The following is a 104,725-nucleotide window of genomic DNA, read 5'->3' on the forward strand; positions in this document are numbered from 1 at the left end:
CAAAAAAGAATGTTAAAACATAGTTACTGAATTTAAGAACAAAATCAATGAATGAACAAAGCAATGGAAAAAAATGTTCTGTTAGAATAATTCTATGCCAGTTCTAGGAAAATGAGTGAAAAGAAATTTTTTTTTCATATCTGACTCATTACAAAGCTTGTAAAATTGATACAATTCACATACACAATTCCTATGAATGAAGTCTGTGAATGACTCTTAGAGTTGCCCTTCTCTTCTTCATCTGAATTGACCTTTCAAGATATCCATCTGGAGTAATCTTTGATCAAGAGGGTAAAGACTAAGAATTTGGGAGTGCCAGCGTCAAAGAGTTTCAGACATAGAACTGGGATGGGTCAACCTGGGAAGTCAAATTCAATGTCCTCATTTTACAAAGGACCAGAAAAATGAAGTGACTTGTCTAGAATTACAGAGGAAGTAAGGAGCAGAGCCAAGACTGGGTTTCTTTGATACCAATTCAGAGCTTTCCTTGCTCTATTATGTTGCCTTGACTTCCAGTTTAATCAGCTCTCTTGGCCCTATACTATTAGTTTAATAATAACTAAAAATTAAAGGCAGCTAGGTGGCACAATGAATAGAGGGACAGATTTGGAGTCAGGAAGCATTCAAATCCAGCTAGTTATGTGACTCTCAGCACGTCACTCACCCTGCTTGTCTCAGTTTCCTCATCTGTAAAATGGGGGTTATAATAATACCTAATTCTCAAGACTGTTGTGGGGATCAGATGAGAGAATAATTGTAAAATGTTTAGCATAGTACCTGGCCCACAGTAAGTTCTATATAAATGTCAGTTGTTGTTATTATTATTATGGGGCTTGGCACAGAACTCAGCACATAGAAAATAATAATTTTGTTGTTCAGTTGTTTCAATCATGACTCCATTTGGAGTTTTCTTGGCAAAGATATTAGAGTAGTTTGCATTTGCCTTCTTCAATTCATTGTACAAATGAGGAAACTGAGGCAAACAGGGTAAAGTGACTTATTCAGGGTCACCCAACTGCTAAGTGTCTGAGGCTGGATTTGAATTTAGAGGATAAGATCTTGAGTCCAGATAGGGCACTCTATCCACTGTACCGCCTACCTGCATTAGTAACTCATAATAAGTAGCATTTATATAGTGGTTTAAGGTTTGCTTATTTGATCACTTTTGCTATCGAGTTTTTGATGACTGGCATATTATATTTCTGATAATAATATTAAACCCTTGAGAAATGTTTGTCAATCAATAAATCTGTTGCATTAAAGAGAATAAGATTGAAATAAAGGAAGGATAAAAGAGCTGGAAGACAGATTAAAAGAAGGTGTGTATAAATCTTCTCTTTAGTCCTTGAGGACTCTTGAAATCTAATGTGACAAACTTACTGGGCTCCTGGATGTTCCAGAAGGCCTACACCTAGACATGCCTGTTGTCAAGGCATTGGGTACAAATTGCTATGACAGCCAGCCACTGGGAAGAGTGTAAGCCTTGGAGTCAGGAAAACCTGAATTTAAATCCTACTTAAGATCCTTATTATCTGTGTGACCCTGCCAAAGTCACTCTCTGCTTTAGTTTGTGCACTATAGAGACTGGATTCAGTGGGTCTAATACAGTGGTTCTCAAACTTTTGTGTTCAGTATCTTTATCCTATTAAAAATTATTGAAGATCTCTGCAAAGAGTTTTTGTTTATCTGGATTATATAGACATTTACCACACTGGAAATAAAAACTATTTTTGAATTTGTAGACCCCCCTAAAAGGGTTTCAGAGACCCCCAGGATTCTCTAGACCATATTTTGAGAACCACTGGTATAATATATCTATACTCCTTTATGCTGAATGCTGTAGAATTACATACCTGTAGTTCTATTCTTCCATTTTATGAATGAGAGAAATGAGACACCCCCCCTTCAAAAAACCAGACCTCTTCACCCTTATTCCAATACTTTATCCTTTCAACTTGGCCATTTGGGGCTTCACCAGAATTCCAAGTTTGATTAACGTACCAAAATGTGGCTACAATTTAAAAAAAAAAAAAGTGGTTTTCAGTTCTCCCATTTGATGGGGGAAGCGGGTCAGAGAGCTTCTTTCAGTTTACTGACAAAATGATGGAGAGACACTCTGCTGAGTGAATCTTGGAGTAGAGTGAACTGAAAAAAGTAGAGGCAGATAGAAGAGAGCTATTAAAAAATAGGCTCTAGCTACCTACCTCAATACTACTATGATTTGGGGCTAGGAAGGGAGATTACTTAATAGGATCATAGATTTAGAACTAAAAGGAAACTCAGAGATTTAGTCCAGTCCTTTTGATCTCAAAGTTGAGAAAGCAACAGAAAAAAGTCTCAGAAGTAATAAGTGGCAGGGACACCAAACTGAAATCTAACTACAAATTCAATGCCCTTTCCACTGAACTATACTGTTACCTTAGTAGGAATTAATTTACAAGAATAGAGGGAATTAAAATCAGAATAGGAATGGGAGAGAAAGAAAAGGCATGTTAGCAGATAGCATGTCTTTGATAGACTTTAATCCATGTCAAAATTCACCAATGGCAAAGCTAATCTCAGTCTTGACATATGGGCTTCTTTGTAACATGTAAACCAAATTGTACCAAGAAGGTAACGTGACATTGTGGGAAGAATGATACAGTGCAGTTAGTGGATCTGAGTTTAAGTCTTGCCTTGCTACTTACTAGCTTACTAATGTCTCCTCTTCAGATTTGTTTCTTCATCTATAAAACAAGTGTTGGACTAAATGGCTGAGATTACTTCTTGACCTAAGGCTTAAGATCCTATTACTTAATTCCATTCCCACCAATAAAATGGGTGTAGTTTTCTCTTAAGAAGAAAAAGAATATGAGTGAGGCAATGGGATGGAGGGAGGGACTGGTGGAAGGAATCTAGCAAAATCCAAAATAGTATGGAGGCCATTCATTTTTTACAACCACTATTTCTAGAGCAGAAGTGGAAGCACTACCCTTGGACTCTCTGGGGTGGGAGAAGAAAGGGTAATCTTGGACATCCCTGCATTTTCCCTCAATTCTAATCTGCAACTGAAGTGGAATGAATTGCAAAGACATGTTAGTTCCCCGTGGGCTCATGAGTACCAAAACTCTTCTCTAGCAATGACCAGGTCATGGAACAATTGTTTCCCAGAATAAGAGTCCTCACTTTCACCCTGCAGATCAGACACCTAAGAGGTAATATGAGCGGGAGACAAGGAGGCATACCAAACAGGACTGCCTAGTACCTAAAAATTTTCTTAAAAGGGAGTTTTGTTTCTACCCTTTCTTTTCAGTGTGCCATTAGGACACATCAGCTTCACTGAGGCCTATTAAATTTACATGCTTTTCTCTATCCTCGAGAACAATCTAAAGTGTTTTCAGGGTTCAAAGGGGAAAAATATGCCAAAGAAAGAGAACCATGGACACACAACATTGATCCTTCCATGGAAGAGGAGGAAAGGAAAAAGCCATTCAATAAATACCACGTCCTTAATACATTTTGACTTTAAATTAAACTTTCTTTAATGAAATTAGAAAAAAAAACAGAATGTGTATTGCATATTATTTGTGATCACAGTATAAAACACAATATAATCAGTTCAAATGACACTGAGTATGGACAAAAATATGCAAACCATTTGTCTAAGCGAGTTTTTAGATTTGTGAGCTGGTGTTTCCGGTCCTTGTTTCTTGTGTAGGAAAAAAAAGTCTATATTTTCTCCCCAAGCGATGTGCATGCCGGGTGTGTCATTAGGAACCTGGAGGATCAGAGGAAGAAGAATGCACTTACCCGGGCCCTCGTTCCCTTCTTCCTCTGTTGTCAGTTGCAAAGCTAAAAAATAGTTCAGATTTTTCTGCGAGTAGCAAGTTGTATATTGCTTATTGTCCCTGCTGGGAAGGCTCAGTCTCTGGGTCACTGACTTCAGTGACAAAGTAATGGCTGCCAAGAGTCTGTAGAACAAAATGCAGAAGGGAAAGTAGACAGAAGGGTCTTGATACCAGGGGTCTTCCTGTGCTGGGACTTCAAGGGAATGCTGGGAGCGTGGGGAGAACGGAAAACACTAGCAGTTGAATGCAGGGAACTTAAGAAATATTTAAATGTGATAGATGAGTCTCTGCATTTTCACTGTTCCAAGAGACTTTCTTTATGGTGTCAGTTTGTGTTTTTGAAAAACAACAACAATAACAACAACAACTTCAGCATGTCTATAAGTTTTGGTTATTTAAGACTCACTCGTGAATAAGCCCTAGGCTTTTTCTAGGGAATATGTATATGACTATCAAGTTGTTCAAATAAACAAATATAAGTGGCGACTTGTCAGCATCAGGAGTTCCAAGACCCCTGGTCATTCCAACTGCTATTATGGCAGGAACCTCTCTGCAGGACCATTACATGGTATCCCAAGAAGGCCCTCACCAACACATTTTGTATTAAAGAAAGAAAGAGAGAGAGAGAGAGAAAAAGAGAGAGAAAGAGAGAAAAAGAGAGAAAGAGAAAGGATGGATAGAGAGACAGACAAATGATCAGCAAAGTTTATTTTCCAAGTTGATGCAATGTTTTTTGGCATGGTGTCCTGGGTCTACTTCCCTCGCAAAAGCTATGGAAGTAGACATTTTGGGGCAGCTCTTAAAATTGCGATATCAGCTCTGACCAGCAGCATCAGCTTGTAAAGGAAAAGGCACAGGGCACAATTCCCCATAAAGCCTTGTTAATGCTAGTGGTATTGGCCAACCAATCCATTACTTAGTGTTAACCCTACTAGGGTAGCAAAGTTCCCCTCCCTCTCCACCTCCCCCCACCCCCATCAATAGCTGGACGCCTTTCTCTACTAACAAGAAAGGCCTGAGTCATGAAAACCCTGAGTTTTCTCTCAGCAAAATGGTAGACCCCAAAGTGCTCAGAGTGTGCTGGCTATTAACTAGTAAAAGTCCCAATGTCAACTTTTTTGATTTTAGAACTGCTGCCTTTAGAAGAGCCTGATTTCTCCCTTCTTGGAAATAATACCAAAAAGAAATGGCATCTATTTTAGTGTTAGCATAGGGATAGGGATGGGACGGAGGGCGGGGAAATATAGGGGGGAGGAGAGGACAAAAACTTAATGCTATTAAAATCCTACAGTTTCTCCCTTTGGTCATCCCTACTCTTGTTCTGTAAAGGGCATAAATGTGGGGGCGCTTTCCATTTGGGGACAAGTATACCTGGAATGCCAGGGCCCTGCTACTGTCCTCGGGGAGTATTTTTGCCTTGGGCACTAAAGACTCACAGCCAGAGAGAGTACTCATTATTGCATGAGCAACCCTCTCTATTAGCAGAACAGAGGGAAATCAATGTGCAAGCCCACATGGTCATGGAGACTGTAATCAGAGAGAGCAGGTGAGGATAAGAAGCTGGGGGTGGGGGGAAAGGGAAGGGCTCATCCTGCCAATTATGAGAAAATGGGTGTATATGAATGCTCTTCTTTGGGACCCGACTTTATTGCTCAAAACAATTTCTTCTCTCCCCACCCCCCACCCCCACCCCTTTCCTTGGAAGACAGCACCGTGACTGCTCCTTCAGAGAGAATAAAAGCAGAGCAGACAGAAATCTAGGCCATGAGTCATCAATGGGCCTCAGAAAACCCTACTGGGATGCTTCAGAAAGGCCATGCCGCGTCTGAGACACTTTGGAAGGCAGGAGAGTGCTGGGGAAATCTTTTTTTAAAAGCAGGGGGGAAAAGGAGCCTCAGGACAAATAACATTTCTTTCTCTCTGCTTTGAGCCACTGTCCCTTGACTGACAGTCGAGCAAAAGAGACTGGTATTCATTCAGCAGGCTGTTTACGTGAGAATAAATAGATGGGTTTCATTCCTCTTCCTCGCCGTGCCCTCTCAGACCCTTAACACCCTGTTGAGCTTCCTAAAAAGACCTGATGGATGAAAAAAGCCATGGAAAAGAATGGCTTTTCCACTTTATTTCTGAGTCCTTTCAGGTAAGACAGTCTCGGGAAAACTATTCACTTTCCTGACGAGGGAGTCAAAGCAGCAAGACTGGAATGTTAGGTTTCTGCAGGTGCTCCCGCGGGGCCCACTGGAGCTGCTGCCAAAGCGGGTGTCTAGCAGGCAGGAGAGTGGAGGCGGCGGCGGCTTCCGTGCCAGCTTGGGCCCTCGTCACCTTATTGTGCCTCCCACCCTGGGCTTCGTCTCCCAGTCTGCCTGTCTGCCTCCCCGGCTCCCCCGATTGCTTGTTCAAGGGAAAGGAATACTCAGAGCTGCCTATGCTAAAAACTGGCATCCCCCATCCCCCTTCCTCATTTCTTCACATGCCTACCTATTGCCACTAGCGAGGGGCTGCTGTGTTTTTACTAGCTTACATTTTAAGGCTGAGGTGGCAAGGTAAGGTGTTCGGTGGAATGTCAGGTTCTAGGGGGGCCGATATTCTAACACTGAATGAACAGAGAGGAAACAAAGAAGCAAAAATGCCTTTTGATTCAATAGGAAACCAAGTTTCCATGTAAAGTGTAGCATAAGCCCCTGAAAATAGGGGGATGATGATAAAAGCCACAAACGGGCTTTTAGCAACAGTGCCATGCTGTCTCCAAGCAGTACTAGAACATCTCATTGAGGAGATCTTCGCAACAGCGCCTCGAAGTTGACAGCGACCTACTGGAGTGAGCAAGCAAATATTCATCCAAGACAAAGGTCTCTAAATCCTGCCACCCCCCTTCTCTCCGCAAACCCCCTCTCCATAGACCAAAAAATATAACACGGAGTTTTATAAGAGGGCCTCAAAACTGGTAAGAGGGAAAAAAAATCAGACAAAGTCCACCATTTAAAAAGCCCCACTTGGGAAAACATACACCCTACGAAATAACTGATAGATCCAGAACAGAGCGTCCCTTCAGAAAGTGCCACTGGAAGAGTCAGAACTGGTAAACATGGCCCGTGCTCTCGGTTCTTAACATGCAGAAAAGAGAGAGCTGGAAGTCCCACCTGAGATTAGAGAGGACTTTTCTTTTGTTAGTGTAAAACACTTCACTCTAAAATGTCACTGTCCTCTTCTCCCCCATCTCTCTCCCAGAAAGACAATCCATCTTTCTCAGGCCCGCGCCTAGTCCATTTCCATTGACATGAGTCGCCGGCGTTCTCGTCTCGTTTCCTGGACCTCCTTCTTACAGCACCAGTGAGAGCTGCAGTAGCCTATGAGGCAGGAGATGAGTCCGATGATGGTGGAGAGGCTGATGCCGATTAACAGGGGATACTTGAAGGCATTCAGTACTGTGTGGAAGAGGAAGGACAGAGTTAATAAAACAGGTTAGCCCGTTCTAATCTGGCTGGCAATAATTCATGAGGTAAAAATGGGTGAATGTTTTCTTAATGACTTGCTTTTAATTAACCTAGTGTCCCTCTCCCAAATTCAATTTGCTTCAATCCAAACATACATTGAGGACATACTATATACAATTTCAAAAAGTCCTATGGCTTAGGAAGGGCTTTCATTGTATGTGTAGATGAAGAAAAAAAGTGATTCTCCCCTATCACCCAACAGTAAAGAAAGGAGGCTAAGAGCTCGTAACAGAATCAGACCTGACTAAGGTTGCCATTCTATTCTCTTAAATGAGGATGGCCAAAACAAAACAAAGAACCCAAAACTCAACTCTTCTGGCCATCTTTGAGATTCATTGTTTCTGGGGGGGGGGGGGGGATATGGGGATTCCTCATCAGAGTCCATGAGTGTGACACAATGGATAGAGAGCCATTCTGGCTGTGTGACTCTGAGCAAGACATTTAACCACTCTGTCCCCATGACATAGATTGTAAATTATGGATTTATCAATTATAAGATTATAAATTATAACTATAATTTATATTATAAGTCATGGAAGATTATAAATCTCTAAGATTATAAATCATGGAAAAGATGGAACTCTACAAATGATTTCTTCACCATGAGGAAATCATATATACCTGGTCCAAATAAAGATTACTTTACTTTTATATCAGTATATGTGTACCTAAAATTTGTGAAGAAATCAAATGTTTGTAAGGCAAGTGTCATCAAACCTGGAAATTTAAAGTGGTGGATTCTTTTGCAAAGTAAATCATTATTTTCAACATTTTCTATAAAACTACATTTTTATACATGGAGTTACTTAAAGCACTTTACACTGAAACTCACATATGGAGACAAAACGTCAGTAATTAGTGATATAAACTCAACAAAGATTACACAAAAATGAAAGCCTACCTCTCCACCCACCCACACACTGACAGTCTTGCAGGCTGGCAGAAAGGAAATGAGTGGTCAGCTTCAGTCTAGCATTGATTCTAAGAAGTGACCCAAGTTAAAGGGATGCGCTGCTAAGTCAAAGGGGAGGGGGATGGATCTGAAGTGAGTCTTTCATGGCCTTATCTAGAAAATGGACATTTTTTCTTTAGTTATTTTCCTACTAAACTGAAAGATCCACCAGGACAGGGGACACTTGAACTTTGTGTTTCCCTCCTCCAAGGACAAACTCCATGATCCCCACACAGTAGGAACTTGATAAACATCCACTTAATTAAAAAGTTCCTTTCCCCTTCCTATTAAACATCTGGGAAAAAATCCAAGTTAGGAACAGGAGGAAACAAATAGGACATTTACACATTAGTTAAAATGGCATAAAGCTATCCAATATCTTTCTAACAGGTCTACACCAAGTAGGACCAATAGGCTTTTCGCTCTTACTTCTTCTCTAATTAGGCCTAAGTCAAAATCAGAGATTCTTAACCTGGAGTTCACAGACCCCATGAACAAATTTCAGGGTAATCTTGGATTTTTTCTTTTTAAAAAATACTTCAATAATCACATTTTGGCACGAGGGGCTTCCTTTGTAATCCTGGTATTTTATTTTATATATTAAAAAACAACAACCAAAAAACCAGTATCCTGAGAAGGCTTCCATAGACTCCACCAGACTGTTAAAGGGGTTTTTAGTCCAAAAAAAGCTGAATCATTCTTGTGCTAGATAAAAAATAGTATTCATTGGGACACATTTTTCAGATGAGGTAGGTAGTCCCTATGCTGGTTAGAATAAAGCAAATTGAGGGCACTTCACAAACAATGAGAAAAATGAGCATGTGAGGTCATACCATCCATCTTCACAGTTACAAAGACGGGCTTGGATTTGATCTCTGTCTCCCGCTGCCAGGACCCTGTGCTTGACCTGATCCATGGTATCACAGCACAGAAGTAGTTGCCAAAATCTTGGTCCTCCGAGCCATGAACTTGGAGGAGGAATTCCATCACACTGATCTTCTCCAGACTTAGGTCACTCTTCCAGGTTCTCCGAGCCTTGTTCACAACACCTTTCCGATCCAATGAAGATAAAAGGACAGCAGGTTTGTCCAAGGCAAAGGAATGGACAGCAAACCAGGATACATCGAAGGACATGTCATCTAAAATAGGCAATCAAATGACAAAGCATTGTCAGTGCAGTAGATGGATCAGGGTCCCTGTACTCAAATCTGGGAAATAACAGAGGAAGAAAATTACCATGTTACAGAAATGCTTCTCTGACAAGCGCAGAATATAAAACTGGTCTATGGGCAGATCATTCTCTAAACACCTCAATAAACTGAACAATAAAACCAGACAAAGACAGATGGTCTAGAGCACTGCGCTTAAAGTCAGAGAGAACTAAATTCAAATTCTTCCTTACTTAGTGGCTAAGTGACCCTGCAAAAGTCACTTAATCAAGCTCAGCTCAGTTTCCCTGTCCTTAAAATAGGTATAATAATAGCACTTATTGAGATGATACACATAAAGTGCATTACATATAAATTTTAACTATTAAGTGGCTTAAAAGCCCACTACTCACTCACACTTTCCTGTATTTCTTAACAGGAAGCTATGTGATGTCCTTTTCAAATGACAAGTACAGATATGAAAGAGAGAGAGAGAGAGAAAGAGAAAGAGAAAGAGAAAGAGAGGGAGGGAGGAAGAGGGAAGAAGAAGGAGGGGGAGGGAGAGAGAGGGAGAGGAAGAATATTCTGAATGTCAAACTTCTTCAAGTTTGGGGAACAGCATTGTTTTCAAAGTCAAAAACAAGGTACTTCTGAAACATCAGGCTAAAGAACACAGCTACATACACATTGATTCAGAAGAAAATCCTGATAAATGAGAACAGTTTAGCATTTAATAGCCATGCATTCCTTTTTCTTCTGGAAAAGTGCTTAAGTTTATAATATTTAATAATAATTTTTTTAAAGTCAGACAAAGGATATTGGGGATGGTCAAATAGCCCCAGAGAGTAATGTTGCTGAATTGTAAAGTACTTACAAAATTAAAGTTCTAATAAAGGCAAATAAATTAGCATGGGCCTAGGAGAAATAAAGTCTTCGGGACAAGCAGTAATTCCTAGACAATTTGGGAATACAGCCAACAAAGAGTGGTTAAGAGGCCTCAGCCTTTTCAGGTTAAAGGTGTTGCTGCGATCAGGGAGGCCTTAGCCAGCAGCTTCGGGAAGGATTTTGGCTGAGCCAATGAACTTTTAAAAAATGTATACTCTAAAAAACTGTTTAAATAGCAAATTTTTTAAACAATGAAAATGAACATATTTATTATTAATTGAGCAAAATACACTAAAGGTAACAGAAAAGGCAATGTAACAATGTTGATGTTTTTAAGATACCTATTAAACAAATACATGGGTAATACTAAAAACAACTGTTTCTAATAGCAGATTCTCTAGATGGTCCCTTTTGCAACTTACAATGAGATAGAGTAGTAGATTCAGATTTAAAGTCTGAATTCTATCTCAGACACTTATCTGTATATGACCCTGGCCAAATCCTTATACTTCTCTCAATTTCAGTTTTCTCATCTGTGAAATGGGGATAATAGTATCATCTACTTCAGACAGTTGTGAGGAGCAAGTGATAACATATGTAATGTTAGTTGTTATTATTACTAAAAACTAATACAAAAATATACCCTCCACCTATATAAGGAACATTAGCTTTGAGATCTGGAGAGACAGCACGTTTTCCCTTCATTTCCACTGCTGAGATGCTTTAACAATAGCTTCTTTATTTCACAGGGCCAACATAAAAAGGGTGGAAACTTAATCATAATTTGTTTTTAATTAGTCAGACTCTTCCACCCACATGCAAACCAAAAGGGCAAAGTTCCATAGACTGTGGCCTGCAAGATAACAGTCAGCCAAGACTGGTTGCAATTATACTGGAGAATAAAACTTTCTATACAAAGAGCAGAGTGTTTGTTTCTATCATAAGCCTCCAGAATCTCAGGGTTGGAAGGATTTTTATACTATCCCTCACCTGAGCATTCTTCTTCAGTATCTCCAAGAAGAGGTAGCCTATTATTGCTTTAAGATCTCAGAATTACACACAGGAAGAACACTGAAAATATTGAGCCTGGCACATTCCATACAGGGCCTTTGTGGGCAAAAATACTTCTTCCTGGTTGTTCTAAGAAATTTCTCTCCCTTTTTCTAGTGATGAGGACCCTAATGTGGAACCCAGCATGGAACGTTATTCTGCATCTCTAACATACATACCATTAAACCAAAGGTTAAGTGCTGATGGAGGATGGAAAAGGAAAAAAAATATCATGTTAGATAATAACAACTCAGATCTCTGTAGTAATGCTCTAATGTTTACAAAGCAGAATTCATACATTTTAAGAGTTCTGATTTGGGAAAAAATAATTTTCCATTGATTTATGGGTCTAATGATCCATATCATTTCACCACACATCTTTTCTACCCTTTAGAGTTGTATCTAGATATACAAACCTGAATCAAGTCAACAAGAATGTATTAAGCACCAAATGTTTCTAGGCACTATGCTAAGTAAGCACTAGACTGTGGTGACCTATTATAGGAGTTGGGGGGAAAAAGACCTGAGTGGCCCCATATGGTAATATGTGAAAAAAAAGTTAAGAATCCAGGTTATCTGGCCATATTTCTACCATACCTTTCTATTCTTAACATGACTATCACTTCATTTTTCCCCTTTAAGATGTCATAATTATTTAGTAATTGGAGGTTCTTCAATGATAGAATGAAGAAGGAAAAGATTATGAAAAGATGAGGGGAATTTGGACTTGTGTCGGAAGATCAAAGATTGTCATAAAGAAGAATGGGGAGAGAAGGGACCACTTAATCTCTAAAGCTCAGTGATATCCACTCATTGTCTCAGAGACCTTCTGTAGCACTGAAAGCTGGACTAGCTCAGAAGGAAGTAGTTTCTTGGCTTGAAGGATCGGTGAGATGGATTAATAGCTGCCATCAGGAAGATCAGTCTTGGCAGTTCTAGTGTCACAACAGCTCATTTGTCCCCTTCTTTCCACTATCCTACTACCTCCCTAGCTCATTTTCCCATTATCTTGATTATTACAAAGCAAGACCTTCCTAATTAAAATTCCGGATTCCAATTTCTCCTCTCCCTAATCTGTCTGCCACAAAGCTGACCAAAGAAGCTTCCTAAAGCACAAAGCTTGGGCAAAGCACTCCTTTATCAACAATTTCCCATTATCTTTAAGCGAAATTAGAAACCCCTCAGCTTGGCATTCAAAGCCCTTCACAACTGAGTTTCAACCGACCTTTCCAAGTCTGTGTCTCTCCTCCAAACGTTCTATATTCCAGCAAAAGTGGACTACTTGCCAACCCCAAGTTTGTATCTTCTACTTCTGTGTTTTTGCATATGCCATTCCCTCATTCTTGGAATATATTCCTTTTTCATTTCTACCGCTCAGAATGCCTTTGTTGCTGTTGTTCAGTCATTTCATCAGTGCCTGACTCGTCATTTAGGATTTTCTTGGAGTGCCTTGTCATTTACTTCTCCAGTTCATTTTACAGATAAAGAAAATGAGGCAAATAGTAGGGTTAAATGATTTGCCCAGGGTTTCAGTGTATTAAGTGTCTAAGGCCACATTTGAACTCAGGACCATGAAAACAACATACACACTGACTTCAACAATGTAAGTGGAAAGAACACCACAAAACAAACAATAATGAATGTTAAAACATTACAAAGAACAAGAATGGCGCCAAAGAATAGATAAGAGGACCCCCTTCCACTATCTCCGTTCTTTTATTTTCAGACTTTGGGAAAATATTTATCAGTTTCATTGATTTTTTTCCCATTATCATTTTTTTCTCCTTTTCTTTAAAAATATTATCATCATGTAGGATGGCTCTCAAGAAAGGAAAGGGGAAAGATACTGGGGAGCTTTTGGTGATATAAAAATTCAAAAGATCAATAAATATATCTTTTGAAAGAAGAAATTTAGAATTGATAGAAATTGTGAATTTTTGGGTTAATCAACTAAAATCTCAGAAGATTGGAGTAATGTTTTCATTACCAATGTCAACTGAATATGGGGACTTTACATACTTTGTTTTTACTTTTTTTTTGTAGTTTTTTCTTTTTTATCTGTTTATTCTTTCACAACTGTGACTAATATGGAAATATATTTTACATGCTAGTACATGTATAACCAATATCAAATTACCTACCATTTTAGGAAGACGAGAGTGGAGGGAGGGAGAAAAATTTGGAATTCAAAATCTTGTAAAAATAAATGCTAAAAATTGACTTGACATGTAACTGAAAAAAATACTATTAAAAAAAGAATATGAAGGCTTTAGATGAAAAATCAGATCTTAGACAAGAATAAGCAGTTTTAAAAAATGGTATCTGAGAACAGTACTTAGATGCCTGGACCACAGTTTAAAATACAGGAATGATGGGCTCTTGGTCAGCAATAGATTCACCTAAGAAATGATAGTTAAAAAAAATAAATTTCCTTGAAGTAGTCTTATGAATCTAATGCAAAAAACTTAAACCTGAAAAGAGATGGGTAGAGAGCACAAATCTTTCAAGACAGGTAACAGAGAGAACAGCAGGTAGAATAGAAGAAGATTAGCAAAAGGGAGGATCAATGATTTACAAGAGATAGTATCAAATTAGAGAGTTAAGTAAGAAGACCCATTAACTTGGATACTTATGTGCAATCAACAAGGTTAACTGGAAATTCTACTTCAAGAAAATAACATTGACTTTATACCAAGACTTGATGGGAAGGGATTCATAATTGTTGCTAGATAAAAGATATGGTAGAATAATATTGTATATTAAAAATATTGCATATTCAAAAGAAATCCAGGAACCTGATAGAAGGAAGCCCAGATGAGGGGCTCAAAAAAATTAGTCACAGGAGTTGAAGCAGGACTCTAAATGGTCCTTCAGGCTCTTCTGGTTTAATTTAACCCAATACTCATTAAGTGTCAACTAGGTATAAGGCACTGTGCCAGATGCAGAGGATACAAAACTCAAATTATCAATAGTCTCTACTTTAAAAAAAGACTAAATTTCTCTAGATTTCATTTAGTCCAACCCACTTTACATAAGGAAAGGCGTTAGGCCTGGCATGCTTAATAATGTTTCAGTTTCTTACAGTTAGATTTCTGCACCATATTATTACAACAATACAAAGTTCACCAATCACGTTTTTTTTTTTTCAGTCTTCTCCTTCCTTGATTTTTCTACAGCAATTAATCCTACAAGTCCAACCTGCCCTTTCTTACTGTATTCTTTCTTCATCCTATTATTCTGCCATACTCTCTCAATTCTCTTCCTTGGTTCAAAAACCTAGCATGGAAGCAAGAGAGTGTAATGATAGGAGACATTGTGGTTTGGAAAGAATAGACTACAAAGGGCTAAGAAAAAAGGTAGGTGGGATCTTTGGTTTAAAATTCTACAAGGAAATCTAGCCCAAGAATTATGGAAAGTTCTAAAAAAAGAAATTTTGAATTTACAAACAAAAAACATTTCCAAAGAGGAAAAAAATGAGAAGTTGTCTAAGAAGAGAAATGGTGACAGAGCTCATCAACTAGCTTAGATTTTTAAAAAGGCATACACAGAAGAAAGAAACCAGGGCAGGTAACCAAGGGTGAATACAAAAGCAAGCCCTGGAAGAAGAGTGTCAGGAGTATTAAAAAAAAATAGCAAAAAACCCAGAATGAGAAGGCTAGTGATGAATGCTAAAGACAGCAAAAATGATTTTTTAAAGCTATGCTGGGAAAAAGAAGAGGATCAAAGAAAGAACTACTGCTGTAGGGTAGATGATATGATGAAAATGAATGATGAAGAGTAGAGAGTTCACCTCTTATTTTGATTCTGTTTTCTCCGCCAAAGAAAATGCTCTTTAGACTGGCAAGAACAGAATGAAGCAGGGTAATAGTGATGTAAAAAGCAATGTAAGTAAGGATGTAGTAGGACACTGTCTAGATGCCCTTGACGTTCCAAAGTTCCAGGTCCAGACTACATCACAGGATCCTAAAAAAACTGGCACAGGTAATTGCTAAGCCCTTATTAGCATTTTTTGAAAGAATGATAAAGGAACTAAGAGATTACATAGACAGAAAGTGTCCTGGTCTTTAAGAAGAGCAGAAAATAGAGTCAGTAAGTCTGATTTCAATTCTTGATAAAATTCAAGAAAACATTATTAGAAGGATGGTATAGAATGATCCTGAAAAGAAAATACTAACCACCCACTTAGAACCAACATGATTTCAATAAGGACAAATCATATCAAACTCAGTTTGTTGACTTTTTTGACAAGGTCAAAAGGTTGACTATTAGTGGATATTACATAGTTTACCTAAATTTTAGCAAAGTGTTTGACAATATACTAGATTTTAAAATATTAGTTTAAAATTAGTTACTATTATTAGTTCTTAATGTGGCATTAAGAGATGAATAATGATCATTACATTGAAGGTGATAGGCTCACTGCTCTCTATCCTGGTCAGACCATATAGAAAGTGTTTTGTTTTGCTTTTTCTCAGTTCAATTTTAGGAAGAACATTGATAAGTTGGAATTACCCAAAAGTTAGTGACCAGGATAAAGAGAAGATTGGTGATCAGAGCATAAAAGTATATTTGAAAGAACTGGGGAAATTTAGCTTGGAAAAAGAGATTTGGGGAGGACATGGTGGAGACATGAGATAGGGTACATAGTCTCTAGTGTCCTTTCTAGCTCTATGATTTAATGTTTGGTTCAAAGTGAGGTAGGCAACTGAAAAAAAAAGTTTTCCTATTTACTTTTCCCTTTATTTCTACTTCTCCATTAACCATGAAAATCACCATTTTTCTTTGTGCTTTTTTACTGCTGGTCTTCAAAGACAGTAAAAGTAGCTCACTCAAGGAACAGGGCCATTGTTTATTTCTGTGAATAGTATCTACCAACTACTGAACCTAAAATAGATGTCATTTCAATTCTTATTTGTATATGAATTCTTCCCTTCCTTATCATCTTAAAATTCTCTAACTTACCCCACCATTCAACCTTCCATGACAACTTTTAGTAGTACAAAGAGTTCTGTATTTGTCCTAAGAAGGCCTGAGCTTGAAGCTTGGCTCATCCCCCCACTGCCAATATGTCTTCTATGATCCTCAATTTCTTCATCTGATAATGAAATGTTAGACTAGATGACCTCTAAGGTTCCCTTAAATTCTAAACAGCATGATCATGTGAGCTGGTTTTAATAGCAGCAAACTGGTATTTAACTCAATCCCTCCCCCACACATCTTTACTCAGATTCTCAATAAGTTTTCCTCTATGAGAAAGCCACAAACACTTATGTTTATCAGAGTTCAATCTCATCTAAACTTATTTTCACACAGAGATATAAGTGTCTCATCAGACTTCATTTGGAGTATTACGTTCCGTTCTGGAGAGACAGTGATAAGCTGGATAGTGTCCAAACAAGAGCAACCGATGATGGCTAACAGGCCAATAATGAGAGAAGGGTGAGGTTTGTTTTGTTTGATCCCAGAGATATAATCAGGAGTGATGCGTAAAAATTGCAAAGTGAACAATTTAGGCCTGATATCAGGAAAAAGCCTCTTAACAATTGGTACTGTCCATGGTTGATTTCGGAAAAGGCTGGAAAGACTTACATGAAATGAATGATACTAAATGAAATGAACAGAACCAGGAAATCATTGAACACAACAACAACAAGATTATATGATGATCAACTGTGATGACATGGCTATTTTCAATAATGAAGTAATTCAAGGCAATTCCAACAGACTTGTGATGGAAAGAGCCATCCACATCCAGACAGAGAATTATGGAGACCGAATGTAGATCAAAGCATAGTATTTTCACCTTTTTTGGTGGTGGTGTTTGTTTTCTTGGTTTTTTTCTTTCCCATGTTTTTTCCCTTTTTGATCTTATTTTTCTTGTGCAGCATGACAAATATGGAAATACATTTAGAAGAATTGTATATATTTAACCTATAGTAGATTGTTTGCTCTCTAGGGGAAAGGAGGAAGAAAAACTTGGAACACAAGGTTTTGCAAAGGCGAATGTTAAAAACTATCTTTATATTATTTAGAAAAAGAAAGAGCTATTATAAAAATTAAAATAAGATTAAAAAAACAATTGATGCCATCCAAAAGTGGAATGAAATAATAGAGAGATAATGAATTCCCCAATTTTAGGGATCTTCGAGTTGAAGTTGGATGACCAATTGTCAGTGTTATAAGGAAGACTCATTTTGTATCTGGGATAGAATGGTGGTAAGATATTTTCCAACCTCAAATTCTGTGATTAACTGAATTTAAGATTTCTTCCAAGTCTAAGAATCTATCTACAAAGGGAAGATTGATAGCAAGAAAACTCTGAAGTAGCAAAGGGGCAGATTGCCCCTAAGTCTAGTCTTACCATTTGTAATATTTATAAAACATCTTTGTAACACAAAGATCGATAACCTAGATCTAGCCAACTTTATTCTAAAAGCTAGCCAAATATCCCTTTTTTACTATCCTTATGCATGACATTCCCTCTACTATTTTTGTGCCTCTTCTTAGTCTATTTCTCAGAGCTAGAATATTTTCCTACTTGTCACTGTCTCTTAAATTTCTAATTTCTTTCAAAGCTCAGACAAAGTATCTTTTACATGAAACCCTTTCCTGATTTTCCTACTAACTGCTAAAGGTGCCTCCAATTACCCTCTATTTATTTAGCATACAATTATATATGTACATGCTGAACTCCACTCCCTCACTTCCCCCTCTCTTGCCCCATTCCTAATAACAACTAAGGTCCTTGGGAGCAAGGACTGTTTCTTTTCTTGTTGCATTCCCAGCACCTAACAGATAAAAGAAACTTAATAAATACTTGTTGATGATAGACTGAAAGAAGGAAAGAAGCCATTCAGCAAATTTAACTCAAGTTACAATTAGCCTGTTTGTGGCTGAATTTCAAGTCTGTCTGAAGAATTCCTGTTTTAAAAGAACATGGTAACTCTATGAAAGGCATAGTTTAACTCAGTGGTTCTCAAAGGATGGTCTAGAGAATCCTGGGGGTCTCTGAAACCCTTTTAGAGAGCCTACAAATTCAAAAATAGTTTTTATTTACAATATGGTAAATGTCTATAAATATAATCCAGATAAACAAAAAAGCTTTGGAGAGATCCTCAATAATTTTTAATAGGATAAAGATACTGAAAACAAAAGTTTGAGAACCACTGGTTTAACTGGTTAATAGGTGGAAAGGGGGATTTATCACTATTAGTATAGCATATGAACAGATACTGGGGAAAGGGCAGATCACTGCCTCTGCCTCTGTTTGCCTCCCTGTGCGGTTTCTTGGGTTCTCTGCAACAGTGGACCTTAATTTGAGTATGTATAGGTTAGATACATTACAGCTAAAAATAACAGCATCGTGGCTTATAAGAAGGAGAAAGGGGACTTAGGATATACAAGGATGAAGATCAGGACATTTTAAACAGACATTTAAAACAAAATAAGACATAGAGACCCTTTCTATGACCTGTTTGGTCATGAAGTGAAAGGGAAAGAAGTTGCACTTTAGACATGTTCCCAAAGCACTTAACAGATGAGTGATTTCTTTTAGAACTATTTGTCTGTTCATTCATTCTTTTAAATACTTATCAAATGCCTATTATAGTTGGGCAATATTAGTATGCATAAGACACAGTGCCTCCCCTTCAAGAATTTATAATCTAGCAGAGGACACAATTTATATTTATTTTGGTACTTCCCAGACATTTCCAAGCCCTCCGGCTTCCACTGCTTTCACCTCTTCCCATCAAAAGCTGAATTCCAGCCCCTAAGAAAGTAGGCCCTAATTGGTGAGTTTTTACCTCATTCTGTCCAATCCTAAATCCACCACCCCCCTTCCTGGTGGTCTCCAAGCCATGCTGCCTCACATGCAGCCTCCATCTACTTTCTCTTCTTTCCAACATGGACTTTCTCACATTTGCTGTTTCCCTCTACTTTATAATTCCTTGTGGGATGGGTCTATATTGCTTACTTGTATTTGTATTTTTAGCACTTAGCACCTAGCAATCACTTAATAAATGCTTTCTCATCCATTCATTTAGGTATTGTGCATTTATTCATTGGTGTTTTGGTTTACCAAGGCAAGGACTATCTTGCTTTCTTGTATTTGTATCTCCAATACAAGTTTCTGACATATAGTAAGCAAGGTATATGTGTTTGTGTGTGTACGTATACATATATACGCATATAAATACATTCATTCATAGATATGCATTTTTATATAAATGTGTGTATACATATGCACATATATGTATTTGTATTTATGGTTATATTTTTTCTTTCATTTTGTGCATACTAATATTTCTTAGTTTACTAGTTTCCATGTGTCTTTGCCTCCACTGCATCTAACCTAGTATCTGACACATAATAACTGCTTAATAAAAATTAACTGAACAAAATATGTACAAGAAAGGAAATGGTGTTCCTATTCCCTTCTGCCTTCCCTCCCCCCCAATAAAATGAAGAAAGGGATAAATACCTGGATCAAGGGCTGCTCCTTCCAGGGAGATGATGCAGAACAGTTTAATCAGATCACCTCGATATACTGTTGGAGTGTCAGAATGCACTGAGACATTAAATATGGGCCCTGGAAGAAAATAATTGTGGTCCCATTATTCCCACTGTCTTCAAAATTTCTCAGACTCTTAAATAAATTTTTACATGAGTTGAAAAACATACAGTTTCTTCTCAGTTAAAACTAGACTGAGAATATCAACTAAACAATGTTTTTCTTCTTTCAGATACCAAAAGCTTGCCAAATGAATTGCACCTGAATATCAAGAGTAATTTTTTTTTCTTTCCCTTTTCCTTTCTGTAATACCAAATGAAGCATGTGCATTTGCTCAGTACTGTTATGGGAAGGTTTGCTTCTGGGCAATGAACTTGGCTGTACTAGCAGCCTTTAGAGAGACTGGAGTTGTTCCGCCAGTCTCTTTGAGACTCTCCATCCCCTCTCCAAGAATACAGAGAGTAATGAATGAAGTAGTTCTTTGAAAAGGGGACTGAGAATGCTACATCTCACTGTACCCTTATGAAATAAATCACACAACTAGTGATGTAGTTACAAATACAAGTTAATTCCAAATGGACAATAATCTTCTCTACATTTTTTTAATTGTAAGGTAATAACAATATTACAAAACAACCCATACAAAGCCTATTTTAGCACAGTAATTAAATAATATTTTAATGACAAAATTAATTTTACCTAATTACCAACAAGCCTAAGTATCATTTTTGTAATTAGGTACACATGGCAAACCTTTCACAAATATGAAAATGAATGATAGGATGGCAGAATTATAATGAAAAAGGACCATGGAAGTCATTTAGACCAAGGCTTAGAAAACATTTTTTATTTCCGACCTCCTCTTTGCCTGAGATATTTTTACATGACCTTGGGTATATAAGATAGATATAGAAATCAAATATTTGCCAATAATAAATCATAATTTTTGACCTCACATTTAGTTATGATACCCCACGTGGGGTTGTCAAGCACGATTTAAAAAGCTAAGATTTAGATCAATGCTTTCATTTTCTACGTGAAGAAATTTAGGCTTAAACGTGTCAACTGGTTCACCCACATTCACACAGGAAATAAGCCAAGGACCAAACCTGAGTCATTTCACTCCAGCTTCATACCCCTTCCATTGTCAGTTGTTCAGTTATGTCTGATTCTTCATGATCATGTACAGAGTAAGGCAAAGATATTGGGGTGATCTGCTATTTCTTTCTTCAGTGGATTAAGGCATATAGAGATTAAATGCCTGAGGCTTGATTTGAACTCCAGCACAAGAATTCTATTCACTGAACCACCTACCTGCTCCACTCTTTCCATTGCATTCATTGAAGTTAAGCTTTTATAAAGTCAGGCAGAAGAAAGGTGTTTTTTGGATTTAGAAATCCAAATTTGGAAATCTAAATCTTGGACAAGATTATTGTCTAACATCTTGGACTAGATATTGTGGCCTCTAACTTCAACCTCCATCAGATCAATCTGATGTATTCCCTCTGATTCTAATTTGAGGAAAGAGAGAAGTCTAGAACTAACCCCATTTCCCCCCAGTTCAGGATCTCAATGTCTACCCTGTTCGGGCTCCCATTACCTGGGGGTAGGTATACCTATCAGCCAGGGTTTCCAGCATATAAAGAGGTCCTGTCTGGACGTCTAAAAAATAAAGAAAATAGACCATAGCTATGGACTGTGAATTCCTGGGTTTATCAAGTGATTCCAGTGAAAAGTAACTCTCTCCTCTCTGATAAGACAAAGAGAAATAAAGCTGGCTCATATTCAGAAGCTGGCAGCTAAAGCAGAGATAAAGAGAAGGTTATCCTTCTTTGCCTCCTCCCTGCTCCCAAAACCAGCTGAATACAAAAAAAAAAAAAAAAAAAAATCTATATGGGGAAGCACTTTGTAATGATACCATTTAATCCAATTTCAATCACAATGCTTTCTTAACCATGAGTATTAAAGTATTAAAAGAATGGGAATTTTGATGAGGAGAGTAATTCAGAAATGGAGAACATCAAAGAACAGGCAGGCAATTCTGGATAGAGCTTCTGGGCTTAGACAGTATCAATGCCCTGAGATACAAGAGGAATGGCGGGGCGGTGGCCCAGCAGTAAGACAGTCACAGAAAACGAAGGGCCAAAGACAAATTTCACCTCCAGATTTAGCTCAGGCCAGCCCTACTCTCTCCCTCCCAAAGCAGTTATTTGACTCTTTTTTTACTCTTGATCTTCCTCTTCTCTACCCCATAATAGTAAGGTGAGAACTAGTCTGATCCCATACTGCTCAGCTAAGGATACACTATGTTTCAAAACTGTGTAGGGAGGTATCTTGTTCAGAAGTTAGCAGAAACAGGGGAGAAAATGATAATTTTTTGTTCGGCCATTTCAGTCTTCATGTCCAACTCTTCATGCCCCCATTTGGGTTTCTTTGGCAGAGACACTAGAGAGCTTTGCCATTTTCTTCTCCAGCTCACTTGATAAATGAGGAAACTGAGGCAAACGGGGTTAAGTGACTTGCCCAGGTAACATAGCTAGTAATCATTTGAGGCCAGATTTTCCAGATTTCCTCGGTGCCTTTATTTCTCATTCTCCCTGTTAGCCATGAGGCAGGATAAAGTTTCCTCTTCACCACCGAAGCTAGGAACAAGATCGGGCAATGTACACAGCTATGAATTATGCATAGTAACAATTTACTTGTAATGCAGACAATACTTTTATCACGGGTCTTTGGTTTAAGCTTTGGAATACTTTCATTATATTGAATTTTTGTAGTGATGGTATTTCTTGAATGGAAATCATTAACTTAGAGGATCATGAAGGAAAAGTCTGAAGAGCTATTAGTGCTCACTGAGTTTTATAGCTAAGAACTAACTGAGGTATAGCGAGTTGAAATGCCTAGAGATCCAAACCGAGTTCTCTGACTCTGGGGTCTGTGCCCATTCCTCTATGTTACTCTAATTTCCAAATGAGAAAGAAGGACCTGGACTGAAATGAGGAGACCAAGTCTTTGGGCCTCAACTTCCTAATCTAAAAATTTAGGAGGTAGAATAGACAATCTCAGAGTCTTTCCAGCTCTGACATTATGCTCCTAAAAGAATGTTTCTTTCTTATCTCTGAATCCTTAGGACCAACCACAGTACCTTTGTATACAATGCCTACAAATGTCTGAACTGAACAATTCATGTGACACGAGTTAAATTACTAGAAGTCTCTCAACTCCCAAGCTACTGGAGAATACGTGTGACTATACTGCTTTTGAAAATACTATCCAAATTCAGACCCTCATCATCTCTGACATGAACTGCTAGTAATAGTCATCAACAGAACCTCTCGATGCATCCATTTCTAGGCTGTCCCCTCTCCAATCCATCCCCCAAACAGCTACCAAATAAATCTTCCCGAAGGACCTCTACTCTAACAGCTTGCCCATCTCACTCCTTCTCAGAAATCTTCAGTGACTTCCTCCTCCACTAGAATAAAATATCAGCTCCTCAGCCTGGAATGTAGGGTTTCTTGCAGGCTGTTTTCCATCTACCTTTCCAGACTCATTTCATAGAATCTCTCTTCACATACTGTTCCAGACAAGCCTGCCTACTCACTGTTCCCCAAACCTGACACTCTATCTATTTTCTCCTAGTCTCTGCACAAACATAGGCTGTCTCCTCTGTAATACAAACTCTTTTCATCTCCTTCCATTAGCATCTCCAGTTTCTTTTCAAGGTTTAACTCAGGTACTCTGGTCTTTTCTGATTCTCCTCCACCCCCCCATTAGTGATCTCGTTTTCAAATTGTCTTTTTTTTTATCGTTGTGTGCTTGGTTTATGAGCCACTGGAATGTCCCCTCTTTGACAAGGGGAGTGGGGCGGCGTGAGGAGTAGAGAGTGTTTCTTTCTTGTCTCCGAATCCTTAGGACCAAGCACAGTCAGTGCCTTTGGATACAATGCCTACAAATGTCTGGACTGAACAAGCAGCAGAGATATGAAAGAAGATCTTCTGATCACATTGATATGGATTCTATTCCCCACCAATACCCTGAGTCATTAAAAATAAAGCAAAGTAGTAACCAGTGGAAAAGCACCAGAGGGAATACCCAAGGAAAAATGAGATGGGGCCAGAGGAAGAGAGGAAAATTAGTCACCAGGGAGAGCTGTGTTATAAAATGTGGCTTAAGGTTTGCTGCACGCTTAAGTGATAGCTCTTTTGTTATCAGGAGATACTGAGTGTTGTCTGGAGCCACTGCTTTCTATGGAGCACTTGGTTAACTTATTTCAAGTGAAGTAAGGAAATATCCTTAAAACTTGAAGAAACAATTCCAAAGGTTTGGCAAAAAGGGGAAAGAACTCAGGGAGTTAATTTCAACCCAGAAGCTAGAAACCACATAGATAAATATCACATGACTTTAAAGTTGGGAAATTTAAGGATATTTCCTATATGTAATCAATTTTTGGATAGTTTGTTTGGAAAATATAATGGAATAAATGAAGAGTCATCATGGAAATAACTTCTAATTAGGGGATCAAGATGGCAGTCACAAGAAACGTTAGGAGAAGTAGCTCATACCTCATAAAGAATGTCATTTTCCTCCTGTTCCCAGAGAAACTGGGGGAAATGGATTAGGACTTTTCAGTCCCAATCTTAGTCCCCCCATAACAGTAAGTTGGCAATTTGAAACTTGTGATAAACTGGACTTATTTTTCCTGTGCATAAACTATCAAAGCTAAATACTGCACTAAGACTTTTGAGACCCACAACTTTTTAAAAATATCTATTACTCATTGCTCTTCTTAGCAAAGACAGACAGACACACTCCATTTCTACACAGCTGCCCTGGGTACTCTGCCAAGCACACAGGCAAGGAGGGAGTCGTTTGCCAAGCCAGACGCAATGTCAATGGAATGAAGATGAAACTGTCTTGCCCTGTATGGAAATACTGCTTTGATTTTGGAGGTAGGGGACAGAGAGGGCTGGAGGAAGTCTGCACCTCTCATTCATCCGTGATCCACAGATTCATCATTCTACTGATTCCAATCAGCCATTCACCTGTAAGCTACAGCTTACAAAATTGTGACTCAGGTGAACTACTTTGCCCATGGTCATAGAGCTATATTATGTATCAAGGGCAGGACTGGAACCCAGGACTTCTTCGTTCCAAAGCCAGATCTTTTATTTGCCATGCAATGCTGCCTTGATAAGTCAAGTTAATAAAAGTTAAGGCACATTCTGAACTAGACCCCCTACCCCGAGCTTATCCACTCTGTCACCTTCCCCTCTCTCAGCCCCAGTTTTCTGTAAAATAAGAGGAATGGCTTAGATCACCTCAAAGGAGACATGAGCTCAACAATTCTCTCTTCTATGATTCTACCTCAATTCTGTACCAACCTGTGGTTTGGAAGTCTATCTGAATTGGATTAGATAAACTGGTCCCTGCTTCTTTCCACAAGTTGCCTCCCGCAGGGGACCAGGCTGTTACCACACAGCGGTACAGCCCAGCATCAGACACCTGAGTCTGGTACATTCGATAACGGAATTCATCTTCTTGGACCTTTTCCAGCACTACTCCATCAGCCCGGGCTTCGTCGGTCCAATTCTCCAACTTCACCACTGAATCCTGGTCTAGGGAGATGATGTGCTTGGTCTCGTTGGGGCTGAAGGGGTCTGCCGCAGGCTTCTCGGCGGTGACGAGGACGGAATACCGAGGAGTTTTTATGTGCTCGGAGGAAACCTTGCAAGTCATCTCAAAAGTGTTTCCTGCAGCAAAGAAAGGCTTTGCCTTCCTCGCCTTCACGAGGAGCACAGAATCTGAAATGAAGCATCAAAAGAAATTAATTACAGAAGAGACTTAGGAAAGTCAGACTTTTTTGCTCCCAGATATCTATCAAAGAAGTGTTCATTCATTTGAACACTGTCCTAGACATGCACTTGCTCCCCAAAGCTGGAGAGTCAAGGAGGGAGAAAAAAATAGGGATTGAAGGACAAGCTGAAAATCACTAATGAGGAAGATGGAAGGATGGGCTCCAAGCAGGGGCGGGGGGGAGAGTGACAGGATGGGGAAAATTTGGTTCTGGGTCACTGGAAAATGGAGTAAAGGGTAAACTGGGTCAAGTCTAAGAAAGCCATTACTGTCCTTGTACAGTTCTCTCTCCTTTCTACCCCTATTTCTACCTTCTTGCACCCTTCTACCCTAACTTCCTCCTTCCACTGATCAATCCATTTCTGCAAGTGCAGATGGGACCTAGACTACTTTGTTCAGAGCAGGACTTTATGTCTTACTCCCATTAATTCAGCCTTTGGAATCTGTCCTCATCGATGGACGAGCAAATGAAAACTCATCTGATCCTATTCCTCTAGCCCACATACGTCCATGATTCATAACCCACCCAGTAGGACATCAAGGTGGATCCAGCATGGACACTCTACCATCTGCCCGGATTCTATGTATTTTTCCCCATTCCAATATCCCCAGTTTCCAACTCTTTCTCTGAGGAAAAAAATAAAAAGGATTCATCCAACTACCATTACTGGAAAGGACGTGCCAGCTGCTGCTCCACAGCTCCTCTCACAATCCCTGCTATTTCCTCATCCCAAATTTTGCCTGGTCAGCAATCCCCTCTATGCGCTATATCTTCTATTAGAATTTAAGCTTCTGGAATGAAGACATTCACTTCTGCCTGTGTATAGTACTCAACAATTCCTGGAATATGGTAAATGGTCTGTAAAGATTGCTGGGTTTCTAAATCAATCTGATTTCTCAGACTCCCTAACAAGTCACTTAATTCTTGAGCCTTAAGAGTCCTCATTTGCACAATGGAAACTGTGATGCTTGTGCTACATACCTATCTCACCTGAAAGTAAGGTGAGAAAAATGCTACATAAATCTGAAATACTACAGAAAAATCATCACTCCCATTTCATCCTGGGGAACAAAAAGGTCATGATTACTTGTCATATCATGCCTTGCACATAGTTAAGTACTTAATAAATATTTATTGAAATGACTTAAAATGTTCCAGATTCTGATTCTATATGTTGATGGGCACAAAGTAAGTGCTGCTCGCAGAACCAGAATGATTTGTGGGGTAAGGGATGTGGTACAAGGAGGATAGAGAAAGAGGGCAAAGATAGGATAATAAGAAGGGGTTGCCTTTAGGTGCTTCTGAAAACTCATTCAGTAAATACTTCCTGAAAGCCTTTTGTGTACAAGGCACTGTGGAGAGTACAAAGATTAAAACCGTCTCTGTCCTGGGGAGCTTACCCCAGTAGGAAAAAAAATTATATACAGCATCCAAAAAGTCTCAGAGCAGTTTAAAGCTTTACTAGATTAAAACTTAAGACTTTTGGGACATGCTGTACAAATCTTTCATGCAATAATTAATTAATAGATAATTGATGCAATATTTAATACTGTTTTCCAAAGCTTATGGATTAAGTACACTTAGTGCTGCTCTAACATGAGATTCGTGTTCCTAAAAATCATGTTGTTATGCAAAATTGTCTAATAAAAAACAGACTTATGGGGAAAATGGGACTAGAACACAATACTTCCAGCCATATATGTTTCTTTTATTTTTGAAGCATTGTTTCTAATGATCCACAATATGGACTGCTTTGTGTCTGTTGGTTGGAAGAGATTACGAGGTCTTCAGTTTCTTTCAAAAAGGTTTTATTAATTCACATTTTAATCAGAATGTTTAGATATCTTTGGGATATTGAATGTGTGTGTGTGTGTGTGTGTGTGTGTATACACGTATGCATATGTATATGTATATAGATTGTGCATTGTATATTAAATAGATGTGCATATACATATATACATACATAAAATTCACAAATACTAAAAAATTACAAAACACAAGCTTACAGGATAACATACATGAGGTAAAATGAGGTGGCTGGTAAATGTAGTAAGATGTGTGGGACTGGGTATTTTGTGTATCCCTATATAGCTCAGTTCTACATTCAACTTGTGTTTCTTGTAGATAAAATTACATATGGTCAACACAAAATTTATATTACGCTTAAATTGTTCCTTAATGTATCAATGGAATTGGAACAAAAACAAGTATTATAAAAGAAATGATAATAGCACAACAGGGCCATGGTCTACTCTGTGCTCAGGTGTTGATACCCAGCTGATAAATAGCTATAATGAGAGTCTATATGGCAGACTGGATAGACTGCCTGAGAGATGTCGGTTCAGATTCACTCAGACACTCATCAACTAAGTGACTGAGAAACTCTCACAACCTCTCAGTTTCTTCATTTATGAAAAAGTATTTATCTCACATCACAAGACCACCATGAAGTTCAAAAGAAATGATGCACTTTGTAAACCTTGAAGTGCTATATAACTACTAGTTGTTATTATTAGTTATTATTAAACTATCTACTTCTCAGAGGGACATCCTTGAGAAGAAGAAAGTAATTTGTCAATCTTAAGACACCTTTTCTTCCAACAGACTTAAAGGCCTGGAGTCAGAAAGATCTGAGTTTAAAAATGGCTTCAGACACAATCTGTGTGACCTTAGGCAATATTATTTAACCTGTTTGCCTTAGTTTCCTCTAAAATGGAAAGCGTCTACTTTTTAGGGTTATTAGGAGCATCAGAGGAAATAATATTTGCAAAGTACTTATTGCAGTGTCTGGCACTGGAAAGGCTATATCAGACTACATCAATTGTTACTACTACTGTTTCTGCTGCTGCTACTACAACAATTAGACTTAGTTATACTCCAGTCAAGTCATATCCCTAGTATACATAGTAGAGTACAATTCCTTATAAACAGGAAAATCCTGTAATGTAGATGCTCCTTAACTAACCCTGTCGCTTTCATGGAGGTCCTACTGGACATTCAAATATTAATTACTCCAAGTTCTTTAAATATCATTAATCCAGGTAAGGAGGTATTGCTATCCATGATGCTGCTGGACACCTTGAAGGCTGCTAATCCTCTCTGAAAAAGAAGAATTAGTAAGTATCGTGCTCCTACCTTCTGCAACCCAAAAAATGTTGACAGGCTTGGATACGACCTCCTTGCTTTTCATCCAGCTTTTGTTACGTTGTCTGGTCCATGCAGACACAACACAGTAGTAATTTCCTCTGTCTCCCTCTGAAGTTCTCTGAATACGCAAACTGAATCTGGCCCCATCCTCCTTAGAGAAAATAATCTCCCCATTCTGTGCCCTCTGCCTGCTTTTTTCCCCAAATCTCAGGGTCCAGTCCCCATCCATGGCAGCAAGTAACTCATCAGACACAACTTCATCACTGCGAGAGTCCATCCTATAGTACCACGAAACAGTGAAGCGGACATTGGGGTCTGTGTTCCTCACATCCGTTATCTGGCACTCCAGCTCCGTGGGATCATCTAGATACTCAGGGACCTTAGAAGCATTCAGCAGCACCTCAAACAGTGGCTCTGTGAAAGAAAAAGGGGAAAGGGGGGATCAGGAAGAGCAACCTGCCAGAGAGATAGATAGCATGGCAGCCAAGAATGAACTATTTGGGTTTTGTAAGTCACAGATTGTTTTTAACAATTTAATTCTAAGGTTAGACATCAAATAAAATGGGCATTTCCATAGACAGAATACAAAAGAAAATGAAGTTTGTACATGAAACTACAAACCTGTTATGAAATTCAGCTTGCTTTTCTTTTAAAAACTGTAATAAATTCTACCTGCAGTGTTCAAATTGTGTGTGACTTTCTGGTCTTTTTTCTGATCTCTTCTGGACATATCTTAAAATTAGGAAGCCAAATGCCTTCTTCCCCTCCTTCCTCATCCTATCTCTATTTCCCATTCTCCCTACCATCCTCCAGCCACTAAGAAATAAAAAAAGAAGACAAATCATTGTAACAAATATGTAGAATCAAGCAAAATAAATTTCCCACTTGTGCTGTTTGAAAACCACGTTTCCACAATCTGAATTTTGACTGTATTACCTGTGTCAGGAAGTGGGCAGCCCCTTTTATCATCAATTCTTTGACATCTCAATTGGTCATTGAACTAATCAGAATTCTCAAGTCTTTCAAAACTAATTCCTTTTACAATATTATTGCTATGTAAAATATTCTCTTGGTTCTGTTCACTTTACTTTGTATTAATTGATATGTTAGTGTTAGAAGGCGCCTACCTCCAGGGAATATCTAATTGCCCCGCTTTGTTTTACAGATGAAGAACCTGGGAGCCAAAAAGAAAATTATCTAACCAAGGTCACATAGGAAGGAAGGAAGGAAAGGAAGGAAATGAAGGGAGAGAGGGAGGGAGGGAAGGAAGGGGAGTAAGGAAGGAAGGGAGGGAAGAAAGAAAGGAACCACAAACTTCCAAAGTTGATCCCCCCAGCCTTGACTCCCAATTCAAAATCATTTATACATGTGGCATTTCACATTAACAGATTTCAGTAACGGTCTATTAACCATCTATCCTACTATATACAAATGATAAAATGCTAGAGATGGAAGAGAACGTGAGATTATCCAATTCAAACTACTCTTTAAGACGTGCAGGAGCTGGGGTTCAGAAGGGTGTTTCACAAAAGTCAGAGCTCACTAGGGGCAAATTCAGGACCTGAATCCATCAGCTCTTCAGCCTCCTGGTACTTTCCACTGTTTCTCAAGGCTGTATAAGTTCAATTAAGGCTCCCCCGATCATACCAGAAGGATCCAGGGGAAAAATTGTTTCTGAATCTAGACAACACTGATAAACATGGCAAGAAATGACGCTCATGTAAAGATGCTTCTCTGAAGTTATAAAATATTCACAGAGATCCTTGGTTTAGAGCTAGAAAAGCTTCAGAAGCCCATCTATTTCCCTCTAGTCTAAAGCCCTCTCAGTGTCAAATGAAATCACTGAAGCTCAGGAAAATGTAAAAAGTAGAATTTGAACCCAGATCACCAGGGCTTTTTATCAAAAAACACTAGGCTAGGTGCAAACCTTAAAACATCATACAAATGATACAAAGGATACAAAGATAAAATAAAACAGTCCCCATATTCAAGGAGCTTCGTCAATATTATAATAATTTCTATAGACATGGAAACGTTCCCCTTTATTCATGAGGTTCTACTAGGTGGCACCATAGAGCACATTAAGAGTTTTCTTTCTAAGTTCAAATCTATCCTCAGATTCTTAGTAGCTGGAAAAGTCTTAATTCTGTTTACCTCAGTTTCCTCATCTGTAAAATGAGCTGGAGAAGGAAATGGCCAACCACTGCAGTATCTCTGCCTAAGAAAATTCCAAATGGGGTCACGAGGAGGGGATGTAACTGGTACAACTAACCACCAACAATTAATGAGGACAGAAGGACTTAGAGGCAGAAAATCTCAATTTGAGACCTGGATCTGCCACTTACTAGCCATCTGACCCTGACAAATCATTTTTACCTCTCTGAGCCTCCATTTCCCTCATCTCAGATAATCTCTAAGGTCCTCTCTAGAAGTGGTCTTCCATGATTCTATAAATACACATCTCATGCTCAATCTCCCACAATCCCCTGCCCAAATCACCTTGACTAAACTGCTTAGTTTTACATATGACTCATCTAGATTATAAACTGTTGAGGTCATGGTGTTCATCTCTGATGATTTACACGTCTAATGCAATTTACAGCTTTGTGACTAAGCCAAGTGACTTAATCATTTGGGGACCAAAAAGTAGAAGAGAATTTTGAATCTTTCCTCTATGTACAAAGATGAGAACCACCAGAAGTCCTCATTAGGAATTGAATTGTATCAGTAAAAGCTTTCACCAATGTCTCTGCCATTTTTGCTTTCAACAAATCAAGCTGATTTTTTACTGGAAACATCTTCCCCTGAAGAAAAGCCACCTTAGTGTCTAATTCTCTTAGATGTTTCTAGGGGTGCAAAATGTTTATGATTCTTTTGTGAAATTGCAAGATTGTCATTTGTAGGTCTAGACCTACAAATTTAGACCTAAATTATTGTTATAAAATATTGGCAGCTATATGGTGACATAGGGCATAGCGTGCTGGCCCCGGAATCAGGGAGATTCCTCTTCCTGAGTTTACAGCTGTATGATACACCCTGTGGCAAAATCCGCCAATCTTCCTCCTTTCCTTCCTTCCTTCTTCCCTCCCTCCTTCCCTTTTCCTCCTTCCTTCCTTCCCTCTCTTCCTCCCTTTTCCTTACTTCTGTCTTTCCTCCCTTTCTCTCTTCCTCCCTCCCTCCTTCCCTTGTCCTCTTTCCTTCCTTCCCTTTCTCCCTTTTCCTCCTTCTTTTCTTACCTCTCTCCCTCCCTTTTCCTCCTTCCTTTCTTACCTCTCTCCCTCCCTTTTCCTCCTTCCTTTCTTACCTCCCTCCCTTTTCCTCCTTCCTTCCTTGCCTCTTTCCCTCCTTCTCTTTTTTTCCTTCCTTCCTTCCTTTCCCTCAGTGCCCTATGCCTGAACCAAAGAAAATATATAGTCAGTTCCCATTCCTTCATTTTCCTAAGGATTTCCTATTTGTAGCCAGTATTAAATTCATCTTAATACAAAGCAAAATAAAATAACAGGGTCACTTGCCTTCCAGAAAGAGACGACTAATATTAAATACTATCTAGTACACTTTATACCTGCAGCAGGAAGCGCTCATAAGTCACCTGGCCTCTGTTAAAGACCTCCAGTAATAGGGGAGTCATTATCTTCCCATGTAGCCTATAAGACTATAACAGTTCTGATGATTAAGAGGCTTCTCCTTATTTGGAAGCAAAATCTGCCACTCTGTAGAGACACTATATTAACTACTCAGGAAAGCAAATTCTGATATAAACTGATTTTTAAATATCACAGAATCTCATTCTTAAGAGATGATCTGGGACCATCGAGTAGTGCAGTAGATAGAGAAGCAGCTCTGAAGTCAGGAGGACCTGAGTTCAAATCTAGTCTCAGATGTTTACTAATTGTGTGACCCTGGACAAGTCACTAACTGAACTCAGAGTGAGAGACAGTCAGAGATTTAGTTTCAATTCTGCTGCTAGTTATCTCTGAGATATCTTGGGCAAGTCAAGAATTCTCTGGCTTTAGTACACCCTAAACTTTCCAGCCCTCTGCCTTTGCTCACACTATTCTTTCTGCCTGAGCCACTTTCCCTTCCCCTATTGCCATCTGTCAAAATCTTCACTATCTCTAAGGATTTTTTCCATAAAACTTTCCTGAACCTCCCTCCTCTGTATGTGGATTGCACTTTGCTTCTCCCTTCCTGGGGCAGGTAACTCATTCTAGTTTACCCTATGTATTGTTCCACTCATGGCCCACTCTGTGCCCCACCGCAAAGGGGTCTCCCGGCTTCCTAGAAACAATGTCAGCGAAACACAAGTTCTGTGAAGGTCCCACCAAGCTAAAAAGGCTTCGAGTGCAAGACTGGAAGTGACCTGTGTAATCATAGATTGGACAGAAGTGTGCTAGAGCCCCCTCCCCCCAAAAATAATTCATTGTTAAGTTTTCAGAATGAGCATTTACATCCTGGAAATTGGCAAATGCTACAAATCATGACTTGATTTATTGTTTTCCTGATTGTCTAGATTTTAGAAATAATGAAGAAAAAAATAATAATGCAGATGAAACTCATGTATGTTATTCTGTAACTGCAGATGTATCTGAATCTTCACAACCCCATTTGAAGTTTTCCTAGTAAAGACACCAAAGTGATTTGTCATTTCTTTTTCCAGTTCATTTGACAGATGAGGAAACTGAGGCAGACAGGGTTAAGTGACTTCTCCAGGGTCACAAAGCTAGCAAATGTGTAAGGCTGGACTGAACTGAAGTGTTCCTGATTCTAGGGGCACCACCTAGCTGATCCATGAATTATGTGTACCTTTTCCACCACTTCCTCCAGCAGAATGCTGACTAAAAAATACTTAGCAGTATATCGTGGTCAAAGGACTAGTCAAATGGGTTTGGATTCTCCTCACTAGAAGGACAGAAAAGGAAAGGGGTGTGTGTGTGTGTGTGTGTGTGTGTGTGTGTGTGTGTGTGTGTGTGTGTGTGTGTGTGTGTGTGTGTGTGTGTTAGTAGTTGGGGTCATAAAAATTATTTTTTTCAAATACTGTAATCACAAGCAAGTCACTGAATGTCTCTGGGTCTTGATTTCCCCATTTGTAAAATACAAATGATAAAAAAATTCGCAATTTACAAAGAGGTTTTAACATTTCTGTTAAAAGATACAAATATCCCCATTTTATGGATGAGGGAACAGCTTCAAAGAAGTAAAGTGGTTTGTGTAGGAAGAATCAGAGGCAGAATTCAAATTCAGATCTCTGGGACTCTTTCTACAACAACATGATCTGGTGGTATTTAAACAAATGGAGATGGCAATAAGACCAATGAAATTCACCAGGTTTTGAAGGTATACATTTATCTTAAGTCCTTTATTAGCTTAGGAAGGGAAGAAGGAAGGAAGAGAGGAAGGGAAAAAGGAAGAAAGGGAGGAAGGGAGGAAGGGGGGGGGAAGGAAGTTAGGAAGGGAAGAAAGGGGGAAGGAAGGAAGGGAGGAAGGGAGAGAGGGAGGGAGGGAGGAAGGAAGGCAGGGAGAGACGAAGGGAGGGAGGAAAGAAGAAAAAGGGAGAACAAAGGGCATGCAAATGTATACTGTGTGCCTACAGATAAAAAAGTAAGCTAGGTCTTGATCTTAGGACCTCCCATTTGCATCAGTAAAACAACACATGCAGGACAATCCTGGACAGAAAAAGCTGTTATGGTTTGGGAATTCAGAGAAATGGTGAATCTCACTCTTTCAGAATCAATGAGAACAATGATCTTTATTAGATTCCCAGAGCAGGGGGTGGGAATATGGGGAAGGAGACCCTTCTTTGCTCCCGGGGGGAGGGGGGAAAGACTTTGTTCTATTCATATTTTTATCCTCCAAAGGGAGAAGCAGCCAAGCTAGGCAGAAAGAAGGCTAACAGGCACTGCAGAGGTGCCTCTGGGGAAGTCATTTAACCCCAGAGCATTCCTGGCAGCAAAGTCTGTAAACTATAGAACAGTCTGCGCTGGCTGAGGGAGTCTCTGTATCACGGCTATATCAATGAAATCACAGGTCCTGACCCAAATGGAAGTCTGAGGGTGGCAAACATAGCATCCTGAAAAGAATTAGCTCTTCAAGAAATGTTTACTGAATGAATGAAGCCCGAGACAGTGAAAAGAGAGCTAACTTTGGAAGCTGCAGCTCTGCCTCTTTACCCCTTCCTACAGGACCTCCACTAAGTCACTTCCCCTCTCTCAAGAGTCCTCATTTACAATGAGCCCGTGATGAGGCAGGTGCCGAGTGCCAATCATGCCCAGTGGCATTTGAGACATATGAGAAAATATAGTACTACCTGTATGGTACTACTATAGTCCTTGCCCTGAAGGAGGTTACAATCTAGTTAATGTGGACAGGGTTATTACATATATGAAACCATTGTTTTAAAATAATAGTATATAACAAGGTAAGTCCAGAGGAGGAAAAGATGAGTTCTGGAGTCAGAAGTCCACAGTATAAATCCTGCTACGTGTGTGCCCTTGGACAGTCAGTTTCCTCACCTATAAAATGAAAGGGTAGGACTAAATCCTCTCTAGCTCCAGATCTATCATTCTTTTGATAACAGTTAAATGACAGATTATTCCATACAAAGACTGTGACAGTGTTCAGGGAAGGGGAAAAAATCAGCGTAGGTTGGAAAAATCAGAGATGAGGCTGGAGCAGTTAAGATCTCAGCTGGAGGAAGGATAGATAGTGCAATGGATCGTGAGAACTGGCCTGAGTCAAGAAGAACCTGCCTCAAAGGCTTCCTCTGAAACACTCTAGCTGGGGAAGCCCAGGGAAGAGATGCTTTACCTTTCCAAGCTCCAAGCTGTTCTCTTGGATTACAAATGGGTGATCTGCACTGGCAAAGAAATTTCTCACCATGAATTCCCAATGTTAGGGTCAGTAGAGCACTAGTCCTGGAGTCAGGAAGATCTGAATTCAAATCTAATCTCAAACACTTAGTAGTTGTGTGATTCTGAGCAAATTACGACTGCTTCAAAAAAAGGAAAGGAAGGCAAGCAGGAAGGGAGGAAGAGAGGAAGGGAGGAAAGGAGGAAGGAAATGAGGGAGAAAGGGAGTGAGGGAGAAAGGGAGAGAGAGAGAGGGAAGGAGAGAGGGAGGGAGTAAGGGAGGCAGGCTGGAAGGGGGAAGGGAGGGAGGAAAGAAGAGAGGAAGGAAGGGAGAGAGAGAGAAAAGGAGGGAGGGAGGGAGGGAGAGAAAAAAGGAGGCAAGGAGGGGAAGAAGAAGAGAGGAAAAAAGGAAGAGAGGGAAGGAGAAAGAGGAGGAGGGAAGGAGGAAGAGAGGGAGGAAGGGAGAAATTCCCAAAGTTGTTGAAATCACAGATCTAGTAGAAAAAAAAATTTTTTTAAACCCAGAAAACTTACATCAGAAACTGTCTAAATAAAGGGAGAAAGTTGTTCCAAATATGGGTGTGGCCTGAAAACTAGTTGCAGGCAGAAATGGGATTCTTGGAGGAAAGGAATTCAAGAAGAAAGAAATAGATGGGAGAGATGAGTTAGGAAATACAGAGATAGGGATGGTGCTGTAGCTTTCACTGCCCACAGGCAAGGATATCTAAACTATTTTCAAACAGGTAGTTTGCAAACAAATTTAGGCTTTACATGGCTCAAAGGTAAAATTGTTGAATATTTTCATATTTTCTGTTTGTGTGATCATTGCTGAATCCAGTTCCTCTCTCTTCTATCTCCAAAATACATTGTTCAAATTCTGTAAAGGTGTATTTGATGCCAAATGTGATGGAGAACTGTGCCAGAAATAGCTCTGTCACGAGTATTGCCATTCAAAGAAGCAATGCTTATTCCAACGTGTTTTAAACACAAAAGGAAAGAGGGAAATTTCATTATAATGCTCACATCTATCATCCCCAGCCTGACTCTCCTAATGGTTCCCCATTAGCTGTTGTTCTAATTTCAGGATCTCCTTTCCCCTCCCTCTCCTCGTGGATCAAGATTACACTGTCTTACACTTTAGAAAGCAGGAAAAATGAGCATAAATTCCACCATTTTTCTTTCATATGCCAGAAAATGTTGGCTGTGCAAATCTTTCCTGAATGGAAGACAATATGGCTCTGAGCACTGAACCTCGAGTCAGAAACATGGAGGTTTCGATCTATTCTTGGATGTTATTTCCTTAGTGACCATGAGAAAACGCTTCAATTATAAATGAGGGAAAAGAACTAGAAGGCCCTTGAGCTCCCGCCTGGTTTTATATCTGTAATAAACATTAACCTCTCATAGCCTCAGTTTCATCATCTACAAAATAGGTTTGAGAAGAGACCTCATTTCACAGGGCTTCATTTGCTCAGTCAATGGTTCAGTCTAACTCTCCATGACCCTATCTGGGGTTTTCTTGGCAGAGACATTGGAGCAGTTTGCCATTTTCTTCTCCAGCTCATTTTACAGATGAGGAAACTGAGGCAAACAGAGTTAAGTGACTTGTCCAGAGTCACACAGCCAGGAAGTATCTGAGACCATATTTGAAAATGAAATTTCCTGACTCCAGACCAAGCTTGAGCCAAGGTAGCACCACCTAGCTGCACCTAGTTCACAGGAAAAATAAACTATTATTTACATAATGTGTTACATAAATGTGGGCTATTATAATGACAATGATCTCTCAGAGTTTTAGTTTCTCCATCTGTAAAATGGGAATAGTGATAACTCAACTATTCATTTCACTGCTTTGTTGTTGTGAGGCTAAGGAAAGATTGTGGAGGTGCTTTGTGAACTTTAAAGGAATAAGTAACCATCAATTTTTATTAATATTATAGAATTAGTTTTTGGATGGCTGAGAGATGGTCTTTTATTTTTAAATTCTGTGATCAAAATCTTTCTCCTAAATTGTATCAGACCTTTCTTTGCCCTCCTTAACAACAGAATGAACATAATTTACCCTTTGATGATTCGGAGTGAGCACTGATACACTCAAGATACAGCAAGAGATGCTATATGGGATGTGACATGGGAAAAAGAGAAGGAGGCATCCTGACCAGTACTGACCCTGGATCTAGCTTTCTGCAAAAAGTCCCTGAGGTCATTTCACATCTTTGCCTTTTTCAAAATATAACATGAATAGTTATTATTTTCAGACTTGTCAGGAAAGTGCTATAATCTGCCTTCTTTGCTGAAAAATCAATCACTGAATCCAAAGCCTTCTCCCAAGAGGTTTTTTCACCCTTCAGAATACTCACTGTTATGATGGCAGAGGGCTGAAGGATTGAGGGCTTGGCAAGAACCGCTTCCAGGGGCATCAAGTCTAATAAACTGCCTCCCCAGTCAATCCACAAACATTTATTAAATGCCTACTGTTTGCCAGACACTGTGCAAAAAGGAGCAAAAGACATTCTCTGTCCTCAAAGAGCCTACAGTCTAATGGGGGAGACAACATGCTAACAAGTTACGTACAAATCAAAGTTATATACAGGAAAAATAGGAAATAATTAGCAGAAGGAAGACATTGGAATTAGAGTTTGAGTTAAGGGAAGTACTGAGAGATATTATGCTATTTCCTTCCTAACCCTTGATTGATAAAAAATGTGGCTACCTCCTAAGAACTGATGACCAGATAGATACTGGATTAGGCTAGAAAATGGAAAGCAGCAATCATGTAGAAGAATTATGGTTCCTGCCAAGGATAAAGCGGAGCAGAACCCAGACATGGACCAAAGGGGAGGCTAATTCTGGGACTGGGATACTACAGTATAATGAACCAAGAACCAAGGCTGAACCTCTAGGAGAGATGAGGCAGTGTCATCTGGGGAAGAATAAAGAAGGATCAGGAGAAAAGAGTAGAAGAAAGCTTCATGAATAGGGTCCTTCCTAAACCCAGAGACTACAGGCACAGCAAAGCCCTTGTAGCTGGTCTGTACATGTTTATTCTCTCATCAGTGAAAAAGCAGGTCAGGGTTGTGGGGGAGTGCTAGCGGGGCACTCAGGAAACCCCAAAAACCCTTTTCTACCATCCTCAACGTCCTCAGGATCACTCAGAATACTACCTGCGATCTATTTATCACAGTGACTACAAGTATATTTCCTTGTTTGTTAGAAACCTGTGTTTTATCTTATCTAAAATCTAGCTGATGCAGTGGGAAGGGAGAAGACTCACCCCTCGCATCTCAAGAATTCATGCCTGAGTAATTTGGGTAGGATTTAATCTATAGTTTACTGAAGCAACAGACCTGGGACCTGGGACCTGAAGTCCCAGAGCTGCTACAACTTTATTTGTGTGACTTCAAGCAAATCACCAAACCTGAGTCTCAAAATTTCTTCATCTATAAAGACAGGGAGAATAACTATATCCCCAACCTCATGAGGTTCCTGGAAGGGGAGCACTTTCTAAATTGCTCTATAAATACAAGCCCTCATGATCATCCTCTCATGGCATTTAGCTGCCAACAAGAAAGCCAGCTACAAATTATCCTCGATTCAGAAATCTGTTCCAGATCCTGAAATTGTCACATCGTGGATTCACTTTTTCATAAAATCTCTTTGGTTAAAATATTATTTAATCGGAACACTACCCCGGTCTATATGCTGAATGAGGGGGCACAATTTTTTATGTACTTCTGAGTCACCGTTCAGTTATCCCAAGAGGTAAAGAGTCTGTTAGACCATTACATCATACAAGCACCCCAAATATCCCAATATCAGCAGACTAGGCCCAGAGGTTTCTGGGTAGGGGAACAGACTGGCAAAGCCCTGAAGCTTCTGGCCTTCCTACCTCAAGCCAGCTGTATAAGCAGCTGCAGGGTGGAGTGGACATGGGGGTGGGGAAGAAGATGCCTTTGGAAGGGAAAGGAGGCGGCAACGGCTTTTCCAGCAGCCTTTTCCATCCCTTGGGCTTCCCTATGGGTTTGCTCATTGTGAATATCTGTAAATATTCTATGAGACAAAAATCACTGCTGCTCTCGCTGTCTCAGTCATTCTGTGCACATTTATTTTTTTCTAACATTTTACTCCTAACAAAACCATCACTGGGTATTAGACTGGACCTTAGGAGTCTTTTAGTCTAACTCCCACACTTAGGTCCAAGTGACAAAAAGGATTTGAAAGCAGGTCCTCTTCACCCCAAATCCACTTCAACCTGGCATTTGCATATAAAAAGCATATTACAGTGGTGTGTTAGAGCACATACACGTCCACATATGGTGGGCATTCATATAATAAGCAGCATTTATGCACAGCTTTAAGATTTGCAAGGTGTTTTACATACAGTAACTCATTAAATTAACAGCATAGTCAGAAATGTCAGGCCCGGAGTCAGGAAGATTTTAATTAAAATTTTAAAATTAAAAGTCACAACACTAGTTGCCTCAGTTTCCTTATCTGTAAAATGAGTTGGAGAAGGATACTAAATGGGATCACAGAGTTGCTCACAACTGAAATGATAGTATGTGTGTGTGTATAAATGAGAATAAATTATGTTTATTATCCATTAGTATTTATAGATATGTATATGTGTGTTATGTGTGTGTATATATATATATATATATATATATATATATATATATATGTATGTATGTATGTACACATGAATATCTAGATCAGTGGTTCTCAAAGTCTGGTCCAGAGCATCCTCGGAATCTCTGAAATCCTTTCAGAGAGTCTACAAATTCATAATTGGTTTTTATTTTTAAGTGATCAATATCTATAACTATAACCCATATAAATAAAAACTCTTTGGACAGATCCTCAATCATTTTTAATAGGATAAAGATATTGAGTACACAAGTTTGAGGGCCACTGATCTAGATTATGAGGGTGCATATTTTATATGTTTACATATAAATGCATATTTATATTATATATATATATAAACAAATGTACAAATGGTCTAATCAATCACCAATTTCATGTTTTTTAATATCCGCCACTTGCCCCTTCCCAGACCACACATACACATGATACAGACACACACAACAAAAGCCTGAGGAACATAAGGGAGCCCTGCTGCACTGCCAGCTCCTTCTCTGCCTTTTTCTGCCTTTTCACTCTCTGGAAAGCACAAACCCTAATCACACTCCCTTCCACGAAAGAGAATCTCAGCACTCCCCACAAGAGCTCTTCCTGTAATTTGACAGCCCCGCAGCCCCCACGCGCCAAGATCAATGCATCGGCCTTCAAAGGCTCCCAAACTGGGGAGCGGGCGGCCCACTTAGGAAAGATGCTCAGGCAGTGATTCAGAACCCAGGAGGGGGGGTTTGACGGCATCACACAACATGCCCAGGGATCAGAGCTGTGGAACAAATTCAGCTCAAGAGACGAAAAACCCTCCTTTGGTGCTGACAACATCTGTTTTATTTTGAAGAGTTGCTAAGGAGAGTTCTGGTCGGGCCAACATTGTTCCAGTTCAGTTGCTCCCTATGTGTTGTGCACGTGGTTTGCATGGCAGGGAGAAAGGCTCCCGGATAAACCTTGTTTCCTAAGCTCTTCAGACACAGAAGGACTCCCCTGATAAAGAGGGGGACCAGGTGGCAAAATGGAGAGAGAGCAGAAAACTCATTTTTTTTTTTTTTAGTTCAAAACTGGCCTTAGACACTTACTCAGACACCTGGGAAAATCATGTCCTCCTATCTGCCTCAGTTTCCTCATCTGTAAAATGAGCTGGAGAAGGAAATGGCCACTACTTTTGTATCTCTGCTGAGAAAATCCCGAATGGGGAATCATACATGACTGAACCACTTAGGGGATTTAAAGAGCCATTCAGACCACAATCCTCTTCTCTCATCTGATTCCTTGTAGTTTATGTGAAAACACTGAGAAAGCATGACCTAATGGATGGGAACTGCACTCATTCAAAGACCCAGATTCAAATCCCTCCGTAGATATTTTCTTGCCATGGACCAATTCTTCACCAAACCCGTTTCCTTAATTATAAAATGAGGGTGTTGGATGAATGGTTCCTGAGCTTGCTTTCAACTCTAAACCTATGACCTCGTGAACATTCATCAGCTTGCAAAATAAAGTGGATCCTCCCCACACACCCCATCCAGGGAAGGTGGGTCTGTGAGACAAGGTACAAAAAATAGGCAAAAGGGTCTGAACCCATGTGGAACTGACAACAGTTGATACTTGTGATTGCAAAACAATTCTGCAGCTGAATCACACAGCTGAGGAAAAGTTAAGTATGTTTAATTAGCAATAATGATAACTGGCATTGACCCAGCATATCAAAATCTGCCATGTGCTTTGCATTTAATTTTTCTTCATGATACCACTGAGGTCAGCAATACAAGGATTTTTACTTAAGTTTTACAGATGAAGAAACTGAGTCTCTGACAGGTTACATAGTTTACCCAAGGTCATATAAGTGGATAAATAATAAAGGACAAAACCAACTTCAGAGAAGCCAAAGGATCTCAGGAGGCTTTATCCTTGATTACCTGAATTCCCTTTGATGGTGTCCATATGGGCCATCAGCCTGCCCTGGGGGACGTTTACCCCCCTCACCCAGGGCTATGAAGTTTCTTTATTTAAAAGCCCACAAAACAAAGTTTTTGTTTTTACTATAGTCCGGCCCTCCAACAGTCTGAGGGACAGTGAACTGGCCCCCTATTTAAAAAGTTTGAGGACCCCTGAAGCTGGTAGGGTATAAACTCTAAGCAATGATGATACCAGGGTTTTAAAGTAATGGAATGGGAGTTTTTTTAAGGCTTATAAAGCCCTTCCTTACAAGCATCTTGAAAAGCAGGTTGCAAAGATACTGTTATCATAATTTTAAAAAAATCTTTAAGAAGAATATTGAATACTCAAACATAAAGGACAGTATTGTAACTCATCAAAAACCTAAAATAAGTTAACTTGACTTTTTAAAAGTTTAAAAATTTTAAAAAGTAAACATAAAGAACTTTGAAAATAAAACTCAAACTATGATATGGGGGGGGGGCAGAAATTAGGGTAAGCCTAAATCATACTTAGTGAAAACTTATTTTTTGCAAGAAAATTTTCCATTTTATTCTCATCATGGTACTTGTATTTTCATCAATTCTTTTTACAAATAAGAAGACAAGGGTCAAAAAAAAAAAAAAAAAATGAAGCATCTTAGCTATAGTCACTGAGTAAATGGTACAGCCCAGTTTTTGAACCCAATTCTTTCCTCACACGACACTACTCTAGGCTGGTATGATGGTGCAAAAAAGGCATGTGAACTTTTTTAAAGACCAACGTGATATGACTGAGCAGCAATCCTGAATCTGAAGCATGGAGAATATTGTCCTTATTGTGTCCTCTTCATTGGAACAATCCCCCCTTCAGTTTAAGAGGAGGAGAAAAAGAAAAAGGGCAAGCTGACCTCATTCAATGCAGACTTCATTCAGCCTGGCTAATTTCATTTGGAATAACAATGAAAAGAGAATGTAGGAGGGGAGAGTTCAAGAGTTTGGTTATTTCAGCCTAAAGACCTAATTTGGGGGTGGAGGCCTAGGAAGAGAAGGGCGAAGAGGAGAGCAGAAGGCTTAATCCTCTCCAGTTACATGAAAAGTTACAAGGTAGGAGATTATGGGTGTGAAATATCTCATATACAGTTGGATTTGGTTTATTTAGATCAAAGTGGTTCCCACCCTTCCCTCGTCCCTTAACCTCTTTTTTATCTTTAGTTAAGAGAGATGACTCTTTGGGTGGGGTAGGGTTATAGTGGGATAAAAGATACCAATAATCTCTCTCTCTCTTTTTTTTTTTTAAAGTTGCAGCATGGAAGTTGGCAATTCACATTGCTAAAGCACTTTAAAGTTTGCAAAACAGTTCCCTCAGAATCCCCCTGAATCTAAGTAATACAAGCATTATTATCTACATTTTACAGATGAGGAAATGGAAGTGGGAGACTGGCTGAAATTACACAGGCTAAGATGTGAGTTTCAATCTGTCCATTCTGGCCCCTGTATTCTTCCTTCTCCATTACATAGAGAAGTAATGCTTCTGGAAGCTATCTTGACCATCCAATAGAGCTCATCATTTAGTTTTATCTGGGGCCAGTTAAGGATGCTAAAATACTCTGACAAAGTACACAGGCTCCTGACACTGAGGAATAAAATATCTCTGGATTCTGGGAGGACTCAAAAGGAAAATCCAGTCTCCCTTAAGTGAGGAAATCCTCTCCTTCTTTCCTTTCTGCTTTGGGCTTTTGGAAAAGCACCAAGATAAACTCAGAGCCCCTGCCACAGTTCCTAGGAGTTTCAGGATAAGGGAAGAAAGAATGATACTCCATCCTTTCTCTGATGAGGATTCGTTTCAAAGAGCTATTCAGGAACACCCTGATGCTATAAATCTGAGCAACAAAAGGAGATTAAATTCCCTCCAATGAAGGCATTGAGACCGAAGCCACATTATCCAAACACTTCCCGTGCCTTCTAGATTCAGGGTCACTTTGGTTTCATTCCTGGCTTGAGGATGTACCTGGTCAAAAGTTCATTTCTGCTGATATGTGGGAAGTCAAAATAAAGCAGATAATTTGTTCAGGCCCAGAGCTATGTGGGAATGATTACGCCTGGGAGAAGAAAAGCCCTTTTCATGAATTCTATTGATAACCAAGTCACTTACCCAGCAAGGTGACCTCCACTCCAGCTGGTTCAGACATCTTCTCAGCCACCTTCTGCCAGGTCCTGTTATGCCTAAGTGCCCAGAGGGCCACATGGCAGAAATAGTAGCCAGAGTTCTCTTTGTTAGCATCTCGCACTAGCAGGCGGTACGAGTGCATATCCACACGATTTAAGGTAACTGTCAATGGGCTGCGTACCACAGAATTATGGTCCATGCTTGCCAAAATGTGTGCATCTGGCAAAGAACTGTCAGGTGCCTTGCTAAAGTACCATGTGATTTCAGCCTGGATATCATCCTTCTGATCAGTGGCGATGCTGCAGGTAAGATCCAGATCATTTCCTTCAGTCACGGATACATTATTCTTGGTAACAGTGGCTCTTAAGGCTTAAAAATTAAAAACAATATTGAGAAATCCTGATAAATCAGATAATTCAAACCTCAGATTAATTTATTTTTAGATGCCTTTAAAAATACTTTTTATTTCATTATTTCCGAATAATATGCAAAAAACAATTTAACACTCATTTTTTAAAAATTTGAGTCCCAAATTCTTTTCCTCCTTCCTCTCCCCACTCCTTGCAAAGGAAAGCAAGAGAATTTTAAAATTCTTCTTAACGTAATTGAGGGACTTCAGAAGTATTTCAAAATATCTGTTGAATAAAATGAATAAAATAAAACCTTTTACTCCTTTATGAGACTTAGCTTTAAAAAAAAAAAAATCTTTAAAGACAAAGATCAAATTACCTCCTCCAACTCAGGGAAAATATAGACCATAACTTTGGCAATTTTAGAGATGTAGAACAACCTAGGATCAGCTGGGATTATACATTATTCTGAGAAGTGATGCTCTTTCCAGCGCAAAGAACAGAATTCAGAGGAAAGGGGCCAAAATGGTGAGAAGCCAGATGACTTTCCTCCTAAGTCTTCAATGGTGTGACTTTATAACAAGGTTACTTCCAAAAACATTAGACTTACCCACATACAAATCAAATATAAAAACAGATTATAAAATTCTATACAAATAATTTTTATAACTTAAGTCAGATCCATTTCATTAGTGAGGCTGATCAAGAGCTGACTGTATTTGGATATAATATTTCAGGTATCTTGTTTTATCCAACAGCAGACCCACCGATGGAGTTTCCACTATTTGCTTCCCAAGCTTTCCACTTAGTGATACTTTAATTTATTTTTTAAAAAAGAAGCTGAACATCTGTAATCTAAGTACAACAACACTCAGCTTACTGATGATGATCTGGAAACAATTATACAGATGAAAAATAACTGTTCCCAAGAGGTTAATGGCTCAGCAAATCCCTAAGGTTCTCTGGCAAGAGTTATTCAGTGGTAACAGCTGTACCCAATAAGGAGGACAAAATGAGGTTGGTGCCCAGTTTGGGGGAGGGAAAGAATGCTAACCCCAAAAGCTCAAGCCCTCCCTAGTGAATGACTTTCATTTGAATCTAAATAAAACCTCAAATACATTTCAAACAAGCTTTTCAGGGCCATTTTAAAGTCCATTTAGGACGAGAAGCAAGTCTTAGTGTTAGAGAAAGGAAATGTTATAGCTTGTTTCCAGTTTCTGGATAGAAATACATAATATATGTGTGTGTGTATATATATTATATATATATGTGTGTGTGTGTATGTATATGTATGTGTGAATATATAAATCTACACATATGTGTATATGTGTATGTGTATATATATATATATATATATATATATATATATATGTACCTTCTCTCTGACACACTATTTAAAGGGTTTAAATGAAGTTTAAGGAAGTCTTACAATTTGGAACAGATGAAAACCTCCAATTTTCCCCACCCCATTTTATGGTTATACTCCCCCCCATACATTATGCAAGGGAACGGGCACATATAATATATAAGTGTATATAATACTTACTAAATACCAGGTACTCTATTATATGTTTTCATAAACATTACCTCATAACAACTCAGGGAGGTAGGTGTTTGCTATTATTATCCCCATTTTGCAGATGAGGAATGGAGGCAAATAGATTTAAGTAAATTGCCCAGAATCACACAGCTAGTAAGTGTTTACAATTGGATTTGAACTCAGGACTTCCTGACTTCAGACCACATTGGAGGCCCTTGATAAATATTTCTTAACTAATATTATCTCTACCCCAGCTTTAATCTTTAGTTACTCCCAGTCTACTGGTTCTCTCACTGCTATGTACAAACACTCAAGTCTTACATGTTTTTTCTAAAAGAGGGCAGGTTCTCTCCACCATGGGGGAGAATTCTCTCCCCCATCAAAGATCCTCTGGGTCTATCCACTGAGTCACCAGCTGCCTCTAATCATTTAAGAATCTCTTGCCACCAAAGATAGTCTATGACAGAGAGCAACATAGGGCAGAGCCTTGTGAAATGCAGCAGGGACAGTCTTGGTTCAGACAAGCATGTGCAAATTTCTTGCCAGACCCTCCTTTAACCCTATCACATTCTACTGTGTTTCAGATTTATTTGTGTACATGTAGGTCTCCTCATGTTGAGATCGACCGAGCCCACACAATCCTTCCACCCCAGCACCTAGCCCTTGCTCATCACACTTAGTAACTGCTGAAGGCAAAAGTCTTAATATTATTGCGACACTTTTATTAATTCAATAGAAAACTTCTGCCATAGCTCATATAGATAGGAATAAGAAAATTTATGGTGCTACAGCTTTAAAATCACAACTATAATTTCTTTTAACTATAAGACATAAACCCATATTTATGTTGTTTTTCAACCACACAGTGACTTCTATTTCCCCTTGAATTTTCTCTTCTGTAAACTGGCTACAGAGCAGAATCACTACTGCCAAAGGATGGGGAGCACACGCTTATTTCTTGCTTTGTCACAGAATCTTTCATGGGGGAGAAAATTCATAGAAGATGAATACTTAGGAAGAACCTACCCTCTTTTAGAAAAATCGTGGAAATATATTGTACTTAAGATATACTTTAACATGTTTAACATGTATGAGACTGCCTACCATCTAGGGAAGGGGATGCAGGGAGGGAAAGAAAAAGTTGGAACAGAAGTGATTGCAAGGGATATGTTGAAAAATTACCCATGCATATGTTCTGTCAATAAAAAGCTATAATGAAAAAGAAAGAAAAGAAAGAAAAGACAGAAAGACAAAGACAGAAAGAAAGACAGAAAGAAAGAAAGACAGACAGACAGACAGAAAGAAAGAAAGAAAGAAAGAAAGAAAAAAGAAAGAAAGAAAGAAAGAAAGAAAGAAAGAAGGAAAGAAAGAAAGAAAATATGGAAGACTTGACTGTTTGTACATAACAGGGAAAAAACCAGTAGACTGGGAGTAACTAAAGATTAAAGTTGGAGTAGAGATATTTATCAGTCAACAAATATTTATCAAGGGCCAATTTGCCAAGCACTCTGCTAAACAGTGAGGGATAAAAAGAAAACAAAACTACGGTCCCTTTCTCATCATTATACCAAGAACCAAGAGGCAACAGGGAAACACTAGAATTTCTTGAACAGGGGATGATATAGTCATATCTGCACTTTAGGAAAATGACTTTTGACATAAGTGGAAGACAGATTGGAGGGAGGAGAGACTTGAAGGCAGAGAAATTGGGAGTAATCTGCTAGAGAGTATGGGAGAGGACTGATCTATGTGAAAAAGAAGATGGCATAGGTTTCTAGAGAAAGTCAATCCACAGATGGTAAGGTCATAACTATTAAGGAAATCAGCATCATGTCTTTATTTTAATTTTTTTTCCCTTTAAATCTCAGCTTCTAAAACTGTGGGTTGTCTAAATGTGGAAGTTGCGAAATTATGATTTATTATGAACAAATGTTTGATTTGTAAATCTTTTTAATATAATTATATGCCAGAATCATGTAAAAATTTCTCAGGTGAAAAGGGGTTGCAAGGAAAAAATTTAAGATGCCTTGCTTTAAATAAAATAAAATAAAGGAAGACTCGGCAGTAGAATGTCACCAACAGTTTAAGGACATTTCTCCTGCTTTTCATTAGTCTATCATATTGATTCAACTATGGAGCACATTAACTATATCCACTACCCCAACTCTTATAGAATCTAAATGTTATATTTTTCTTTTTTCTTTTTTGCTGAGGCAATTGGGGTTAAGTGACTTGCCCAGGGTCACACAGCTAGGAAGAGTTAAGTGTCTGAGGCCAGATTTGAACTCCGGTCCTCCTGACTTCACTGTGCCATTCAGCTGCCCCTATAACTTACATTTTTCAATGTACTTGTATAATAGAATTTCAGTTGCAAAAGATATCAAGGATATTTGGACAAGAATCTTCTCTTCCAAAATGCTAGACAAACAGTCAACCAGCTTTTGCACAAATACCTCTAAGTATGGAGAACTCTCTACCTCCTAAAGAAACCCATTCCATTTTTTTTTTTAAAGAGAGATCTGTTAGGAAAAATTTCCTGTGTTTCCAGCCAAGTCTGTGTCTGTGCTGATCCTATCACTCACTACCATTTGTGTTCTGCTAAACAGAAGATGACTAATCCCTCTGCCATTTGACAGCCTTGCAAATAAAGACAATTGTTACGTGCTCCCTAAGTCTTCCCTTATCTAGGTTAAGCGTCCCTCGTTCTTTCAGTTAGCCTACCACAGAGGAATGATATCCTTATCACCCTATTTGTTCTCATGAGAAAAAGTCCAGCTTTTCCAGGTTTTTCCTAAAATGTGCCCAGAACTGAACTCAGTAATTCATCTGTGTTTTGCCTGAGGAGGAGGACATTTTGAATTCTCACCAGTAGGCCTCCATGAAAGTAAAGTGAGATCACATCAGCACCTTTGGCTGTAAATGTCAACCACCATCTTTTTCCCCTCCAAAAAGATTTCATCTTAGAATCAGGTGGAGGTCTCATATCTGGACATCACCAACTTCTGCTACTTCCAAATCCAATGGCTACAGTGTGAAAAGACACTGCAGAGAGAATGCTGGATCTGGAATTGGATTGTATGGGTTCAAATTAGCCATTGTCACTTCTTGCATGGGTGACCAATCTCTCTGAGCTTCAGCTTCGTTTTTTATAAAATGAAAGGGTTGAACAGAAAGGTCCCTGAGACGTCTTCCTATTCTAAATCTCTGATCTATGAACACTTTAAAATTTAATCTTTATTAATATTTTCTCTACTTTAAGTCTACATAAACATCAAAACCATAAATCACACCCTGACTTGTAGCATTTGCTGATTTCCAAGGTGTAAATGTTCACACTGAAAAGTTCACAGTTGGAATGTATGAGCCAGAATAAGTTGGCTGCAGCAAACACACCCTTGCCCTGTCTTAGTACAATTGTTCCTCTAAAGGAAATGTCTTAGAATAACAGAATTCAATATTTGGAAAGGCCTTAAAAACTTATCTAGTCCAATCCCCTGCCATTCTCACTAATTTTCCATTGGAACGTAGGCTCCTTGAGAGTTGGGATAATTGCATTCTTAGTATTTGTATCCCCAGTACCAAAGACAGGGCCTGGTAAGGAGGAGACACTTCCATAATTAATGACTGACTCATACTGTCTTCAATCCTCTGCTCTCTAAATCTGAACAATATGGCCCTCATGCTTAAGAAAAGAAAAATAAGTGATTTCATTTATATTTTTTATTTTTATTTATTTATTTTGCTGAGGTAATTGGAATTAAGTGACTTGTCCAGGATCACCCGGCCAGGAAGTGTTACGTGTCTGAGACCAGATTTGAACTCAGGTCTCCTGACTTCAGGACTGATGCTCTATCCACTGCATCAACTAACTGCCCCATTCTTACCTCATTTAAAAAAATGTTCCAAGGTGCCATTAGTGGCAAACCATACTACTTAAATCTCTATAGCACCAAGGTAGCTATATGCCACAGGGAGCATCCACCATCTTGAAATAAGAGACCATTATGTGTAGAGGCTCATGCTGAACATCAGTAGAGGCCATATAGGAAAATAAAGAAATAATTTTTGGCCGGAGGAACTCCCAGTCGGAAGAGGAAAGCTTATTTGTAAGAACCTAAGACAAGCCTGGGCAAATCTATGTAATGTGAGAGGTTAGTGGGACAGTCATTCATGAGAATCCAAAAAGATCTGAAATCTAAGGAAGTTAGGATACAAACATAGAAAGGAATGAATTCCACAAACTCAAGATGATCATTATTATTTAAAAAACCTTTAGTAAATCCAAGCTCTCCTGATGGCAAGGCACTGTGCTGAGAATCAGACCAAGAGACAAACTATCCTACAAACTAATCTGAGTAGAAATTCAAATGACATAGCAAAGAGGGAACATGAGCTTTGAAAGAGTATGAAAACAAACAAAATATGTTAAAGAGAGAGAACTCCCAGTGTGGAAAATTCTTTCACTAAAACCAATCACTACCCATCTACCTATAAATTAGTACATAAGCCTAAGTTGCCTAAGACAAATGTTAAGTGACTTCCCCAGAATTATAAGCCTAGTAAGAGTCAGAATCAGGATCTGAAACTACATCTTCATAATTTTAAGCCCAATATGCTGTCCATGACATCATGCTGCCTTTACTTAAGTAGTATTACAATAAATAAAACAAGGTTACATCTCTACCACTGGAGAGCAGAGTAAAGATCCTACTAGAACCTTTATTTAAGGTAGATTCCTAAGCCAGCCACCATTTCATTTGCCATCTGGACATACTCCTTTGGATTTTTATATCATGTCCCCTTGCCTGGTACCTTCCCTCTCCCCCTTTTCAGTTTCCTTCTTCTTGTCTTCCTCCATTAGACTGTAAGCTCCTTAAGGACAGGAAATGTTTATTTTTTTTTCATATTTGTATGGCCACCACTTAGCATTAGGTATTTCTGTATCATTTAAATACAATAGAAGTGGATATAGTTATGGAAAAGCCAGCCAGGAGTCAGGAATTTCCTGTTAAAATGAAAAAGGCCTCATCAATTTGGAAGCACCTAAACAAATCATGGCTCATGAATGTAACAGAGCATCGTTACTCTTTAAGAAATGATGAATAGAGGGAATACAGAGAAGTATGGGAAGACTTATAGAAACTATCATAGAGTGAATTAAACAGATCAGGAAAAATATGACAGTAGTAAAGTAAATGGGAACAGCAAAAAAAACAAAAAAACAAAAAAACAAGTAACAAAACCAGTGTGATGATTATAAAGAACAAGATTGGTGTTAAAGAAATGAAAATATATACCTCCCTCTCTTATTTGCAGAGGTGAGAAGCTATGGGTATGGAAGCTCCCAGATACTGTCAGACTCAGTTAATGTGATTGTTATTTCTGTGATGGATTTGGCTCTTCTCAACAATGAGGTGATTCAAGGCAGTTCCAATAGGCTTGGGATGGAAAATGCCATCTGCATCCAGAGAGAGAACTATGGTGACTGAATATGGATCAAAGCAGAGTATTTTCACCTTTTTTGTTGTTATTTGTTTCTTCCTCATGATTTTTTCCCTTCTGTTCTAATTTTTCTTGCACAACATGACAAATATGGAAATATGTTTAAAAGAATTGCACTTATTTAACCTATATCAGATTACTTGCTCTCTCAGAAATTTAGAACACAAAGTTTGAATATTAAAAACTATCTTTACGTGTATTTGGAAAAATAAAATGCTACTGAAAACAAAAAAAAAAAATGTGATTGGTGTTTGTTTTTGAACTGTTTTTTCCCATTTCACTTTTTCTTATTCTTTGTTACAGGCAGAAGAGGGAAGAAGAATACATGTGGAAATGAAGGTGATGTAAAAACAAAAGACATGATTAAAAATTAAAAGAAAAAAGAAATGGACTGTGAAGAAGAGTTCAGGAAGAAAAGAGATAATCAAGAGGAGAAAACTACCTTAAGAAATGGAGTTTTCCCTCATTGAAATCTTTGAGCAGAAGTTGGGTAGCTATATATGGGGTTTTACTTTTAGGTATGTTTGTGGAATATATGGTAATCAGTGAGGTCCTGTCCACCTTTGGGATTCTGTTATTTTGAAAATCATCAGAGAAAACTTCGTGGAGGTACAAGTGAGATTCAACCACATGTAATAAGATAACATTCCACTTTAAAAATACATAAAAATCTCTTAAAAGAGTCCATATATTGAGAAGTTTATTGTTCTTTGGGGTATATTTCATATGATGATGAACCTCATTTGTCCCAGATTCCACATTCAAGGAAACAGAAGACTTGGTGGACAGAAACATATAAAAATTTGGGTCCTTAAGGCCATTCCTTACAAGTTACATCTGTTAGTGCTATGGGTATTCACATCTTGTTCCTGTAAATATATACTTTCTTCTATATGGTCCTGATCCAAATAGATGGCACTAAAGAAGAAGGAAGGATCAGAGATTTCCCAGAGAGGCATGTTTTTACCATTCACAAAATAAATGGTACTATTTAGAAACTCTTGATGTCAACTTCCCTGATGTCACATTCAGGCACTGTATTGTATTTACCAATGCCTTGTTTACTAATAAATTAATCCACAAGCAACTTAATAAAGTTATACTATGTTCAGCAACATTTGGATAGGGAACTTTTATATATCTGTTAACATTTTCCCCACTGAATTGGAGAGATCTAATCCGGGACTCTAAGATAGGGAGCCCTAATGAGCCAATCAAGAAAATTAACCTTTATAACCGGCTACTATAATATCCATCACTCTGGAAGCCTCATGGTAGAGTGGAAAGAGCATTAGTTCAGAAGTCTAGAGTATTTAGTTCTCACCTCTACTGTTAACTTAGTTATTGGACCTTGGAAATCATGACCCTTCTCTAAAAATGAAGGGGTTGGACTAAAGGGACTGCCAGATCCCTTTTAACTCCAGGCTTGATTCTATCATACTGTATTTGGCTCTAGATGCCTCACCACGGATTTAAAAAGGCAAAGGAAGAAAGGGGATGTAGTGATGGTAGCTTCCATCATACTCCTTTTCTCTCCCCAAGTCTGGTCAGTTTAAGGGATCACAGGATCGCAGACCCAGAGCTGGAAGGGGTCTCACCTATTTCAATCCCCTCATTCCACACACGAGCTAAAAGAAGCCCAGAAGGGTAGAGCAGGGAGCCTCAAACTTTTAAATAGGGGGCCAGGTCACTGTCCCTCAGACTGTTGAAAGGCCAGACTATAGTAAAAACAAAAACTTTGTTTTGTGGACCTTTAAATAAAGAAACTTTATAGCCCTGGGTGAGGGGGATAAATGTCCTCAGCTGCTGCATCTGGCCCGTGGGCCATAGTTTGAGGACCCCTGAGTTAGAGGGCTTGTCAGAGGTCACATTTTAAGTCTGAACAGCTTCTCATCATGGTCTGGTCTAGGATATGACAAAATACACACAAATACAGACACAGGAAACCCACCTGTTGGCTGGATCGTCACAGTGGCAACATCCACGCTTTTCTCTTGAATTTCTTGCCATTTTCCCTTCTCTCCAATCCACTCACTGACCACACATTTGTAGGTACCCTGGTCAACTGGCAGTACCCGAGACACGGACAGTCGGTAAACATCTTCCCCAATGGTGTCCAGACGCAAATCTCCACTCTTATAGCGGCTTTCATACTGTGGACCAGGATAGAACCTATTCTCATGGGTCCAGGAGAGTATTTTCTGCCTGGCAGGGCCACGGTGAAGCTCCCACATCACAGACAGGTGTGTGTGCTCCAAGGAGACAGAAGAGGCTGAGCAATGGAGTTCAAATGAATCCCCGTCCCTCAGGCGCAAGGAGGAAGCAGGCTGGGATTTTGCGCTCACTTGCAGAGCATCAGTAAGCACTGTTCCGACAAAACAAAGCGGTTAGGAACACCCAGAATCCTATGTAAAAGTACAAGGCCAATTCTGTAAGCACCAGGTACTCTGCTGGGAGTTCCTGGCCAGGAGCTACAGCTGCAGAGGCTCCATCACGGCTCCAACACCAGCTAAGCTGCAGCTAGCTTGCTCCTCTCCCTATTCTCCTTCCCCAAATCAAATACTCCAAACCCTATGCCCCAATTCCCACTACCTCCCTGACTACCCATAGAAGACACCCCATTTATGATGTGGGATCTTATTAGCACATTAAAAAAATAATTCTATTGTGGTTCAGATGAAGTTGAAGGAGTGGATCACAACAATTCTAACCATTTTCAATTCTAATAAATCTTAATTTCTGCTCTTAAAAAGCTTTTTTAAAGAGAATACAGAATGAAATCACAAGCCAGAAGTTTAGGAAAAACTCTGATTCTGAGTTTAGCATTATATTTCCTCTCAATCCAGCCTCCAAACCCAAGAGAGTGGGCAAAAAGGACTTGCTCTAAAGTCAGTGAGAATTCTGCTCCCCTTCACAATTTAACATTGTCTTTGTAGAATGTAAGCTTCTTAAGGACAAAAAATCTCTGGCTTTTGTTTTCATATCCCTGTCACTAAGTAGAGTGCCAGGCACACAATAGGCGATTAATAAATTTTAGCTTGTGATCTAAGTGATCATTGATTGGGATGCATTTATGTATAGCAAATACTACAATTTTCTCTATTCTAATCACTCTCTTTGTCCCTGCTTTCCATATACATATATAAATATATCTTTTTAGTTTTTCTTCTGGACTGGAGGGATAGAAAGAAGGAACTCTAAATTGCTTCCCTTCCAACATCATGAGTCTAACAGAACAAGCTCTTCTGGTTGGTCAACTGGACACCTAGTGATGATTTTTTTCAGAAATGTAAATTTTGTATTTGTATTAAATATTTGTAATTTTTTAAAATTTGTAAATATTTGTAAGGTTTCTTCATGGGATTGTGCATGTAGATGGAAAGAGAGTACCCAAGGAACAGAAAAGGTGGAAATGTTCACCTTGAGCCTTTCATGTTATCCTATCCATTTATTTGCATCCAATTTGAAATCTGGCTATCAGTGGACATTGGTGTTTTCTTTCTGGAAGTCCACCTCTTCCAATTAACTAAAATGAACATTTTCCAAGTCTTCCTTGCCACTCAAGGAGCTCTTCCCATTCCAACTTCAATTCTAGTGCCTTCAATTCATCATCTCCAATTTACCCTATATCTAGCTTATTTGTACAGTGTTATTTCCCCTTCATTAAAGTGTGAGGCAGGTTCTGCTTTTTCTTTTTTTAATATCTCTAGCATTTAGTACAGCATCTAGCGCATGGTGAGCAATTAATCCATACACTATCCCTTTATTTTTTCCTTATTATAATAATTTAGCAGACAACTATGGGTATAAAGGGTCTGGGGTCAAAAGATCTGAGTTCAGATAATTTGACCCAATTCATCACACAATGAATTATTCTTCTTATTCCCATTTTAAAGATGAGGGAACTCGGGCTCTTAAATGTTAAGCCCTCAGCTCTCGCAGCTGGAATTCCCTCGACAGAACGTACCTCTCACTTGCACTGTATCATCATAGTTGCCCTGGACGGTGGCGTCTGTGCTGGGGGTGGAACATTTGTACTGCCCTTGGTCAGCAGCCTGGAGGTTCTTAATGCGCAGCTCGACGGCGTCGTTGCTGATCCGTCTCAGCTGGATCTCCCCTCTCTGCAGCCGCTCCCGATACGGCTGGGCTGTGAACGCCGCCTCCCACGTGCTCACTATCTCCACAAAACGTGGCCCCGAAGAGGAGAAGCTCCAGTCAAAGTTCTGCTCGCTGGGGCCGTCGTAGTCACTGACGTTGCAGGGAATGACCAGCTCCGTACCCTCCACTCGGATGAGGTCCCCAGTGGGGATCTTTACAACGCGCCCCTGGCAAACCGCTGCAATGAGGGAAGCAAAGGCGGACTTTTAGTCCCCGAGGCATCCCAGGGATCAGGGAGACAAGCTTCTGGAGGGTCTTGTCCCTGAATCGAAGAGCCTTTGGAATAGCAAAGGGCCTAAAACCATCCCACTGTGGAGATGTGGACTGCGAGGGCTACAACTACTGAAGACCCAGAAAAGGAAATTCTTGCCATCGGTGACTCTACATCAAAAATCAGTATGATCTTACTAGTGCACATGAATTGGAGAAAAGACCTGCCCATCTGCTTTGCCTCTGCACCCTAAAGACCATGAGACCCTTCCATCTGGTTTGGTGTGACTTGCTTTTCTATTACAATGGGAGCTCCATGGGAGCAGAGACTATCTTACTTACAATATTTTTTTTTTACATTTCAGAAATGTTCAGTTTTGACTCTTTGTGACCCCATTTGGGGTTTTCTTGGAAAAAAACACTGGAGTGGTTTGATATTTCCTTCTCCAGTTCACTTTACAGATAAGGAACCGAGGCAAATCGAGGTTACATGACTTGTCACACATCTAGCAAATGTCTGAGGTCTCATTTGAATTCAGGTCTTCCTGACTCCGGACCCAGCATTCTATCCAGTAAAGCACTTAATAAATAAATTCTTTTCATTCATTCATTCATTCATGGGATAAAAACGACCACAGCCTGTACCATGAAGAAGAAATGTTGTCAAGAATCACTCTGTCAAGGTTTAAGAACTGTACCAAGTAATGTCCATTCCAATTAGTGAATTCCACATGCTCAGTTTGCTAAGATTGACAAAAAAAGGATTTAAGTATATCCTTTGGGAAGCTTGTTTCTTCTTCCAGTTTCTCAGTTATTCTTTAATACGCTGTCATTCCTTTAGACTTTACCCAAAAGGGAGGGAACAGCACATCAATTATTTATCCCTCTACACCCTACCACTTTCTACCTCTCCTCTATTACAGCACTTTCCTGGGGGCTAATCAGGATGTGATTTTCTTTGACTCATGACAGTTTTTAACTTGAGAGCTATATCTAATAATAAAATGATTAAGCAATGGTTCCCTGGAATGTTTTATAGTTAATGTCAAAAATATGATGATCCTACTGTGTTTTAATTGTCCCTTCTGACTTCCTTATCTAGAATGATAAAAGGCAAGTAACTCGTAAGGATGCCCATATTCCCAATTCTAACCATTCATTACTACTGGGAAATCTTTTGAAGTCCTTGATAATAATGGATTTAAGTAGGGTGCTGGGCAGGGGGGCAAGAGAAAGTGAGGCAAAATTGTTTTGTTAATATTACCACTTCTGCTGTATATGTTCCTCTGCACACAACTTGAAGCAAGCAGACTCTAGAAGGAAAAAATCTGAAATTTCCTTGGTATCAGTAACCTTCAGGAACACCGAGTGCCGGCAATATTGCAAACTTCGGCTTATGGGGTTTCTAGATACCTTCACATAAATGAGAGGCTGTACCTAGCCCAGTAGCAGAAATAGTTACAGGATCAGGAGTTGTCTGGTCTTGTGTTCTTTTATCTCCTGAACTGCCATGAATTCCCCTGTAAAGTAAAATACTGTGTGTCCCCTTCAACCAATTAGCAGCAGTTTGGGAAATACTCATGTCAGAGAGGTAGTGATGTGGCAATAGTGAGTGCAGTAATAGGTTTGCTATGAATTCTGATCCTGCTCCAAATACTCACTAGCTGCCTAACTCTGGGCAAGTCACATAATTTCTTTCTGCTTCCATTTACTCATCTGTGAAATGAAGAACTTGGACTCAATGGTCTCTAAGAACAGTTTTAAGTCTATGATCTCTTAATTATTGATACTGAGAATTCAGAAAGGTCAGTGGCTGCCTGGCTTTCCTTTTCATAATAAGGTAATTAACCATTCCCAATCTTGTCCTTGGGCAACTAGATGGCAGAGGAGATAGAATTCCAGGCCCTGGAAAACTCATCTTCCTGAGTGCAAATCTGTCCTCAGACATTTCCTAGCTGTGTGACTCTAAGAAGTCACTTAACCCTGTTTGTCTCAGTTTCCTTATCTGCAAAAATGACCTGGAGAAGGAAATCTTTTCCAAGAAAACCCCAGTTGAGGTTACAAAGATTGGGACACAACTTAAGCAACTGAACTTTGTCTTTGAGGGAGAAAAGCATTGGGCATCTTGTTCCAAGGCAAAGAACCACTGATGCAATAGTCATCTCAATATTCAGCCTCAGCAAACAAGAGAAATCATCACAAATCAAGGAATACTAAATCATTTATCTGCTTTCCTTAACTCTCTCCTTAAGAAATATATTTTTATTTCTGCCATTATCGATGTTAGTCTTATTCAATATATAAGGTATATAGTGCTTGCAAAAGTTGTTTGCTATCATTTTAAATCATTATTCTAGTTTTACTATCCCATTAAGCTCCTTCATACAAACAGAAAGCTGGTTTTCCTCTTCTAAATCATTTGAGATATGTACCAGCAGCAATGATACAGCCCATCAAGGAAAAAAAAAGTCCAGCTTAGACTTCACTTAGAATTATGACTAAATTTCTTATCAAAAGATTGACTTTATTTCTATTGTGCAAGAGGAACCACAGGAGAACAGGAAAATGAATAAAAGAAAACCTGAGACCTCAAGAGGCTTTGCAAATATCCATGGCAGACAAGATAAGATGTGTGAAAAGAATGAGATACAGTATATGGTGTCAATTTTCTAATGCTAAAGAATTCAGGAGAGGAAGTACTCACAGAGAGACTGAGACTTGTGACTCATAGCTAGCTAGCAGCAGATGCAGAATTAGTTATCTTAACTCTAATTTAGAGCTTTTTCTCTTATTTTGGAGAATTAGTAGAAAGCACTATGGAGGAAGTTAGAGATCCTGGCTCGGCTAACTTAGCTGTGTGACCTAGGCAAATTATTCTATTTCTCTAAGCCTTAATTTTCTCATTTGTTAAATAAAGATGTAGAACTGAATTATCTCTAAGATTCTATGATACTTTTTTAAAATTCTATGCTATATAAAGGTACCATAAACCTCTGAGAAAAATAGGTCTTCCTTTTTCATTCCCGTCCAGTTCTCTCCAGAAGCTATACCTAGGTGTGCCTGCAATGCCTGAAATCCCTGCTACTACTACTAAGAGTCTGAGACTCATGAACTGCTTGCGTTTCGAGCTGCAGAAAGAGGGCTTAGCCTGTCCATGTTGGAAATGGAGCAGACCAAAGCTTCTATGCTAATCATACCAGGACGAGATCTGTGAATGGTCTGATGCACTATTCTAACCTAAATGACACAGGAAGATCCAGGCTCCTCACCTCCACCTCCCAGTCCTGGGGTGGAATTTTATGTTATATCAGTATTAATATCAATCTACTAATATTGCTAATCTGCAAAGAGGTAGATTTTGTCTCAATGTTTAGTAAAACCTTCCTTAACAATTAGAGTGGTCCAAAAGTTGTAGGGCAGCAGCCACCACTGAACACAGAGTACCAAGCCTGGAGTCAGGAGTTCAAATCCAACCTCAGGTCCTTCCTAGCTGTGTGATCCTGGGCAAATCACTTAATCCAGTTTCCCTCAGTTTCCTCACCTGTAAAATGAAGGGCTAAAATTCCGAAGTTCCTTCAGCATCTCCCTCCTAAAAAGATATTTGAATGTGCTATCACAGCTCCTCTTCTCCAGGCTGAACATCCTGATTGCCCTCTTCTAGACAGACATTTCAGCTTATTTATGTCCTTTTTAGATTATAATAGCCAGAACTGAATCAAATATGAAATCAAGATTCCCAGATTGGGTAACTAGGAAGATAGTGATAGCAAAAATAAAACTAGAGAACTGGGTAAAAACTGGGGTTTTTCTTGGTAATTTGTTTTGAGAAAGAATGGCAGGACAGAAGCCCAGAGGGAAATTAAATTCATTATAGAGATAGAGTTGAAGATGTTGGTGGGACATACAGGTAGAGGTACACAATAGAATAGGCAGGTAGAAATTTAAGTCCTGAACTCAAAAAAAATTGGCCTAAAGATAGAGTTGGAAGGCATCTATATAAAAGCTTACTGAGGGCAAAGAAAGGTTTTTTTCCCCCCTCTAAATGCTTTAGCAATCTGAACAGTGACTAGCGCACAGTAGTTATTTATTTATGTTTAGTGGTTGATTAATAAATGAAATTGTTAGAGGATAGAATATAGGGAGAGAAGAGGGCCCAGAACAAAATCTTAGGAAACATTTATATTTAGGAGGCTGAAGAACATTCGGAACAGGAGACCAGAAAGGCAGAAGAAAAATGAGAATACTATTGTCCAGTGGAAGAGTTTCAAGGAGACAGAAATGGTCGGCATTATCTAATGAATCAGACCAATAAAAAATTGATGAGGATTAACTAAAGGATTAACAATGGATCAATAATTCAATGGGGCAGTAAAATCAGGAAAGGGTTTTTTCTTTATAGGGGAGACTTGAGTAGGCAACTGGGAAGAAGGAAGTGGACAGTGAAAGACTGAAGATGCAAGAAGCAGACTTACTGTTTTAAAGGAATAAAGTTTAAAAGATGTGGGAAAAGATGGGGATCAAGAGTACAGGAGAAACATGAACTTTGGAGAGGACAAAGGGCACTTTTTCCTAAGGCAGTAGGAAAGAAAGAAGATACAAAGAAATATTAAGAGAAGTTGAGTATTCTACTTCAATCATGGAGGATCGAGGTCAAATGATTGTGAGATGCTGGTCCGTACCTATTTCTGTCATAGCATTTTCCAGTATTCACAGCAGTAGTTTGTCAAATAATGAGTTTTTGTTCCAAAAGCTTGGATTTTTGAGTTTATCATATACTAAAATACCACGGTCATGAACAATGGTAAGGATCTTGCTGAAGTTGTCAAACATCCATTGATGGTAGTCGCCAAGAGCACAGATTAGGGTTTTGTTTTGATTTATGCTTCACATCAGTATTTAGTAGCCCAGGAATACAACAAAGACTGAGAGTAAATCAGAGAAAAATGATGCAGCCAAGAGATACTAAAGGAGCAGAGGTGATATATAAAAATATATCATATGAAAAAGGGTATGGTTGTGTACTGAAATCTCTTAAGAAAATAGAAAGCAGAAGACGGACAAATAGTGAAGGCAAGCAGAAGGTACAAGAAGAATGAGTAAGTGGGAAAGAGAAGAAAGCTGGGGTCAGGGAAGGGAATTTTAGACCTTGAGATCTTTTGCGAAAGATTTCTGAGTGATGACAAGTTCCAAGGTGTGGTCCTGAGATAATGACAAAGTTTATTATTCTCCCAGGAGGTCAAGTTACATGAGGCACTCCCTCTCTTGGGCTTGGGAATGAAATAAGGAGGAAGGGTGACTGATAGGAACACAGAGAAGCTTAACACCTAAATAGCAACTTCCATCTGTAGTATTATGTCCCGTCACTATATCTGGTCACTTGTAGCTAAGTTTGATCATTAATAAAAACATCAAAATGGCCAACACATCCCTTTTTTATATATGAGTGGATAATAAAATATTTGGTGAAGTCAGGAAATTAATGGAAGAAATTAAGTTGTAGAAGACCATATTATTAATCTCTTCTGTGGCCAATGGGATTATGGTTCATAAGTTGAGATTCTATTTCACCCGCCAAGTCCTGGCAATATCTCCATTTCTCACACTGAGAAGTCAGGGAGTAAATGTGGGAGAAGATGGGATTTCCAAAGAGAGTGATCATCTCCCATCTTCTGCTAAAGTCATTCCATCTCAAGGGCTTGCCAAATATTAGAAACTGGCCTTTTTCATACTGAACCCACAGGACTAGACTCCTTATCCAATCCAAACACACATCACTTTATTCAACAGCTCCAAAAGATGGTTAAACTGGTCAAAGACTAACACCTCTGAACAACTGATTTAATAATGCAGTCTCGGTCTTGTTCGTACCTCTGATTACAATCAGTGTGTAGCATCTCTGGCTACTTTATGTGGGGTGGGGTAATTTGATGGACTCAGCTTATCTATATCTAGGTAGGGGTCCCAGAAGTTGTCCAGATCACTTTGTCACCAAGTCCATTTGTACAATAGATCCCCAGTTTAGTCTTGTCCCACACAAACTCGATAAAAACTACTCTAAATCATTAGAGGTGTTTTTGTGGACATTAGGCAACCTGAGGCAAGCTGGTTCTAAACTGTTAGTAGCAACTTACCACTCTCCATTACTCATGCCTAGCTTTTTCCCCTTCTCTATTTTCCTACTTGGCAATATGCCTTTTCTTCTCTCCGGAAGCCTACAATTATGAGTCAGGATGACAGGTTCAAGTCTTGTCTTGTTACTCATTAGCTAAGTGACCATAGGAAAGTCATTTTACTGGCCTTTTCCCCTTCAGTCTCAGTGTACTCATCTGTAAAACGGGGATAATAACAGAGCCTGATAGTTAGATACTTTGCAAACCTTAAGGTGTTATATAAATGTCAGCTATTTACCTGATCTGTTATATTAACTTAAACATGGCATCACATGGCTTAGCCCCGAAGGTGACATCCAGGGGTAAGGATGTTGCTTTCTGCTGTGGGGTCACCTGAGCAGCACAGCTCACAAACAAAAAAGTCTGGATTTATTTACCAATTAAGAGCCCCAACCTGAATGGGACTGACCCCTGCATTCCTTTCATTCTATACACCTTCATTCAGCAAAGAGTCACCGTATGCACAGCACAGTGCCAGGTAACATTAACGAGACAGGGAATCCTTCAATGAAAAGCACCTAGCACCAACTCAATGAAGAAATCAGATGATTCCTGGGAAGGTGAACAATAGCAGGACAGGTAGCTCCATCCCAGAGCTCACCATCGAAACCAGCTGAGAATGATTCCATTTTGTTTACCTCAGGAAAACGCCTCTCTGCCCCCAATCCCCAATGAAATGTTCAAAAAAAGCTCCTTGCCAAGAATATTATCCAAAATGAACTCTGGATAGTTAACTCAGCTGAGACCCACGGCATCCTTCTGGTAGGATGGTTCTCAACACTTCTGTGAAGTGACACAATCTCATTATCCCACAACCCCAGAATAGCAACATCAAGTTCATTAACGTTTCTTCTTTAAAAGCTACATAAAGCCAACTCCTTGCAAGCTTTGGCTCTCGCTGAATGGTTTCTATTCTAGACACGCCACTGTTACCTTTTAAACTACTTAGGCAGATATAATCAGGTGAAGAAAGAAGAGGAGAGATGAGGAGATGGGAACCCTCTGACATCCTTCACTTGAACCTCCAACCCACAGGGATTTCACTCCCTTCCTCTGTATCTTGGGAGCAACTATTGTTTCTCTCCCTCATTGAATATTTCAGGATACATCCATTAAAAATAAAAACAAGGAGATAGCATGTATCTCTTCGCAAGCTGGACTTTAAACTCCTTGAAAGCAGGAAGTCAGTGAATTCCCAGAGCCTAGCCTGCCACCTGGCACACAGAATTTATCCAATAGATGCTTTTTTGTTGGGAGAATTAGTGAGACTGGTGCTGCACAAAGGGCCCTCTGACTGCCTGGCATTGGCACTGATTGTCCATACAAATGCCCGGGGCAAGGGCAGAGACCTCTCCAAGAACAGTGAGTAACAAGTGGATACTCTACCTGTCCCCCCAGAAGACAAGCGCTGGGATTAGGAAGCTTGGTGGACCAGCAAGAAGAATCAAAAAGAATTTAAAAGGCATTGAAGAGAGGAGATGGAATAAGAGAGGAAAGTAATAAGAAGATGCCTTGGGGCCTCTGTGACTCCTGGGCAAGAAAGGAAGGTGGAAAGATAAGTTACATTCTTCTCCCATATGGGATTCCAAGAGACAGAATTAGAAAATCCATAAAAGTGATAAGGCAAATCTTCTTAGTCCTTTTTTTTTCCTATGCTCTAACCCTATCCTTTTTTTAGAATCAAAAATGGAGGACTGGGAGAGATTGTTTGGTCCAATCACCTCATTTTATAGATAAGAAAAAGAGTCCAGAGAGGATAAGGGATTTACTTGGAGTTACATAGAAGAAAAATAGGTGAGAATTCAAACCCAGATGCTCCTAAATCTTTCTCTTGGCTCCCAAACACCTCCTTATAAAATGAACTAACAAATTATCATAGATAATTGATAATTATTGATAATAATTCTTTATTATATGCTGGACATAAAAAGAAAAAATACTGTTTCTCATCTTGGAAAGCTTATGTATGATCTGCTTTTGGAGGCATGATATACATAAAATGTTAAAACTGGAGAGAATTATTGATTAAATCCAGTCCAAATCTCACATTTTCCAGATAAGTAAACTGAGACCCAGAGAGGGAAAATGACTTGCAAAATTGAGATATGAACCCAGACAGACAGCATGAAGTGATGGAAGAATGACCCAGAAAGAGGTGAGATACCATAATGGGTAGAAGACTGTAGTCAGTGTCAAGAAGATCCAAATTCAAATCCTGCCACAGGGATTTCATCACCTTGGACGAGTTCTGTAAACTCTTTAACCTAACCTCTGAAATGTATAAAATGAAGAGGGAGTTGAACTCAATGGTCTCTCACATCTCGTCCAATCCTAAATCTGATCCTATGAGTAAGTTACAAACTATGGATCACCATGCTGGGCAAGTCATTCAATTCACCTGGGATTTTTTTTTTTTTTAAATAATAAAGTCAGACTAGAAGGCCTTTAACATCCACTCTGGCTCTGCATCTTATTATCCTAACTCCAAATCCACTGTTCCTCATATTATATCCTGCTGCCTCTCATAAATAAAATAAAAACATCTCAAGAATGCAGTCGACACAATCTCTGGGCAAATACAAACATTATAGGGTATTAACTTTATCTCTAAGTACTAAGGGGATGGAGTAAGAATTGGGGAAGATTACATGGGGAGAAATTTTGAGCTGTGCCTAGAAAGATTTATATGGAAGGAGAGAGGGTTAGCGGCTAAGCAGAGGGAAGGGTAAGAACATGGAGGTGAGAAGGAATACCCAGGACATCCAATTGATTTGAGAGGGAATCAGAACCATGGTCTTCAAAGTCATCCATTCAGAAAGTCAAGAGCATTTATTAACCATTTACTACAAGCCAGGCTCTGCTAAGCACTGCAGATGGGAATCAAAATACAAACAATTTCTGCTTTCAAGATTCTTACATTCTATTGGGAAAGACAATTAGAAAGTAACTAGATATATCCAAGACATATACAGAGCACATCTTAAGAGGGTAAGACTCTCACAGAATTTCTTATCAAAACAAATATTTGAAAGGCATGATACAGAACACAAAGGAAATCAATTCTATTGAAACGTGTTTCTCATTTTTTAAAAAAGAATTTCCCAGATGCTGGGTTAAGAATCTTTCAAGTTCAGCAGATGGGATGAAGGCAATAAGAAGATATTCTCTGTCTGTGGGTCCAATTATCTATCACAATCCTATTTTAAGTGATGAACTTACTCAAATAATTTTTTAATCAATCCCTCAGTTTGCTAATTTTTTAGGTTCTAACTCCAAAAACAACATACAGTTCTCACATCTGCTTTTAGTTTTGTTGGCTAAATATAACTCAATGTTAGCCAATGAGCTACTGTGGGACACAAAGGGGCTGTAGCCATCCACAGGCAGTCAGTATGGTAAACTGCACAGTACTACAGGGCTCCACGTTACAAAATGTATTGAGGGAAATAGTGGCAGAAATAATCGGGAATCCTGGTTCCTTTAGTCACAATCAGAGCATTACTAAGTCATAAAGGATGCTACTAAGCTTTGGACCCAAACTTCTTTTTTGGTTGAAATTAGCTTGTGGGACAAAGAGTTATTAAGGTGGGACTCAGAGATGAACAGGCAATACAATTATATAAACCTTGTTTCCATTGGAAACCAACCAAAAATCCCCATCCTTCCTTTAAAACCTATCCATCTGGACTATCAGGTGCTAACCCTTTGAAGAAATGTTCCTCTAAACTACCTGATGGGGGAACATCAGCAATTGTTTCCTGAGCGATTCTCCAATAAAAGACAAATAAAAATGGGATTAGCAGCTGCCTCGTTACATTAATATCCCAGTATAACATCCTGTACCTCCCCAACGGGCCTTTGCAGGACATCTACATGGGCTCAGATTGCTCAGCAAAGTACCAACATCCTTTTGAATGGATTCCAACATCTCTCTCACAATTTCTTCCTCTTGATCCAATCACCCATCCTCAGATATTAATTAATATTCATGCCCCACGAGACCTGAGCCTTATAATTAATTTTCCTTTCTCTTGGACTTCTCTGGCTTTCCCAGCTTACATCAGCTAATCACCAGAAAGCACACAGACCAGACACAGTTCAACTACTCCTACTTTTGCGGGCCTGGGCTAACCATGACTGTCCACTGAGAGAGCTCCTTCTTCTCCATGACAATTTTTTAAAAAAATTTTGGTCCCTTAAAACATTGCTCCAAACCCACTCAAAAGCTTTCTAGAATAATTCCAGCTGGCTGTCATTGTTCTAGCTACAGGAGCCCCACCCTGTAGCACTCATGGCTATATGTGCTATGTTTCTAGAAGGGAGTCTTTCTCCCATTTATAATTTCCCAGAGGGCCTAAAGTGGTGTCCTCTACCTTCAGAATTTTCCCTAAGGACTGATAATAATGAAAAAACAGGTGGCTGAAGAGGAAGAGAAAAGATTAAGAGTATGTTTTTTGCCTTGAGCACAGTAATAAGAATAAAAAGATTCACTCCCATCTGAGTATGTGTGAATGCTTAACTCAGCAAATGCTACTGTGGGCCTACTATGTGCAAGGCGCAATATTAGACACTGTTTTTTACTTTAAAGTCTCTTTATAGATTCCTCAGTTCAAAATGATGGACTACATCATCTGCTAATAAATAAGTAAATCTTTAAACCATGCCAGCACTCAGAAAATGGAAAATGTACACCTGTGCCAAAAGAGATTTTTTTTTTCTCCTTGTGCAGCATAAGCTAAGCCAGCCTACTGGACAGGTACCAAATCAACCAATATTCTCTCCTAGCACATTCAGGATGCAGTAACTGCACAGATCACCACCCATCCTCCCTGCTCTGTGCAGAATCTGCTCCTGCAAGACATCAGGATAACACAGGGCAAGGGAGGTAAGGTGAGGCACTGGTGTTGCTCCAGAATGGCAGCAGTACCAACAGCTGAAGGATGCACCAGGCTGCTGTGAGACTCACCTTATTAAAGGTTCCTCCCAACAGCTTTGGGGAACAGAGGGGAGATAGGGGGTGTCCCCCCTTTCCCCCATACACACACTAATACCCTCCCTTCATGGATACAGAATGACCTCTTGATTTCCTCCTCCAAACACCCATCTCATTAACAAAGGGCTCAGGCCGGACTCTCCCATCTCTGAGAGCACAGTGCTAGTGCTCTGACACAACAAAGGAAGCTGAGCCTTTTCTTTTTTTAAACTTTGGTTTCCTTTGTCCCTAATATCTTCCAGAATAAAGGCAGTGGAGTCAGCCACTTCCCAGGTTGAATATAAAATCAATGAGCAAGCATTATTAAGTATTTATTATTGTGTGTGCCAAGTACTGGCCATAAACAAACAAAAGTCCTTGCCCTTGATGAGTTTCCATTTATTTTACAGGGCATGGAAGGCAAAGGGATGTGGGCTTTGGGGAGGAGCATTTTTAAAAGGGAGGGGCAGATTTTACTGATCTCTAATCCTCCCAGTTGCTAACAGCCTTCCCCCAGAGACCTCACATTTTGTTTTGTACCTCTTAAATATCTTATTATGTGCTGCTGTGTATTACAGTTACTCTTGTTACTCTAACCAAACTATACACTCAGCTTAGACAAAACCAGGTCTCTTTTTAGAAGAGAAGTAGGTGGCTCAATAGGTGATAAATTGGAGTTAAGAAGACCTGAGTTCAAATAGTATCTCAAACACTTACTAACCATAAGTTAATGTTAGACTGGGCAAGTCGTTTAACCTGTCTGCCTCAGTTTCCTCATCTATAAAATGGAGTAATAATAGCACCTTCCTCCCAGGAGCACTGTGAGAATGAAATATTTTAAAGTGCTTTACCAATCTTAAAAATTCTGTGCAATTAATAGCTATTCTCACCTAGGATTTGTATCTGTTCCAGTGTATGGCATGTAGCTGACATTTAACAAATGTTAGTTGTTCTTGTGGTCTTTAAGCTCAGGGCTTGCTCAAGGTCTGAATCATTTGTTTAAAAAAAAAAAAGGATATAGAATTTTAAGGTCAAAAGGATGACAAATAGAGGTCAACCAGACCAACCCATCCCTGTCTTATAGGAATTCCTCTCCAGGGGTCCTCAGACTACGGCCCGTGGCCAGAAGCAGCTGAGGAAGTTTATCCCCCTCACCCACAGCTATGAAGTTTCTTTATTTAAAGGCCCACAAAACAAAGTTTTTGTTTTTACTATAGTCCGGCCCTCCAACAGTCTGAGGGAGAGTGAACTGGCCCCTATTTAAAAAATTTGAGGACCCCTGGACACTGTCCCCCAATATGTAGTCATCCTGTCCACCTGGAGACCTTTCCAGCTCCACAAATATCATTCTACAATCCTTTAGCGTGGGGCAATTCACTATCTTCCTGAAACAACTCATTCCACTTTGGGATGATTGTAATTAAGAAGCTTTCCCCAACGCTGAGTCTGAGTCTCCCTTTCAATGAATGCATTCCCTGCTCCGGGAGCCACACAAAAGCAGGCAAAGGAGGAAGATTCTTCATGATTGTTTTGACTCTTTCTTACACAGCCTTGATTTTATCTCCCCTTCTGTAGGGCTACCTTAGTAAGGATGAGAAAGCTTCAAAGATCCTAGGAGAAATTCTACAATTTCCCAATAGAGGAAATGGATAGAATGAGCAAACACTAACAGAATAACTTTGATCACAAAATCTAAAAAAACATACAAGGTAGGAAGGCCCTTGATGGCACCAACTAAGCTGCAGTGGAGAGCTGCCAGGCAGGTGAAACAGAGCAGAGGCACCCACTACAGATAGCACGCCTCGGAAGCTGGGACAACTGCCAGGGAGGGCCCAAATACAAGAAGTTGTCCGTGTTGTAAACAGCAGGTGTAAGCAAAACCATAAAAAGTTCCAGCTCCGGGGGTCATTTCACTCCATTTCTTCATTTTTAAGAAGAGACAACTTCAGCTCAGGAAGAGATTCAAAGCCTAATTCAGGGTTACCGAGTTATTGCTGGTCAGTCCTTTCAGTAAAGTCTGACTCTTCCTGACCCCATTTGAGGTTTTCCTGATAAAAATGTTGGAATGCTTTGCCTTTTCCTTCTCCAGGTCGTTTTACAGATGAAGAAATTAGGCAAACAAGTGACTTGCCCAGAATCACACTGCTAGTGTCTGAGTCTGAATTTGAACTCAGCTCTTTCCAATGCACTCTTAGCTGCCCTGGTCTTAGTTGTCTTGGGCATTAAAAGGCTACATGACTTATGTATAGTCACATAGCTAATAGGTATTGAAGGCAGAATATGAACTTAGGTCAGTCAGTTAATTAGTCTTTTATTTACAATTCCCAGGCCAGATGCCTCTTCAGCAACTATGTCAAGGGAAAAGGTATATATAAATATATAGTGATAAAAATACATGTATATATAATGTTTAAATATAATATAGAGAGGATAACCCTAGAACTAGAGTTGATTAATTTTACCTTGATACTATCCAGGGGTCCTCAAACTACGGCCCGCAGCCAGATGCAGCAGCTGAGGACATTTATCCCCCTCACCCAGGGCTATGAAGTTTCTTTATTTAAAGGCCCACAAAACAAAGTTTTTGTTTTTACTATAGTCCGGCCCTCCAACAGTCTGAGGGACAATAAACTAGCCTCCTAGTTAAAAAGTTTGAGGACCTCTGCTATAAACATTTAACTGAATAATTAGAAAATTATCCTTTTTTCTGATAATCCTGGGAAGGACAAACAAATAGGAGCAGAAACGCCAAAGAAAGGAGCAAAGAAATTGGATATTCCATAATCCAGCTCCAAAAAATGGAACGCTGGCATTTGCTCGACCAATTTCCTTTCAACAAATCTTCCTGGACTAGGAATCAATAAAAGGGATATCAGCAGTGGATCAGAGTGACCACTCAAAAGAGGCCTTGGTAATGGAAGCATCAGCAGTACTCTTCAGCGAGAGTCTAATTTGCTGGTTCAGGAGATATGATGATTATGAGGTCTTTGCTTGGAAGCAGAGATGCCTCCTAACACACCAGACAGTTTAGTTAACCTCTGTGACTCCTAATACAAGTTAAGATTCTTTCTAGCTTAAAAAATGGTGGTCCTACAAAGATGAGGAGGAAAAGTCTCCCCTAATAATGCTAGCATAAGTCACTCTATACATATATATGTAGACAAACATATCACACACACACCAAAGCTTCCTAAAAAAAGCCCTCCAATCCACTAGGACAATGTTCCTAGCCCTGTGCTTTGGTCATTGGTCAAATAACTTAGTAGGCAGGAATCACCATAAATCAGATGATATGGTACCAAGGGAAGAAAAAATGGCTTTGGAGATAGAGCCTGCATTCTAATCCTGCTTCTCTCATTTAATATTTTAGAAAAGTCATTAAACCCCTTTGGGCCTCAATTTCCTTATCTATAAAATTAGGGTGCTGACTAGTTGACTTCAAGGGTTTTCTAGATTTAAATCTATGATCTAAGGACAACTGGGTGTTCACAAAGTGAAAGCTTAGGCGCCCTGCCCTTTCACCCCCTCCGGGCTAAAAAGAGGTCTAAAGGCTTTCAAGGACTCAAGAGACTGTTTCTTAGTGACCTCCAGGGTGCAGAACAATGGGAATTGTTATTATTATTAAAGTAGTATGCGAGTGTGAGCTACCTCCCCTAAGCCAGAAGACACTATTTCTGTATCATTTGTGGCAATCTACATCCTGATTGTATTCCTATTTTTATTTCCTCTGCCATTATTCCCCACCAAATGTCAATCCATAATTGACTGGACATTTCTAGCCAATTTCAAAGTTTCAGTAAGATCCATTCTCTGTTTTTATGGTGCTCACAACCTGGTAAGTAAATAAGACACAAACACAGATAACTATAGTACATGCCATCATGTGATAAATGAATTGAAGGTTTGTGAAATAGTCTTTGAGGTACAAGGAGAGAATGTATTACTGACCAGAGATCAGAGAAGGGCTTCATTTCAGTCGGGCTTTAATAATAAAACAGGCCCAATGAGAATCTATCCTCATACAATTAATGGGTCATCTACCTTCAAATGAATGAAAAAAAAAAAACCCACATTTATTAAGTGCTTACTGTGTGCTAAGCACTAAGGCTACAAATATAAAAGCGAGATGCTCTATGTTTATATTCCATCGGGGAATCGTGGCCAGGGAGTTTAAAAAATCACAGGAATGGGTCTGTGGAGCTTTAGGGGAGCAGCTTGATACACCCTTTCCCCTAGAAATGGCCGCACTGATTTTATTATGCACCCAGAGCAGGAAAGGATCTGGGAGGAGGATGGGGAGCAGGAATAAAGAAAAGGTCAAACACATCAGTCAGGAGGGATGTCAAGATGGCTGGGACAGAAAATGAAGCATGGCCAGAGCTGGCTAGGTACGGACGCAATGCCATCTAAAGCAAATTGTGTACCTATGTCAAGCATAACTCTCCGGCTGCTTTCAAATTTCTAAGGTAGATCTGATTCAAGTCCCCAAACAAGGTCCTTAAACCTGAAGCGTGCCTCTTGGTAATCACTTGACCTAGTGAGGGGCACTTTGGGAGAATTGTTGAAAAACCAACACTCTAAGAACACACAAGTATAAATAAAGTCATTATCTCTTGACATACTTCCAGTCTGTAAGTCTCTTTAATAGATCACCATCAGTAAGCAAAAGGAAAATTCCAAGTATTATCACAGTCCAATGGCCAACTAGGGCATACCATCTATTCTAAGATAAATTTGGAAGAATTTTAGCATGTTACATTATTTCAACAAAGCAAGAAGCTAATGAGTTGTGTGTTCTCTGCAACCTCCTTAAATTTCACGTATAAATAGTATATTTACATAAGTATATTTACACATGTTGTCAGCCCCCTCCCCAGTGGAATGTAAACTCCTTGAGGTCTATTTTTCTTATATGTTTTTATCCCCTTTCCTCATAAAAGCATTTAATAAGTCTTTGTAGGATTGATTTGTTGGATTCCACCTCAACTTTAGGAAGAGTACAATTTTATATATATGAATTGCTCAAGTGGGGGTTTTTTCCCTCCATTTTACCTCGCTACCTTGCACCCAAAGTCCCTTTTAAAGGACTAAAGTATGAGATAGTCACATACCCTTTAATGGTACTACAAAATAAATACACACACACACTCATAGATATAGATATATATATGTATATGTATATATATATAGTAAAGGAAATTTATAATAAATAATCAGACTAGCTGTTCAACTTTTTTTTAATGGCCAAATGAACGTGGACCATCCAGCTGCCTTCTAAAAAGAATGATCACTGACATCCAGAATTCCTATTCAGCAGGCTCTAATAAGAATAATTATACTTAGACGAGGCATTAATCAGTTTGGCAGATACAGGAGTTCTGATAATGAGGCTAAAATTAGTAGCAGGGAACCTCTGAAGGCCACAGCACTTCAAAAAGAGATAAGCTGAATGGATTCACCACTGGCTCTCAAGCCAGTTATCCCCTCTTTCCCACTACTGCTTTTTTGGAAGTTCTATGTTAACACTCAAAGCTCCATGTTTCTCAAAGAAAGTGTTAGGGAACCCACTGTGGCTGAAGAATGTCATATTGTCTCTATGGTGCTACCACAGAGCACAAGCTCCCGAATCTAGTCTTGTCTGATGAGTTAAAAAGCATTTCTTAAGGACTTTGTGGGTGTCAGGTACTGAGCCCAGGCCTTTCCTTACTCAATACCATGATCACTTTCTGACTACCATCTCCATCCCATACCCAGCCTCAAATAACAAGAGGGATTGGCTACAGTCACCGTTTTATCAAGGTCCGGCACACACAAAGCCCTGTGCCACGTGGGAAGGATAAAGAAGGATCTGTGTCCACAAAAAGCTTATAACATAATGGGAGATAACAGAAATAAACAATGTCCCAAGCCCACCACATGGAAGTATATACCTGCGTACAGAGGAAGGAAACACTGTTGTGTGAAGGGAAAAGGGATGAATCTGATTATCAGCAGGACCTGAGTTTGAATTCTAGTTCTTCCACTTTCTATCTGTAGGACTTTGATCCTAGTTTCTCTGGGCCTCAGTTTCTCATCTATAAAAAGGAACTGGACTAGATGAATTTTCAGTATCCTTCCAGTCCTTATGAACTAAGTCAATTTATCCTGCAGTTACAAAAAGCTTTGTGGGGATGAGTTTTGAAGGAAAAACATAGATTGGTGGGGGAGGGAAAGGAATAGAACAAAGAGTCATGGCAGGCAGTAACCTTGGAGGTCACTGAGTCCAGTCACTAACCCTATTTTATGCACAAAGAAATTGAGTCTCCGAAAGACCTGTAAATTAGAATAATACACATACAAAAGAAGGCAAGGAGGTCTGTCTGGCCTAAGAGGGGAAAGTCTAAAGAGGGATGAAGAGGAACATAAGGGTAGTTGAGTTTGGTGAGACAGGCTGGCTTCACTGTGACTAGAAAAAAAAAAAGATAAAGTTAATGGTGACTTTAAAACAACATGTATGACATTTAGATAGAATTTAGAGAGCTTGAGAGCACAAAGCAAAGAGGTTATCAAAATGATGCTTTGGGAATATGTTACCTGTTGGGAGGGATAAAAAGAACTTAAATAGCGAGGCTAAAAGGAGTAAGCCAACAGAAGGTAGTTTCGGGCTCTCTGGTGTAATCTCAGACTTCTATTTGGGGTAAAAGCTGCTAGAAATGGAAATGGAAAGAAAGGAGATTTGTGGTTTCACAGTGAAAGACAGAGGGAAAAGACCCAGACTGAAGGATCTCCCCAAATGCCTAATAGAATTGGGTTGAAATCCCAGTTCTGTTCCTTAGTGTCCGTGTGACCCTAGAAAAGTCACTTTATCAGGCAATCAGCTTTTTCACAATTAAAAAGACAAGGTTGAACCAGCTAGTCTCTAAAGCCCTTTCCAACTCTTAATCTCTCTGCTTATAAAGCAGGTTCAAATACCTGTGTGGCCACAGGCCAAGTCCCTTCATTTCTTGAACCCCTCCATTTTGCCACGTATAAAATAATGACAGTCATACCACCTGCCTCCTAGGGCTTGAATGAGAGAATAAATGCAAGGTCTTATGCAAACCTGAAAGCGTGCTATGAATTGAACGATTAGGATTATTACTTCCTCTGAGCTACCAGAGAATTTTATTTCCACCTCTCAAGGAATTTATATGGTGATAGGTGTTAAAATGTACTCCTGTTTTATCCCCCTCGACTAGACTGTATGTTCCTTCATTGTGGAGACTATATTTTATTCATCTCTGCAACCTCTCTAAACTGTTCTGAACACAGTAAGTGCTCAGTAAATATCTGTTGAATCGAAATCAGAAGCTTCAACTGAGGTGAATTGAAGAATGGAGTACTGGAAAATCAGGGAGGGCACAGAAGAGAGGAAAAACAGTAATATCAGCTTACCTGTGTATGAAGCCATAGATTTACAAAGTCTTTTACATCTATTACCTCAACTGATTCTCACAACAGTCCCATGAGGCAGACAACACTGTCACATCAACATCCTTTTACACATGAGAAAACAATTTCAGCCAAAATCACAGAATCTCACAAGTCATCTGGGTGTCGGACCCAATATGACACTAAGGAGTATATGGTGAAGTTAATATCAATCTCACTCTAAGTTCAAAGCTCTATTTATATTACATTAACCTTAATGAACTTAAAAAAATTAAATTTCAAGTAGCAGTACAGCAATAATTACAGCGACTTCCATTTATGCAAGTCTGCCTAATGTACATTACCTTTGATCCTAGTAACAACCCTGCCAAGGAGATGCTATTATTACTCCCATTTTACTGATGAGGAAAGTAAAGCTTAGAAAGGTTTACTATTTTGCCTAGAGTCATAAAACTATTTTCTGATTATAGGTTCAAATGCAAGTTTCCTTCACACTGTGTCTAGCACTCCAAAGTGTGTATGTGGGAGAAAGAGAATGTGTGAGATATATTTATCTCTATATATATATATATATACACACACATAGAGAGAGAATGTGTGTGTATATTGAGAAAATGTATGTATGTGATATATATGTATGTATATATAGACAGATATACATAGAGAGAGAATATATATGTCTATGTGAATGTGTGAGAGAGAATGTGTGTGTATGTATGATACATATAGAGGGAGAGATAGAGAAAGTTTGTGTGTATATATGTGAGAGAATGTATGTGTGAGATATTTACATATAAATGTATATATAAATATATTTATATATCTATATATACACAGAGAGAATGTGTGTGTATATTGAGAAAATGTATGTATGTGATATATATGTATGTATGTATATATAGACAGATATACATAGAGAGAGAATGTGTGTGTATGTATGATACATATAGAGGGAGAGATAGAGAAAGTTTGTGTGTATATATGTGAGAGAGATTGTGTGTGATATATTTACATGTGTGTATATATACATAGAGAATATATATGTCTATGTGAATGTGTGAGAGAGAATGTGTGTGTATATTGAGAAAATGTATGTATGTGATATATATGTATGTATGTATATATAGACAGCTATACATAGAGAATATATATGTCTATGTGAATGTGTGAGAGAGAATGTGTGTGTATGTATGATACATATAGAGGGAGAGATAGAGAAAGTTTGTGTGTATATATGTGAGAGAATGTATGTGTGAGATATTTACATATAAATGTATATATAAATATATTTATATATCTATATATACAGAGAGAGAATGTGTGTGTATGTATGATACATATAGAGGGAGAGACAGAGAAAGTTTGTGTGTATATATGTGAGAGAATGTATGTGTGAGATATTTACATATAAATGTATATATAAATATATTTATATATCTATATATACACAGAGAGAATGTGTGTGTATGTATGATACATATAGAGGGAGAGACAGAGAAAGTTTGTGTGTATATATGTGAGAGAATGTATGTGTGAGATATTTACATATAAATGTATATATAAATATATTTATATATCTATATATACAGAGAGAGAATGCGTGTGTATATGTGAGAGTATGTGAGAGAATGTATCTATGTACATGATATATATGTATATATAAACATATAGAGTGTATATGTGAATCTGTGTATGTGTGATATTTATACAGAGAGAGTATATATATGTGAGAGAGATTGTGTGTGATATATTTACATGTGTGTATATATACATAGAGAATGTATTGCATATGTGAGAATGTGTGAGAGAAGGTGTGTGTATGTGTGAAATATAGAGATAATGAGAGAGAGACAAAGACAAGAAAGAAAATGAGAGTGAGTATTTGTGTTAGGGGAGCAAATGTACAGAGACAGTATCTTGGGCTTCTAAGTTTATATATTCCTTTGTGAGAAGTAAGCAGGAAGAAAAAGTAAAAATGGTCAAAAGACCAATTGGAGATTAAGCAGAGCTTTCCAACTACTCTTAGGACATTGCTGGGTATTGTGAAGGTCATAGAAATCTGAGTTCAGAGATCAAATATGGACTTCTCTGACTTCTCCTTTTCTACAATCTTGACCATTATTTGCAAAGGCCTCCCCTAAGCACTTGAACATCTTCCATTCTGGGCAGTTTTTAGCAGTGGAGGTGAGACCACAATGCTAAGTATATAAACTTGAAATGGTGTCTCCAAATCCCTGCTGTTTCTTGGCTTTCTTCCTATTGGTCTGAAGGTTCTTTTTCAGCATCTTTTGCTGAATAAACATTTTTCTCTGACCCATTACGTATAACTGCTTCCCAAAAGCTCTGTCTTAGGCCTTCTTCTCATTCCTACACCTTCCTCTGGCAAACCTCATCAGCCTCCATCAGGCTCCAGGGGTTTAATTATCACATCTATGTAAACAATTTCCAAATCTGTATACCTGCCAAATTTCACCCCTGTATCACCAACTTTGGGAGATATCACCAAATGGACGTAGCATCAAGAACTCAAAATGTCCAAAACAAGCATTCATAGCATTCCCCCCACCAAGTCCTCCCCCAAACTTCTGAATTTTTTCTCCTGAAGACTCCACCATCCTTGCAGCCTCCTGGATTTATGCCTTGGATTCACACTGCACTCCTCTTCCTTTCCCCCACCCCATTCAATCACTTGCCAAGTCTTGTTGACCGGCCTCCACATTATCTTTGGCATAAGACTGCTTCTCACTACTCCTGGGATACAGCCTTGGCTGATTCCTAGACTTAGTGAACAGGAAGAGAAGGAGGATTCAACAAAGGACACTGGGAAGGAAAGGTCAGATAGGCAGAAAACTAAGAGAGAGAAGTGATTCCAATGCACATTAAATTTGTAAACTTGCTACCTTATATCCTCTAGTGTAGTTCAAGTTCTCCTCACGACTGACCTGGATTTTTCAAATCATGTCCATCAAATCAAAAAAGATTTATCATCCACCTATTATGTGCCTAGCATCGTATTAAGTCTTAAAAACAGGAACACAAGGTTTTTCAAGGGTGAATGTTGAAAATTATCTATGTCTATGTTTTTTAAAATATAAAGCTTTAATAAAAAAAAAATTTAAGTCCTAAATACACAAAGAAAGGTAAAAGGCAAGAAGTTCACTGTTTAATGGGAAGGAGGAGGATGTGTAAACAACTTGGTACATGGGGCAGACATGTACCAGTGTAAATTGGAGATAACCAACAGAGAGAAGATTCCAGCATAAAGAACAGACTTTTTGTAGAAGATAGGATTTTAGCTGGAACTTCCAAGAAGTCAGGGAAGATAGCAGGTAAGGAAAGAGAGAGAATTCTAAGCACTGAGGACAGCCAATGAAAACACACAGGCCAATTAGGTGGTGGATGGGATAGAGAGCTGGGCCGGGAGCCTAGAAGAGCCAAGTTCAAATTGAGGCTCAGCCACTTACTAGTCGTGTGAACTTGAGCAAGTCACTTAACCCTGTTTGCCTCAGTTTCCTCATCTGTAAAATGAGCCAGAGAAGGAAATGGCAAAGCTTTCCAGTTTCTTTGCCAAGAAAACCCTAAATGGGATCACAAAGAATCAGATAAGACTGAACAACTGAAGGACAACAAGAAATGAAAATACACAGACTTGGCAGATTTAGTGTATTATTCAAGAAACAGAAATTAAGTCAGTGTTACTGGATCATAGAGTCTGTGGAATGGAGTAAGGTGTAAAAGGGTTGAAAAAGGAAAGGGGGGCAGCTTTGGATGACAAAAGGATTTTAGAATGGTGACTGGAGTTCTTTGAATAAGGAAAGTGATGTGTACACTCTAGGATAACTAATTGGACAATGGACTGGAGTGAAGAAAAGATATGAGCCAGGAAGATCAACCAGTGGCTATCTATTGACCATAGTATATGCATGAGGTGATTAGGGCCTGTACAAAGGTAATGAGAGTATTACAGGAAAAAAAGGGGGCATATATGAGATATGGTAATAAAATTAGAATTTACAGAGCTTGGTGGCTTATAGGATATGGTGAGGGGGGAGACTGGAATAATGCTGGTGCTCTCCATAGTAAGTTTTCCTGCTTCTAGAATCTCCCTCTACTTCAATCTACACCCTACACAGCTACCTAAGGTGACTATGTCATTCCTCTACTCAAAAATCTTCTAGGACTCCCCATTTGATTCTAGCATTCATATGAACTCAGTCTAGCTTTTAAAGCTCTTCCCAATCTAGCTTCCACTGAGTATCCAGTTTTATTTCATATTACTACCCTCATATATTCTACTCCAAAGTAGTCCCTAGAAATGACATTTCATTTCCTGTCTCTGACTGTGTCTTTGTTCAAGTGGTCCCCATGTCTGGAATGCCCTCCCTAACTATCCTTCAAAGAACAACTCAGGAACCTCCTACATGAGGCCTTTCCCGGTCCCCTCAATTGTTAGCACTCTTTCTTGAAACTATTTTCTTTTACTTTGTTTCCAATGTACAATTTCTTTGTATTGTATACACCACACCCGTGCCAGCTTCCTGAGGGTAAGGACTACATCCATAGCAATAAATGTACAACTGAATCAAGACTTGATTAAGATTTCTATTGAGATCTCTACTGAAATCGAGATTTGGAAAAGAGAAGGGAGATGAAACTTAGAAGGGGCAATCTGGGAATGTTCTACTTATAGGTGGTAATTGAAACCATGTGACTGGGTGAGTTTCCTCAGGGAAGGCACTGGAAGGCTCAAGTATTTGTAAAAGGGGGAAACATTTGAGTTGCAGCTTCAGTCCTGCCCTTCTCACTCTCTTATTTTAACCTCATTTTGGCACCAGAGCTGTGCTACTGAGAAGGGAGGAGAAGCTAAAGGAGAGGAACACAGTCAGTTCAGGTGGTGGGACTTAAAAACAGGCTATATACGTCAGGAGGGGAATCCATAGGGAGTCTCTTGCTTTTAAGTAGCCCAGAAGCCATTACAGAAAGGATGCATCTGGGGCTAGGTTGGTCAGGCCCATCCACAGAGGAGATCACTGGGCTGCTGAATAAATCTGGATCAGCTCTGTACATGGGACCAAAGGTTTTAAAGAAGCCTTAAAGATCTTAAGAGTCCAACCCCTTCATTTACAGATAGGCAATTGAAGGTAGGAGATGGGCACTGACTTGGCCAGTTTTAGAGAATACAGTATTTCAACGTAGATTTTAAGATTCCAAATCTAATATTCTTTCCCAAACTCAGGCGAGAAACCAGGTGTCCAATCATCAGTCTACAAAACTAGTTTTCTATGATTTGTCTTTGTTTGTATCCCTAGCGTTTAGCAAAGTGACCTTGTGCACGAGAAGCCCATAATAAATGCTCCATGACTTCTGTCCAGGAGTCCCCAAGCATCTGACAGGCTCAGACTTTGGCAGTAACCCATGCCCATGTGTCCATGCCTGTGATGTATGCAAATTAGAGAAGAAACTGCAGGAGTTTGAAGACTGGGCTGTGGAGGTGGAAGGGCGTTGGGGGGAGGGCCATCGGTAAATAGTCCAGAAACCAGTGCCCTCAGGCTCTTCCGAAGAAGCTTCGGAAGGTAGCAGCAGCTCCAGTAACAAGTAAAAGTTAAAGAAAGACTCAGGCAGGAGGAGTGCCGTAATCCACCACTTGAACAAAGCAAGGAGAAAGTGCACCACGATAGTAAAACTGCAGCTCCCGCGCACCCCGATCGGTCACCTTTAAAAGGGAAAGTTTGTGGGGTGCTCTTTCCTGGAAGGAAACCCAAGCTTTGTGCGGGGCTGCTCGGTGGCTGGAGGTTTTTTGGAGGGGGTAGCTGGTGGTTACAGAGTCTGCAGCAGGAGCAGATCAAAGGAGAACATTTCCGCTTTGGAGCAGGGGATCGGGGCTCTCGGGGGGCGGACCGGCGGGCAGCCAGCCTCCCGGCCGAGACGTTCAAGGTGAAGGAAGCAGCGTCCTGGCTCCCCGCCTGCCAACAGGTAGAGCTGGAGCAGCCCAGGCAGGCAGCCGCCACTCCCCCCACAGCCTAATCCCTGGCTCGGAATCTGGGCACGGGAGGGCTTGGCCTTCTGGTTGGGCATCGGGTGGATTGCAAGCCTGAAGCTGGGCTGGGCTGGGCTGGGGGTAAGAGGGTTACCGCACCACCGATAGCTAGCAATTACTGCCCTCCCCGCCCCCAACCAAAGGGGCTCCCCGGATCCGGGCGGTCAAGCGCTGGACAAAACGCCGGTTAAGTGGGAGGGCGCCCCCAAGCCCAGCCAGGCTCCGTTCGGCTTCTCGCGGGCCCCAGCTCGAGGCTGTCCCGGGCGCCGGGCAGGGGCGGGGGGCGGGGGTAGAGGGGCCGGAGCCCGGGGCTGGCCCAGGCCGCACGCTGGGGGGAGGGACACCCCCTCAGTCCGCCCATCGCCTCCGCTCCCCTCCCACCGTCGCGGGGGCCCCCGGCTCACAGCCCACCGGCGCCTGGCATCACGCCCCCTCCCCCCAATTCGGCCGGGGCCCCAGCCCGGACTCACCGAGGGTCAGGAGCGCCAGCAGCAGCGGCCTCTCCCCCGAGTGGCCCATGCTGGCTGGCGGCGCGGGAGGAACTCCCCTTTCCTTTCTCCTCCGCCTCGCCTCGCCTCGCCTCTGCCTCCTGCTCCCGCAGCTCCGGAGTCAGCGCTCCTGCACCCGAGGGAAGGGGGCGGCGCGCCCGCCCCGCGCCGACTCCACTCCTGCGCCTGCTCCCGCCGAAGGGCTTCCCCAAGCAAGCGAGCGAGCGAGCCCCTTCAGTTCGCGCGCAAGAGCGGCCGTGCAGTCCTTCTCTCTCTCCCTCCCTCTTTCACCTCTTCCTTCCTTCCCTTTCTTTGGGAGCCGGCGGGGAGCCGGGCGCTGGAGCTGGCCGCGGCTACAGTGTGCAGCCCCGACCGCTTCCCGAAAGCAAAACGAAAGGACCGCAGCCCTTGCCTGCCAGCCCGCCCGCCCGCGCCTCCCATCCGGCGCTTTGCCAGCAACAAACACAAACTTTCCCAAGCCCCTCCCCACTTCAGGTAACGGGGAGGAAGCGCGGCGCTCTGGGGATCTCTGGGTGCTGCCCGCTTAAAGGGGAGGAGAACGTCCAGCCCCCCACCCTCGTGCCCCCGTGCCAAACCTCCTCCGACCTTTAAAAGTTGGGAAAGGCACAAGATATTTTCTAGGAACAAATAACTCCCCAGGAATCTCCCCAAATCAAGGCGCAACTCTTTCCCTTCTCGCGAAATTCCACGTCTGTTCCCAAAAAGTCACCCCCCCTACAGAAAATCCACAACTTAACTTTCCACAAATCCGCTCGGTTCTCTACGGCAATCAGGGCCGTGCCTGATGGGATCTCTAGGAGGACTCCATTCCCGAATCTTCCACTTTCCCTCTTTTCTCTGGAAAGATGGAGCAAGGACACTGAGACACTGATCTGACTGGCAGCTCCCTCCCCAATGCATTAATCAAAAATACAGATTTATTAATATCACTACAAAGCTTTAGATTTGATCCCGTTCTAGTTTTACATCTAGAACCGAAGTTCTGTACAATTTACACACATGGATGCAACAAAAGTAACCAAGCATTTTTTTTTAAATTTCCAGTAATGATAACTATAGTTTTGTATAGTACTTTTATCATCATTATTTCATTTGAGCTTTCTGAGCTGCGTAGGATAGATTTTCTTCTACATTTTTTAATTCTATCCAACAAGTTTTTATTCACCAAGCACCTACTATGTGCAAAATTTAGTAGCCGTGGGAATACACAGTCAGAAATGATTTAACAGTCCCTGCCCCCAAGAAACTTAAATTCTACAGGATGACCTTTGACAGTAGAGCATTGTATCTTAAGGAGGTCTGGAGAAGCTTTTCATTAGATTACTTCTTTACAGATAAGGAAACTGAGGATCCAGAACATTAAACAATTTGTTCAGAGCAACATAATAAATTAGGTTAGTGTCAAAAATAAAAGTGGGGGGAGGGGAGAACATTGGATTAGAACTCCAGACTTCTAAGTCAGCATTCTCTTCTTTACACCATAAAAACCCAGTATATGGGGAAGGACTGGAGAATTTAGTCTTCATTGTTTGAATAATTCATGGATGAGTCAAACATATGGAATCGAGGAAATTATCTGAGCCCACTCAACCCAGTATGTCATTAATGCAATAGAAAAACAAAATCACTGTATTCCTTCATTCTGAGATTACCTCCAATTGCTCTCGTGAACGTGTCAGCAATATCTCAATTGTATATAGGTGTATGCATGGTTTCTCCCCCGTTAAAATGAGTTCCTTGTGGGCAATGGGCTATTTTTGAATCTTTTTTTTTTCTTTTGTGTGCCAACTTTTAGCACTTAAATGCTTGTTGACTGACTGACAGATTAAGGAAAAGATTAAAAAAAAAAAGTTATGATGAGTCAAGTCTAGTATCACCCCTAAGCTCACCTTGTTCATAGCACTGTTATGAGCAAAGGTGGTTTAATACAAGTTCATCACTGCTGCTGGAAAATGTAATTCAAAACTCATTTCTATCTCTTTGCCTGTGTTCAAATCATCTTCCTCCAGCCCCTTCAAAGCCCATCTCAAATCCTACCTCCTCAGCTAAGCTTTCTGGGTAATTTCAAATAACTCTTTTCTCCCTTCTTTTATTATTTCTACCTTTTTCATTGTGTCACTAGGTTACATTTATTTTAGGCTTTTGTTATATCTCTATCTACATCCATATTCATATCTAACTACATTTTTTAAACCTGTCATCAAATCCTAGTGGTGTTCCTTTCCTTCTGGATACCTTTCTTGATTGGCTTATATGATTTACCCCCCCCCCCCCTACTCCAGCAAGAGTCTAAGATTCTTCTGGATGGAGATCTTTGAATGAAGCAGAATGTAAGTTACTTGAGGGTAAGAATATCTTGTTTCTGTTATTAAATGTTTGTTGAATAGACATTTTGTTCATGAGATAATCTTCTTTTGGATCTTCAACCACCTGGTCAAAATTCTGTAACATAGTAGATATTTAATTTCAGCCAATTTTCATTAAGCTCCTATTATATGAAAAACACACTACTAGCCAGAGGTGACAGCTTTAAGATAAGATACTTGCCTTGGCCTAATGGAAACTTCAGGCCAACAGGGGAATAAAGCACACACAAAATTCTATAATAATTCACAATTAGGTTAGTAGAAAGATAAAATATGTAGGGTTCAGAGAGAGAAGATCAAGGCACATTGTGCAAGACAATGGATAAAGTGCTGAATGGGGAGATAGGAGTGTAATGCCAGGGAAACTGAGGCAAGATAGAGATTAGAGAGTATAAACAGGAGGACCTGTATTCAAAACCTACCTCAGACAATTGTTAGCTGGTTGACTCTAAGCAAATTATTGATTCTTCTGAACTTCAGTGCCCTTATTTGTAAAATAAAGAGGTTTGACTAGGTCAGGAGTTCTTAACCTAGGGTTTGTGAAATTAAAATGCGTGTGTGTGTGTGAGAATGCACATGAATGCATAGAGCACTGAGCCTGGGATCAGGAAGACATCTTTCTGAGTTCAAATCTGGCCTCAGACACTTAACTAGTTGTATGACTAAGTGATTGGACAAGTCACTTAAGTTTGCCCAAGTTTCCTCATATGTGAGATATGTCTGTATGAGAGAAAAAGAGACAGAGAGACAGACAGACAGACAGACAGAAAGGCAGAGAAAGACAGACAGACAGACAGAGAGCTCTAGTATCTTTGCCAAGAAAATGGAGTTACAAAGAGTCAGACACAACCGAACAACAATATAATTGGTTGTAATGCTATGTACTTTATTTTATGCAGTTAATTTTTTTTTTTCCTGAGGAGGACCTCCTAGGTTTCTTCGCCTGAAAAATCCATCTCAAGGGTATGTACCACACACACACACACACACACACACACACACACACACACACACAGAATGTTAGCTAATCTCTGAGATCCCTTCCAAATCTAAATCTATTATCATATGAAATATTTATTGGCTTGAATAGAACTGAAAATCTTACTTTTTATATGAAAAGCAGCCTGATTTTTATAAGCTTGTGTAAAAAGGAAAGTAGTCACTCCAAGTTATTAGCCACATCTGCCACACCTTTTGCTGGACCCTGACCACTGCAGTATAAAATATATCACTTACTAAAAAGAGCTATGGCCAGTGTCCTCAGCAGGAAAGAGCAACTTGCTAATTCATGAATTGGGTATTTGTTTATTCCTTCTTTGTGCAGGATAATCAATCTTTTGCTAGCTTAAGTAAGACCCCATTCAGTAGTTCTTTTTATTGCATCTCATTGATTCAAAGGCCTGCCTAGGGCAGGAAGACTACTTTAGCAATCCCAACTGACAGAATTGTTCCCTCCTCACCAACCACCACCTCCCAAAAAAGATTCTTCCTGCTCAATACTGTAATGAAGGCCTCTCCCTGCCAGCTGTTGTTACTCATCATCCAGTCATTTGTAGAGACACTCAGAAACGCTTCCCTATTAGGATTGACTGTACTCAGACTAAAGGTGTCAATACAGGACAGTGTTGTCACTGAAAATCTTGTGAAATAAAAGCATGTGGGAATTCAAATGTGTTGAATTTTTAAGGATGAAGTTTAAGGATGTCTTTAATGAAGGCAAAACACCTTATTTAACAGTTTGTAAAACAGAGACCTCCCTTCTTCAGTCATTGCCTTTCTCTTCTGCATTTTTAATCATTCCCTTTCCACTGAGTTCTTCCAATCTTCCTACAAATATCATCTTCAGGTCTATCTAATCCTAAATTTAAAAAAGTCTTTTCTCAGTTTTTCTACTCCATCAAGATACTAACCCATATCTCCTCTTATTGATTCCCTTGAGACAGTAGCCAACATGGAAACATGATTCATCATTGGCCATGATGAATCATTGATTCCTACCTCCTGACAGAGAGTGATGAACTGGAAGTGTAAAAGGAGTTATATGGTTACTTTAGGGTGGAGGGAAGGGAGAATTACTAGGGACTAGAGAGAGTGATTGTGGTGCCACAAAAAGAAGAAAAGAAAAAAGTATCAAAAAATTTTAAAAAATTCTGAGGGTGAAAGCAAAACAAAGTTCAAAAAAGATATACAGGACAATTTGTTAAATATAATATATATTTTTTTAAAAAAACAAGTTCATGTATTAGAGATTTACAGTTTCTGTATATTATCTTCTTTTGTTCTTCATATTTGGAAATGATTATTTGTGTATGGTAGTCAAATTCATAATAATGAAAAAGAAAAATATTTTCAAAGTATCTTATGACCATGTGCTTTCTTTTCCATACCATCTATTCACTCAGTCATAGAATTATATATTAGTTGGGTGGCACAATAGTTATATCCCTGAATTGGGAAACAAGAAGACCTGAGTTGAAAACTAACCTCATACACTTACTAGTTGGGTGACCCTGGACAAGTTATTTAATCTTTATCTTCAGTTTCCTTATTTGCAAGATGGGAATAATAATAGCACTTCTCTCCCAGGCTCGGAGAGTTGTCAGGAGGATCAAGTGAGATAATATTTGCAAAGTTCAGTTTAATACAGTGTCTGGCATACAGTAAGTACTTAATAAATACTTTTGAAAAAAATCCTAAAATCACAGATTGAGAGTTGTAAGGGACTTTAACTATTCCATAAGCAAGTACTTATCATCTGCCTTCTATTCCTATTATCATTCTGAAATTGCTTTTCTGGAATTCACCAGTGAGCTCCTTATTATCAAATGCAATGATATTTTTCAGTCTTCCTTCTCATTGACCTCTCTCTGATGGTTGGCAGCTTTCTCCTTCTCTATTCCCTCCTCCTCCCCTGATTTCCAAGGCACTACATTGTTCTGGTTCTCTTCATAATCCTTAAACTGTTCCTTTTCTATTTCCATAAATAATTCTTCTTCCTCTTATAACTTTATATATTATGATTTATAACTTATAATTTAATATAACTTTAATAGTAGGGTTAGTTCATAGCTTATAACTTTATATGATTACCTAATATGATAACATTCTTCCATCTTTGATCCTTTCCCATTTTCTTTTTACATTTTCTTCTGTGGTAGTTTCATTTATTCATGGTAATTCTTCATGAATTTTCTTCTTCATGAGATAAGTCCCAAATGCTTATCTTTATCACTGATATTTTTTCTCCATTTCCAATCCCATATCCCCAGCTGCCTGGAGAAAAAGGCCAATATCTACCTGGATATTCCAATAGCATATGAAACTCAGTATATTCCAAATGGAGTCTATATCATCTTTTCTCCAAAATTGACCTTCTTTTTCCTTCTTTATTCTTATTCCATCATTCACCACATTTTCCATATTGCTAAGACTGGAGTTAACTACTCATACTCATCCCATTCATCCAATCAGTTGCCAAGGCATATCCATTATAATACTCTTACCTCTTTTCCCTTCTTTCTATTCTCACTGTTACCATCCTAAGACAAATCCTCATTACTATCCGCTTAGCCCGGCTAAGGGGAGGGGTCCTCAAACTTTTTAAATAGGGGGCCAGTTCACTGTCCCTCAGACTGTTGGAGGGCAGAACTATAGTAAAAACAAAAACTTTGTTTTGTGGGCCTTTAAATAATGAAATTTCATAGCCCTGGGTGAGGGGGATAAATGTCCTCAGTTGCTGCATCTGGCCCGCGGCAGTAGTTTGAGGACCCCTGGTTGCCAATGCCTCTTAACTCCTATTTGTTTCTCTAGTCTCTTCCCCCTCCAATTCTTCCTTTACACTTTACACAATATATATATTGGTGAAGCAATTGGGGTTAAGTGACTTGCTCAGAATCACAGAGCTAGTAAGTGCTAAGTGTCTGAGGCACTATTTGAACTCAGGTCCTCCTGACTTTAGGGCTGATACTTTATCCATTGCACCATCTAGGTGCCCTCAAGATTTACTCCATTGAAGTCTCTTCTATCTTTCCACTTCTATCTCATACCAATCTCCTCAATCCACCTCCAGTCAAACTGGACTACTCAATGAACTCAATATGAAACTCACACTTTCCCACTGCTTTGCCCTTGATATGACTAGTCTCTCTGCATCAAAAATTTTCCTCTGCCTTATAAATTTCTATTCATTCTTTAAATCCCAGTTCAAAAGCTACTTCCTCTATGAAATCATTCTGACCCTCCAGTTGGCAATTATCTTTCCCTATGACAGAGAACTTAGTTTGTACTTGTTTTATGCACTGATTTTGAATTAATTTCTATTATTGTGATTTGTATATGGTTTACTAGGTTTGAGGTCTTCTCCACTAGTTAGTATAGTACATTTTCCAAATGTGACACTTAAGACATAGTTGAGGAATGATAAATGACTACATAGGTGATAGGGGACCTCATACATTGAATGGGATAAGGGAATCATTTTATAAATAAGATTTGGCTCAGAATATTCTAATAAGCTAGGCAAATCACAAGAGGGACAAATCAGGATCAAAGACCACAGATTTAGAGCTATATGGATCAAAGAGGTTCCTAATCCATTTTCTCAATTCCACAACTGAAGAATTTAGACCTAGAATTGACTGATGTAGCCAAGGTCACATAGATTATAAGGGCAGACCTTTGATTTGAACTCAGTTTTGGGGATGTCAGGCAACGAATAAGAAAATCCATGCAATAAAATAATTTTCAAATAATTAACAAATGGGACAGGAACAATTCCCCCTTCTACTTCTTCTTCTTCACCCCCTCAGTAAGACAAAGGAATAAATTCCTCTGCCTTGTTTTGTGATAGAAATCCCTTTCCAGGAAGCTTCCTGCTTAGATCTTGGGTTTCTTCAATTCTGCTTGAGGACCTGTCAATCACAGAAACTCCACCTTCTTATATATTTGCATCCTGAAAGTATTTCTCTGCCAACGCCACCCCCACAGATGTCAATCACAAAAGCTCTACCTGAGCAACAATCTCGAACCTGAAGTCATTGCTCTTCCACGATACTAACTGAGGCTTCTCTGGTCCTATCAATCAAAGCTTTGTGCCACTTGCTGCCACTACTTTGGCTTCAGGTACATTGGAGCAAAGCCCTGGCAACTTATCAGTTCAAAGCTTGTGTGAGTCATTTATGTTTAATGAGCCTCAGTTTCCTTATATGTAATAGGATTTGAATTGATGACCTGAGAGGTTATGTTAACTCGAAATTTTATGAATTATAAATCAAGTGGGCACTCTCAGTGCATGCTACAAGATTATTATTAGACCTATTCTTCACCTAAGTGGCATCCCCAGGGTCCCCAGTCTTAACTTGCAGTTGAGTGGAGGGTTTTCTATTTACCTCTTTCTTTTCTTCCCCAAGACCTAGAAAAGGACAATCCCCTATAAGAGAAGTCATTAACCTTTTTCAGGGCAGGAACTCCTTTGGCTGGCAGAAGAATGTTTTTATGTACATAAAACAAAATAAATAGGATAACATAGGAAATCAATTAAATTGAAATTATAGTTATCAAAATATACATACATAGACACAGATACATACATACATATACAGACATATACATATAGTCATCAATCTCAGATTAAGAACTTCTACCCTATAGTCTAGGAATATAGCTATTCAATCCCCATAGTCTTTCCCTGACTGATTAGGCCTTCTTGGGAACTGGCACCTGGGGATGCAAATTTTCTTGAGGTATCACAACCATCGGAAAGCTTAGTAAAACTGAGTACAATTATATAGGGTTGTCCTCCTTAATATACAACATTCCTTTTCCCTTTTTAAATATGATCGGTTTTAAAGATATTTTAAAGGACCCTAATTAATGAATATGCTAGTTGTTTTTCCTGCTTCTGATGTTGCTTCTCTTCTCTTGGAGGGAGGGATTATAAACATGAAAATATATTTAACTCGAATTAGAGATGAACATATAAAATGAAGGCCCTGGGTCCATATTGGAGGCTCATTCTCCATATTCAGAAAATCTGGGAAATTCACTGTATAATTCTACTCAATGTCTTGTCACCAACTACCCTAGCAAGCACACAGTTTGCAGGTTCTAGGATGAAAAGATTGATGTTGAAATGAATGAGAACTTATAACAGAGCTCCAGGAAAATGTCAACACCTGGTTTAGCAAGACTTTTCCCCCACCCCCAGACCTGCAGAGCCTCCCTTACTTAGAGTGAATATTGGATAGAGCACTCAGTCAATAGTACATCTTGTAGTATCTATCAAGTAGCTTATCTTTATCCTTCATAGGATAGTTTTCCTTAACTAATGTTGATTCCTTAAACAAGCCTTTGCCTTTTCCCCAATGCAGCTCTTATGTGGCTAACCAGGTCATCTCTAATAAAACAGGAGTAACTCAGAGTTTCCCTGTCATGGAGCATAATATAGATTCTCCCTGAAAATTAGAGTTTCTCCACACAGAAGCCCCATATTATTTGTTATTTTTCTGTCATTTTAAGTCTTACCCCATTCTTCGTAACCTGGATTTTTTTGGCAAAGATACTGGAGTGGTTTGTCATTTCCCTCTCTAGCTCACTTTACAAATGAGGAAACTGAGGCAAAAAGGGTTGTGACTTGCCTCTGTGTGTGACAGCTAGTAAGTATCTGAGGCCAGATTTGAAGATGAGTCTGACTCCAGGGCCAGCACTTCATATACTTTACCACCCAGCTGCCCCTCTAAAGCCATGGACCCTAACAATCTCTGATGTCACAAATTAACATGGAACTCAAGACCCACAAACCTGTCCCTTTAATCTTTGAATGTTGTTATCTGGGCTGACTCAGGGTGTTTCCTGTCTACTTTAGCACTTCTGCATAGGTTATGAAGCTTGACAAAATATCCAATATTCATCCTATTTTCCCTCTGATCCCTGTATCCCTTTGGAGCCAACTATGTGGGGCTATTCAGATTACCCAAAACAATATGGACCCCAAAATGTTCCCATAACATTTAGGGCGCATTATTGTCTGCCAAGAAAATGCAGGCAGATTTTAAAAATGTCACTGCTACAGCAGCAAACTGACAACATACTTTAGTTTTTACATTTGTACATTGGCACCTTAAAAACACAGATAATTACCATCTCTTTTACACATAATAATAGCTAACAAAAAGAGTAGTTGGAATTTTTTTTAATACTTCGGGGTTTGCAAAGCAATATTATCTCATTTTATCCTTACAATAATCTGGAAAGCTAATGAGCATATCCCTATTTTACAAATGAAGAATACTTGCCCAAGGTCATTCAGGTACTCAGTGTCCAAGGTATGATCTGAATTCAAGTTCTCTGTGTACTTCCATGTACTGTATACTATACCACATTTGTTTGCTTGTCCATAATTATGTATACTATACCATGTTTGTTTATCTAATCTTTCTATGACTTTTTGTGATTTGTAAAACATTTTATGTATTTTATCAAAATTGAAGAAACTGAGGTACAAAAAGTTTAAGTGACCTTTCCATGGCCACATCTTGAGTGTTACAGTTAAGGTCTGATCTTAGGTTTTCCAGACTACAAATCTAGCACTCCATATGTCATATTAGAACTCCCTTTTTTATAAACAGAAACATCTATAGAACAATAGTAAGGGAGGTTGATCAGGAAATAACCATTCATTGCATAATAAATACTAGACAGTAAAACTGGGAATGCGGAAAGAGGAGGGGTAAGTCTGTTTGCTACCAAGTATTTATTCATCTTAATATTTTTCTGAATATTACAAGAGATATACTTCTGATTTACATGAATGGATGCAAGTGAAACACGGAAACATTGTATACAGTAACAGCAATATTGTACAATAAATAACTGAATAACTTATTTATTTTCAGTAATACAACGAATAGACAATTGCAAAGGTGATGTGATGAAAAATGCTATTCACCTCCAGAGAAAGAACTGATGGAATTTGAATGCAGATTGAAGCATACTACTTTCACTGTGTGTGTGTGTGTGTGTGTGTGTGTGTGTGTGTGTGTGTGTGTTCTTTTGGTCTGTTTCTTCTTTTACAATATGACTAATAGGGAAATATGTTTTACTTGAGTGCATACACACATATAAAACCAACATCAATTTGCTTGCTATCTTAGAAAGAGAGTGGATAAGGGAAAGAGAGAAAAAAAATTGGAACTTAAAATTTTTTTAAATGACTGTTAAACTTGATTTTTCATGTAATTAGAAAAAAACTATTAAAATTATATTCTTCTGAATCTCTCTTTAATAGTGTGGATTAGTGCTGCATCCGTTAAATAAAATGTTATGAACTAAAATTAAACTATTATTCAAGAATGGAATGAAAGAAAAAATTAAAAGAAAAAAGAAAAAAAATTATTGGTAAGTGGGGTCATTTAATAGTGGTGTGGGTGACTGGAAAAAGGCATGGGATCCCCTTCAGGAAAGCCTAAAAATAAGAGAGAACATCATCTGTAGGGAAGAAGTCAAGTATGAGTCTGTCTTAGAGAAGGATGGACTGAATGGCCTCTCTGGAATCCTCCCAGTCCCAGGATTCCATGAAACTGGAGACCAAGGTGGGGGTGGAGGGTGGGGCAGAAATAAACCCCTTTCAAAAGAGAACCTGCCAAAGATTATCTTTTGCCAGTCAACAAATATTTTGGGAGTCTCCACAGTACACATAGCACAGCAGAGAACTCTGGCACAATAGGTTACCATGAGGAGGAAATTTAAAGAAAAAAAAAAATCAGATTGGAAAATGTGTTTGGAAATGTTTAAAAACTCCACAAAAGCTAGGTATTGTTGTTATATTGAAGAACAGACAGGACTGCCGTCCTAATGGTGCTTATGGTCTAATTTAATGTACTAACCCTCATTAATTTCTGCAAAGTGACAAGAAGATGGATGCTAAAAGAGCAGAGAGAGTTACAAGGAAGGTAGATAATTGAGAGAAGTATGAAGGATCCCATAGAGTACTTGACAAAAACATTGGCAACTAGGCTGAAAATATCTCCTGAAGGGAAGAGAGATAGGAAAATGGATTGTGGGGGGAAAGCAGGCAGATGTCTGAAAGCAAAAATAACTTACTACCACTGTGGTCTAGTAGGGAGAACTATCAAGCTTAAATCATTCTCAACCCATTTTACTTCCCCTTTTCCCTGTCTGAGTCTATCTAGAAAGTTGTGTTCAATTCTTCACAAACTTGAGATTTGCAGGCTCAGTTCAGGAAGTCCTCCCTCCTCCAGGAAGCCTATACTGAGCCTAAGACTGCTAATTACTTCCCTTTAGAAGTTCCTTTTTATCTAATATGTATATTGTCTTTCAGTCACATCCGACTCTTCATGACCCAATTTGAGGTTTTCTTGGCAAAGATAGGTTGGCTCTATCCACTGTCCCATCTAGTTGCCCACTTTAAATATTATTTGTTTTAAAATTTATATATATATATATATTGTTTTCTGCAACACAATATAATCTCCTTGAAGTCAGATTATTGTTGTTTTTGTATCCCAAGTGCTTAGTTTAATATCTAGCACAAAGTGGCCATGTAATAAATTATTTTGGAATGAGTGAATGAATTAATATAGAGATGTGAAAAGAGCTGAAAATTATGGCATACAGGAAATAGTTGAAGGAACTGGAAATATAGAGGTTAGATTGCTTGTCCATAATCATGTAGCCCACAAGGGTTTGAAGTAAGATTTGAACCCAAATCTCCTGACTTCTATGCCATACTTTTTATGTTGTGGCACTCTTATCTCTCTAAACTATAGAAAAGAAAAGAACGACAAATGATGATAGCTCTAGTAAAATATTTGAAGAAATTGCATTTTTCTGAGAGGTTCCATAGACATGCCTAGAACCAATGGGTAAGGGTTATAGGAAGGGATATTTCAGTGCAATTTAAAGAATAACTCAAGATAATGAGTTTTTTGGCACCAGAAGTGTAGATGGTAGCTGAATCTCCATCTGTCAGATCTCCTCATATCACCTCGATCAATCAGTAAACATTCATTAAATGCCTTCTATGTTCCATGTGCTTTTATAACACATCATAAAAAGATGCAAAAAATAATTCCTGCCCTCAAGGAGCTTATGGGTTCCTTCCTCTGCTATTTTCTCCTTTTCCTTGCCAAAGCAGATCCTTCTATATGTGCAAGGAATGCAATTCCATTTTGTCTTCTCCAGCAGATTTCTCATTCTATCAACTTCACTATCTCACTAATCTTCAATTTCTTCCTGTTTACTGGCTTCTTCACCGATGTCTACAAACATGCTCATTTCTCCTTATGCTCAAAAAATCCCTGCTTTAATCTTTCCATTCCCTCTAGTTATCCTCCTATATCTCTCCTCTCATTAGTGGCTAACGTTCTTGAGAAGGTTGGCTATCACTGATACCTCTGTATCCTTTCCTCTCACTCTCTTCTTTACTCTCATCAATCAACCAAAACTTCTCTCCAAAGTTACCAATTTACTTAATTGCAATTTATTGCAAAAAATACTTAATTGCAAAATCTAATAGCCTTTTTTTCAATCTGCATCCTTTTTCTTTTTTACCTCTCTGAAGTTTTTAATATTCTCAATAATCCTCTTTTCTCTCAGTTTTCATAATTTTACTCTCTTCTAATTCTCCTTTTTTTTTCCCCCTCTCGGAGTGTTCCTTCTCAATCTCCTTTGAAAGTTCATGAAGTTCTCTCCCATTAACAAGGAGTGGCTATCAAGGCTCTGTTTTGGACCTTTTTCTCTTCTCCTTCTTTACTATTTCACTTGGTGATATTATCAGCTTCCATAGATTCAATATTGATGCTTCTCAGATTTAATTAATCAGCACTAACTTCTCTCGACTTCTAAGCTTACATTTTCAACTAAATTAAACATCTTCTAACTAGATGTCCTCTAGATATCTTAAACTCAACATGTCCCAAACTGAATTTATTATCATCCTCCCATAAATCCCATAAACATTCTATTCCTAACTTTCCAATATTGTCAAGGGCACCACCATCCTCCCAAACTTGCAACCTAGATGTCATCTTGGACTCTTCACATTCTCTGAAGGCCATCTTTTTCAGGTTTTGTTTTGAATTCTTATTGTTCTTTTGCTATTTTATTAATTTGATTTTTTCTTCTTTTCTTTTTAATCAGATTGGCCAAAGGTTTATTAATTTTATTATTCTTTTCCAAAAACCAGCATTTAGTTCTCTTTGGAGTTTTTTTTTGGTAAATTTAAAAAATTTTAAACTTAAATACAAATTGAGAAAAGAACATCTTGTGCAGAGCAGATCAAAAGAGAGAATTCAATATAAAATAACAAATTTCCTTTTCAAGAAAACCTATGTAATAAATATTGTACATTATTTCAAAACTGCCCCACTTTGCTTGTTTGTGGGTATTCTTTTGCTCTCAACTGTGTACTCTTAACTTTATTTTCCCTCTTCCGATACTCTAAATAAGGCTATAATTAAGAATGGATATATACATATACATAGAAATCTATAAATATGCACATATACTCATAACACATATGTAAGATTGTACTATGCTTATTTCCTCCTATCATTTGTTTCTTCAAAAGTGGGTAGCATTTTCCTTCTTAAGTGCAAGTCTTTCCATGCTTTCCTAAATCAACCAGGTCATGGTTTCCTATACCACAGCAATATTCCAAGCCAATTATATCCTATCTCAAAGATTGTTTATGAAAGGTTTTTTCCCAGTTTTCTACATTCCTTCTCTTCTTGGCTACATAGTTTTTATTTATACAAGAACATTTTAATTTAAAATAATCAAAATTATCCTTTCTATATTTCAACAATGGCCTCACCTTATAATATAGTTTAAACCTTGATAATGCTAAATATATTTTCTTTACATCTTTCCCCCCTACTCTCTTTGAAGTTCCTGATCTGTGGCTCTTTCAAATGAACTTTGCTATTATTTTTTGTAACTCAATAAAATAATTTTTCTCGTAGTTAAATTGGGATAACATGGAGTAAATAGAATAGTCAGGTACAATTGTCATTTTAAAATTATATTGGCTTTACCTACTAATGAACAATAAATATTACTTCAATTATTTGGATCTGAGTTTATTTGTATAAAAGTATTTATGTTCATATAGTTCATGTGTCTATTTTGGCAGGTATATGCTCAATTATTTTATTCTGTCTAGGTATTTTAATTGGTCTAAAACAATATTGAATAATATTGCTGACAATGTAGTTTCTCTATTTTTTGATTAAATCTATTTTAACTAACTTTTTCTGAGATCAAAGTTTCTATCTCTGCTTTTTAAAAAAAATATACTAAATTTTGATCTTGCTCTTTATTTTTTTTTGTGTGTGTGTAAATGTATCATTTTTATAATGTTTCCCAAAAGCAACTTATTATGGAATTCAAATTTTTCATCTGCTGTTTCTGTTAAATAGGTAAATTTGCCCCATTCATGTTTTTTAAGCTACAATTACTTGTTTTGTTCTTTTCCTGTCTTCTCACTGTTTTTACCTTATCCCTCCTTACTCTTCTGCTTTATTCTTCTCACTGTTTTTACCTTATCCCCTCCTTCCTCTTCTGCTTTACTTTTAACTACTACTTGCCCTTCCATTCCTTAACTTATCCATTCCTCTAAGAGTGCTTCCCTTATCTTTCCCCATACTTTATAACTTCTATATCTTCTAGATATATATGCAATTTCCTTTTTAATCCATTTCTGATAAGGGTAGGGTTCCAGTACTATCTACCTTCCCCCCTACTAGCTTCTTCTGTAGCAATTTTTTCTTTTATGCCACATTTGTGTGACATAATTACTCCTTTTTATTTCTCCCTACAGTTTTATTTTTTTTTAGAATGACCTCATCATATTCAATTCAGCCTGTCTTTCTTTTGAACTACCCAAATAATGATGACAATCATAAGAGTACTGCTAATACTTTCATGTACACAAAGTAAACAATTTGACCTTACTGAATCCCTTATAATTGCTCTTTAATGTTTACCTTCTATTTCTTGTTGATATTATGTGTTGAATTTTCTCTTAAGTTCTGGGGTTTTGTGATAAAAACCTGAAAGTCTTTGAGTTAGTTAAATATCTTTTTTTTTTTTTTCCCATTCAAGATTATACTTAACTTTGCTAGGTAAATTACCCTTAGTTGTAATCCTAGCTCTTTTTCTCTATGGAATATAGTATTCCAAGACATAGGGTCCTTCAATATAGTTAGCTGCTCAGTCTTGTGTAATTCTTATTGTAGCACCATGATGTTAATTTTTTTTCTTGCTGCCTCTAGTATTTTCTCCTTAGGATTCCACCAAGATATTTTTGTAAATTTTCTTTCTGGAATCTCTTTCAGGTGGTGATCAATGGATTTTTCCCCCTATTTCTACTTTGCCTTCTTCTACAATATGTAGACAATATTCTTTGATAAGTTCTTATAATATTGTTTTATTTATTAAAACTTTTTATTTTCAAAACATATGAATAGAACATTTTCTACATTCACTCATGCAAAACCAAAATGTTTTCCTTCCTTTCCCCTCTAGAAGGCAAACAATCCAATGTATGTTAAACATGTAATTCTCCCATACATATTTCCACAATTATCATGCTGCACATTTCCTGTAATATTGTACCAAGATTCTTTTTTTAATCATAATTTCCAGGTTGTCCAACTATTATTTTGTTATTTCTCCTCAATTTGTTGAAAAGATTAGTTGTCCAAGAGAACTGTTCGGTTCTGCAAACATATATTGTATCTAGGATATACTGCAACATATCCAACATATATAGGACTGCTTGCCATCTAGGGGAGGGGGTGGAGGGAGGGAGGGGAAAAATCGGAATAGAAATGAGTGCAAGGGATAATGTTGTAAAAAAATTACCCTGGCATGGATTCTGTCAATATAAAGTAATTATTAAATAAAAATTTAAAAAAAAAAAGAAAAGATTAGTTGTCTAAATTAGTTGTTTTTGTGATGAAATGTTTCACTTTCTCTTCTGTTTTGTTCATTCTTTTGATTTATCTTGAGGTCTTAGAATGTTATTAGCTTCCCCTTGCTCAATTCTAATTATTTCCTAAGTTTTTGATTCTCTATTTCAAGTTGGATGACTTTCTTTTCATATTTTCTCTTGATTCTCCTGGAGTGTTCTTTCCCACCCCTCCCCCCTATTTTTTTCTCAATCTCTCCCATTTGATTTTTAAGTTCTTCCAAGAAATCTATTTTGCTTCAGACACTTTGACTGAAAAGGTCTCACTGAAAAGGAATGGCTTTTTTTAGCCCATTATCTTTTTCTGAGTATAAAACCAGATCTTCTCTAACTTTCTCTAACACTAGCTATCTGTGGTTGAGTTATTTCTCCTTTGTTTACTTATTTTCATTTATTTATTTTTTAAAAAAAATTTTAGCAGCTAATAGTATAATTAAGTTGTAGCCCCCAGGTATGGGGACTGATGCCCCAACCCACAAAGCCTTATTATTGTTATTTTCTGAGTTATTTAGATACCCAACCTTGGGGTCTCCTCTCCATTCCTAAGCCATAATTTGGGACCCCAGCCCCACTATTCCACAAATGATCTCATTACCTGTGGTTCCTTCAGTGGCTGCAAACTACAGCTGTCTTCTTTGCCCTAGAACTGGGACCAGGGGCTCTGCTCTCCTGCTTACAGCCAACAGGGACCCTGCCCCTTATTCCTGTACTCAACCAACATATGCTAGCTCTTTCTCCCTGCAGCCACCACACAGAATGCTTGAAATTCCTCAATTGTGGAAGGTCCTTCAATCTTCTCCTACTCAGCCATTAGACTTCTGCTTTTTCTTCCAGATGAAAATTTCTAAGGCTGATGCTGTCTTTCAAACCAAGTGCCCCCAGGGCTTGTTGTTTATAGATTCTGAAGAGTCAGACTAGAGATGTTTGCACTTTTCTCTGGCTGAACCTCTGTGAAGATTTGGGGATCTTCACAAATTATCTTAGGAGGACAATTGTTTTACCTCGTGTTTATTTCTTCTCTTCTGAGGTGATGTTCTGTCTTTTTTTGTAAAGGAAATTTGGAGAGCTGAAAGTTTTTGACCTATTCCATCTTCCCAGAATCCTCTCACCATTTAGTTTTATTGTTCATTTCTCTCCTTTTTTTACTTTTAGATTATCTGTTTTTCCTCTAATTTTTAATATATCCTTTTTTGTGCTTGTTTTGGATTTATTTGTTGGTTTTATGATTTTTAAAAATGTACATTTAAGACATTACTCCTCTCTTTTCTTCTTTTTTGTTTATGCATATTTGTGGGAAGATAATTTTTCCCCTGAGTACTACTTAAACTGCATCCCAGAAATTTTTTAATGTTGTTTCATCATTATCATTTTCTTTCACATAATTATTCATTGTTTCTATGATTTGTTCTTTGACCCATTTATTGTTTTTAAAATTGCTTCTTTTAACTCAGCAAAAATAAGCTCTCTCCCTCCCACCTTGACTCCCCTCCACTTTTATTTGGAATTAAAGGAAAACAAATCCTCTCTTAAAATATATATAGTCAAGCAAAACAAATTTCTGTACCTATCATGTTCTTCTTCCTCCAAATAGGATTCATTCTGCATTCTGATTCTTCTACCTCTCTATGAGAAGGTGAAATCATGTTTCATCAGTAGTGATATTGGGACTGGTCATTACACTGATCAGATTTTCTAAGTCCTTCAACTATATTGTTGTCATTTATATAAACTGTTTTCCTGGTTCTGTTCCCTTTACTCTGCATCAGTTCAAAGAAGTCTCTCCAAGTTTCTCTGAAGTCATCACCATCATTTCTAAGGGCATAAAGTATTCTATCATATTATAAACCTTGCTTAGTCATTCCCCAGCTAACAGGTACTCTCAAATTCCTATTCTTTGCCATAGCAAAAAGAGCTATAAATGTTTTTTTATATCTTTAGTTAGAATTTGTTTTTCTTAGGACTAATCTGTCCCTTAATTTTCCCTCCCTCTAATTTCTCCTTCTCCCATTTCTTTCCTATTTCCCTGTTGAGTGAAATGTATTTCTGTTCTCAACTCTCTGTGTGTATGTGTGTGTGTGTGTGTGTGTGTGTGTGTGTATTCCTCTCCTCTGACCAATTCAGATAATAATGAAGTATAGATGACAGCCTTTCCTCCTTACCTCATTCCTTCCTCATTGTTTGTATAGATATCTAATTGTGAACACTGATTATGTAACTTAGTTTTCTTTAATTTTCTTTTTCTTCTGCCCCCTAGTATTATTATTACTCTTACTCTCTCCATTCTTTTCCTAAGGTCATCAAGAACTAACAGAAATACTCCCAGGTTTTCTATCTAATTATATTCTCTTTATGATCATGTTGATTATAAGGTTCAGAGGAGCTACATATACTATTCCCCTATATTTGAAGGAAAGCATTGTGTACCTGTTGAGTCTCATGTTTCTATTTTTATGTTTCATTTAACTTATGCTTGAATTTCAAAATTTCTATAGAGCTCTAGTCTTTTTATTAAGATTTCAAAATCATCTTTCAAATGGTCTTTTCTTCAATTTTTAGAAATTTTCTACTGCATTAAATATCCATTCCCACCCTCCACCCCCCAAATGAATATTCTCAGTTTTGCAGATAAGTCATTCTTAGCTATAACCTTATACCATTTGCCTTCTGGAATATCATACTCTAAGCTCTTTGTTGTTTTTTAAAAGTAATTGCTAAATATTTAACATATATAGGACTGCTTGCCATCTAGGGGAGGGGGTGGAGGGAGGAAGGGGAAAAATCAGAACAGAAGCAAGTGCAAGGGATAATGTTGTAAAAAAAAATTACTCTGGCATGGGTTCTGTCAATAAAAAGTTATTATAAAATAAAAATTAAAAGAAAGTAGTTGCTAAATTGTGTGATCCTGACAAGCTTTTTGGTACTTTAATTCTTTCCTCTTGATTACTTACAGTATTTTTTCCCCTTTGGCCCAGAAGCTCCAGGTTTGGACTATGATGGTTTTGGAAGTTTTCATTTTGGGATTTTTCAAGAAATGACTAGCAGTATTCTTTCTATTTGCATTTTGCCCTCTAATTCTAAGAGATTTGGGCTGTTTGTGTGTGTGTGTGTGTGTGTGCAAGCGCGCATGTGACTGTTTAGTCTGTGTGTGTTTTAAAGATTTCTTCAAATATAATATTAGGTTCTTTTCCTTTTTTGATCATAGCAGTCTGGTAATCTTATCTAAATTCTTAATCTAATCTAATTCTTAATCATTTTCTCCTTGACTCTCCCCCCAATTTAGTTGGTTTTGCTATGAAATAGCTTACATTTTCTTCTTATTTTTTTAGTCTTTTAGTCTTTATTTTAATAATTCTGGTTATCTAATGGAAACATTGAATTCTATTTGGTCCATTCTGATTTTCATGGAGTTTGTTGCTTGGACAACATTTTGTACCTCTTGTACCAAGTTGTTAATTCCCTTTTCAATTCTTTCTTTTATAGCTTTTATTTCTTTTCCAATTTTTCCTTTAATAATCTCATTCTATTTATAAAATATTTTAAAATTCTTTTAAAAACCACCTTACTTCATATCTTTTAGAAATTCTCATTGAATTTGTGCCCACACTGTGTTTTTCTCTGAGGTTTTGCTTCTGTATGTTCTAGAGTCATTCTCTTCTGCATTTTTATCTTGAGCATCTCTGCTACAATAATAGCTTTTTATGGAGAGATTCTTTTTTTCTTTGCTGATTCTTGCTGCCTATTTCCTCTTTTTTGGCCTGAATGTTAGGTATGAATGTTCTGGAGGAAAGATCTTATATTTGGATGTTTTTCCAATATCTCAGGGATGGTTCACTTTGAGGATCTGTACTACTTTCAATACTCCTAAGGTGGTCTGATCCAGGGCAAAATCTGATTGCTGCTCTGAGTTCTGCAAATTCCTGACCTGGGTTTGAGTCTGAGCAAAAGCAGACTACTACTGGACTCATCTACTATTAGTGAACTAGAAACCTTTATTGTTTCTGAGTGACAGAACTACAAGCTTCTCTTTATTTTGGAATTCCTCTCCTAATTATTCTTCTGCAGAGTTCAGATTGGGCTAGAAGATGGAACTGAGACCCTGCTCTTATCCTGAAGGTTGTAATCATAATATTGGTGCTTGCTTCTAAACTTGCTCCTTTTAGCCTAGGATCTATGGCCACTCAATACTTCAGAACTCCACTTCTGGATACAAGTCTTTTTATAATATCTTGGATCTGTCACTTGTATCTGTATAAAGTTGGAACTATTTCTATGAGGTAACCTGAAATGGGTCTGGGATTTCCTTTTGCCCTCGTGTACATGCTCTCCCTGAACACAGGAATAATCCATGTCTGGCTTATTCCTGGCCTTACCCCATTTTGATTTCTCTATCTGTTTTCCTATGCCAACCTGAGCTTAAACAGGCTCTCCACATAATATTTTCTTTGATTTCCCCAGCAGAATTCTGTCTAGCAAATTTTCTAGATGTATTTAGAGAAAGTTTAGGGGACAGTTCTCTACCACTCTGCCATCTTGGCTCTGTCTCCTGACCTATTTGCTATTTAGGATTTAATTATTAATTTTCTATTTGGGTCTATCTTTGTGTGCATTTGTGTGTGTCCACAGGCCCATGCATGAACAACTTTGAATCTGAACTGATTTTTAAAATTATATTATGGTTTGTAAATAATGTGTTTACTATTTCTGCCTTTTTACAATTGTTTGAATATCTCTTCCCATAATTCATGGTCAATTTTTATACAAGTCCCATGTTGTGCTGATAAATGCAAATGTTCTTTTGCAGTCCCATTTTGAAGAAGCCAGAAATCTTTTAGTTCTACTTATTGCAGAAATTTGTTGAGTTATTTATTTTTCCTTTTGTGCAACTTTAAATTAGACTTACCCAGCATTGAAAGGATATTTAAATCTCTTGCCACTATTGGGTTACTGTCTATGTCTTCATGTAGTTCAGTTATTTTTTCCTTTATTAATTAAAATGCTAAGGCATTTGGAGCATATAAATTTAATGCTGATATTGGTTTGTTATCTATGGTTCCTTTCAGAATTATATAGTTTCCTTGTTTATCTCTCTCTGTGTTATGAATGCTTAATTTCACTTTTTTGATAACATGATTGTAATTCCTACTTTTTTGGATTCACTTAATACCTAGCACTATTTTTCACAGCTCACTCTCTTTATTCTGTGTATATCTATGTTTTTAAAAATGTATTTTTTAAAATTATTTAATATTTTATTTTCTCCAATTACATGTAAAACAATTTTTAACACTTGTTTTTAAAACTTCAAGTTTCATATTCTCTCTCTTCCTTCCTCCCAATCCCCCAACCCATTAAAAAGTACAAGTGAAGTTTTGCAAAATATTTCCTTAAAAGTCATGGTGTGACAGAAAACTTAGATTCCTTCCTACCTCTTACCCGCCTCCCCCCCCCCAAAAAAAAACCCTCAGAAAAAAAAAAGAATGCTTCAATCTGTATTCAGACACAATCAGTTCTTTCTCTGAATATGGATAAATTTTTTTTCTTATAAATAATAAATGGTAGGGTTTTCTTTCTTATCTAATCTGTCATTCATTTTATTGAATTGCTTAATCCATTCACATTTAAAGTTATGAGTTAATCTCCAATTACTGTCCCCCCCCAAATAAGAATGTTTCCCCCCTCTTTCTCTTTAAACACAGTACAATGTCTTTTCAGTTGTCTTAGATTAATCTACTTTAGGGCCACCTTGTTCCCACTGGCTCTTTTCTCTTTCCTTTCCCCTCCCCCTTCATTTGCTGCCCTAATTTTAGAGTTTTGCTTGATTTTTTAAATTCCTTTTTCTTGCTTGCTTTTATTTAGTTATTTCCCTCTTTCCCATCCTCTTAAATGAAATTATTTCTGTAAAGCTCTTAACATAATGCTGGACACATAGTAAGCACTTACAAATATTTTTTCCTTCCTTTCTTTCTCTGTTACATTGCCAAGTAACATCTCCCTTCCTGTCCTCCCCTTTAACTTGTTTCATTCATTAGTATTTAAAATTTCATGTTCTGTGTCTTTTTTCTAAAATTGGATTTCTTTCTCTCATTCTTTTCATTATTTATCTTCTATTTCTGTCTATTCTAGACTTTCATTCTTTGATTCCTGGCCCTTGTACTTAGTATTCCTTTATTCTCTGTATTCCTCATAGAATAAAAGCTTTTAAAATACCTATTTTGAGTTCCTTCTTCTAAACATTTTCTATGTTCTTACCTTGTAGATTTTGCCCCTTGTCCTTCTTTTCTAATGGGGCTTATTCTTAAACATACCAGTTCCTGTAGATAATGAAAAGTCTATTACCTCATGGTATCAATTTTCCTTTATCCCTAATTGTGCATTTGGTTTTTAACCTTTTCTCTTCTCATGGTCATTTCCCCTCTCTTTTGCCTTGAAATCTCCTTCCTGAGTCTGTTCCACTGATCTAAGTGTCTGGAACTCTGATTTCCCTTTTCCTGGGGCAGGATGAGTGGCCTCTCTAAGCACCAAATCCCCGGAGATTATACCCATTGTAAAGTCCCCATCTCCCTTTATAGAATCTCTCTCTTTTCCCATAGGAATGTTAATTATTGGTATTACTTCCCATCACTGATTTTTCCCTTTTCAGTTCTTCCCTTTGTTCCTCATCTGTAGGCGATCATCTTCCCAAGAGACCATAAGAGTAATATTCCCTTCATTATTAGCCTTTGATTTGATTTTAACACATCACACATTCCCCTTGAGTTTCTTTCTTTTTTGTGTATTCTCATTCTATAATATAGTTTCTCTCTCTCACACACACACACACACAAAATTGATTCACCTGTAGGCAGGGTGTTGTGAGATTTAGTCAAAATGTTTTCAAACTGTTTCTCTAGTACTCTTTTGATTTGATTTTTCACCCATATCTCTTTGTGTACATTTGGAAAGAAATCTCTTTGTGATCTCTGTTGTTATTTTGTTATCCTTGGGCATTGTATTTATTTACCTTTCTTATTATCTAAAGTATTTGAAAAGCAAATTAATTTGCATAGCTTTAGTTTTCTTTCTAGGAATGTTTCAAA

The 104,725-nt window shown here is 38.7% G+C and overlaps 1 protein-coding gene across 1 annotated transcript; it reads right to left on the minus strand.

Moving 5' to 3' along the window:
• Nucleotides 1–3,496: 3,496 nt before the first annotated feature.
• PTGFRN (prostaglandin F2 receptor inhibitor) lies at nt 3,497–81,951 on the minus strand. The gene is made up of 9 exons (XM_051992909.1): nt 81,255–81,951; nt 55,795–56,163; nt 53,779–54,192; nt 44,421–44,804; nt 28,861–29,286; nt 25,253–25,672; nt 19,839–19,946; nt 9,107–9,412; nt 3,497–7,252 (listed from the first exon to the last, which is right to left on the minus strand). The coding sequence occupies exons 1-9, from the start codon at nt 81,301–81,303 to the stop codon at nt 7,086–7,088; spliced, it is 2,643 nt and encodes an 880-aa protein (XP_051848869.1). The 5' UTR covers nt 81,304–81,951; the 3' UTR covers nt 3,497–7,085.
• Nucleotides 81,952–104,725: the final 22,774 nt, after the last annotated feature.

Source organism: Antechinus flavipes, chromosome 4 (assembly GCF_016432865.1).
Source record: "Antechinus flavipes isolate AdamAnt ecotype Samford, QLD, Australia chromosome 4, AdamAnt_v2, whole genome shotgun sequence".
In the NCBI taxonomy this organism is placed as follows: Eukaryota; Metazoa; Chordata; class Mammalia; order Dasyuromorphia; family Dasyuridae; genus Antechinus; species Antechinus flavipes.

What these genes read in the sequence shown, in the direction of transcription:
- PTGFRN (XM_051992909.1), bottom strand. Translation starts at nt 81,303, where the DNA reads ATGGGCCACTCGGGGGAGAGGCCGCTGCTGCTGGCGCTCCTGACCCTC. An exon ending in TGTGACGATCCAGCCAACAG is followed by an intron (nt 44,805 to 53,778) that starts GTGGGTTTCCTG and finishes TTAATTTTTAAG; the next exon opens with CCTTAAGAGCCACTGTTACC. An exon ending in CATTTTTTGGGTTGCAGAAG is followed by an intron (nt 25,673 to 28,860) that starts GTAGGAGCACGA and finishes GCTTCATTTCAG; the next exon opens with ATTCTGTGCTCCTCGTGAAG.